Source organism: Mesoplodon mirus, assembly GCF_964341445.2.
Source record: "Mesoplodon mirus genome assembly, chromosome: 12".
NCBI lineage: Eukaryota > Metazoa > Chordata > Mammalia > Artiodactyla > Ziphiidae > Mesoplodon > Mesoplodon mirus.
In genome coordinates, this window is record NC_138988.1 from 64,750,313 (window position 1) to 64,894,491 (window position 144,179).

General features: G+C 36.9%; 1 protein-coding gene across 1 annotated transcript; it reads right to left on the reverse strand.

The window, feature by feature from the left end:
* Nucleotides 1-50,561: 50,561 nt before the first annotated feature.
* Nucleotides 50,562-120,228, reverse strand: FAM83B (family with sequence similarity 83 member B; the record flags this gene model as incomplete). The annotated part of the gene is made up of 4 exons (XM_082637760.1): nucleotides 119,782-120,228; nucleotides 64,862-65,026; nucleotides 64,041-64,165; nucleotides 50,562-52,863 (listed from the first exon to the last, which is right to left on the reverse strand). Exons 1-4 carry the CDS (start codon nucleotides 120,223-120,225, stop codon nucleotides 50,562-50,564), a joined length of 3,036 nt encoding a protein of 1,011 aa, XP_082493886.1. The 5' UTR covers nucleotides 120,226-120,228.
* Nucleotides 120,229-144,179: the final 23,951 nt, after the last annotated feature.

Below are 144,179 nucleotides of genomic sequence, written 5' to 3' on the forward strand. Positions count from 1 at the left end.
CTAGACTATGAGGTGTTGCTTTCTGCCTGACTCTCTTCCTTGTCTGACCATTGAGATTGTTCATGGGCTGACCTGCAGCATTTGGCCAAAATACATGACAACTACCTCCTCAAATGTGGTTTGAATCGAATATTACAAGGACAAATGTAACTAAAGAGCCAGTGAGTAAGTTAATGTGCTTGTCAAATTAAATGACTATGTATTTGTCTTTGATGAATGGCTTTGACCTTGAGTATAATCACTGCCTAAACTACCTTTAGGAACAGAGTCAACTAAACCTCCTACACACACACACACAAGCAAAACCTTAGAGGTACTGAAGGGGTTGATTTTTTTTTTTTTCAGGTTGAGGTCTTAGAGGCCCTTTCCACATTATTTGTCTCAGGGCCCTCTATTTACTTTTTGACACAACTTATGTTGGTTCTTTGTAAAGCTCTAGCTCTCTGTGATTGAAAATTTTCTCCCCACTCAAATTTAGTCTCTCTATCTCTATTTCTCTTATGACAACACAGTTTCCGTAACTGTCACTCAACAGCAGTTCATTAAATGGAGCCTCGGTATTTGTATATAACATCATTTCCATCTACTCTTTTTTGGGTTTTTCTGCCCTAGTTATGGCTACAGCTGGTTTGTTGTCATCCCTCTTCCCCATAAGAGCAGCAGTGTGAGTCCAGGGTCCAGTAAGCCCACCTTAGATGCCAGTGAACAGATTGCCAGCTCCAGGACCTCATTATCTGACACTTTGTCCAGTCATCTGATGCTAAGTATAGCAGGCCAGAGTGCTGGTAAAACACATTTGGGAACTTAATACAATGTACTATATCCATATGGTAGACTGAGCAGAAGAACTGCTTAGTGATTCTAAAGTAGAAAATTATCAGAAAGAAATGTATTTTCGGAAAAACTTTTCTAAATTACAAATATACTTTGACTCAAATACTTAACTCTTCTACATGACCAGTGAATGACAACTCCTTAGGAGCCAGGAGCTGAAAGGAAGGATTTGAAGACAAATCCCACAAATAAAAATGTGGGATTGACATATACACACTACAATAGTGTGTATTTAAAATAGATAACCAGCAAGGAACTACTGTATAACACAGGAAACTCTGCTCAGTATTCTGTGTAACCTAAATAGGAAAAGGATTTGAAAAAGAATAGATACATGTATATGCATAAATGAATCACTTTGCTGTACACCTGCAACTAACACTACATTGTTAAACAAGTATAATCTGATATAAAATAAAAATATTTTTAGATGTGCTAGAAAACTAATGGATTTCCTCAAGTCATTTTATTTTATTTTTTATTTTTTATTTTTTTGTGGTACGTGGGCCTCTCACTGTTGTGGCCTCTCCCATTGGGGAGCACAGGCTCCGGACGTGCAGGCTCAGCGGCCATGGCTCACGGGACTAGCCACTCCGCGGCATGTGGGATCCTCCCAGACGGGGGCATGAACCCGCGTCCCCTGCATCGGCAAGCAGACTCCCAACCACTGAGCCACCAGGGAAGCCCCCCTCAAGTCATTTTAAATGTCCACAATGTGATGAAGCAGACATATTTTAAGAAATATGAAAAACATGGTTCTGCTTATCTGATTTCCTAGAAATTTCAAATATTTACAATAAAAATATTCAGAGCAGCTAGTAAGTTCAAAGTGATAGCACTCTGCTAGTAGTAGCTGCTGTGTGCACAAAAGGAAGTTTTATCTGCACATGAAAAAATCATCAGCAAAGAATCAGACTCATACTCCATGTTTCTCTTTTGGCTTCAGAAAAACGTGAACAATAAGTGTGAAGAAAGGAGTTATTTTCTTTTCTATGCAAAGAGATAAATAGAGGGAAGGACTCATTTCAGAGAGATATAAAATAAAACAGCAACTAGGAAAACATCCTGCTGGTGATTAATGGAATCGGCTAAGGAAGAAGGCTGAAGAGGAAGATATTCATGTCCTGCACAGCAACTTGAGAGAGACTATTCCAGAAGAGAGTTGTATGGAAAAAGGGAGTCATCCCAAATTTGGACCAAAAGGGGTCAAAAAGGATCAAACCTTGTTAGAGCTGAGAGGGGTTTGGATAATGACATAAAATAGGTTTCTATTTCTCTTGGGGGGAAGAATCTAAATACTTAATGCTATACCTGATGTATAGTATTCCTCAATAAATATTTGTGGAACAAAGGAAAGAGGGAAGACATAGAGTGGTACCAAGAAAGTATCTCCTCAAGGATATACAAATCTTTGGTGAAATTCCTGGCATTTTCAGTAAGTCTGGGCCCCACCCCCTGCATTTCTCGGGCAGAGAAGTATGGAATAGAAAATAAATATAAATGTAAGATGTTTTGCTAGTTGTTTCATAACCTCACAAATGGAACATAGAATGCCTGGTACAAAATGACACAATAAAGGCTCAACGATGGAAGTGTTCTGTTAGCTGAAGCTTTCAGTCTCTGGTGTTTGGACTGGAGGCTGCAGTTTTTGTTTTTGGATGGACCGCTGGGTGTGTGGTTCATCCCTGCTTTTAACCAGACCTAAACAGAATGATCTCTTGGCCCAGGTGGAAGTAGATGAAGCATTTAGTTTTATGTGTTACAAAACTACTGAAGCTCATCCCAAGGATGTAGGGCCAAAGGGGGTTGTACTTCTTGTCCAACTCTTCTTAATAAGGGAGTGAGGGAGGGGGAAGAAAGTGGGGAAGGAGACGGGATTAATAAAGCAGGATGGGATTAGGGAATGAAGACCAAGAGACCAACGATGTTGGGGCTGAGTTTCTCTCATGATTTTGTGCTATGCTTTAAAAATTCAATTTAACCCAGACCATCTGAGGATACCTTAGAAGGCTTGGAGGAGACTCAGTTATGCAGGGACACCCCAGGTTATGTGGGGAGCCCCTAGGAGAATTCTGGAGTGCATCAGGCCAAAAGCTGGTCCAGCGACCGTCCTGCCTCCCCAGCTCGTGATGGTCCTGTTACCTGTCCCCTTTTCCCTAATCTAAGACTACAGAAAATAAAGTTAGCTTTATTTAGAAGATTAATTTCTTACTTTTGGACATGTTTCCAGCTGGAAAATAAGGTAAATTGTAGTAATTATCTATTTCAATAGTGAAACAATGTCCTAGTGGCTAATTGAAAATTATTTTATAATGTTAGTGAACAATCCAAAAATCAGATGCTAAATTCCTTATACCTTGTTCTCTAAGATATATTTTTGTTAACATTTAGTAACTAATTTGAGTTGCTGATGTCCAATCCTGTTACTGCCCTTTTCTGTGGCTATTTTGTTTTATTTTATTTTATTTATTTTATTTTTTTAACATCTTGATTGGAGTCTAATTGCTTTACAATGGTGTGTTAGTTTCTGCTTTATAACAAAGTGAATCAGTTATACATATACATATGTTCCCATATCTCTTCCCTCCTGTATCTCCCTCCTCCCACCCTCCCTATCCCACCCCTCTAGGTGGCCACAAACCACCAAGCTGATCTCCCTGTGCTCTGCGGCTGCTTCCCACTAACTATTTTATGTTTGGTGGTGTATATATGTCCACGCCACTCTCTCGCTTTGTCACAGCTTACCCTTCCCCCTCCCCATATCCTCAAGTCCATTCTCTAGTAGGTCTGTGTCTTTATTCCCATCTTACCCGTAGGTTCTTCATGACCTTTTTTTTTTTCTTAGATTCCATATATATGTGTTAGCAAACAGTATTTGTTTTTCTCTTTCTGACTTACTTCACTCTGTATGACAGACTCCAAGTCCATCCACCTTACTACAAATAACTCAATTTTGTTTCTTTTTATGGCTGTGTAATATTCCATTGTATATATGTTCTGTGGCTATTTTATATTTATCTCTATCCTCATATTGCTTTGGAGGGATTAAATGAAATATATGAAAATACTTTATAAATCATAATATAATCTAAAAATGTATTGTTATGATTGTTATTATTATTATTAGAATGTTTTATGAACTATAAGCCATACAAGAAATGTGTCTTCATTTTATAGCACTCTATATATTAGGTAGCCTGATACTTTGGATATAATTTCAATCATGAATTTCTGTTCTTGTTGAACAGATGATTCTTAGTTATTATCATTGGTATTTAAATTTCTATTATAGTAACTACTCTGTCCATAATAAGTGCTGAAAACCAGAGGTAGAACTGTACACTTTTATCAGTTCTCTCCTTCTCTGTGCCTCACAGGAGGATCACATCTGTCTGGGGATCAGTGATGAGCAGGGAGGAAATCACACAGTGACCAGCCCAGCACAAGAACAAAGAAGCCAAGCGTGGATGTAGCAGTTGAAATCAAGATTTTTTAATTGAACTTATTTTTAAAATTTTCAAAGATATAAAAATGAATGCAGGGATGTCCCTGGTGGTCCAGTGGGTAAGACTCTGCACTCCCAATGCAGGGAGTCTGGGTTTGATCCCTGGTCAGGGAACTAGATCCCACATGCATGCCACAACTAAGAGTTCTCTTGCCATAACTAAAGATCCCATGTGCTGCAACGAAGATCCCACATGCCACAACTAAGACCCGACACAGCCAAATAAATAAATAAATAAATAAATATTTTTTTAAAAAAGAAAAGTGCTGAACTTGATAATGTGCTTTAAAAAAAAAAAGGGAGGGTGGACTTCCCTGACGATCCAGTGGTTAAGACTTCACCTTCCAATGCAGGGGGTGTGGGTTCAATCCCTAGTCAGGGAGCTAAGATCCCACATGCCTAAGGGCCAAAAAAACAAAACATAAAACAGAAGCAATATTGTAACAAACTCAATGGTCCCCATCAAAAACATCTTAAAAAAAAAAAAAGATTGCAATCTAATTTGACTTCATGTTTAGCCTCATTACATTAGTGATTCCAACTTAAAAAATAAGATTCATGAGTCTGAATGTGAGAATAGCAAGATCTTTGCACACAGTGTAAGATTTATTGAGGTCCTATTGTGTAAAAAGACTTGTTCTACGTGCTCTACATATGTTAACTGGCTCATTCTATATGATTGTCATAAGAAGGAATACAATTTCCATCATTAGTTTAAAGGTGAAAAATAAAAGACAATAAAAGACAATTTATCTAATGTCACATAGCTAGTAGATGACCATCTTGGGCTTCAAACTCCCACTCATACAGTTTGGCTCCACAGTTCACACTCTTAGCCATTCAACTATATTATTATTATTTTTTAAGGGAACTGACTTTTAAAGGAAAACAGTCATCCAGCTGACCAAGGGTCCTCTATATACTCCTCAAACTTCTATTGGAAACTTCAGAGGAGAAAGAAGAGGCATTGCACTGTGTACACATTGCCCATTGTATCCCGAAATACATGCTGCCATTTGATCATTCTCTCAAATGACATTTCCACAAGTGTTTGTGAAATAAAACAAATGTATCTACATGCATAGCAAAGTCATTCATGTTAGAAATGATTAGTAAAACCTGATGATTTTCATCACCTGAAAGAAAGAAGCATTACAAGTAGAACCATGGACAACTGAAAAGAATATATATATATATATATATATATATATATATATATATATATATATATATATATATTCATCCTTTGTTCATACTCTCTGATTTGTATATACTATACTATAATATATATAATTTTATATATATATATATATATATATATATATATATATATATATTAGAGATTATGAACAAAGACAAAGGATCTGAAAGCTGACAGTCACCTCTAAGAGGAAAATAATGTCACAGAATACCACATACTGTGGTGTAACTTACTATTTTAAGTAAAAATGTAGAAGGATGAATCATTTTATCTAGTGCTAGATTTCCTAGAGAGAAAATAGAATATAACTGAAAAGTAACTCCCTATAGTTCAGAAAGCCACAAAACCACCGTGTGAGAAAACTTATTAATGCATTTGAACTCAGACACCAAGAATAGCCTCGGCACTGAGTCACTTCAGGCTGGAATGGAAAAAGACAGCAGGAAGAAGGAATTCGGAAGACCTGATTTTGAAAGAATTCTGAAGACCTGTGACATTTGCTGCCACCTTTCTTGTTTTGGTTTGCAAGACATTACATGACATTTCAAAGAGTTACCTTCTACACAGTTTTGACAACAATATTGTTTCCAAAGTGGCAGGGGTGGGGTGGGGGGAGTTTGGCTTGTGTAGGGTTGGGTGGGTAGAGGAAGATTTGATTACTCTTTCAGTACTTACAGTGGTCTAGGGGGCCAGTGCCATTTAGTTGACATGGTCACTGGAGACCCAAATCTTCCTTAAGTCAATGATTCTCAACCCTTGTCATACACTAGAAAAATTTCAGGAGATTTGAAAAATTTCAATGCCCAGGCTGCACCCAAGAACAATTAAATCAAAATTTCTGAAGGTGGGATCTATGAATCAGTGTTTGTTTACGGTTGTCAAGGTTGAAACGTCTTTCTGTGTAGTTGTTTCTCAAACTTTAACTTCCGTCAGAACAACCTGGAGGGTTTGTTAAAACACCGAGTGTGGGACCCTGAACCCCAGATTTTCTGACTCAGATCTGGGTTGGGTCCCTAGGGTTTGTGTTTCTAAGAAGTGCCATGGAGCTGCTGCTTCTGATTGGGTGACCTCCAAGATAAGAATTTGACTTCCGATATCAGGGAAACAGAGGTACTGTAAGAAGTTGTTACATTGAAATTGATATGGATTTGCTCCAGCGTAATTTGTTACCAAAGTGCTTAGGGAGCCCTGCAGAGCTTGGGACTCTGTACAGAGTACGCTCGAACTATGGCTAAACCGTTAACACCTTTCATTATCCACCTTGACCTGTGACTGGCTATCCTGTTATGAGGCTGATCTTTCAAACTCATTGTCAACCCAGTGACATCTGCACCATGTTGGTAGTCCTACTGGAAATCACAGCCAGCACAACTCTGCAATGCTTTGCCTTTCCATGACCTTGGAAAAGCCTTGGAGAGTAATGACCTTGGAGAGTAATGACAAAGTATGAGGTTGTAATCTTAGAGCTTTAGAGAAGCTTGATATAAAAAGCTTTCCTCTGCTTCAGTCTTTTACTACCCCTAACCCCCCAACAAACAACCCTCAGCAAAGATCTATAGGTGTCTTCCAAAAATGGATCAAGAGAAAAGCTATTTAATCTGTTCCTTCAAATTCTCTATTCTCTGGCTCTTTTTTTAAAATATCAATTTTTTTTTAAATTTTGCAGCCAAGATAAAAATGAAGGAGAGTAAGAATGCACTATAGCTTGATCACATCTGTCTTTATGAAAATTTGAATAATTATTTCTACAATCAGTATCAAGTTTCTTTTTCCCTTTTCTTGACTTCTCCCCCAAGTTATTTCTGGTATTTGAGATATGCACCAGGCTTACAAAAGTAAACACCTATTTCTCTGCCATTTTTAAATCTCTTGCATCTTCAATTGCTCTATATTATGGCTCAAGTTTCATAGAAAATTAATTAAGAATAAATTCAAAAGTAATTTCAGGACTTCGCTGGTGGCGCAGTGGTTGGGAGTCCACCTGCTGATGCAGGGGACACGTGTTCGTGCCCCGGTCCAGGAAGATCCCACATGCCATGGAGCAGCTGGGCCTGTGAGGCATGTCCACTGGGCCTGCACGTCGGGAGCCTGTGCTCCGCAACGGGAGAGGCCACAACAGTGAGAGGCCTGCGTACCAAAAAAAAAAAAGTAATTTCAATAAAATATCCATTTTTTAAAAATATTTATTTATTTATTTATTTATTTTTGGCTATGTTGTGTCTTCTTTCCTTCGCGCCGGCTTTCTCTAGTTGCAGTGAGCGGGGGTTACTCTTTGTTGCAGTGCACGGGCTTCTCATTGTGGCGACTTCTCTTGTTGTGACGCACCGGCTCTAGGCATGCGGGCTTCAGTAGCTGTGGCTCCCAGGCTCTAGAGAACAGGTTTAGTAGTTGTGGCACATGGGCTCAGTAGTTGTGGCTCATGAGCTCTAGAGTGCAGGCTCAGTAGTTTTGCCACTTGGGCTCAGTAGTTGTGGCTTGCAGGCTCTAGAGCATAGGTTCAGTAGTTGTGGCACATGGACTCAGTAGTTTTGGCTAGCGGGCTCTAGAGCGCAGGCTCAGTAGTTGTGGCACATGGGCCTAGTTGCTCCACGGCATGTGGGCTCTTCCCTGAACAGAGCTCAAACCCGTGTCCCCTGCATTGGCAGGTGGATTCTTAACCACTGTGCCACAAGGGAAATTCATCCATTTTTAAAAAGAAAGACATCGACTACATTCTCCATGGTTTTAGACATATGAGAAGAATCATACAAAGTCTGGATAAATAGCGTTTGTGGTGTTCTCAGATTTCTATGGAGATAATCTCCCTTGGAAATGGGTAAAAGTTAAATTTGAATACACAACTAAAAAGAACAGCAACAGTTATTTTTGTTCTGCCTATTCCACATCTTTCTTAGATGAAGATGTTTCCTTTTTATTTTCTTTCAGAGATGGAGAGAAACGAGTGAATTAATAATTCATTATTGTCAGACTTTGGTAGAAGTAAAATGCCTGAAGAAAGAGCTTAAATGCAGTTTTCTTGACTAAGTAAACCTTTTTCTCTATAGTGTTTGACTTAGGTACTCTGTTAACTCAAGTGAAATCCAAAGTAAGTCGATAAGGAATATTATTTCTCATCATAATACAACAGCATGGACTTAAGCTTTTAATAATGTTTAAACTAATTAGGAACACACTTGAAATCCAAGAAGAAAGTTTTAGTAATGACTCTGTGTTTAGAGACAATATGACTTTGTCTGGGGAGCTGTGCTGGATAAATGATGTAAATAAACTCTAAAGTTGTTAGCATGTTTCTTTTTTACCAGTGAAAAAAAACTAAGTAGCATTCTAAAGCTTTGCTTATTTTTTTTAATAGAGAGAGCTTCTGTTCAGCATTCATTTCCTTTTTGACTAATTGGATGTATTCTTATTTCTCAGTTGTATATTGAATTCTATTCTTTATGTTTGAAGAGGTTTTGAATGTAAGTAAATAACAATTGAGAACAAAGGCACCAGGAATACTAAATAGTGCTTTCATTTTTTTGGAAAAATTCCAAAAGAACAAGGAACTGGAGAGACAAGCAAATTATGGGAATCTTCAGAGGAAGATTTTGCAACTCCTAATGTAATTTTATTCCCCATATCTAATTAGTCACTAAGTCCTTTGAATTCTATCTCCAAAAATGGTTCCATTCATTACTTACCTCTACCTTCATTTCCTCCATGTAATCATTTTTTTCTTTAGAATATTTCTGGAACCTTCTAACCAGTCTCCTTTCCTGCACTCATTCTATTCATTCACCACACAGAAAACAGAGTACCCTTTCTGAAATACTATCTTCCTTTGCATAAAGTCCTTAGTTCGCTTTTCATTGCACTTAGCAAGAAATCCTACAAGGACTATTAAGATCTTTCTCCCTGTCTCTATAATTTTATTTCAAACCACCTGTGCTCTTACTAAGCTCAAGCCACCTAGTCCTGTTCTTTTCTCATTCCCTAATCCTGTTTTCTAACTCAGGACTTTTGCTAGGAACCCTCTTTCTCCCACTCTCTGCTTGGAGGGCTTCCTCTTTTCATTGAAGTTTCAATTTAATTATCACCTCAGATTTTTCTTAACCATGCTGTCTAAAGTATTCTCTTTTGTATTTTTATAAACCACTATCGTATTTTCTTTATAGTTGTTCTCTCATGAAATTATTTCATAGTAGCACTTGCATTTTTATTATTTGAACTTAGAAATCACATTAGTAATATCATGTCCATGATAGAGCTTACTGCGAGCTCTGATTGTATGTTTATTTGTTCACTTGTTACTGTCTCTTCCATTAGATTATAAGCTCCATGAGGCAGGTAGCCATACCTGTTTGGTTTTCCTGTTTATCTCTGGGGCAGGGCTTAAAACAGTCATGTATAAAAACATGTCAAATGAAAGGATAAACTTGAAGATAGATTAATAACATCTGATAATAATAATAAATTAATAACAAAACCTTGTTCCTCCCTTAAATATCAATAAGTTCTCAGTTTGTATCCATCTCCTGAGTTAACTATAATCTCTAAGAAAAAGAGTTAAAAGTAAACCAAAGAACTGCTCCTTTTTATCAGCCACAACTTGTATTAACCAAAACTTCACTCTTTAGATTGGTAGTCAGATGCCCTAAATAATTAACTGTTATAACATAATGTACAGTTAAGTCAACTGGGTTATAGAAAATTTCCATATTCCAGTAGATAATGTTTGCATCCTTTTGAAAAGCTATACCTCTAAAATAATGCCTGTATGTCTTGATATAAAACAGTATACTAATCGGTTTCACTAGTAATTTAATTTATGAAAACAATTCTTCAGTTGAAAATTATTTCATGTACTGTCCTATGTTCTGAGTAAATCCATTATGGTATCAAATGAAAATGCAAATAACTGTCTGAAAAAATTGTTAGTGCTTTACAGTATGTAAAATTTTAGAGGCAGTTCCTTAGATTATATCACTGATGGAGTTGCTGTCCTACACATATATCTATAAAAGCATATCAGACCAAAAAAAAAAAAAAAAAAAAAAGCATATCATGACTGGCATTTGGAGAGATTTCTGAGCCAGACAGCAGGGAACTTCTCAAGGTACCTTGAGAGATCACTCCATTATAATTTTTGCTTTAGCTTTGCAGACTTGGAAACTGGATTTAATCCTTTATTTATTCAAAATAGATATAGTAAGCAGATCCGATGTGCCTTCTTCTATGCATATATACATTCAAAAAAGATGAATTTGTTTCAATTCCTCACTCTCATTCTCACTTACACCTATTACAACCAAACTTTCACCTCCTCCTTAATTGTATCTCAATGATATGACCAGTGATCTCTACGTTGCTAAACAAAATGGTCAGTTCTCAACCCTCAATAGACTGGAGTCATCAGTATTTAAAATAACTGATTATTCATTTTTATAGGAAATAATTACTTGTTTGGGTTTCCAGGCTATTATACTCTCTTAATTTCCTGACTGGTCATGCTTTCAGTCTCTTTTGCTGAGACTCTTTTGTTCCTCTTATCTTATCCCCCACCTTTAAAGGTGGGATTTCCTAGGACTTGTTTTTTGGATATCTTCTACTCTTTATCTGCTGTCATGTTTTTGGTGATCTCACACAGTTTAATATCCTTACAAACCGTCTGCATGACAATGGCTGCCAAGTTTATATCTCTCCTGTCCATTTCTTGCACGAATTAAATCTCTACTTGGATGTTTAATAGACATCTCAAAACTTAACATCTGTGTTAATTTGCTAGGGCTGTGATAACAAACAACAGAAATTTATTTTCTCACAATTCTAGAAGCTAGAAATCTGAAATCAAGATGTTAGAAAAATTGGTTTCCCCTGAGGTTCCTCTCCTTGGTTTGTAGACAGCCATGTTCTCCTTGTGTCTTCACATAGTCGTCCCTCTGTGTGTGTGTGTCCTAATTTCCTCTTCTTATAAGGACACCAGTCATATTGGGTTAGGGCCCACCTTAATATTCTTATTTCAATCGGTTACTTTTTTAAAGGCCCTATCTCCAATTATAGTCACCCCCTGAGGCACTGAGAGTTACAGCTGCAATATAAGAATTTTGAGGGGACACAATTTAGCCCATCACAATGTCCAAAACTCAATTAGTCAGATTCCTCCAACAGCCTGTACTATGGCAGCCTTTACCAATTAGGAAGTGCAAATTTCACCCTTCTAGTTGCTGTGGAATCATCCCTCACTCTTCTTTCTCTTTTATTTCCATATCCAGTCCATTAGTCAATCCCCTTGTCTTCACCTACAAAGTATACCCAGAATCCAATCTTTTCTTACTATCTCTACTGCTATCATGCGCCCGAGCTAACATCACTTGCCTTGACGATTTTGACAGTTTCTTAACTGGCCAGCTTGCTTCCAAGACTGTCCTCCTCCTCTGCTCTCTTGCCAACAGAGCACCTAGGAAATCAGGTAACATCACTTCTCTTCTCAAAGTCTCCCAGTGTCTCGCTTGTCATGGAGGGTAACATCAAATCCTTAAAATGGACAATAAGGTGCTCCACAATGTGGCCTCTTGCCTCTGTCACATTACGTCCCACTACACTCTTTTCACTCACTTAGCTTCAGCCTCACTGAGCTACTTGTCTTTTGAAAATTCCAGTTGCTTTCCTGCCTGGGTTACAAGAAGCCTCCATACAAAAACAAACAACAAAACCTACTGATCATACGAAGCTGGATTCATTAAACTTGGTGAAGGTGAGAGTGTGCTTCTTTGGCAGAATCTCGGGAGTGTCTCAACAAGGGAAACTCAAGGGATTTGAAGCCTGGATTAGTCATAAATTGGTTTTAGGGCAAAAGCTGGAGATTGGTGAGAATTTGTAAACTAGGCAAGTTTCTCAGCTAGTCAGTGGTCTTTGGAACCCATGAATCCTGTTAAATCAGTTTGTCTGTGATTTTATCTTGGAGTATACAAGTCTGAACTAGTTGATGTTCAAACAATCAGAACTTAGGTTTGTGCTGTATGCCAGTTTCATAATGTTCTTCTATTTCTCAAGTCAGTATGGGTTTGCAAGCTGTGGTTTCTTGTTCATTCCTGAGTCTTTGTGTCAACCTTTTCTTCCTCTGTAACCATCTTCTTCCAGATACTTTCATGGCTCAGTCCCTCATCTACAGGATGTCCTCAAATGTCACCGTCTCAGTGCAGATTAACCCAATCACCTTATTTAAAAATCCAACTCTCCCCACCACCTCTGCTCCCAATTCCTTTTATTCTACTTCATTTACCACCTTCTAAAATTTAACAATTTTATTTGATTATTATGTTCACTGTCTGTCTACCTGCATTATGATGTAAGCTCAGTGAAGGACTAGGAACGGTTTTTATCTTTGTTCATTTATATCTCAATTAAATGCTGCCTGATACATAGAAGTGCTTAATAAATGTGTTGAATGAATTATTGAATGAATAAATGAATGAATGAGACCTACTCAGTATTTTTTTGGAATATTATTATTTTTTTTTTTCATTAGTTTCTGCTTTATAACAAAGTGAATCAGTCATACATATACATCTGTTTCCACATCCCTTCCCTCATGCATCTCCCTCCCTCCAACCCTCCCCATCCCACCCCTCCAGGCGGTCACAAAGCACCGAGCTGATCTCCCTGTGCTTGCGGCTGCTTCCTACTATCTATCTACCTTATGTTTGGTAGTGTATATATGTCCATGACTCTCTTTCGTTTTGTCACAGCTTACCCTTCCCCCTCCCCATATCCTCAAGTCCATTCTCAAGTAGGTCTGTGTCTTTATTCCCGTTGTACCCCTAGGTTCTTCATGACATTTTTTTTAATTCCATATATATGTGTTAGCATACGGTATTTGTCTTTCTCTTTCTGACTTACTTCACTCTGTATGACACACTCTAGGTCTATCCACCTCATTACAAATAGCTCAGTTTCGTTTCTTTTTATGGCTGAGTAATATTCCATTGTATATATGTGCCACATCTTCTTTATCCATTCATCTGATGATGGACACTTAGGTTGTTTCCAGCTCCGGGCTATTGTGAATAGAGCTGCAATGAACATTTTTGTACATGTCTCTTTTTGAATTATGGTTTCCTCAGGGTATATGCCTAGTAGTGGGATTGCTGGATCATATGGTAGTGCTATTTTTAGTTTTTAAAGGAACCTCCATACTGTTCTCCATAGTGGCTGTACCAATTCACATTCCCACCAGCAGTGCAAGAGTGTTCCCTTTTCTCCACACCCTCTCCAGCATTTATTGTTTCTAGATTTCTTGATGATGGCCATTCTGAATGGTGTGAGATGATATCTCATTGTAGTTTTGATTTGCATTTCTCTAATGATTAATGATGTTGAGCATTCTTTCATGTGTTTGTTGGCAGTCTGTATATCTTCTTTGGAGAAATGCCTATTTAAGTCTTCTGCCCATTTTTGGATTGGGTTGTATGTTTTTTGATATTGAGCTGCATGAGCTGTTTATAAATTTTGGAGATTCATCCTTTGTCAGTTGCTTCATTTGCAAATATTTTCTCCCATTCTGAGGGTTGTCTTTTGGTCTTGTTTATGGTTTCCTTTGCTGTGCAAAAGCTTTGAAGTTTCATTAGGTCCCATATGTTTATCTTTGTTTTTATTTCCATTTCTCTAGGAGGTGGGTCTAAAAGGATCTTGCTGTGATTTATGTCATAGAGCGTTCTGCCTATGTTTTCCTCTAAGAGTTTGATAGTTTCTGGCCTTACATTTAGGTCTTTAATCCATTTTGAGCTTATTTTTGTGCATGGTGTTAGGGAATGATCTAATCTCATACTTTTACATGTCCCTGCCCAGTTTTCCCAGCACCATTTATTGAAGAGGCTGTCCTTTCTCCACTGTACATTCCTGCCTCCTTTATCAAAGATAAGTTGACCATATGTGTGTGGGTTTCTCTCTGGGCTTCCCATCCTGTTCCATTGATCTATCTTTCTGTTTTTGTGCCAGTACCACACTGTCTTGATTACTGTAGCTTTGTAGTATAGTCTGAAGTCAGGGAGCCTGATTCCTCCAGCTCCGTTTTTCCTTCTCAAGATTGCTTTGGCTATTCAGGGTCTTTTGTTTTTCTAAACAAATTTTGAAATTTTTTGTTCTAGTTCTGTGAAAAATGCCAGTGGTAGTTTGATAGGGATTGCATTGAATCTGTAGATTGCTTTGGGTAGTAGAGTCATTTTCACAATATTGATTCTTCCAATCCAGGAGCATGGTATATCTCTCCATCTCTTTGTATCATCTTTAATTTCTTTCATCAGTGTCTTATAATTTTCTGCATACAGGTCTTTTGTCTCCTTAGGTAGGTTTATTCCTAGATATTTTATTCTTTTTGTTGCAATGGTAAATGGGAGTGTTTTCTTGATTTCATTTTCAGATTTTTCATCATTAGTATATAGGAATGCCAGAGATTTCTGTGCATTAATTTTGTATCCTGATACTTTACCAAATTCATTGATTAGCTCTAGTAGTTTTCTGGTAGCATCTTTAGGATTCTCTATGTATAGTGTCATGTCATCTGCAAACAGTGACAACTTTACTTCTTTTCCAATTTGGATTCCTTTTATTTCCTTTTCTTCTCTGATTGCTGTGGCTAAAACTTCCAAAACTATGTTGAATAAGAGTGGTGAGAGTGGACAGCCTTGTCTTGTTCCTGATCTTAGTGGAAATGGTTTCAGTTTTTCACCATTGAGGACAATGTTGGCTGTGGGTTTGTCATATATGGCCTTTATTATGTTGAGGAAAGTTCCCTCTATGCCTACTTTCTGCAGGGTTTTTATCATAAATGGGTGTTGAATTTTGTCGAAAGCTTTCTCTGCATCTATTGAGATGACTATATGGTTTTTCTCCTTCAATTTGATAATATGGTGTATCACATTGATTGATTTGCGTATATTGAAGAATCCTTGCATTCCTGGAATAAACCCCACTTGATCATGGTGTATGATCCTTTTAATGTGCTGTTGGATTCTGTTTGCTAGTATTTTGTTGAGGATTTTTTCATCTATGTTCATCAGTGATATTGGCCTGTAGTTTTCTTTGTGACATCCTTGCCTGGTTTTGGTATCAAGGTGATGGTGGCCTCATAGAATGAGTTTGGGAGTGTTCCTTCCTCTGAAATTGTTTGGAAGAGTTTGAGAAGGATGGGTGTTAACTCTTCTCTAATTGTTTGATAGAATTCGCCTGTGAAGCTGTCTGGTCCTGGACTTTTGTTTGTTGGAAGATTTTTAATCACAGTTTCAATTTCAGTGCTTGTGATTGCTCTATTCATATTTTCTATTTCTTCCTGATTCAGTCTTGGTAGGTTGTGCATTTCTAAGAATTTGTCCATTTTTTCCAGGTTGTCCATTTTTTTGGCATAGAGTTGCTTGTAGTAATCTCTCATGATCTTTTTTATTTCTGCAGTGTCAGTTGTTACTTCTCCTTTTTCATTTCAAATTCTATTGATTTGAGTCTTCTCCCTTTTTTTCTTGATGAGTCTGCCTAATGGTTTGTCTATTTTGTTTATCTTCTCAAAGAACCAGCTTTTAGTTTTATTGATCTTTGCTATCGTCTCCTTCATTTCTTTTTCATTTATTTCTGCTCTCATCTTTATGATTTCTTTCCTTCTGCTAGCTTTGGGGTTTTTTTGTTCTTCTTTCTCTAATTGCTTTAGGTGCAAGGTTAGGTTGTTTATTCGAGATATTTCCTGTTTCTTAAGGTGGGATTGTATTGCTATACACTTCCCCCTTAGAACTGCTTTTGCTGCGTCCCATAGGTTTTGGGTCGTCGTGTCTCCATTGTCATTTGTTTCTAGGTATTTTTTAAATTTCCTCTTTGATTTCTTCAGTGATCACTTCGTTACTGAGTAGTGTATTGTTTAGCCTCCATGTGTTTGTATTTTTTACAGATCTTTTCCTGTAATTGATGTCTAGTCTCATAGCATTGTGGTCGGAAAAGATACTTGATACAATTTCAATTTTCTTAAATTTACCAAGGCTTGATTTGTGAACCAAGATATGATCTATCCTGGAGAATGTTCCATGAGCACTTGAGAAAAATGTGTATTCTGTTGTTTTTGGATGGAATGTCCTATAAATATCAATTAAGTCCATCTTGTTTAATGTATCATTTAAAGCTTGTGTTTCCTTATTTATTTTCATTTTGGATGATCTGTCCATTGGTGAAAGTGGAGTGTTAAAGTCCCCTACTATGATTGTGTTACTGTCGATTTCCTCTTTTATGGCTGTTAGTATTTGCCTTATGTATTGAGGTGCTCCTATGTTGGGTGCATAAATATTTACAATTGTTATATCTTCTTCTTGGATCGATCCCTTGATCATTATGTAGTGTCCTTCTTTGTCTCTTCTAATAGTCTTTATTTTAAAGTCTATTTTGTCTGATATAAGAATTGCTACTCCAGCTTTCTTTTGATTTCCATGTGCATGGAATATCTTTTTCCATCCCCGTACTTTCAATCTGTATGTGTCTCTAGGTCTGAGGTGGGTCTCTTGTAGACAGCATATATATGGGTCTTGTTTTTGTATCCATTCAGCCAATCTGTGTCTTTTGGTGGGAGCATTTAGTCCATTTACATTTAAGGTAATTATCGATATGTATGTTTCTATTCCCATTTTCTTAATTGTTTTGGGTTCGTTATTGTAGGTCTTTTCCTTCTGTTGTGTTTCTTGCCTAGAGAAGTTCCTTTAGCATTTGTTGTAAAGCTGGTTTGGTGGTGCTGAACTCTCTCAGCTTTTGCTTGTCTGTAAAGGTTTTAATTTCTCCATCAAATCTGAATGAGATCCTTGCTGGGTAGAGTAATCTTGGTTGCAGGTTTTTCTCCTTCATCACTTTAATTATGTCCTGCCACTCCCTTCTGGCTTGTAGAGTTTCTGCTGAGAGATCAGCTGTTATCCTGATGGGGATTCCCTTGTGTGTTATTTGTTGTTTTTGCCTTGCTGCTTTTAATATGATTTCTTTGTGTTTAATTTTTGACAGTTTGATTAATATGTGTCTTAGCATATTTCTCCTTGGATTTATTCTGTATGGGACTCTCTGTGCCTCCTGGACTTGATTAACTATTTCCTTTCCCATATTAGGGAAGTTTTCATCTATAATCTCTTCAAATATTTTCTCAGTCCCTTTCTTTTTCTCTTCTTTTTCTGGAACCCCTATCATTCGAATGTTGGTGCATTTAATGTTGTCCCAGAGGTCTCTGAGACTGTCCTCTGTTCTTTTCATTTTTTTTTTAATTTTGCTCTGCATCAGTTATTTCCACTATTTTATCTTCCACCTCACTTATCTGTTCTTCTGCCTCAGTTATTCTGCTATTGATCCCATCTAGAGTATTTTTCATTTCATGTATTGTGTTTTTAATCGATGCTTGATTCATCTTTAGTTCTTCTAGGTCTTTGTTAACTGTTTCTTGCATTTAGTCTATTCTATTTCCAAGATTTTGGATCTTGGAAATAGAATCTTTGATCAGCTTTACTATCATTATTCTGAATTCTTTTTCAGGTAGACTGCCTATTACCTCTTCATTTGTTAGGTCTGGTAGGTTTTTATCTTGCTCCTTCACCTGCTGTGTGTTTTTCTGTCTTCTCATTTTGCTTATGTTACTGTGTTTGGCGTCTCCTTTTTGCAGGCTGCAGATTCGTAGTTTCTGTTGTTTTTGGTGTCTGTCCCCAGTGGCTGAGGTTGTTTCAGTAGGTTGTGTAGGCTTCCTGGTGGGGGGACTAGTGCCTGTGTTCTGGTGGTTGAGGCTCGATCTTGTCTTTCTGGTGGACAGGTCCACGTCTGGTGGTGTGTTTTTGGGTGCCTGTGGCCTTATTATGTTTTTAGGCAGCCACTCTGTTAATGGGTGGGGTTGTGTTCCTGCCTTGCTAGTTGCTTGGCATAGGGTGACCAGCACTGTAGTTTGCTGGTCGTTGACTGAAGCTGGGTGCTGGTGTTGAGATGGAGATCTCTGGGAGATTTTCGCTGCTTGATATTATGTGGAGCTGGGAGGTCTCTTGTGGTCCCGTGTCCTGAAGTTGGCTCTCCCACTTCAGAGGCAGAACACTGGCTCCTGGCTGCAGCACCAAGAGCCTTTCATCTACCCGGCTCAGAATAAAAGGGAGAAAAAGTAGAAAGAAAGAATTAGTAGAAGAAAGAAAGAGAGCAAGAAAGAAAGGAAGAAGGAAAGAAAGGAAGGAAGGATGGAAGAAAGAGAGAAAGGAGGGAGGGAGGGAGGAAGTATGGAAAGAAAGAAAGAAAGGCGGGAGAGAGGGAGGAATGAAAGAAAAAGGAAGAGTGAATGGAAGAAGGGAGGTAGGGAGGGAGGAATGAAAGAAAGAAAGAAAGACAGGAGGGAGGGAGGGAGGAAGGAAAGAAAAAGAAAGTGAAAGGAAGAAGGGTGGGAGGGAGGAAGGAAAGAAAGACAGGAGGGAGGGAGGAAGGAAAGAAAAAGAAAGAGTGAAAGGAAGAAAGGAGGGAGGGAGGGAGGGAGGAAAGAAAGAGAGAAAGAAGGAAAGGTGGGGCGGAGGGAGGGAGGGAGGAAGGGAAGGTAGAAAAAAAGAAAGAGCAGGTAAAGTAAAATAGAATAAAGTATGAAATATAGTAGCGTTATTAAAATTAAAAAGTAATTATTGAAAAAAAAACGGACAGAAAGAACCCTGGGACATATGGTGGAAGCAAAGCTATACAGAGAGAATCTTACACAGAAGATTACACATACATATTCCCAAAAGGAGAGCAGGGGGAAAAATCAAAAATCTTGCTCTCCAAGTCCACCTCCTCAATTTGGGATACTTCATTGTAAAAAGAGGAAAAGGGCGAGAAGTCTGAAATCTTGCTCTCTAAGTCCACCTCCTTAATTTGGGATAATTCATTGTAAAAAGAGGAAAAGGGGGGAAAGTCTTAAATCTTGTCCTCAAAGTCCACTTCCTCAATTTGGGATGATTCGCTGTCCATTCATGCACTCCACAGACGCAGGGCACATCAAGTGGACCGTGGAGCTTTAATCCGCTGCCTCCGAGGCTGCACAGAGAGATTTCCCTGTCTCTTCTCTGCTCTCACAGCTCCCGGGTCTCAGCCTTGGACCTGGCCCCGCCTCTGCACGTAGGTCGCCAGAGGGCGTCCGTTCTTCGCTCAGACAGGACGGGTTTAAAGGAGCCGCTGATTCGGGGGCTCTGGCTCACTCAGGCAGAGGGGAGGGAGGGGCGCGCAGAGTGGGGCGGGCCTGCGGTGGCAGAGGCTGGCGTGACGTTGCACCAGACCGAGGCGCTCCGTGCGCTTTCCCGGGAAATCCGTCCCCGGGTTCCGGACCCCGGCAGTGGAGGGGTGCACAGGCCCCCCCCCCGGAAGGCGGGGCGGACAGTGACCCGCGCTCGCACACAGGCCCCGCGGCGGCGGCAGCAGCAGCAGCCCCAGCGTCCCACGCCCGTCTCCGGGGTCCGCGCTTTTAGCCGCGGCTCGCGCCCGTCTCCGGCGCTTCCCAAAGCAGCCCTCTTAATGCCCTCTCCTCGCGCACCAGGAAACAAAAGGGAAGAAAAAGCCTCTTGCCTCTTCGGCAGCTCCAGACCCTTTCCCCGGACTCCCTCCGGGCTAGCTGTGGTGCACTATCCCCTTCAGGCTCTCTTCCTACTACTCAGTATTTTTTAAATGACTTGTAACAGAATTCCTTTAAGATGATTCAGGGCAGAGGAACTGATTCAAACTTTCCAAACTCATGAGAGTTGTTGTTAAACTAGGATGCTGATGTATTAAATACAATAAGAAATGAACACACATTGGGATACCTAGTGTGTACTTAGTACTAAACTATTAACTTCTTATGTTACCTGACATGAAACTCCAGAAAAGACAAATCTAATATTGAGTGACAGAAAGAAGGTTAATGGTTACCTGAGGCTGGGTCTGGCAGTGGGGACTGACTGGAAAGGTCACAGTGGAACCTTTTAGGGTGATGGAAATGTTCTACATCCTGATTGTGGTCCTAATTACAGGGGTTCATATATTACTCAAGACTCATCAAATTCTATACTTAAAATCAGGGCACTATATTGAGTGAAAACTATACCTCTATAAAATTGATTTAAAAACAAAACAAACTAACCAAAAAAATCAAATCTCTAACACTTATGTCTACTAAGTGCTACTACTTTGCCCTGCTCACGTAAGACATACACATTGTATATCTTACGTGAATTTCTCAGGGTACCTGCTCTCTCACAGTCTTAGAAATAAAGCTAACAGTTGAAAATTGAATTCTTATTACCTCGACTCTCTACAGAAAACCCCAACACTCTTTTGTTCCGCAAGGCAGGGTATATAAAAGTCAATTCATATACAGCTATCTCAAGTTCTCCTTTTGTACTGACCCTATAATGAGTCTAACTTGATCAGGCACAGTGAGCATTTCTTAAGTCTCTGTGGCAATGCACTAAATAACCATCTCCATCCAACAGATAACTGGTTTTTACTTTAGAGAATGTTCCATTCTCTGAAAGTGATATTTTTCTGATCTGGAGCCAAGTTTCCCAAACAACTTGGTGTTTCCACCTATGTACTAATTCTAGAAAGCAAAAAAATAAAGGTAATGCTGAAAATGCATGAAGTCTATGTTGTGGTTGTAGTTCCAAGCAGTCATCCTTGGTTCCCATGCTGTCAAATGATCTAGATTAACCAGCATCTGATTGTGCCATTCCTTAATCTAAACTGTGGTCCTATTTTCTTCCCAATATCTAACAACTCTACCCCTGTTAAAGCTGCCTTTATAGAATCCACTTTGGTAGGAACCATTTGTAGTCACTTCACTGTATCTGGTTCAGTAATGGCTGCTGGGTTTGCCAATTTCTTACTCTCATCCATCCTTCACACTCCAGGTTGCAGAACGCTGTGGCATCATTCACTGTGTCGATGGTTATAGGATGACTGCCTCAAAGGACTTCACTGTTACTAATTCTAATTACCTAGTTCTGTCATTCTCTTGTGTCTTTAGTATGACTCTTAAGTGATGAGAAAGGGCTGGATGTGATGGAACCAAGAATAACAGTATTACAAACATTTGAAAGCATCTGCTTCTACAGAGCTTAACCTGGAGTCAGCTATTGGTTAACTCTGTCTTACACTACACGGAGATACATTAAGATGAAGACTGAGAATTAACTATTGGATTTGGCAAAATGGAGATCATTGATACACTTTGAAAGAGCCATTTTAATGTAAAGTTAAGGAGAAAAGCCTGATTCCAGTGGGATAAAGGAAGAGTGAGAGAGTCCATTCAAACGTAGGACTACCCTCATGTGTGTTTTCTCTCACTCCCCAAAGCTCACAGCCATGGCAAATGACAAAAAAAGGAACAATACTGTTAACTCTTAAGGACAAAGAAATGTAAGGAGGGACACAGAAGAGAAGAGAATTCAACAAATATTTGAAAGAGAGAAAGTGGACAGGCTGGGTGTAGCTGATTTACTAGAACTGGTGGCACCCACTCACCTCCTCCATTACTCTTAGGAAAGTGCTTGCTATAAGTATTTTTTAAAAATTGCTAATGTTCATTAAACCATATACCACCAAACCATTCCACATTAGGGAACCAGCCTGTATCAAATCAATGCTATATTGCATCATTATATATTATATATGATGATAAAAATTTGAAACCAACCTGAATGTCTATCAATAGAAAATAGTCCAAAACTATGGTTCATATATCCTCAAGAAAGTTAGGATGATTTCTGAAAAGCAAAATGGACCTATATTTACTGTCATGATGAGATATCCAAGGTAGTTTTTTTTAATTAAAAAAAAAGCTACTTGCAGATAAGAGGACATTTTAAGAAAAAAATCAAAGCATAAGTAAGCCCTATATATGGGTATTTATGTGTCTATAAATTTTCATGAACATAGCAATATTTTCAGATGGACACACAACGAAATGGAAAAATAAATTAATTTGGGTGGGGTGGAATAGAAACAATTGCTAATTTACACCTTATAAATGTCTATGTTAGTTTACTACAGAAAGTTTGCATTGATTTTTTTTTTAATTAAAAAGAGCTAAGCTAGAGAGATTAATGGAAAGGGGGAGAGAGAGGGAGAAAGAGAGAGATTCAACTATGACTTAACGGCAAAGCCAGGATTAGAATGTGGGCCCCTGTGCATTGTTCTTTACATCTACCTCCCCAGGTCTTCTCCCAATAAACAGGGAAACAAATCAAATCAAGCACAGGAGGCCAGGTCAAGATAGAGCTCAGTCATTCAGCCTTCTGTATAAAATGGAAGAGAAATGAACAGTTCATGTGACGATGTGTGAAGTGATCATACCTAAAATGAGGGACGCCAGTGGAGTATCAGAAATAACAGAAAAAATAGGTATCAAATGAAAATTAAGAAGATTGGAGAAAATGCAGGCACTAGTTACATGCTTAAAATTTTTCATTTTGAAGCATACACAGAACAAAGAGGCAAACATAAAAAGCCAGTTTAAAAAAAAAAAAGCCAGTTATGAGGGCAAGAACAGTAGAGGAAGGCCAAGATGGTCATATGAGGAAGGACTGATAAGGAAGCAGAGGCTGGAGGAACTTCAGAGAGAGAAAATGATGGCAACAGCTAGAAAGAAATTTTGGATTAAAGCAGGACTCAGTAAATGAAGAAAATGAGAAAGAAACATGAAAGGGGATTACTTTTTTTTTTTTTTTTGCGGTGTGCAGGCCTCTCACTATTGTGGCCTCTCCCGTTGCGGAGCACAGGTTCCAGACAAGCAGGCTTAGCGGCCATGGCTCACGGGTCCAGCTGCTCTGCGGTATGTGGGACCTTCCTGGACCAGGGCATGAACCCGTGTCCCCTGCATCAGCAGGCGGACTCTCCACCACTGCGCCACCAGGGAAGCCCGAAAGGGAATTACTTTAACTGTTACTTTGGTACAGACTGATAGAAGTTGAGCTTTAAGATAGTAAACATTCTCCACTCCCTCTCCCCATCAAGGAATAATCTGTTCCAGCTAAAGTAATCAGAAGGTCATATTTACAAAGTGTTTTGACCTCCTCACACACGTTTGTTTTGCAAACTAAGCTGTAAAAAATGTTTAAAGCTGACACCATGTCTTCATCATATTTAAGTTACCAACTTCTAGAAATACCCATGCACAAAATAGGTGCTCATTAATTCTCACTGTTAAAGGGATTTGTGTTTTATTCTAGACTCCCATTATATTAATTTGCATGTTTCTCTTTTTAAAAGAAAAATAAAAACTCTAAAAGCTTAAGATGCATCTTTGTAGAAAAGGAATTCAGGAAACAAGTCTATAGTAAGGCAGATATTACTGTATTTGGGATTTTTAAAAGTCTTGCAGAACTTTATAGGATTTAAATATTTCTTAGCTCTATCATTTATTTTTCATTATTCATGCCTCCACTTCATTTTTCTCAACAGTTTTTAGATCAATGGAATATGTCTTCTCAAGGATTTTGTTTTCTCACACTCACAAATCTGAGATCTCATTTCTGCATTTGGCATAGGTAATTTCATTTGTTAATAGGGTTAGAGTGTGACCTCACCTTGTATTAGCAGGTGTCAATATGTACTCTTCCTTTTAAAAATACACATGTATTTAATATACAATATACTTATTTATGCATAAATGTATCCATTGGAAATACATACCTATATATACATTTGTGTTCAAATATATAAATATTATCATATACCAATATATAAAATGGAACTATATTTCATCAATAAAAAAGTTGAAAATTCTATATATAAGTAAGAGTACAATTGACCCCTGAACAACTTTGAACTGTGTGGATTCACTTATACGTTAATTTTTTTCAATAAATATAGACTACAGTACTACACAATCCACAGCTGGTTGAATCTCCAGATGTTATTTGTGGATTTTTGACCATGCAGAGCATCAATGCTGTGTAAAAGGAAAGAAATCTTAATTTATTAAAAGATATAAGAAAAGTTTTTTATTTTTTATATTTTTGGTTTTGTATCTGTCTCTTGACCCATTTACCCAAATGCATTTATTAACTAGGAAACAGGAAAGTAATCTCACCACTGCTCCTGTGTTTCTTTGCTTCTGCTTTGCCCTTCCTGTTCATCCTCATACAACCACATTTCTATCACCATTAAGATTTTACAAGACCAGAGAACAGAAATTAAATAACCTAGTGTATGGTGGTCAATACACTCAAAGAGATGGAATCTCTTAACATATAGCACTGAGCCACAGAATTAGGTGGTATAATTAGAAAAATATCCCACTTGCCACAGAAAAGATCTACTAAATCAGCATTTTCAAACAGTGCTCTTCAGAACCCTTAAGACCAAATTAGAATAATGCACAGAATCATTTTAATGAGAAAAACTTATGAAATATCAAATTAAATGATTTTTTTATATCATAACTAAAACAATCATGGGAATGTGTGTGTGTGTATATATATAAATTCCACACGCTTATAGCATATAAACAACTATGAAAACAAAAAGCATCATCTATCCCCTCCTTTGGGACATGGCTACACCCACCTGAGTTCAAACTCTGCCTCTGTCAATGAGACTAGACCTTTAAACAACACCTCTGTTGGAAGTTTCTGTTCACTGCAGGTTCCACTTTACCTGTGAAACTCAGATACCAATAAGTAGCCTCAGAGGCAAGAGTACCCAGCCCAACTTACAAGAATTCACTATGTTCCAGAATGTGAGAAAGAAGACGTTTCTGCTTCTTTGCAGTCATACACAACAGTGAGACAAAGACAAAATTAATATCTCAAATAAAATATATCCAAAATATCACAAACCCAATCCGTTAGCAAAATCAGTCTAAATATTTCTTGCCTGTTTAGAGACTGGATAAGGGAATAAACTACATTGGAGTTCAGATAATATGTTCTACAAAATGAGGGTAATTTACCAATAGTGTGAAGATTCATAGAAAGGGCACGAAAATAAACATGATCTGCCAAGGGACATGATTAATGGAGGCAATAAAAATATGGCAAAAGCCCCAATACCAAGCAAAGTTAAGTGCACATTTTTGAAAAGGTGAAAAATTGAAAATAAAGATAGATACCTCTTAATTACTACATGAAATTAAAGTAAATGAAAACTATAGTACACATGACAAAATATAGAAAATAATGGAAAAGTTTGAAAATAGCAATTACTATGTAAAAATAAAGTGAAAAAAGATACCTTTTAATTGCTGTCAATTATGCTATAGCTTACTCTTTAAAGGCAAAAAGAGATCTTAATATCCAATGTGAGATACCTATAATAAATTATAAATTTTAATTCATAAATATTAATAAAAGGCTTAATAAATTGAAAAATACACCCCACTAGACTGTAAGCTTCATGCTGCAAAAACTATGTCTATGATGTTAACTGATGTGTTCTCTATGCATCCTATCACAGCAGGGACTCAGTAAAAATGTGTTTTATGAATGAACAAACCAATATACAAAAAGTCAATTCTTACCAAAGTTTAAAATATGCATTTCTAGTTAGAATATCAATAAGAAACATCTTAGAAGATGATTGTAAATTTCTTCTGTATTCATCTACATGAACAAATAGATAAGAATGCTAAAATATATCAAAGGAAGAATAGTAATGGGAATCTTGACCTATCATGTATTAAATATATATATATATATATATATATATATATATATAATCTTATGAAATTACAATATATCATGGTAGTAATATGAGAATTAACAGGCAAATTAATGAAATAGAACAAATGGGAATACACACTTCGGTACACATGCATACAAATGCACACATATGTTTAACTTAAGTGAGTTATTCCATAGATATTGCTCAGATACTAGGCTACGTATTACTTAAAAATATTTTAACAAGGCCCTACTGTATAGCACAGGAAATATATTCAATATCCTGTAATAAACCATAATGGAAAAGAATATGAAAAAGAATATATATATATATGTATAACTGAATCACTTTACTGTACAGCAGAAGTTAATATAACATTGTAAATCAACTATACTTCAATAAAATTTTTAAAAAAGATTTTAATCTTCACCTTAAAATAAATTTTGGTTTAAAATATAAAAATCAGGCTACTTTTTTTAAAGAGATGAAAATACAAGTGATGTTTAACTGGTGATATCATCTTAAGCTTAAAATTAGTGAAAGGTGTAGAAGACATTACAGGGGAAATGACTGACATAATTAAATGAATTGTTAAGCAGTCATAAATTTAAAAGGCAAGTATCAAAATAAGAAACATATTCATACCAACTATGAAATAAGTTCTTAAAATCCTTCATAAAAACCTCATGAAAATTTGGAAAGTCATGGTATTGGTGATTAGTTTCTATATATGACATTGAAAGCATGGTACAAGAAAGAAAAATGGATAAACTGGACTTAATTAAAATTAAAACAATTGAACTGCAAAAGACACTTTCAGGACAACAAAAAGACAAGTCAGACTGGGAGAAAATATTTGAGAATCACATATATGATAAAGAACTTGTATCCAAAGTATACAAAGAGCACTTACCTGAGAAAACAAATCAATTTAGAAGGTGGACAAAAAATTGGAACAGGCATCTCGCAGAAGAAGATAAACAGATGGCAAATAAGCACATGAAAAGATGAACAAAGTCATATGTGATTAGGGAAATGCAAATTAAAACAAGATACCACCACACACCTATTATATAGAATGGCTAAGATCTAAAAACCTGACTGGCATGGGAGTAGAGCAAGAGGAACTCTCATTCATTGCCGATGGGAATGCAAAATGCCACAGCCAACATGGAAGACCGTTTGGTGGTTTCTTTCCAAATTAAAAATAGTGTCACAATATGATCAAGTAATCATGCTCCTAGATATTTATCCAACTTATATGAAAACATATCCACACAAAATATGCATAGCAATGCTCATAACAGCTTTCTTCATAATCACCCAAAACTGGAGGTAACATTTTTTTTTTTTTAGATATGAGTAGACAAAGTGTGGTACACCCATACAATGGAATACTGTTTAGAGATAAAAATTAATGGGCTATTACACTATGAGAAGATATGGATAAATATAAAATGTATATTGCTCAATAAATAAAGTGTGGATTTGGCTAAATATACATGATTCCATATATGTGACAATCTGGAAAGGGGAAAACTATGGTAATAGTAATGGTAACTTGATCAGTGGTTGCCAGAGATTTGGGGAGGTTGTAACGTGAGACATATGACAGTGTGTATTTGTCCAAACCAGTGGAAATTTACAGCACAAAGAGTAGACTGTGAAGTATACAAATTAAAATAATAAAAGTAACACTGTATCAACACACATTAATTGTAACAAATGTATCATAACAATGCAATATGTTAACAATAGGGGAAACAAGTGTGTGAGAGGGAGGGGTAAATGGGATCTCTTTGTGCTAAATTCCCACTGTAGGAGAGGCAATACCTATGTATTATAATAGGTAATTTGCAGGTAATAGGTAATTTGTAACAGGTAATTTGTAATACCTATGCTGATTTTCAAGAAACTTGGCATTTACTCCAAGTGATAAGGAAGCTATTGGAGGGTTTTGAGTTGACGTACGGCATAATCAGATAGATAATTTTAAAGAATTACTCTGCCAGCTGTATTGAGAAAAGACTGTTGAGGTGGGTAGCAATGATGGAAAGAATAAGAACAGTTAGGAAGCTATCACAATAATCCCACTGAGAGACAATGATGTCAAGAGGATGCCTGATGGATTAGGTGGGCCATATGAGAGAAAGTGAGAGGTCATGGATGACACCAAAGTTCTTGGCTTGAGCCAGCTGGAAGGATGGAATTGCCATCAACCAGCATGGGGAAGTCCAGGGGTGAAGAAGATTTGGGAGAGGATATGAAGACATTAATTAGGGCTATTACACACTGGAGTGTCAAGTAGATAGCTGGATACTGAGTCTAGAGTTTAGGGAAGATATCCAGACTGCGGACATTAATTTGAGAGTGCTTAACATAAAGGCATGGTGCAAAAAGGTGAGAGAGACACTGTGTCTACCAACAGACTTTAACTTCTTGAATGCAAAATCTATGTCTCACTTATTTTGTAATTATTGGTCTATATTGTGTATAGAAAATGTACATCAGACTGAATTAATGGTGTAGTTCACAACTATTCCTCAAACAAAGTTGTTTCAATGACGATACTTCTGTATTGATTTTTATTTTTCCCTTTTAGTCACCAGAGAGTGTTCCTATCTTCAATGTACACTGACCTTTGTACATGTGAATATTTACTAGTTCTGAGTGTGTTATGTACCAGAGAGCTAGAAAGATTTTCTCCAAGTTTGTTTAGCTCTGGATCAAGGAAGAAGAATTTATCACCAGCACTCTAGTTTTATATGCAGGGGACATAAATGACATTGCCATAATTTCTGAGAATTCTGGTTTTATCCTTCAGATTTTTATCACTGCAGAGGAAAGTTTTTAAAGATACAATTTATTTCATAGAAATAACATCAACTTTTGATTTCTCCCATTATTAAACAAAAGGGCAAACTCCTAATAATTACCCAATGACATTTTGTAAATATATATATATATGTGTGTGTATATAAAATTTATAGGTGAGCCAAGATTTAACTTATAGCCAAATATTTTATTGTGTATATAGCAAATATTCTTCCTTGCAAATTTGAGATTTAGTTATATGAGATTTAGTCATGATCTGGCTTCAAGAAAAAAGGTGGAGGTTTTAATATAAATATCATTGAAAAAGGGAGAGTACAAACCACATAAAAAGTGATTTTTCAAAATGTATAGAACAAATGTAAGAAAACTAACACTTTGGGATTGTTTTTTCAGGCAATAAACTGTGTCCACAAATCTGTTGCTGGTTAAAATGCAACACATTTTTCAATGTATTAACATCTGCAATTTTTAGAGTATAAAGGTAGTGGGTGCCTATCTGTCAACACACGATCATCTCACACCCTCAGACAAATATCACCAAAGGATAATTAATTTGCTGTATAATTGAATGTTACTCTATTTATTTAAATTTAATATAAGATATTTATTTAAATAAATCTATTTAAATCCATTACTTAATCTATTTAAATAAATTAAATATAATAATAGCTATCTATTTAAATAAACATCTTACATTTAATTTATTAGATATCTATTAAATTAGACATTTGTTAAATATATGTCTATTTAAATAAAGCCCTGTTTAATTTACACAAGTTAAATGTTTAATTTTAAATATTTAAGTACAAATATTTATTTATTTAAGTAGTGATCCTAATGTCAAGACTGAGGTTTTGATAGATGTTATAGTGAATATTTAGGGGAGCACATCTTGAAAATAAAACAAAAGCCAACTTTTCCTCGGCAGTAACTATCTTTAATACAGCGAGTTCTTTCAATGAGTCTATACACACTCATGCTTTAAACAAAGAACCTCTCAGCTTTAACATGTATAAAACACTTAAGGCCCTTTTCCCTATGTATTTCAGTACTAATCAAAAAAAGTCTACAAAATTCTTTTTTTTTTTTTTTTTTTTTTTTGCAGTACGCAGGCCCCTCACTGCTGTGGCCTCTCCCGTTGCGGAGCACATGTTCCAGATGTGCAGGCTCAATGGCCATGGCTCACGGGTCCAGCCACTCCGTGGCATGTGGGATCTTCCTGGACCGGGGCATGAACCCGTGTCCCCTGCATTGGCAGGTGGACTCTCAACCACTGCGCCACCAGGGAAGCCCGGCCTATACATTTTTAATGTTAAATCCCTACAATCTCTCCTGAACAAATCAATATCAGTAATGCTCCACCTTGACCCATCAGGACCAATATTCTCCACCAGTGGAATAAGTTGTACTGCTGTAAACTTGGCAGGCAGGGCACCTTGTTGAGCACTGGAAACTCAAACTCAAATATGTATCTCCATGGCCAACATCAATCTCTGTCCTCTTTGTCTAATACTTCATTTTTGAGCTTAAGCATGTAGATTCCCACTGGATTTGCATCCTTGCTGTAAATCTCTGCTCACTAGACTAATTCTGAATGTATTCATAATGAGGAAACTTTGTATTGATGACTTACTGACTTGGACACTTCTTGATGTGTGTGACCCCTGCTACCTTGTTCAACCCACTAAACTGGATTTCCTCAGCATTGTTGCTGGCCTGTCTGAAACCTGGAATTAGCCAAGCACTATAGCACCAAGGGGCTGGCTATCAAGCTAAGCCACTTGATTTCATCTGATGCATTTGTGCTCTCCTTCCTGCTGGCTACTGCTGCCAAGTTCTCAGCAAGTAGGATGTAGGCTCTTAAGCCACTTCTCAAAGAGGTACACAAAACCATTCTGAGTAACAACAGGGTTGAAAAATATACATTAACTCTCAGGAAGACTAGTTTCTACAAACCATACTTACTTGAATAAAAATTGTAAAGGTCAAAATAGTGCAAAGAACTTTACCTTCATTATCTCTCTTATTCTTCATCAGAACTCCATAAGGGAGCTAGTAAAATTATTCCCATTTTATAGATCAGGATTTGGCAAACTATGGCCCATGGGTCTGGCCTGCCATCTGTTTTTGTGTGGCTCATGAACTGAGGACAGCTTTTAAATTTTTAAGTGGTTGAAACATAATAAAAGTAAGAATAATATTTTGTGACATGTGAAAGTTACATGAAATTCAAATTGCATACCCATAAGTGAAATTTCATTGGAACAGAGCAACATCCATTTGTTTGCATTCTGTCTATGAGTAATTTTTCTCTACAAGGCAAAGTTGAGTAGTTGCAACAGAGACCCTATGGCCAGCAAAGCCTGAAATATTTACTATCTGACCCCTTATAATGAAACTTTACTGACCCATTTACAGGTAATGAAGCTAAAGACCAGAGCATTCAGTAACTTACCCAAACTTACTCTGAAAGAAAGTAGTGATGATAAGATAAAATCTGGGTCTGATTGATCCAAGAGATCATATCTTAACAACTCTACAATGTTGTTATAGTTTTCATTGTTATGGAATTTAGTGAATCTTACACACAGAAAGGAAATTACATTTTATTGACTCTATAGTCATACTTTCTATCTTGACCACTGCAGATAGGTTTGGCAGAAGATGACTGCTACCACTTCTGTAAAATGGTATGCGGCCACATTTATAAGGAGAGCATTTCACTTTGCTGACATCTGCATGGCACAGTGAAGTTCTGGTCCTATTACAAGTGGAATAATTGCCAATCCCCATATTATAAACACTTCTACTTCTAACCTAACTTGAAAAGCACAGCACATAAGCTAGGCTTTTGGAATTGGATGAAAGTTATGGGACCATGTCCAAGAAATAATTACAAATGATTATTCAAAATTATACATTCAGTTAATTGCCAGTAAAGAGAAAAAATACTCCCTTCTTGGTTTCAGAAGCCAGAAATAGTGGCAAAAGATTCAATCCATTAAATAAATGAAAAAAAATTACATCATCATAATCATTATCTCAGAGCAAGATTTTAATATCCAATATTCATTTTAAGGTCAACTTTGAAATATATTTATAATTTTATTTTATTTGTACCTTGACAACTACTAAATTTTAGATATATAATGCTAATTTTCAAGGCTGTTATTTTGTACATGTTAGAGTGCAAAAGGAAGGGCACAAAGGATTAAGGGATACTGATTTTAGATCTTTGCAGAGATGCATAGACTGCATCTCTCTATATACTGGGGCACAGTGGCACACTGATAATTAGTATTGTGATGATACAGTGACATGAATTAACACATTCATAATCAGTATTACATGCTATTATCATTGTCAATGGTATTAGGATCTTTGGACTGAAACACTTAATCTGCATTTGTGCCACAGCTGTCCATTCCAGAAGGCTTCCTCTTCCAATTATTATGTTGGATCTTAAGATATCTATTTTTGTGACTTGGCTGTAAAGATAAATGTCACATCTTGGAAGATCACTGCTTTTAATAGGCTAGTGTCTACCTTAAGTGGGGAAATAAAAAAGACAAGGCCTCTTTTTTTCTAGGTAAGAAGAAAAGGCATGTATTAAAAAATTATAATGGGTAAAGTAATATTCTAAAAATTAAAGCTATGCATCCTACTTCAATTTCATTTGCAAGGAGCTTAGAAATTGCCACTCCATCCTAAAAACAGATAAAAATCTTCATCGACTGATGGGGGTGAGATGGGGAGGGATTAAATTGGGAGATTAAGACTGACATATACACACTACTATATATAAAATAGATAACCAACATGGACCTACTGTATAGCACAGGGAACTCTACTCAATACTCTGTAATGACCTATATGGGAAAATAATCTAAAAAAGAGTGGATATATGTATATGTATAACTGATTCATTTTGTTGTATAGCAGAAACTAACACAACATTGTAAATCAACTCTACTCCAATAAAAAAATTTAAAAAATAAATAACTTTTTAGAAAAGGATAAAGTCACAAACTCTCTTGAACAATAAGGGGAAGATGCTGGAAAAAACACTGCCCCTAAGGTTAGAGACACACACAGGTGCACACCATGTGAAGAAGCCATGTCTCAGGGGAGCAGAGATCACCATGGGAACTAGGGTCTGAGTAGGAAAACCTGAACTGGAAATGAAGACTTGCTGAAGCCTCAGTGTGGACACCTGTGAGAGTTAAAAATTCCAGGGGCACCCAGTCACAGGGGAGACCTGACAATATTGGAAGATTTTCCTAGAGGAACTCAGCCAGGTTCCCACAGGGAGAGTGGAAAATGAACCATTTAGAAATACTCCAGAGTACTCTGTTCTTCTTCAGAAGGTTGCCCTCAGGGCAAATGAGGTCAGGAGCCCAACCTCCTGGGGTATTATCAGAGCTTCAAAAACTTGTGTAAGGGATTTACCCAAATCCAGCCCATTCTAACCATCCTGTCTCACCTTCGGGGGAGAAAAAAAACTGAGAAACACTTATGAAGTTTACAGTCCCAAGGTACAGTCTAACTAAAACACTCAGACCTGATCACAGGACTATAGAATATGTCCCTACCCTACAACTTAACACCATGTTACTAAAGGTCTATTTACAGCACTTCCTTTTACCTAGTACATTATGTCCCTTATCAAGAAAAAAAAACCTGCAAGGCATACAAAAGGCAAAAAACACAGTTTGAAGAAACTGAACAAGCATCATAAACAGACATGACAAGGATGCTGGAATTATTAGACTGAGCATTTAAAATAACCATGATTAATATGCTCAGGGCTATAATGGATAAAGTGCACAACATACAAGAACAGATGGTCAATGTAAACAGGGAGATGGGAATCCTAAAAAAGAATCAAAAAGAAATGCTAGAAATAAAAAAAAAAAACACAAAAGAAGAGAAGAATGCCTCTGATGGGCTTATTAGCAGAGAGGACACAGCTGAGGAAGGTATCTCTGAGCTAGAAGATCTATCAATAGAATCCTAGAAAGCTGAAAGGCAAAGAAAATAAAGATTATAAAAAAGAAAGCAAAATATCCAAGGACTGTGGAACAACTACAAAAAGTATAACATATGCATAATGAGATTACCAGAAGGAGAATAATGAGAGGAAGAAAATGAAGAAATATTTGAAACAATAATTACTGGGAATTTGCCAAAATTAATGTCAGAAACACAACCATAGATCCAGGAATCTCAGAAAAAAACACCAAGCAAGAGAAATGTCAATAAAACTACACCTCAGCATATCATTTTCAAACTAGAGAAAATCAAAGTTAAAGAAAAAATTCTGATAAAAAGCCAGAAAAAAAAAAACCTATCTACAGAGGAATAAAGATAAGAATTACATCCAATTTTACCTCAGAAACTATGCAAACAAGAAGAGAGTGGACTGAAATGATTAAAGTGTTGAGAGGGAAAACTTCAGGAGACTAGAATTCTGTTCCCTGTGAAATTATCCTTTAAAAGTGAAGAGAATAAAGATTTCCTCAAACAAACAAAAAATCCTTGAGGGAATCTGTTGCCAGTAGGCCTGCCTTGCCTTGCAAACCTTAAAAGAAATTCTTCAGAGAGAAGAAAAAATAATGTCAGAAACTTCGATCTACATAAAAAAGGAAGAGTATCAAAGAAGGAATAAGTAAAAGTACAATAAAATATTTTTCTTATTCTTAATTCATCTAACAGATAGCAGTTTGTTCAAAATAATAGCAATAATGTATTAAATTACAGATGCACATATATGTCTATATATATGTGAAATGAATGACAGCAATGGTACAAAGGACAAGAGGAAGGAATTAGAATTATTTTGTTATTATAAGGTATTCACACTACATGTGATGTGATATAGTGTTGTTTGAAAGTGGATTTGAACTAGTTAGTTATAAAGGCATTTTGTAAACTCTAGGGCAACCATGGGAAAAAAAAGGAAAAAAAGAAGTATAATTGATATGCTAAGAAAAGAGAGAAAATGCAATAATATAAAATGCTACATTAAAACCACAAAAGGGAGGGGAATTCCCTGGAAGTACAGTGGTTAGGACTCGGTGCTTTTACTGCCAGGCCCAGGTTCAATCCCTGGTCAGGGAACTAAGATCCTACAAGCCGTGTGGCACAGCCAAAAAAAAAAAAAAAGTAAAAAGAGTGAAAGACAAAAATAGGAACAAAGAATAAGAGCAGCAAAGAGAAAATAGTGGTAAATATGGGAGATATTAGTCCACCTGTATCAATAACCACTTTGAATATAAATGCTCTAAGTGAATCAATTAAAAGACAGAAATTGTCAGAGTGAATAAAAAAAAAAAGACCCAACTGTATGTTTTCTACTAGAAACTCCCTTTAAATACAAAGAAACATATAGATTAGAAATAAATGTATGGACAGAAATACACCATGTTAACACTAATCAAAAGAAAGTAGAAGTAGCTATATTAATTTTAAGACAGAACAGACTTCAAAGTAAGGAACGTTATCAAGGATAAAGAAAGGCATTACATGATGATAAAGAAGTCAGTTATCCAAGAAAACAGATTCTTAATGTGTATGCACCTAACAACGGAGAATCAAACTACACCAGGCAAACGCTGATAGGGGACTTCCCTGGTGGTACCGGGGTTGAGAATCCGCCTTCCAATGCAGGGGACATGGGTTTGATCCCTGGTAGGAGAACTAAGATCCCACATGCCACAGGGCTACTAAGTCCACATCCTGTAACTACTGAGAATGTGGGCCACAGCTAGAGAGCCCACGTACCACAACTAGACAGAAACCTGCACACTTCAGTGGAGGATCCCACACATGGCAACAAAGATCCCAATGAAGATCCCACGTGCCAGAGCTGGGACCCTACACACCAAAAATAAAATAAATAAATAAGTGAATATTTTAAAAAACTGGTAGAATTGCAAGGATAAATAGATGAATCCACAATCATAACTTGAGACATCAACACCGATCAGAAACAGGCAGATCCAGCAGGCAGAAAATCAGTAAGGACATAGGTAAACAATGACATCATAGATTAACTGATTATAATTGACATTTATAGATTATTTTATCCAACAACAGCAGAATACACATTTTTATCAAGCTCACATGAAACATTCACCAAGATAGACCACATTCTGGGCTGTAAACCACACCTTAACAAACTTAAAAGAGAAATTGTACAATGTCTGCTCTCAGACTACAATGAACTAAACTAGAAATCAATAACAGAAAGATAATTGGAAACTCCCCAAACATTTCAAGATTAAACAGTACAGATCTAAATAACACATGCATCAGAGAAGAAATCCTAAGAGAATTTTTAAAATATTTAAACTAAACTAAAATGAAAACAGAACTTATCAAAATTTGTGGGATACAGCAAAAACAGTACTTAGAGGGAAATTTATAACATTAAATGCATATATTATTAGAGAAGAAAAAAGATCAAAAAATCAATCATCTAGTTTCCATCATTGGAAACTAGAGAAAGAAGAACAAATTATATGCAAAGTAAACTGAAGACAAGAAATCATAAGAATGAAAGCAGAAATCAATGAAATTGAAAACAGGAAATCAATAGAGAAAAATCAACAAAACCAAAGCTGGTTCTTTGAAAAGATCAATTAAACTGATAAGCAAATTAAAACAAAATGTTGTACCACTACACTCCTATTAGAAAGGGAAAAATCCAGAACACTGGAAAAACCAAATGCTGATAAGTATGCAAAATGGTATAGTCACTTTGGAAGACAGTTCGGAATTTTCTTACAAAATTAAACTTACTTTTTCCATATAATCCAGGCTTTGCACCCCTTGGTGTTTACCCAGAGGAGTTGAAAACTTATGTCCGTACACAAACTTGCACATGAATGTTTGTAGAAGCTTTATTCATCATTGCCAAAACTTGGAGGCTACCAAGATATCCTTCAGTTTGTGAATAGTTAAGTTAAATAAACTACAGTACACCCAAGAAATTGAATTTTATTTAGCACTAAAATGCAATGAACTGTCAATGCCATGAAAAGACACAGAGGAAGCTTAAATGATTATTATCAAGTGCAAGAAGGCAAGTTAAAGATGCTACATACTGCATAATTCCAACTAAATGGCATTCTGGGAAAGTCAAAAGTATGGAGACAGTATAAAAGATTAGTGTTTGCAGTGATGGTGGTGAGACAGTAGAGATGAATAGGTAAAGGACAAAGGATACTTAGGACAGTAACATACTCTGAAGATATTATAATGTTTGATATATATCATTATTCTTTTATCCAATCCCATAGAGTGTGCAACACCAAGAGTGAACCCTAATGGGATGGAATTTGGGTGGATGTCAATGTAGGTTCATCCTTGGTAAAAAAAAAACAAAACAAACAAAAAAAAAACAAAAAAAAACTGATGAGTGACGTTGATAATGGGGGAGGATATGCATGTGTGAGGGCAGGGAGTATGTGAGAAACCTCTGTAACTTTTGTATATACTACTATATTTAAAATAGATAACCAACTAGATATACCCACTGTATAGCACAGGAACTCTGCTCAATACTCTGTAATAACCTAAATGGGAAAAGAATTTGAAAAAGAATAGATACATATATATGTATAACTGAATCACTTTGCTGTACACCTGAAACTAACACCACATTGTTAATCAACTATACTGCAATATAAAATAAAAATTAAAAAAGAAATCTCTGTAAGTTTTAATGTTATAAACCTAAAACTACTCTAAAAAGCTAAAGTTCTCAAATAAGAACAAATAAAATAAATACATATGCCTAAACTGTGCTTACTTTTAGTATCTTTATCTCATTTTCTGGACAACACTTTTCAAAATTAAGCTATCTATCTTTATATAATAAGTAAAGCATGTGAGTCTTTGCCTCATTATACTTCCCCTCTCTTCTGAGTCTTCTTAATACTTTTCTGCATGCCTGTTTTGTGCTTTTATTATCATTCTGTTTACTTGAGTCATTCTGCTGGTTCCATATATTGTAAACTTTTTGAAGTCAGGTACTGAATCTTAAAAAGGTATTTGCATTTACTACTATAGGGGATTAATGAAAAATCATTGACTTAAACTGAATAAAATATGTACTTGTGGAAAAGTACATTGTGAGGAAAGATGTGTGTTTTTGTTTGACAGCCACAGAGAGATTTTTATGTGCTACACAGTTTCTTGCATTAAGCTAATGAAAACAGGTCCACTTTTTTTTTTTTTTTTTTTTTTTTTTTTTTGCTGTATGCGGGCCTCTCACTGTTGTGGCCTCTCCCGTTGCGGAGCACAGGCTCTGGACGCGCAGGTCCAGCGGCCGTGGCTCACAGGCCCAGCCGCTCCGCGGCATATGGGATCCTCCCAGACCGGGGCACGAACCCGTATCCCCTGCATCGGCAGGCGGACTCTCAACCACTGCGCCACCAGGGAGGCCCAACAGGTCCACTTTTAATGTCTGATTTGCTTTCATCATTTGCAAAGACAAGTATTTGATAAATATGAAGTGGAGAGGATAATTTATTTTTATGAGAGGGTAAATAAGAAGGGTGAACTCCAGAGAGAAGGAAGATTAGACCCGAAAAGGACTTGCAATTCCTATGCAAGGAAGATACAAGATAGGATATTAGGAGCGTTGTAGAGAGTGCCCAATCTGAGTAAAGTTTGTAGTATTATCTTCCTTCTAGGTCCAGTCACAGCACCCAAGCCTGTTCATCTCTTTCTTCCTTGTCTCTAATACTTACTAAACATTTAGTATAGGTAGAGCACTATTCTAGAAGCCATAATATTTTGTATTCTAAGTACCCTGAATTAATTTTCCTGAAGCTAATAGATAAGCATGATTCTGTAATCTAATTTATGATACTAAATCTGGACTGAACAGACTTTGTGGTTCAGACACTAATGGACATGCAATGAGTTTTGAACCATAATCAATTCATCTAGTGACGGATGAGTCAGTTCTAAAATATAGTATTTTTTTTTCTTTCATAGGCTTTGAAAGCTAATTGTTTCAGTTCAAATTCTGATTCTACCGTTTACTAGCTTCTTGTCCTTTGAGATCATTAAGAAAGTACTGTAAGCTTCAGTTTCCACATTGGGTAAAGAGGGATGATAGTAGAATTTAGCACAAAAATTTCTGTGAGGAACAGTTGAAATAATGCATTTTAAATCCCCACACATTATAAGCACTCAATAAATACTAGTTATTAATACTATTAGAATTAGTGTTGATCTATTGTGCAGCTGTCCCTATTATGGATCTTGACCTCTGGGGCAAACATTTTTGAAAGGATAATTAATGTTGATAAGATTTGAATTACCTGGACTTCAGTAAGCTAGTATTTGTCCATTCAGGATGCATTAAATAAAGAGACCTCTGCCAAGCTCATGAGTCTCCAGTACTCTCTCTCCATACTTAACAAAGCACAGAATAACCAATTTTATGGTTTTTCTACTTTTATTTTAATTTTTTATCTAGCTCTAAATAGCTAGGTGTATTCAAGTGTATTTTATATCAATAATTCATTCCTTATTTAAATTTAACCTGAATAGAATATATAAACCAACGGTATATTTTAAAAATCTAGTTCTTATCTAGTGCTAAGTCTTATAATGTCTTATGATGGTGTCAACACTCCATTATATATAATATTTATTTATTTATTTATATAGACAACCAGGCTATTTAATGATGTCTTTCTTTCTATAAGGTAGTCAGATCAAAATGATCACAGTCACAGAACTCCAGAACAATAGCAAATGAGCTCCCTTGTTATTGAATATAGTGAAACAGAAAAAGTTTTCTTTCTGAAATGGCAAAATAAATTATATTTTGATGATCTATAAATGATATGGATTACATAATTCCAAATTTTTTATTAAAAATAATATACAAATAACATTTGTCCCAATAAGGCAAAGCAAAGTAGATCCAATTCCTCTCCCCTGCTAATATATACAGATAAAAATATCTCTTAACAGCTGAGTAAGCAAACCTACAAATTTGGCTTAGGTGGATACTAACTAACTTTCAACAGGTTGAAGAAAGAACCATTTTAGTGGAAAACTATTTAAGTTTAAAGATGGAGCAAGCATGATTTCTCTCTAACATAATGTCAATCATCAAACATAGGTCCTAGGAAGCATGTGAGCATGTGTGTGCACCGAGGTGAAGGAGGCAAATCAATCCTAAAGAAACAAGTTTTAATATTTTATTTTGGTAGAATATACTATAGTTAAATGTTGTGATTTCAACATTAAATTCTGGCAGTGTAAACGTCCCTGAAATTACTGAAGCTTAAGAATCTTCTTAGAAGCACAGAAATTTAGCTTCAGTGGCTCTCATATTTCTATCCCCAGACTAGCAGCACGAACATCATCTGGGGACTCAGAAATGTATATTTTAGGCCCCCCTCCAGACCTACTAATGTAGAAACTCTAGGGGTAAAATCCAGACATCTATGTTTTCATGAGCTCTCTAAGAGATTTAGATGCACACGAACATTTGAACATCTCTTGTGTAAATCAATTCCTCATAAATGGGAGCAATTTGACATATGTGCCAAGAAGTCTGGAGCAAACAAAAATCATTAGTTTAAGTAGAATGTTTGCTATTGATGCCTTTTCTAGATCCTTTCAAGTCCTGTCTAGTTATGTTACTCCTTTGACTCAATTAGAGAACATTTTGTACACCACCATACCTCCTCCGCATTCTCTCTTTAACAAGCTCAAGCTCAACTTCATTTTGGTCTTTAAGATGGATCTTGATTCTGGTCAGTGATATTCAGCTAACTCCAGACCCTCCCTTTGAGGGTCAGTGTCATGACACTCATTGTCAATCTGACTCACCCTATTGACTAGTTCTACTTTATCTGGTTATCAAATCATTTCTCTATTTCTGGAAAACAGTTTAACATTTATGCACCTCTTCTCATATTTCTACCTCTTATCCCAGAGGAAAGAATGCCCACCCTAGCATGTTCTTCTGACCCCCCTTCTTATTAGCTGCTCTTCAAGGCTGCATTGATTAGTAAGAAGATTAATCAGAGATGAAGCCAATAAACAGGCCACTTTTCACCAGCATGCAAAAAACTGTGTGCTTGTATGAGGATAAAGCATGGTGGGGCAGGAAAGGGGGGCAAAGAGAGGCAGGAGGACTGTGGGAAGCAAACAACATCCCCCTGGATGTAAGCCTTAGCCCTGTTTCTCAGCCAAGCCGTGAGTGTGGTACAGAACCAAGGCCAGCATGTCAGGTACTTCCTTATCAAAGAACCCTAGAAGGCACGAGGAATAAAATACAGAATTCAAACACTAAAATTTCCCTCCCCTAAATCCTAATTTCTCAGACCCAGCCACTGTTTTCCTATTTTGTTCTCTGAATCCAGAGTTTTGCTTGGATACCCACCAAAGATCTACAGTTTTAGAGGAACTTAGTTGTTTTAATAAGTCCCAGAGTTGCTGGAAATATCTATGGAGGAGCCCCCTTAGCTAGCCATAACTGTCTATGCCAACTACTCCCAGTTAAATCAGCAGTTTATATGCTTTATATGGTTCACATATCAATCTTTGGGGGCCTCATCATATTCCTTGTTAATACCACAAAATATTGGGTTCTGTGTTGGACTATCTGTTGTGGTCCCTTGTTACACCTCCAATATTCTAAGTTCTGCCTTCCTCTCCTCTTTCCAGCTGGAGTAGCTACACTCTCCCCATGCCTCATTAGAAGTGATTCTAGTTTATAGCTCTAGGCAGATCTTTCTTTGATAATTCTGCTATAGTTACTCAGTCCATGTCTGATTATATTTTGAAATATAATAACTTTACTTGGCAAATAATATCAGGACAGAAGAGATCCTTTGTGAAAATGCTTCACCACTGAGTTTGTGTTTCTATCATGAAAAACCATCTGGATAAAGAGAAATTCAAGAGATGACATACTTAGGAAGTCATCAAAGTCTTCCTTTGTTGTTACATTTAGCCTAAGGCAGTTTTCTGGTTGCTATCATCTTTGAGAAATGTTGGTGTGTATTATACACATTTATATCCTCATCATAAATGTGGAGGAAGTATTTACGATACACAGCCAGAATACTGCATTTAAATAAGGGGTTTCCAGGAAAGTGCTCAGGAAAACTCTCATCGACTATTTAAAACATGCAATAAACAGCAAAATAAACATATTTTCAGCAGGGGAGATTCATTGGTTTTGTGGTCACTGGTGAAAAAATATAAGGCTAAAATCACTGCCATTTGCTCTTCTTTCCTCTCTCTCTTCTCTTGATTTCTTTTCTCCTCTCTTTTCTAGCTGTCCCTAGACAATCTCACTCAATGTAATTATCCACTTCAATTATCCACTTCAATGCAGATTACTTCCACAACTATCTCACTCTTCTCCCCTGAGCACCATATATACACCATTAATGACTGCCTACAACCTAGTGTCTGAAATATAACAACTACAAATGACTCAGCATCCTTTCCTCCACACACCACCACACACCACGTCTGCTCCTTCTTCTATATACCTTACCTCAGGTAAGGAAACTCTGCAGCCTTCCAAGCTAAAAAACTCATATGATCAAAACTCATCTCTTTCCTTTAAGAAAAATCATATTTTTGGTTATCAACTATTCTATTCTAATTCCAAAACCTTTTCAATTTTGTTCCCTCTTCTTCATCCCCCAAGGCCACTGCATTTGTTCATTACCCATTAAAAATTTCTTAGATTTCTGCAGTAGCTTTAGTTGGACTCTGGATCTCCACGTTTCCTCCTCATCCATTTTTAGTAGCACTTCCTAAGATTAATTTTTACAAAAAAAATTTTAAAGGTCATTCCAAGCTCAACAGCCTTCAAAAATTTCTCACTGCTTCCAAGATACAGTCTAGACTTTAGCTTGGCACATAGGATGCCTTATAATTTGGCTCTAAAGCTTCTTTTCTGACATTTACTGTTCCTTCTTTGCACCCCCATAAAAACTAAGATCAAACAACACAAACCTCTCCATTGTTTTAGAAAAACACCACACCTTTTACACATTTCTATCTTTGTATATGCTTTTCCTCTGCCTAGAGTAGATCCTCCACTTTATCTTACTAACATACAGAGACTCCACTGTGGCTTTTCACATGGGATATTAATTATTTATTTGTGACTCGATCACTAAATTATGCTTCTGGAAGGAGGAGATTGTGCATACACCATAGGTATCCAGCAAATAATAAACATTTAATTTCAGTGAATGAATACGTAAATAAATCCAAGGCAGCAACCATAGTAATTACATCCATAAATAATGATCTTAGTGATGTTAGGATAAGGTCAACAAATCAGTGAGTAGTAAATTGTTCAGGAGATATACATTTTAGGGAGGATGAAAAATCTGGAAATATACCATTTTCTCTTCTCTTTTTACTTTCAGAATGATGGAAAATTTGACTCCACATTTAAAATCAGCCCAGTGAATTCTACTATACATCCCTATCAAAAACTAATTCAGAAATGATGTCATAAATTTCTCACACCTTATACTGAGTCAATTCCCCATGTGTAGTGTTAGGGACATTGCTTCTTCTAAGGGAAACGCAGATGGTGATCATGAATGACACAAAGAAACACATTTTGGGTCTTTGATGATATTAAGGAATAATTGATAAAGGTATTATAGAAAATATCCTTAAATATTAACGATATTTAGAAAATATCCTTAACTTTTAGTGATACATAATGAAAACACAGAAGTGACATCTGATATTGCTTCAAAATAATATGAAATGGTGAAACAGTTAAGAGTGTGGATGATACATTTATCCATGAGTTGATGGGTGATGGGTATTTATTAAAATATTTGTCCAGGTGTGTATATGTTTGAAATTTTCTCAATAAGTTAAAAAAAATACATTTTCCATCATGACCAATGCCTCCACAATTGTGAACAATTAAAGTGACATCAAATATTTGTTCTTGCTATTTGTGAGGCACTCTGATATTTTCTATTCTAGTCTCTCCTATTCTATTTTTAAAAATATAATTATGGACCACTAAATTTATTTGTTTTGATAGTGGGTAATGGCAAACACTCTGTTACACAGTGGAATAATTTTTCATATGTTAGTCTCCCACTGTCCAATGCTCCAAGAGTTTTCTATATTCCACATTAATTAGTAACCACCTCATAAATCGCCCAGCCTCTTAAACATCGTATCTTCTTGACGTTGCTCTAATTCTGACACATGGTTCTTGTCACGAAGTCTGCTGTAGAAAATTTTTCTAGAATTGGTCTAAACAGATGAAGATTAAGGCAGGCCATGGATAAAGCTAAGGCAACCTAGGAAAGACAATTCATGACATCATAAACTCGTTTTCCTGACTCAGAACAGGTATAACTCTTTTTTTTTTTTTTTTTTTTTTTTTTGGTGATATATGGCCTTTATTATGTTGAGGTAAGTTCCTTCTACGCCTACTTTCTGGCGAGGTTTTTTTTTTTTTTTTTTTATCATAAATGGGTGTTGAATTTTGTCCAAACTCTTTCTGCATCTGTTGAGATGATCATATGACTTTTATTCTTTAATTTGTTAATGTGGTGTATCACATTGATTGATTTGTGTATATTGAAGAATCCTTGCATCCCCAGGATAAATCCCACTTGATCATTGTGTATGATCCTTTTAATGTGCTGTTGGACTCTATTTGTTAGTATTTTGTTGAGGATTTTTGCATCTATGTTCATCAGTGATATTGGCCTGTAGTTTTGTGGGGTTTTTTAAGTATTTATTTATTTATTTATTTATGGCTGTGTTGGGTCTTCGTTTCTGTGCGAGGGCTTTCTCTAGTTGTGGCAAGTGGGGGCCACTCTTCATCACGGTGCATGGGCCTCTCACTACCACAACCTCTCGTTGTGGAGCACAGGCTCCAGACGCGCATGCTCAGTAATCGTGGCTCACAGGCCCAGCTGCTCTGAGGCACGTGGGATCTTCCCAGACCAGGGCTCGAACCCATGTCCCCTGCACTGGAAGGGAGATTCCCAACCACTGCACCACCAGGGAAGCCCGGCCTGTAGTTTTCATTTTTTCTGACATCTTTGTCTGGTTTTGGTATCAGGGTGATGGTGGTCTCATAGAATGAGTTTGGGAGTGTTCCTTCCTCTGCTGTATTTTGGAAGAGTTTGAGAAGGCTAGGTGTTAGCTCTTCTCTGTTTGATAGAATTCTCCTGTGAAGCCATCTGGTCCTGGGCTTTTGTTTGTTGGAAGATTTTTAATCGGTTTCAATTTCAGTGCTTGTGATTGTAGACAGGCATAACTCATTTTATTGGACTTTGTCAAGTTTGGGGTTCACTGGAGAGAACTACTAAGAAATTAAAAGTTATTACTGACTTTATCCAAGTAAAAAGTATTCAAAGCAATGCTAGTGGAATGATAATCATATTATGTTAATATTTACCTGTGCTCTTCTTTCGAGGGGACCAAATTACAAAGTAGGTGTGTTTGATATTTACATACTCCTATAAAGTACAAAACATTACCATTTTCATTTAATATGAAAGAAATCAAGCACAGTGTTTCTTAAAACACTCAAGAAAACTTGTTGCACCTCCTGATGATCCAGACATTCTTTCTTCTTACATCAAAAGTCTACTGCAGGGTTTCCCTGGTGGTGCAGTGGTTAAGCGTATGCCTGCAGATGCAGGGGACATGGGTTCGTGCCCTGGTCCGGGAGGATCCCACATGCCGCGGAGCAGCTGGGCCCGTGAGCCATGGCTGCTGAACCTGTGTGTCTGGAGCCTGTGCTCCGCAATGGGAAAGGCCACAACAGTGAGAGGCCCACGTACCAAAAAAAAAAAAAAAAGTCTACTGTAACCTGCACACCTTGAACAAAGTAGGTTCCCAGTATGAGTGATGAATAAATAAATGAGCTAGATTATTGAAACAGTTATGGGAGAAATATCCAATCAGACGTATTATACTTTTCTTTGTTAACTCAAGAGTATTCCTCTGTATATTTCTCTTTTCTGTTTTTAATGCTTTCAGCTCAGGTAATCCTACCTCTGGTAATTCTTTTCCTCAGGCAGGATACAAACTTACTTCTTTTAAGGCTGTTCTATTTTTTCTAGTTCAATTACCTCAGGATGGTCTATGGCTCCTCAAATCAACTGAGCCTATTCATAAGTTTCCTTTAGGATGGCCACAAAAATAAAACCTCATCTATGTCCCATACTAACCCGTTGAACCCGAATTTTCTTAAACATTGACATTTATGGTGAATGTAAAAAAAGTCAAAGTTTGTTTTTACTTAACTATTTAAAATTTTTGTTACTTACTTAAAAATCACATTTTCCTTTAAAAGGCCACTATTTAATTCAATGGCATCTTAATCTGTGATATAAGGGACATTTTTTCCCCTAAGGAAAATGCATTTTGAGTTATAAGTAACTTTCAGATTTCAGGTTGTATAATGTCACTAACTGATGTAATACAAATGCACCTTCAGAATATTTTACTCAAACTAAATGCTACAAAATTCTACAAAAATCAGCTATCGATATTTTAACAAAATAGTCTCTATTTTTTCAAAGTCACAAGTTATTTAAAATAACTACTATATTCCAGTAGAAATAGAAAGAGAATGAGTGTATGTGATATTGTTAAGGGAAGAATACTGTCACTGGATACCAAATGTGTATAAATTATTAAATGAAATGTAATTGTTAATCCAAAAAAGTTAAGCATTTAAGAGATTATTTCAAAATTTATGGAGAAATATTTTTAAATGTGTAAAAATCTAAATTCATTATATAACAACTAAGTGAAAAACATCAGTGTCAGTGGCAAAATCCAGGGTATGAAGATAAAAAATAAACAACTTGATGCATAGATTTTGTACAAAATTATTTAATATTCACTTATTAAATCTAATAACAAAAAATTTGGAAGAATATTTGCTAATATTGCACGTATATAAAAAGTTGATCCTCTGGTTTATAATTTCATCTTTTTCTTTTTAAATACTCTAGAACCAAATGAATCTTATGATAAACTTTAAAAAAAAAACAGCATCACACATAGGTCACACATTATGTAAAACAATGATTCTAATTTATACCTGTTAGCCATAGGCACATTAAGAATCAACAGATATCCACAAAAGACAAATATCAGTGGGATAGTAGTTGAATAATTGGAAAATCTTGAGTAAAGTTATAGTTGAGTGCAGCCATAGTTCAACCTTATCTGGGTCACATTAGATGCCACCTAGATTAAATAAGATATTTGTTTCCACAAATGTAGATGGCCACCATATACCCAGACCTCAACACATTGCATCAGAATTGTGGCCAACCCCAATCCCTGAAACAGAGGGATAGCAGTGTGTTCAGGATACAGGCACTTAAACTATTCTGAAACTGTCAAGAGCTACTTTGAAATCGTACCTAATTTTCTGAGTTTCTGCTTACAAACTAATGTCCTATGTAGAGAGTAAAAAACGCCTCACCAAACTTTAATATAAAATTGCATCTAAGTGACATTATCCTTCCACCAAAATTAACATGGGGAGAAAAAGAAAATATATTGCTTGAAATGATTACATCCACGAAGCTTGGGTGTGTCTGTTGAAAATTCAAAACCCTGAGTAAATTATCTGAAGCATTGTATGCTTGCTCAGTCTTACCCCTGTGGAGTTTCTCAGCCTCAGAAAATTTGGAAAGTTACTGTGTATAGATGCTGACATATAGATATTTCTGGAGGAAAAAAAATAGAAGGAAAATAAGAAAAGAGGCAGAGGGGAATAAATCTGTCATGAAAAAGCCCAAGCTAACCGTCACAGGTGGATGGAATGAAACCCTGGGCTTCCAACTCTCCCAGGGAGAGGAGGAACTCAGGAACTACTTAAAAGCTATCTGTGTTTCCAGAAATGATGGCAGCTGCTGTACAAAAAGGCAACAGGCTTTTGCATATAATTAAACTGATTAAAACTCTATAGTCTTTATGTAATTTCAGCTTTATGCAGTTTCAGTTGCATTGCTGTAAACTTCAGGACTTCCAATTTCAGAGCTGCCTAACAACAGCCCATTAGCCCCTTCACTCTGAAAGGTACCCTATCTCACTATAACAAAGAATGGGTATTATTAAAATCAATCTGGTTTGGTTAACTCCAGATTCTCCTTTGATAAATCAGTAAACGACTATGGTCCAGAATCACAGAAATGAATTTTTCTAAGAGTAAAATGAAAAATCTCTCTCACTCATTAAACCTCAATGCTAATGCTTTTTAATAATCTGATACTAATCTGTGAAGATCATACAATTGCCAGATGACTCTAAAATTTAAAACGCTAACAGTTAGAAACACTTTTCTTATTGTGACTGAACTCCGTATTTGACTATAAGGAACTACACATTCCAAAGGCCATTTTCTTAAAAAAATTCAAATATTTTTGTAAATATACTTGGCTACTTTTCCTGTGAAAAATGACTGTTTACTCTTAATGTTTATTTTTATGCTGTTAAATTATTAGGAAGTGTGCAAATTTTCCAATCTTTTACACTCAGCTTTCCAAAACAAGCAAACCCCACGACGTAGTACTTGGAAATTCCCTATGTTATAACAGGAGCTTTAAAATCGACTTTTATGAATGATGTGAAATTGAGTACTATATTCTGGATTTGTGTATATAAAATGTTATTGCTGTACAGTTAGTTGTATATTTCTGCAACTCTTAAAGAGAGAGCAAAAAAGAAAGACAATGAAACCTTTCCTAGTTGATCATTGTTGAGTCAGGAAATATAAACGTTCTCTCATTTAATTCTCAACAGTTTGGGTGAGGCAGGTGTTGAACACATTGGCGAGGTAATAGAATGTGACAGTGTTATAGACACTTTAGTACCATGACTCACTGGTGATGTGGTTTGGGACATTACCTCTCCGAGTCTCAGTGTCGTATTTATCACCTGTAAATAATGAGGACAATGGTAGCTGCAAAATAGTGCTGTGGGGACTTTAGATTCTAGCTCAGGACCTGGTCTATGGATGTTATGTTTTCTTCTTCTGCTGTCGTGTATTTTCCTGACATGTTTCTTATCATGGTTTTAAAAGACTGTGGAAAATTATTTTAATGTCATAGATATTTCAGTATCATTATTTTAATTACTTAGTAATGATGTACATATTAATATTTGACTGAATCTTGAATTTTGAAAACAACATGTTGCCTCATATAGCAACTTAGAAGGTGTTAAATGATATATTTAAAGTGTCATAGGGGATTTCCTTGGTGGTCCAGTGGTTAAGACTCCGCTGCAGGTGTCATGGGTTCAATCCCTGGTCGGGGAACTAAAAAAAAAGTTTCATAGAAACACTTTCCACTTCTCAAATGATGCATTGTTTCTTGAATTCTGTTCTTTGTGGATAAAGTAAAGCCAAGTTAAAGTCTCTGTCATGGATATGGAGCTTTTATGTCATTACTCTAAGAAAGGCAAAGTGTATCTTATGAACTGCATATCATCATCAAATTAAGATATAGAAAGATTTAAAACTTTCAATGAGGCCCCAAGGTCATGGAAGAAGCAAACCAGGTAGCATTTCTCCTCATTTTCATCAGGGTTCTCTCAAGAAAACACTATGCAGTCAGAGTGCATTTGGCACAGTATAAAAAAGAGCAAAGACTTTGCAAGCAAAACACATAAGCACTGTCATACTAATCCAAGATAAAAATTTATGTAGAAGTTTACATTTCTAAAAGCTTCTTTGTATTAGAAAAAAAGAGAGGAATAATTCAGGTTTTCCAAATTCCTGCTGGCTTGCTATAAGTTTGAAGGAAAGAATGACAATAAAAGTCCAGCAACTGATGGGTGGAGTGCAGTATAGGCTCCCTTGGTCCAGAGTGGAAATAAGCACAACCTGAAAATAAATTTCTATGGTGTACTTGAACTACCTGAGGCTGATACTTTGCAAATACCTCAGATAAAATAAAATATGTGCTGTGCTATATGGTTTAAATTGTACTATTGCTGCCCAACCAGTTCCACAGAAAAATTAATAAAACATTAATAAAATACAAGTTATCTCGTAGAATTTAAAGGTAATTAAAAACCACAAAGGCTTTGTCCTATTTTCTCATAATTTGAAGATATGAAAACCCCACAAAGCTGTACTATAAAGGAACATTGACAGCATTATGATCCATTTTAATAAGGAAAGTATTTGCAATGAATGGTTAAAAATCCATATACCATCTCTCCACCAAAGTTTCCATTTAAGACTTAAGAAGATCTTCAGTCTGAAGAAAACAATTTCATTACATTTGTCTTACCATTACCATTTAAAAATCATGTATTTATAGACATTCCATCTACAGTGTAATTAAGCACAACTAAATTTATCAAAAAGAACAATAACTTTACTATACATTAGTAAGTTGGTAAACATATACTTCACACCCAAAATTCCACCCCCATAGAAATCTATTAGGATATTACAAACAAAATCTACAATGTTCTTTGGACAAATATTTATAGCCACATTCATTTTGTATTTTAAAGTCTATTTGTAGTTACAGTATTTCATTTATTTTTGTGTATGAAGTTTCCAAACTTCTGTATAAATCCTCGAAACTTGTTTTCATTTGGCTGATATGAGTGGTAAACACCAGTGTTGTAATTAAGCATTGGGCTGGACCTGCCATAACTATTGCCCATAGCTGATGATTTCTTTTCCGGGTTTTGTGTACTGGTATTTGGCATGTTGCTTGTTGGCTGAATAGAGCTTTCAATACTACAAAATGGCTCAAAACGACTGTAAACACGCCGGTCAATTGAATGAGTTCTTATAAGCTCATCATTGGGCTTTGGTCTTGGAGGAGAAGCTGGTTTTCTTTCAGGAACAACAACTGCTTTAACCTCCTTCGAATCTTGGTACTGGATCTGCTCAGTGTTGAATCTCGGGGCAGAGGCATCTCCTGCCCTTTCCAAGGACTTGCTCTCAACTGCACCTGAAGAAGGTATAGTTTTTTTACTTTCATCAGATGAAGAATGTATCACCTGAGATGAACAAGCTGCTACATCTTCCTTACCATTGTGGTTGCTGCCTGGAGAGCTGGATGAAGAGGAATGTTTTCTTCTAGGAGATGAATCAATTTTGGGTTCTGATTTTTTTTGTTTTTGATTCTCTTCAGCCTCAGAAACTAAAGTGTCAGAACTACTACACATTCTATAAAAGACAGGTGCTTTATTTTTGGATAGATTTTCTTTCTTTTCTGGGGTAAGGCTAAGTAATGATCTTAACTTCAGAGATCCCTTTTTCAAAAAACTTGGGGAACCCTTCACTTCTTTCTTGGAAGTGAGTTCTTTGTTGGGTTCTTCTTTATTCACATCAAGCAAAGCAGCAATGGAAATTGACTTGATAGCAGTGCCACTCGGAAGGTCTCTCTTGGTAACCTCTTCCTCATCCTCTTCCATGGCATGGGTCACATTATGAATGCTTCTAGAACTTTTTAACAAATCTTCTTTAGGTTTTTCTGGTTGTCTAATTGGATTCCTGGTAAGTGTACTATACACATAATGCTTACTATTTCCATGACTTAAATTGGCTTTTGAGTGGTCAGTGAATGGGAAACTTCGCCTTTTAAGCAGATTCTCATTCTGTTGATTCTTTAGGTTTTCTGTCTGTTTATTTACAGGCAAGGTTGTATATAAATAGTTGTTTGAGTCCGTAGGGCCATTTGTAGTTGGGATTAAAACTGCCAGGTGGCTTTCGGGAACCTGTAGGGTGTGCGTTTTTGGTGCCTCCGGCTGCAACGGGAGCTTGGGGGTTGATTCCTGTGAGGGTTTGTTTGTCAGATGCTGTGCGCCTGTTGGGGTGTCTGGGATCTTCTTAGGCGTGCCACTTCCCTGGGACCCAATGACTGTTGAATTTGAGGAATCAGTTGTACAACTGTTAACTTCCTGTTGCTCAGGTAAAGTGGGTTTAAACACAAAAGAAGAACGAAGCCGAGAGTGAGTATAAACGGTATTGGCTTTCAAATTCTCAGGACCGTCGTAGCCCTCAAACCGGTCACCTAGAACTGATCCATTGGAATCACGGGAAGCTTCTGAATGATCATTTAAGTAGGATTCAATTCTCCAGTTACGCAAGAATGACTTGGTGGTATGTTCAAGGGTTGGCATGTGTTGTTGCAAAAAGCGAATATGATTATCTGTCCCGTTAAAAGACCTCCGCACATTGGAATTCCTTTCTGGAAGGTTTGTTGTCTTCCTCTGGGCAAGTCGGTCAGCAAAACTCTGGGCAGGTGTGTTCTGGTGGCCTGCATAGCCTCCCTGTGACGAGGATGCCACACTGAGACTATCTGAAGGCTTTTTCCAATTACAGGGAGCATTAACGTTTCGATTCAGAGCCCTGTTAAGCATCAGGTATGGTGTTGTTTCTGGCTGTTCCCCAGCATAACTATGCCTCTTCCAATTTTCACTTATCTGACTGTGTTGATGCTGACGGATTGGACAATTAAAGTTGGGAACAAAATGAGGTTTGTATGCATGATTTCTTATGTTATATCTGTCACGTTCATTGAGAGCATATATCCCTCTGTTTTTGAAGTAGCTAGAAGCTAGTTTATGAATTTTGTCTTGTCTACCAAAAAGGTTTCTTTGGCTGGAAATGGAAGCTAAGGAAGACACTGAACGCTGGTAAGTGCCATTCTCCCAGAGTGCTTTGCTGTGCTTCACGCTTGCTGACTCTTCCCATGCAAATGAGCTGGGGACACAGGACCTGGCATAGAGAGTCCTGAATTCTTCATCAAAGGACTCAACAAGTTGTCCTGTGATTATCTGAACCATGCTGAGGTGTGCTTTTTCAAATGACCACATGTAGCTGGGAAAAAAAACAAAAACAAAATAGGCGAATTTTAATTGTGCTTACAATATTAACTCTATTAAGAAAAGTGTCATTTAATGTTGACAAAAGAGTATTTTTGTTTATTTTCCTTAACTACCATAATCTAGAACATCTTCAGTCATTACATGTTTGCAGTACATGTCTCCCCACTCCTATATTCATATGTTAAATAACAAAGCAACACAAGTTCTGGCTTTCAATCCATCCATAATTTCAAGAAGTACAAAGAAAAGCCTGGTGTGCATTTTTCATCTATGCCTATTAAGATTTTATGGAGTAAAATATGACACATATTCCATATACAGCATCCTGGCAGGGTGCAGGCAAGCTGGCATTGGAGGAAAAGTTGAGAGACCTGGCCTCTGCCAAGCTGTCTATTCCACAGGAACTTGGACCTCAGTGTCCTCCCAGCCAGAATGAGGATAAGGACAGCATAATCACTACAATTCCTTATGGTCCTAGCATGTAATGATGAAAGATCATCTGTGCCAATGCATGTATTTCATCTCTGTGGCTTAAGAGTAAGTGTAATTTAGGTGCCAGTGTTTGGAAACAGACAGGATTTGTGGCAGCAGCTTCAACCACTAAGGGCATCCTTCACTTCACTCAGTATATACAGTAAATTCAGTCCTTACAAACCATGCCAATCAGAATGCCAATTAAGACCTTTCCATGTAGAATACAATTGCTAGGGGATTGAAGTTTGTAATTACTTTATAGTACTTTGTGCAACTTCAAATCTCTCTCCTGGAGTTTAGAGGCAACAGTTATCTTGAAGTTTCATATATAATTTTAAAACTTATTTTAGAAAATCTTGATAATGTAACATACAGAGTAACTGAGCTGAAAAGGCCATTGCTAATATGCTATGTCTCAAAAAATGTACATGATACAATGGGGGTTTATATAAAAGAAAAAGGAGACGGAGCCATTGTCCACAATAAAGGAGCTTACTGTTTATACAGGGAAGATAATAACAGAGGCAGATGGAAATATTAAAAGAATGTGCAGAACAATAATCTAAAATACATAAAATATCATAAACAGTGGTGTATAACTTAAAAATCTTCTTATTCTGATATGCTTAATTTTATCAGTATGCTTACTGAATGCATAGTATGAGAAGAATATTTTTATGTACAGATGTATGGACCACCCGGATGACTTACAAGAAATAGTAGAAAAGTGAATCATTCGAGGAATTTTCAATCCAACTGAAGGTATGAATATAAAATTTGTTAAAAACAGCAAGTAAAGGAATAAATATTCAGCTATCAAATAGAAGAAAATCCCCAGAGACAGTAAGAGTTTAGCAGTACTTTGACAGAGACTAGAAGCCTAGAAGTTCAAACTTGAAAAGTGTGGGAAAAAAATTTGTGTCAAAGAAGAAATGCATGGAAAAAGGAAGGAAGCAATAGTGACTATGTTGAACACAGAAAACAAATTATATTTAGCTGAAATAAGAAGCTATATAAGAGACTGATGAACTAGTGGGGGAAATCTTGAAAGCAAAGCAGGGAGATCACAAGATTTAAAAAGAAAGTACAAAATTCTCTCTAGGTCAAATCTGTGGACAATATTAAGTATCTTCCAGGTTTTCCTATGACAATTTCAAATGAGGGTATCCAATTCAAAATCTGATTTACACACATTGATAAAAAAGTATATGTGTTTTATCTCCTCATTGTTAATATCATGATGTAGCAAAACACCTGCTGTGTTTTCCTGATAAAATTGTCCTTGTGACTGTGAGCTGTCACACAGTGTGTGACATGGTGAGTACAGATGCCAGACCTCTCTAGAAATGCTGGGCATTTAGCATTTCAAGAAGTTTTATGGCTAAGAAATTTGAATTAAAGAAGAAGGCATTCTGAATTTGCCTACAACGAAAACAACAGCAATACAAGAACAGCAGAGATGAAGGCTGCTTTTACCCAAAAGGGAGAGTACATTTTTAACCAGTTTCTACAAAGACTGGTTCATAACAGTTCCACCAGATCCTCTTATATTTGGTAACAATAAGAAAACTCCATAATTATTAGTCAGAAAAAACCAAAATGACAAGGGGTGAAAATCATTAATTTTTTTAAAAAGAAGAATATTTAAAATTAACATGAAATAAAAAAGAGAGTAGGGCTGTTAGATAATTGTTTTGATGAATTTTAATAATCTGTGGTCCTATGTATTCCATATTCACTTACACAAACAACAACTTAAATTTTGCCTCTGGCTTATGATATAGATAAGAAAATAAAGAGTTTCTGTTGTTGTTTGCTTGTTTGTTTTTTCCAACACCAATTTTAAAGTAGCTCAGTTACAGTCATCTCAACAGATATCACCTGTTAATACCTAGTAAGACAAAATTGATGTGAATTTATTGTTGCAGATAATCTTCAAAGTCAAGTTAAATAATAAAAATAGAAAGTGCTCATTATGATGAGATTAATAAACACCATTCTATAAGTCAAGTGAACTCCATTTTAATTAAAATTTCAATTAAAACCCCTCTAAAAACAAGTGGGTCTGACTAAATAGAAACACAAATAATGAGTCTTTAAAAGAATTCATTAATTTCAAGCACTAGTTGTAATTTCTGCTCTTAACACATTTTAAAATTCTAAAGAGGATTTTCAATATAGGGTCCCTGAGCTCAAACAGAAATTTAACAAATATTAACAGTTAAAACAGGCCTAAAATAGCAGTTGACATTAGGGGCTTTGGATGAATTAACTCATTTAATTCTCACGACACACGGTAGGTTCTATTATTATCCTCCTTTTAGGGAGGAGGAAACTAAAGGGCAATGAAGTTAAGTAACTTGTCCAGGGCCACCCCATACAATGTGTTGCCTCCTTCTTGTGGACTATTTAAGTTCTTAAGAGAAGAGGCAAAATTTGCCCTCACATTGTCCTGTTGACATCCACAGCCCTCCTGGCTTCATCCTGCAGTCTTTAGTATTCAGTGACCTAGGAGACCACATGTTTGATTTTTTTTTTTCTGGTCTGTTATCAAGATAAATTATATTGATTGATTTCTTTTTTACATCTTTACTGGAGTATAATAGCTTTACAATGGAGTGTTAGTTTCTGCTTTATAACAAAATGAATCAGTTATATATATACACACATATGTTCCCATATCTCTTCCCTCATGTGTTTCCCTCCCTCCCACCCTCCCTATCCCACCCCTCTAGGTGGTCACAAAGCACCGAGTTGATCTCCCTGTGCTATGTGGCCGCTTCCCACTAGCTATCTATTTTACATTTGGTAGTGTATATATGTCCATGCCATTCTCTCACTTTGTCACAGCTTACCCTTTCCCCTCCCCATATTCTCAAGTCCATTCTCTAGTAGGTCTGTGATTTTATTCCTGTCTTAACCCTAGGTTCTTCATCACATATTTTTTTTTCTTAGATTCCATATATATATGTGTTAGCATATGGTATTTGTCTTTCTCTTTCTGACTTACTTCACTCTGTATGACACACTCTAGATCCATGGACCTCACTACAAATAACTCAATTCCGTTTCATTTTATGGCTGAGTAATAATTCCATTGTATATATGTACCACATCTTCTTTATCCATTCATCCAATGATGGACACTTAGGTTGTTTCCACCTCCTGGCTATTGTAAATAGAGCTGCAATGAACATTTTGGTACATGCCTCTTTTTGAATTATGGTTTTCTCAGGGTATATGCCCCGTAGTGGGATTGCTGGGTCATATGGTAGTTCTATTTGTAGTTTTTAAAGGAACCTCCATACTGTTCTCCGTAGTGGCTGTACCAATTCACATTCCCACCAGCAGTGTAAGAGTGTTCCCTTTTCTCCACACCCTCTCCAGCATTTATTGTTTCTAGATTTTTTGATGATGGCCATTCTGACAGGTGTGAGATGATATCTCATTGTAGTTTTGATTTGCATTTCTCTAATGATTAATGATGTTGAGCATTCTTTCATGTGTTTGTTGGCAGTCTATATCTTCTTTGAAGAAATGTCTATTTAGGTCTTCTGCCCATTTTTGGATTGGGTTGTTTGTTTTTTTGTTATTGAGCTGTATGAGCTGCTTGTAAATTTAGGAGATTCATCCTTTGTCAGTTGCTTCATTTGCAAATATTTTCTCCCATTCTGAGGGTTGTCTTTTGGTCTTCTTTATGGTTTCCTTTGCTGTGCAAAAGCTTTGAAGTTTACTTCATTTGTTTACTTTTGTTTTTATTTCCATTTCTCTAGGAGGAGGTGAGTCAAAAAGGATATTGCTGTGATTTATGTCATAGAGTGTTTTGCCTATGTTTTCCTCTAAGAGTTTGATACTTTCTGGCCTTACATTTAGGTATTTAATCCATTTTGAGCTTATTTTTGTGTATGGTGTTAGGGAGTGTTCTAATCTCATATTTTTATGTGTACCTGTCCAGTTTTCCCAACACCACTTATTAAAGAGGCTGTATTTTGTCCACTGCACATTCCTGCCTCCTTTATCAAAGATAAGGTGACCATATGTGTGTGGGTTTATCTCTGGGCTTTCTAAACTGTTCCATTGATCTATCTTTCTGTTTTTGTGCCATTACCATACTGTCTTGATTACTGTAGCTTTGTAGTGTAGTCTGAAGTCCAGTAACCTGATTCTTCCAGCTCCGTTTTTCATTTTCAAGATTGCTTTGGCTATTCGGGGTCTTTTGTGTTTCCATACAAATTGTGAAATTTTTTGTTCTAGTTCTGTGAAAAATGTCAGTGGTAGTTTGTTAGGGATTGCATTGAATCTGTAGATTGCTTTGGGTAGTAGAATCATTTTCACAATATCGATTCTTCCAATTCTAGAACATAGTATATCTCTCCATCTATTTGTATCATCTTTAATTTCTTTCACCAGTGACTTATAATTTTCTGCATATAGCTCTTTTGTCTCCTTAGGTAGGTTTATTCCTATATGTTTTATTATTTTTGTTGCAATGGTAAATGGGAGTGTTTTCTTGGTTTCACTTTCATATTTTTCAACATTAGTGTATAGGAATGTCAGAGATTTCTGTGTATTGATTTTGTATCCTGCTACTTTACCAAATTCATTGATTAGCTCTAGTAGTTTTCTGGTAGCACTTGTAGGATTCTCTATGTATAGTATCATGTCATCTGCAAACAGTGACAGCTTTACTTCTTCTTTTCCCAATTGGATTCCATTTATTTCCTTTTCTTCTCTGATTGCTGTGGCTAAAACTTCCAAAATTATGTTTAATAAGAGTGGTGAGAGTGGGCAACCTTTTGTTGTTCCTGATCTTAGTGGAAATGCTTTCAATTTTTCACCACTGAGGACAATGTTGGCTGTGGGTTTGTCATATATGGCCTTTATTATGTTGAGGAAAGTTCCTTTCTGCAGGGTTTTTATCATAAATTGGTGTTGAATTTTGTCAAAAGCTTTCTCTGCATCTACTGGGATGACCATGTGGTTTTTCTCCTTCAATTTTTTAATATGGTGTATCACAATGATGGATTTTCATATATTGAAGAATCCTTGCATTCCTGGAATAAACCCCACTTGATCATGGTGTATGATCCTCTTAATGTGCTGTTGGATTCTGTTTGCTAGTGTTTTGTTGAGGATTTTTGCATCTATATTCATCTGTGATATTGGCCTGTAGTTTTCTTTCATTGTGACAACCTTGTCTGGTTTTAGTATCGGGTGATGGTGGCCTCCTAGAATGAGTTTGGGAGTGTTCCTCCCTCTACTATATTTTGGAAGAGTTTGAGAAGGATAGGTGTTAGCTCTTCCCTAAATGTTTGATAGAATTCGCCTGTGAAGCCATCTGGTCCTGGGCTTTTGTTTGTTGGAAGACTTTTAATCACAGTTTCAGTTTCAGTGCTTGTGATTGGTGTGTTCATATTTTCTATTCCTTCCTGAATCAGTCTTGTGCATTTCTAAGAATTTGTCCATTTCTTCCAGGTTGTCCATTTTATTGACATAGAGTTGCTTGTAGTAATCTCTCATGATCTTTTGTATTTTTGCAGTGTCAGTTGTTACTTCATTTTCATTTCTCATTCTTTTGATTTGAGTTTTCTCCCTTTTTTTCTTGATGAGTCTAGCTAATGGGTTATCCATTATTTTTTTATCTTCTCAAAGAACTAGTTTTTATTTTTATTGATCTTTGCTATTTTTTCGTTCATTTCTTTTTCATTTATTCCTGATCTGATCTTTATGATTTCTTTCCTTCTGCTAACTTTGGGGATTTTTTTCTTCTTCTTTCTCTAATTGCTTTAGGTGCAAGGTTAGGTTGTTTATTCGAGATGTTTTCTGTTTCTTAAGGTAGGATTGTATTGCTATAAACTTCCCTCTTAGAAGTGCTTTTGCTGCATCCCATATGTTTGGGTCATTTTGTTTCCATTGTCATTTGTTTCTAGGTATTTTTTCATCTCCTATTTGATTTCTCAGTGATCACTTCGTTATTAAGTAGTGTGTTGTTTAGCCTCCATGTGTTTTTATTTTTTACAGCTCTTTTCCTGTAATTGATATGTAGTCTCATAGCATTGTGGTCAGAAAAGATATTTGATACAATTTCAGCTTTCTTAAATTCACCAAGGCTTGATTTGTGACCCAAGATATGATCTATCCTGGAGAATGTTGCATGAGCACTTGAGAAGAATGTGTATTCTTTTGTTTTTGGAAGGAATGTCCTATAAGTACCACTTAAGTCCACCTTGTTTAATGTATCATTTAAAGCTTGTGTTTCCTTATTTATTTTCATTTTGGATGATCTGTCCATTGGTGAAAGTGGGGTGTTAAAATCCCCTACTATTAATGTGTTACTGTTGATTTCCCCTTTTATGGCTGTTAGTATTTGCCTTATGTATTGAGGTGCTCCTATGTTGGGTGCACAAATATGTACAATTGTTATATCTTCTTCTTGGATCAATCCCTTGATCATTATGTCGTGCCTTCTTTGTCTCTTCTAATAGTCTTTCTTTTAAAGTCTATTTTGTCTGATATGAGAATTGCTACTCTAGCTTTCTTTTGATTTCCATTTGCATGGAATATCTTTTTCCATTCCCTTACTTTCAGTTTTTATGTGTCTTTAGGTTTGAAGTGGGTCTCTTGTAGACAGCATATACATGGGTCTTGTTTTTGTATCCATTCAGCCAGTCTGTGTCTTTTGGAGGGAGGATTTAATCCATTTACATTTAAGGTAATTATTGATATGTATGTTCCTATCCCATTTTCTTAATTGTTTTGGGTTTGTTATTGTAGGTCTTTTCCTTCTGTTGTGTTTCATGCCTAGAGAAGATCCTTTAGCATTTGGTGTAAAGCTGGTTTTGTGGTGCTGAACTCTCTCAGCTTTTGCTTGTCTGTAATGATTTTAATTTCTCCACGAAATCTGAATGAGATCCTTGCTGGGTAGCGTAATCTTGGTTGTAGATTTTTCTCCTTCATCACTTTATATATGTCCTGCCAGTCCCTTCTGGCTTGCAGAGTTTCTGCTGAATGGTCAGCTGTTAACCTTATGGGGATTCCTTTGTGTGTTATTTGTTGTTTTTTCCTTGCACTTTTAACATGTTTTCTTTGTATTTAATTTTTGATAGTTTGATTAATATGTGTCTTGGCATGTTTCTCCTTGGATTTATCATGTATGGGACTCTCTGTGCTTCCTGGACTTAATTAACTATTTCCTTTCCCATATTAAGGATGTTTTCAACTATAATCTCTTCAAATATTTTCACAGTCCATTTCTTTTCTTTTTTTTTTTTTTTTTTTTTTGGCAGTACGCGGGCCTCTCACTGTAGTGGCCCCTCCAATTGTGAAGCATGGGCTCCAGAATCACAGACCCAATGACCATGGCTCACAGGCCCATCCACTCAACAGCATGTGTGATCCTCCCAGACTGGGCCACAAACCCGCATCCCATGCATCGGCAGGTGGACTCTCAACCACTGCGCCACCAGGGAAGCCCAAAGAGATTTATTTATTTATTTTTTTGTGGTACATGGGCCTCTCACTGCTGTGGCCTCTCCCGTTGCAGAGTACAGGCTCCGGACGCGCAGCCTCGATGACCATGGCTCACGGACCCCGCCGCTCCATGGCATATGGGATCTTCCCAGACCGGGGCATGAACCCATGTCCCCTGCATCCGCAGGCAGACTCTCAACCACTGTGCCACCAGGGAAGCCCTAGAGTATTTTTAACTTCATTTATTGTGTTGTTCATCATTGCTTGTTTCATCTTTAGTTCTTCTAGATCCTTCTTAAATGTTTCTTGCATTTTCTCTATTCTATTTCCAAGATCTTTGATCATCTTTACTATCATTATTCTGAATTCTTTTTCAGGTAGACTGTCTATTTCCTCTTCATTTGTTAGGTCTGGTAGGTTTTTATCTTGCTCCTTCATCTGCTGTGTGTTTTTCTGTCTTCTCATTTGGCTTATCTTACTGTGTTTGGGGTCTCCTTCTTGCAGGCTGCAGGTTCGTAGATCCTGTTGTTTTTGTTGTCTGTCCCCAGTGGCTAAAGTTGGTTCAGTGGGTTGTGTAGGCTTCCTGGTGGAGGTGCCTGTGTTCTGGTGGATGAGGCTGGATCTTGTCTTTCTGGTGGGCAGGTCCATATCTGGTGATGTGTTTTGGGGTGTCTGTGGACTTATTATGATTTTAGGCAGCCTCTCTGCTAATGGGTAGGGTTGTGTTCCTGTCTTGCTAGTTGTTTGGCATAGGGTGTCCAGCACTGTAGCTTGCTGGTTGTTGAGTGATCCTGGGTGTTGGTGTTGAGATGGAGATCTCTGGGACATTTTTGCCATTTGGTATTACATGGATCTGAGAGGTCTCTTGTGTACCAGTATCCTGAAGTTGGTTCTACCAGCTCAGAGGCACAGCAATGACTCCTGGCTGCAGCACCAAGAGCTGTTCATCCACACGGCTCAGAAAGAAAGGGAGAAAAAGTAGAAAGAAAGAAAGAAATAGGATAAAATAAAATAAAATAAAGTAAGATGAAATAAAATAATTAAAATAAAAAGTAATTATTAAGAAAAATTTTTTAAGTTAAAAAAAAAAAGACAGATGGATAGAACCCTAGGACAAATGGTGAAAGCAAAGCTATACAGACAAAATCTCACACAGAAGCATACACATACACACTCACAAAAAGAGGAAAAGGGGAAAAATCATAAATCTTGCTCTCAAAGTCCACCTCCTCAATTTGGGATGATTCCTTGTCTATTCAGGTATTCCACTGATGCAGGGTATATCAAGTTGATTGTGGAGATTTAATCCACTGCTCCTGAGGCTGCTGGGAGAGATTTCATTTTCTCTCCTTTGTTCGCACAGCTCCCGGGGTTCAGCTTTGGATTTGGACCTGCCTCTGCATGTAGGTCGCTGGAGGGTGTCTGTTCTTCTCTCAGACAGGACGAGGTTAAAGGAGCCACTGATTCGGGGGCTAAAGCTTACTGAGGCTGGGGGGAGGGAGGGGTACGGTATGTGGGGCGAGTCTGTGGTGGCAGAGGCCAGCTTGATGTTGCATCAGCCTGAGGGGCACTGTGCGTTCTCCCGGGGAAGTTGTCCCTGGATCCCGAGACCCTGGCAGTGGCGGGTTGCACAGGCTCCCTGGGAGGGAGGTGTGGATAGTGACCTGTGCTCGCACAGAGGCTTCTTGGTGGTGGCAGCAGCAGCCTTAGTGTCTCGCGCCCATCTCTGCCTCTGGATCTCCTTTAAGCAGCACTCTTAATCCCCTCTCCTCACACACCAGGACACAAAGAGGGAAGAAAAAGTCTCTGGCCTCTTCGGCAGGTCCAGACATTTCCCTGGACTCCCTACCGGCTAGCCTTGGTGCACTAACCCCTGCAGGCTGTGTTCATGCCGCCAACCCCAGTCTTCTCCCTGTGATCCGACTGAAGCCTGAGCCTCAGCTCCCAGCCCCACCCAACACAGCGGGTGAACAGACAAGCCTCTTGGGCTGGTGAGTGCCAGTTGGCACTGATCCTCTGTGCGGGAATGTCTCCACTTTGCCCTCCGCACCCCTGTTGCTGTGCTCTCCTCCATGGCTCTGAAGCTTCCCCCTTCTGCCACCCACAGTCTCCGCCCATGAAGGGGCTTCCTAGTGTGTGGAAACCCTTCCTCCTTCACAGCTCCCTCCCACTGGTGCAGGTCCCATCCCTATTCTTTTGTCTCTGTTTATTCTTTTTTCTTTTGCCCTACCCAGGTATGTGGGGAGTTTCTTGCCTTTTGGGAGGTCTGAGGTCTTCTGCCAGTGTTCAGTAGGTGTTCTGTAGGAGTTGTTACACGTGTAGATGTATTTCTGATGTATCTGTGGGGAGGAAGGTGATCTCCGTGTCTTATTCTTCCACCATCTTCCCCCTCTCCAGTTCACGTGTTTTTGGTGTTTTTATCTGCCTACTGATATAGCCTTACTGTGTATCCCATTCAGGACCAATGCCTGGAATTTATAAGGGAGTTTGAAGGCAGCACTTTTACTCTGGACCAGCTGGACCTAGACTGGGTTACCAGACCTGAACTGTCTTTTGGCCCTTAACTGTGATGTTTTGGTGTTTTGATGTTTCTAGAACTTCCATTTCATTATTTATAAATTGTAGCTAAAAATAGCTGCTTTGCAGAAAAGTTGTAAGTACTGGGAATGAAACATAAGAGCCAAGCTAGAACAGAAGTAGATATATTCGATCAGTGGTACCCTAGACAAATTCCAGAGAGTAGATCTGGGGCTGAAAAACCTTGCCTAGTGTCTACCTTTCATTTTAATGCCAGACTGTTCAATGATTTTTCAGTAGTCCTATGATGACAACATGATAATCATCAGAGTCTCAATAATACTAAAATAAGAGCAATCCATTAGGCAGGTTCTTCAAGGTGATACACAGCTTCTATTTTTATGAACAATTATTATGCTTCATACTGTTTTCATAAGGAACAAAAACACTTTTAGCATTATAGAGCTTTATGAAACCTGAGATATAAGTCAACTCTCTCATTTTGGGGAGGAAGAACTTGAAGCCCAAGGAAGTTACGTGACTTGCACAATGACTTCACAGCCAGAACTGAAATTCAAGTTTCCAAGCTTTTCATGAAAGGGTTCTTCTTTTATTTTTAATAAATAACCAAACAGATTACATTAAAACTTGAAACTCATAAATTCTATAAATGATTGATAATACTGGAGGTAAACACAATGATCTTACCTGTAGGAACCATACATAACTTTCTGGCAGTCAATTAACAAAAATTTCTGTTCCATTTTTCCATGAAATTTTGCTCCTGTTTTGGAAAGATAATCTTGGCCTTTTACTGTCCGCACTCGGATATTCTAGAATTGCATGTAAATATAAAGTAAAAAATATGGCTAGAAAGGGGATATTTTGAAAAGTAAAATATGTCATCGTAAAACCTTAGTGACCAAAAAAGTACATATGAAATAATTTTTTAAAACATATAACAACAGCAACAAAAATAGTGAAAAGCACATTTTAAAACACCATCCAAAAAAGAAGTACTCAAGGAAAATGGTCACTTAAAATAATGTATTTTATCATAATTTACATCAGTTACACAGAATGGTTCTATAAGTCACTTAGGGTCTTACTGCAAGAGCCCCTTTCAGGTTATAGTAGCATGATAACAAAATAACTAAGATTAAAATCCACCTGTCTTTTAATAAGTCAAACATCACTGAAAACACTATGCTAAACAATTGTGACAAGCAATATCCACTGAATGAAAGATTATCACTCAAGCCAGTCGTTTCAAGGTTGTAAATTAATTATGACTGGCAGCAAAGTTAACACAGAAGCTTAAGTGCCCCACCATCAAGAAAAGCATCCTATAAAAGCATCACGAAGATGGTGAAGTCACAGTCTGAAGAGTACAAGGGACCCTTTTTGTGGTCACCACCTTAAATATATGGTGTACATTTAGAGTAATATAATTTAACCTGCCTTACATTCAATGACTGAGATAAAGATAAAATAGTTGAAGAAAACAAAACAAAGCATGAAATATTTACTCTGAGACGTTGAACTTGACAGCCCTGTTTCTCGGTCATACTTAGGAAATGATTAAAGTTTGACTCATCAAGCAGAATGTACACAGATATCCCTCGAGTTGATGCCTCCACTATTTCTTTGAAAATGTCCACGTCTGTAAATATATCCATCACTAAAGCAATGACCTGTTAAAGATAAGAATATGAAACAATTTTAGATACCCAATAGAGAAAGAACTAGAAATTGCTTGCTTTCAGGAAAAATTGGACAAAATAGAAAATAGTTCAATGCATAATATATATATATATATATTTATATATAAACGTATACACAAATATTTGTGCAGTTTTCTAAAATAGAAGATAGAAAAGTATATTGAAAATAAACAAACTATATACATATTTGTAACACTAAGTAATTTCATACTAGCTTTAAGTCAAAGGGAATCTTCATTTCAGTAGAATGTTGAGTGAAGGGCAGATCCAAATCATGGCAATCAAGGTTGCCTGTCGGGTGAATGGAGGGGACAGGTAGATAGAGGGTAGAAATTGGTGTTACAGTTTTCATGGGAAATATTTCCAGGGAAAAGCAAGATTTCTGTAACTAGTTAAGAATAAAAGTCTTGGAGAACTAGGACAGAGAAAAAAAATCTAGAAATAGAAATATAGCTAAGAAAGGACCAAAGATAAGAAATGGGATAAGAAGACTTGAAGACCAGAAAATTAAATACATATGCTTAAAATTAGCTTAGCAGATAGAACAAGTAAAAGAAAACAAAATGGATAAAAAGATATGATTAAAAAGGTAAATGCAGAGAGAAATATCCTAAGGAACAGGCCCCTAAAATGGAGACAGTCCAAGTTAACTGTTGGAAACAGAACCACTATTGCCTTTGAGAAGCAGCGGGAGTGAAATGATGCTGAAAGAAAGGGAAATCATTTGACTGACTATATGCCAGATGAGAAGGACAGAAGCCCTGCCCTTTGTGAAGCTTACAAAGTGGGGGAAGAAACCACAAGCAATACAGAGAAGAGGTAAATTATGTGATAAGCTATAAGATGATTTTTACTGGGAAAAAATTAGAGCAGGATAAGGGGGATTCACAGTTCTCTGGAAATTAAGAAGTAGCGGTTTGGGGCTTTCAGGGTAAGCCTCTCTGAGAAAATGTCCTTTGAGGCAGTCCTCAAGATGGATATCCTGAGGAAGCATGTCCCAGGCATGGAGACCCAGCAATGCAAAGTCCTATATCAGATTCAAGTAACTGAAAGGGCAGAAATAAAACAAGAAAGGGAGAAACTAATCACAACGCCTTGAAGGCATTATAAATCCTTCAGTGGTTTTTCCTGAATAAGAGTGTAAGCTGTTGAGGGTTATTATTGAAGTAATAATATGGTCTCATTTATGTTAGAAAAAGATTGTTCAGGCTACTGTGATAAGAACAGACTTTAAGGCTGGAAGGCAGGGTGGAAACAGGGAGGCCAGTTAGAACTATTGAAGCAATTCCAGTGGGAGGTGATGGTGGCCAGGACCAGATGGTACTGGTATCAGCCACTATCAGTGATGAGGAGAAATCGTCAGCACTGGCTATTTTGAGTCAAAAGGACTTCTAGATGGATGGAATATGGGATGTGGGAGAAAGAGGGGGAAAAAGAGGATGACTCTAAGATTTTTCAGCTCACCAACCTGAAGGACAGAGTTGTCATCAGCCGAGATAGGGGAGGGTACAGCTACACTAAATTTTAGGTAAAAGACTGAAAAGGCAAGTTAAGTTTGAGGGACTTCAATATTCAAGTGTTATAGGGAGGTCTAGGCCAGAGCTGTCAACTGGGTGTTGTAGTGTAGAGATGACAATTAAATCCAAGTCATCCAGGGAGATTGGATGAATAGTTAGGATATCTAGTACAAGAGGGGCTAGCAAAGGAAGACTAAAAGAAGGGGTATCCTGAGAGGCAAGTTAAGACAGGGTATCAAGAAGAAGGGTGTCCTCAAGAGTGTCATACCCTACTGCAAGGCCAAGTGACATGAGGATTAAGCATTCATCAGATTTAGTAATATACAGGTAATTGATGGCATCACAGTGTAGTTTTAGTGGAGTGGTGAGAGCAAAAGCTTTCTTGGGAAGTGTTTAATAGGGTTTGAGAGGACAAAGTATATTAAAAGAGCCTAGGAGTGCTATATAGAATGCTAAGTTTAAATGACAGTTATAAACACACTTATTTACCCTTTTGTGTAAACATTCCCTGCAACATTTATGTGTATTGTTTTTATCAATCTTTGTGGTTTTCCAAACTGGTGTACAGTCAGTATAATTATTAGAAAGCAGACTTCTTTTTAATTAAACATATTTCATTACAATAATTAGTCTGTGTACTCATTAAGTAGAATTATCTATCATTTTCTTCTAAACACTGGATTTGTTTCACAGCCCTAAACTCTCTCAGGGATCCTCCCACACCAAGTACTTATTAACCTCAGATAGTGAAAGTTATCTGCAGGTATAGGTAACTCTTTTTGAGTAATCTGGCTACGGTGAGAAGCAGAAAAATAGAGCAGTAGCTGTGGGTAAAGCTGGGTCAAGAGAAGTTGTATTTTTTGTTTTGTTTTAAGGTGAGAGAAATAACAGCAGGTCTGTGTGCTAATGAAATGCTCTAGTAAAGAGTGAAAATCAGTGATGCAAGAGATGGTGGGAGGTGGGATGGGGAAACAAGGGATTTCTGGAGGAAGGCTTTTGAGCAGGCAATAAAAGACAAGATCTAGTGCAAAAAAATAATTAGAGCACAGGGAATAAAGATCTGCAAAAGATCATTGTACTACCAAGCCAGAAGGCCAGGTACAAGGTGCAGGTGCTGGTGGAAGTACAGATGTGGTGGAGGGGCTATGGATGTTCTCCTCTGAATAACGCCACTTTCTCAGTGAAATGGGAGGCAAGGTCTTCAACTGAGATGACCTTGGATTATGGAAGATACATTAGCGGTATGAGGAAAGGGGGTTAAGTAGTCAGCTAGGAGGGTAGAAGAGGGAACGGACTACAGAATAGAGTGTGACTGCAGGGTGGCATTAAGGACCCACCAAGTCATAAATTTAAAATCAGACCAGTCAATGTGGTTGAGAGCTATTCTCTCTCACCAAGGAACAAAAATTGTCAAGAAATGGGAAGGAAAGAAATGCCCTGGGAATAGACACATGGCAACGACAGCTAGGATAATATACTGGATACATTGCAAGTATGTTATAACATGAAGAAGGTCATGGATAATATATGATTTAATCCAATAAGATGTTAGAACAAAATACTGGGCCATGTTCAAATTATACAAGATGATGACATTGTTTAAACTACCAGTGAAATATACTTTAGTCAGATTTTCTTCAGGAAGAACAATTTCAATCACTCTAATGGCCTCATGTGATCCTTTCCTTATTTATAAATGGTATGAGGTGGCAGGAGAAGGGAGAAGCTAGTTAGAACAGCCTCACCTGTGTCTTGTGCATATTCTCTATAAAATAGAACATGTGAAAAACCTTCAATCACATCCACAATTATTAATGAATGCATTTATATACAATAATGAGTGATGTCATGGTGTATGGACATTGAGATAAAGAAATGAAAATGTCCATTTTATAAACTTATTTTACAAAATAACTAAAAAAAACCCATATGTCTGGAGCAGTCTAGCACTAATTTTTTTTTTAACTAGAAAGGAGTTTTTTAAAATAAAGAAACATTATTATACTACATGGTATTCTTTGTAAAAAATTAATCAGTATATCTAAAGAATTTATTTTTAATTTGTCTGATAGTCTCCTGTAACAAATTACTTGAAACTTTGGAAATGAACAAAAACTCATGACCAGATAAATAAAGGGTTTTGTTCCTAAAAAGTAATTGAAGTCACTCAGCCAATGGAAGATTCTAGCACATAAAAGGTAGAACAAATGACAGTCCCTCTTGCATGACAGATAACACAATGTATCAGGATCTGGGAGACCAGATTACACATCTTTGACAAGTTTATGTGATATCAATGGAGTCAGGTACCTTATCAGGATTTCTGGTTCCCAGCACCCAGTAGATATCTTGAAAACTTATATAAAGTCTACAGAAAATTTCAGCTGTGCCAAGAAAGGCAAAATAAAATGTAGCTTTTTTTTTTTTAATTTAATGGTGGGTTACATTCATGGAAAGGAATGATAATTAGAAATGAGGTATGTCAAACCTGATCTGAAGGCGTTACACTCCCAGCTAGTTAACTAAATCACACTGTGCTGTAGAAATAACCACAATGACTATATATAATGAAATAAAAATGATATACCTGATTAGTACAAGGCTTTTCAAAATGTACATTAATTGATTTCATAAGTCAATACAGAAATCAGTTACATTAAATGGTATTCATTAAACTACCATGTTATATAATTTTAAACTTCTTCTCTTGTTTCTTCATTAATTACTGTTTTATTCTTGTTTGATAAATTGAAAAAGTAAACAAACAAATGCATTCATCAGCAACATGAGACTTAGAAAACTTTCAGGAAGATATTCTGAGTGACTTTTAAGATTTGAGTGAAACTTTTCATCTTTTAGTAGTTTCAGAGAAACTGATTCAAGGATATGAGTTTCCACTTATTTTTCTCACAGTAGTAAATTTTCCTGAAGTGACCTGGCCACACTGAACTAAAATAATATTAAAATTGAATATTAAAATAATATAAACAGTGACAGTAAATTTATGATAACTTCATATTCATGATACAATTTAAGCTCATTTAGGAAAGTAAATGAGTTGTTATGTAATTCAGAGAAAGGGGAGAAAAAGCTCTAAATGTACATGGTTGTTAGGGTGGCTTCCCAGTAGAATGAAATATACTACCAGGGCTTCATGAATAAGCCTTAAATAATGAATAAAGATTATTTTTAGCCATCCAAGCTGGAAGACTAGAAATAGAGGCAAAAATTAGAATGATGGTAACAGTAATATTTAAATAAACGTTTATTGAATTAACCTAAAGTTAAACACAAAGATTATCACACTTATGAATACGGAACAAATTTACTTAGGATTTATCTGCATAACTGCTATGAAGGATCTTGAAAATCTGACACATGTTTAGATTTGATCTTGCAAGCAATATAAATCCTGAAGAGGAAAATATGTGCACAAAATAGTATCTTGGGAAAATGTATCTGATAGCAAAATTCATATTGAAAATATCTAAATTCTAATGACTCATATTGACTAAAGAGGATCATGAAGCCCTCTTTTTATGGTAATGTTATAAGTGCAGTGAAATATTTTTTAAAATGTGAGGTAGAAACCAATGACAAGAAAAATGAAAAGTATGATAGATTTGATAGAAAATGTTCATCACAATATTGACACTGAATTACTTGCATTTCCTTAGAAATATGGCTCACCAACTTCAGAATTTTAATTTTGAAACCCATACTGTTTTTTCCACTATAATCCATTAAGATAGAACACTATTAGCAATATGCTTTTATATGACCTAGATACTGAAAGAAATGTAAGTACACCTTGGGTTAATGATCTATAGTCACAGAACTGTCAGTATTACCCTCAAAATTGAAAAAGTGAATATTATACCTTTTATGCTTCAAAATACTATGCACCATTTGAAAGAATTTGGACTTCCTTGGTAATTGCCTACATATATACAGGAAGATTTACCTTTTTCCAACAGAAGGAACGCTAATAAGGAGTTCAAATTAAAAAAAATCAACAAAGCTTTTTAATAACCATATCTATAATAAAATTCAACACAACTAGAAAACCTTAAGAACTGAGTAATAGAAATAAAGGGAAATGATCACTTAGGAAATATATATCTCTGAGTCTGTAATGCCTGTTAAAAGCAATGTGCTAAATGGATTTCAGAAAAAAGAGAGCCCCATATTAAGAATAAGTGCTTTTGTTCCTTATCCTTCTGCAGCTTAAATAAAAGTATCCATTTTCATATATAATATACTGTATGCACTATAATATTGTTTAGTAAGTTTAAGCTTTACATAATGAATGTCATCACTTTTGTACATATATAAGCATCTATACTAGTAGCTAAATTGATATCAACTGGTTTGGTCTGCCATAAATTGTGTAACTTTTGGAAAGTCAGTGAAATGATTCTGAGTCTCACTGACCTCTATTATATATTAAATAAATCACAGACGATCGTGTGTACCAAATTCTAAAATTCTTTGTTTCAGTAACTATTCATTCACTCCTAATTACCCAACAATTGGATTAAAACATGCATTGTACTTAGCTTGTAAAAATCTCACCAACCACTACCTGGTGAAAGTGAAAAACAAACAAGCAAAAATCCTGGGTATTGTACTAAAATTCAATAGAAGATGTAAGGGGGAATGTTTGGGCTGTGTTATGGCTACAACATAAATCTGTAGAAGTAGTACATACGTTTGACAACTCAGAAGCGTTGCATAATTATTGATATTTCCCTCCCTTTCTGCATTGTGCTACATGATTGAAAGTACTTATACACCGGTATTATGGACTGAATGTTTGCATCTTCCAAAAATGCATATTTTGAAATCCTGAACAGGCTTAAAAAAAAAAAAAACAGCAAGAAGAGCCATAGTCTTTTTAGTGATTTCACAGTTCAGCGCTCTTACAAGTTCTCATTTCCCCAGCACTTCCAAAAAGTGACTTCTCCTGAAACTTGGCCTTACAAGGGTTCTGAGCATGGGCCCCCAAGCCAAGGTGTCAGAATCTAGATCTTGGCAAACTGACCAAAGTAACTTGGTTTCCTGAGACTCTTAGGAGATCTCCTATAACCTGTAGCATAACTATCCATTGGCTTGGAATAACTATTATCTTATCTAAATTTTTCCAATATAAAGGAGTGTCTGTCAGGAAGAAAGGAGTGAAGGGCACTGCAGGTGGAAAGACAAAGAGGGAAGAAAGGAATAAGAATCTATTACTAGTTGTGTTGGGAAAATTGTAGAGTAGCACTTAAAGGGGAGGAAATGTTTGGGTAACAGGAGCTGAAGTATTAGGAATACTCACCAGGAATAACATTAGAATCCATTTTGCTGGGACATAGAAATCTGCTGAGGAGGAGTTAGCCATAAGGCTAGAAAGATTAGAAAGGTCAATTTGGCCAAGATTGTAGAGGGCAGCCCTTGCACGCCAGGCTAACTACAGATTCCATAAGGCACAATGGGGAAGCATGTAAAGCTTTTCGCCAAAGAATTATGTGATTGGAAAAATACTTAAGAAGATTAACATGTTAGTATATATGGGATGAGTGAGAAACTGGAACATCTACCAGTAAGTAGAGGAGTTAGGAGGTTTCAATCCTTATGCAGCATAAATGTGTAAGATCCCAATGTGAATGAAGGCAGCAGGAATAGAAAGAAAGGATGGAGGTAAAGCTGCAAAGGATGACTTGACAAGACTCAGTGGCTGAGTGCTTGAGAAAGACAACAGAGAGAGGCTAGTCAGGGCTCATCAGGTATTAGAGACCTAAATTACATGGAGAATTATTGTACCATTATAAGAAAATTTAAAATTTGAAAGGAGTATTTGTATATAAGGAAATTCAAAACAACGTGATAAACACCATGCTAAAATGTTGTACTCTTTGTTTTTTCCTATCTACCTATTTATCTATTCATCCATCCTTTCATCTATGCTTTTTTTTTTTTAATTAGCCATTGAAACTTAAGTGTTTTTAGGCATACAGGAAAAGTTGGGTGGACATCAAAGGAATAAAATAGGAAAGAGGTAATACAGTTGATGGCATACAATCTCGGTGGAGTCAGAATGGGATGGCATGAGCAGAGGAGGAAGAGTTTGCCTTAGAATTAGGTTCTACGGATGTGCTAAGACTACAGGGAAGAAGAGAATGAGTACTAACTGCAAGAAACGTTTTGATGGTGTATAGGGTATTGTGAGAGGAGGAAAGGGAAACAGATTAGGTGACTGTCACTGGATGCCCTCAGCATACACTTCATGATTGGGGGTAAAGACTTCCTCTGGGGCTGTGGTCAGTGAAGGCTCAGACTGTGGGCTTGCATGGGAATGAATAAGGTCCAGAACAGTTGCTCTGAGGAATACAGTACAGAGTTAACAGGAAATTCAAAGTTATGTAGTATAACAGTGAGAGGCCAAATGAACTTTTTTTTTAATGTAAACTTGAAATTGACTTTTTAGCAAGTTTTTGAGAAATTTTCCATCAACATTCAACAAATGTCAAAAGACATTTAGGTAACAGAGAAATTTCAATACTGACTAGGTATTTAATAATAATGCGTGTTTAAGGTTTGATAATTTATTCTCTTTAAAAAGCCCTTATTTTTTAGAGAATTATATTGAAGCAATTACAGATGAAATGAAATAATCTGTTACATGTGATTTTCTTCAACTTAATTCAGCAGCAGTGGGGGACACGGAGGAAACAAAATTGAAAACAAGTTGATAATTAATGAAACAGGGTGGTGGGTACATGAGGAATCATTATATTCTCTCTTCTTTTATATACGTTTGAAAGTTTCCAAAGCTAGATGATAAGTAATCAAGAAACTATCTAAACGTTCACTCCATCCATCATATGCCTTTTTCTCACTCTTTTCTATTTTTATCTTTTTAGCTAAGATATCATCCTTGCTAAATTTCCCCTTTATTTCTGTACTCCTTCTTCCTAAGTCACTCTTCAGTGTTTCCTTTACTTTCACAAATATCTGTCCCTACATATCTCTCTGATTCTGTCATTTTTCTAGCGAGGTGAACTAAGAGAAGAACATAAACTTTTTGAGCCTCAAATTTCTCATCTATAAAATCAAGTGAATAACTCCTATTCTGTAAGATTGTTGGGAAAATTGAGATGTTGTATATCAAGTCTGTAATAAGTGGCCCATGGTATAGGATGTTACACAGTATAAGAACATGACAAAGGATCACTGAATAGTTGTTACTATTAATAAAAATGTGGGTGATAACAGAGTTTGAATAATAGACATTTTGTTATATTTGAAGAAAATTTTATAGTCCCTAATTTAAAGAGATTAGTAAAGTATTTCACATGTTTCAAGCCATTATTTTCTAAATTTATAGCATTGGCCTTAACCAAATATTCCCCAATAATTAAAACAACAATTACAACAAAACAGAACAAAACTTTCTATTCATGTTTTAAGAGGCTGCATTATTTACTTGAGCAATAACTGTGTTACTTTAATGTCAACAATTAATTAACCTGACAAAAAAATCAAACGTACCACATGGCAAAAATACCACAGGTCCTACTTATTCAATAGTAATTTCCATCTGGATAAGAAACTTGAATATCAAGGTATCAAGGAGTTACACAAAAGTTATGAAATATTGCAGTAGCATTTTTGCATTTAGTATGTCTTTCCTATGTCTTTATAGTCAAGTTATATGCACCTAATCCTCTGTTTATTTAACTCTACTACTCTCTTTTCTCTCTTGGATATTTTTTTCACCACTAGCTTCTGAGAATTGTGTATTATTTTTCACTTTTGATGCCTGAAAGTTGAAAGGACACATACCTTTGGTGGTAGGGAAGAGTCATTCTAAAAGCTAAGAGACAGGGGAAATAATTTAATATTCAGGGGCTCATCAAGCTAAATTGAAAAACGTTAACCGCATTATCTAGAATATTTCCTGAATAATCCCTCTCCCAGGTTTCTTAAGTATTTTGAACACCTAATGATACTCCAGGTTTCTTAAGTATTTTGAACACCTAATGATACTCATTCTCCTCAGATAAACAATATACAGGCACAAAACAGCAAATGTTTTTCAACTGGGCTACAGAAACAAGACGCAGGTTTCCTATTTTACTAGCAACTATGTTATTTTCAAGTCTTCATTAATATGATTAAAATCTCTTTGTGAGAATCTTCCCTTTCTCTGCTGAGAAAATTCTAAAGTATAATTTATTTATTTTCCTTATATAAGTTCAGAAGAAGGAACTTGTCAGAATTCTAGGTTGAAAGTCTGTTTCACTTTATTACATATTTTATATCTGAAATTTGAGGTTTTATCAAAAGGAAACTGTCTTTATCAAAAGCTGAAATAGTCACATTTATTCCAAACATTTTTATTAACTTAAACCAAATTGTTTTATCTGTAAAATTAAGGAAGGTACATGTCCTTACATATCACCCTTGATTAATATTCTACATAAATATGTTATTGAAAAATAAAATATGTTTCATATAACTATATCCTCAAGCAGCTGGTAAAGCTATAGATTTTGGCAAAATGGAAATTAATGATTAAAGAAGAGGAATAGAATGAGATGAGGACAAAAGAGGAGAAAAACTATACAAAAATTCTCTTGGAGTAATACATTAAATTTGGTTCTTATACCAAATTTGGAAAATGACATTTGAAAAGTCATTTAAACTCTAAGTATTTCCAAAGGCCAAATAATTTCATCTTTTACATATAAGGACACAAATAATATTAAAAATGTACTTCCATTCTAACAAAATTCAAGTTGGAGTTTCAATCTGGGCCAGTGAAATATTTTTGAAACAACTTAAATATGTCTGTAATTTGGGTTTCTTGAGACTTAATTTTTGAAAATAGATCAAATGGCAAAAGAAAAGTACACTGGATAAGCATTAAAACATTCAGATAAAGAAAAAATATATCCAAATCTTTAAAATATGAAGCAGTTCAGTAAGAAATCTAAACTTAAGCTTTTATTATTGAGCTGATCAAAGGCAACAGAAAGCCTGCGGATTGATAAGGAGACCAAAGGAATCTGTCCTCTAAGAAGAGTGTAGAAAAGGGGTATGCAGAACGCTCTCGTGAATTTAATGATCTGATAGGAGGGAACACTGTCAATGACCTATTTAGTTTCAAATTAAATTAAATTAAATTAAAGAAATTAAAGTTTCATGAACATCTAGAAAAGATTTCCAACCACACTTTCTCAGATAGGCTAATTATTCAGTTAAAAGATCATCTCACAGTTTTTTTAGACATAATGCTAGATTACTCTTTTTTACTTTGAAATCAAACTTCCTAAGTAAAAGTTAGGAGCATTTCTTTCAATTCTAGTATCTGGATCAGAAAGTAAACTAACAAGTGGTTAGCAACATTCTTATGACATGAAAAAAATGTGTAAAATATTTTTCATAATTAGACACACACACATGGGGAGGGGAGAGGGAGACAGAGAGAGAGAGTGATTGATTATCTGTCTCGTTCTCTCTACCTCCAGGGGAAAAATTACAAAAAAACAGACTAAGAAAGGGAAAATTGCAACAATTTCACAATTATGCCAGGGACAATGGCATTTTCTTTTCTTCTTGGTATATACATAATTTTTACAAAACTGACATTATTTATGTAATGTGTATGCCATATATTTGTCATTCTAGAATATTCTCCTATTAACAAACTGTCATAACATCACATGTTCAGAAAAGACAGTTCTCCAAAGCAGTGTGAAGAATGTAGTCTGAACACAGAAGGACCGACTAGGCATCTGCTGCAAAGGTCCAGAACCTGATTGGCAAAGTAGGTTATATCATCCAGAGGTCTGCCAAGAAAATATATTTCCCTAAGAGTTTTCAGTGTTGAGAAATTAATGAAAATATTTACAGAAGTGTGGGTACGGTTAACGGAACTGACTATAGAGACAAACAGGGAGAGAGCAAGAGAAAAACAAACAGCAAATAAACTTCTCTCCTGCTGGTGTTCACTCTCCTGCTGGCACCTCCCACTGAGCATTCTTTCCTGATCAGGGAGGAGGTGGCAAGGACACCCAGGTGATGCAGTCTATGGCATCAGCATTTGAAAAGCAAAGAGGGGCAGAGAAAGGTGGAAAACAGATCTGGGGTGTGTGGGGATAGAGGATAATGTACTCAGGGATGTAGAATGGAGGCCAGGTTTCAGAGATATTTAAGAAGTAGGCAGCAAAAATACAATGTGACCGGCAGCTGGATGGTGGGGTCATGAGTAGAATATACTTCCGGATAACTTCCAGATTTCTGGATTGAATGACTGACTGGTTGGTGTCGTCAATGACAGACACAGGCAGTTGGGAGGTTGGAAAGGAGGAGGCTGGCTTTGGGTCTATTGAGTGTCAGTCATCTCTGACACATGCAAACCCTTACAGGCTGTGGGTTGTCAGGGTCTGGGATTCAGGAGAAAGCTTCTGGCCTCCAATGTTACAAATTTCCAGCCATCATTCAGACTATTTAAAAATATGTAATTTATAGAATCAAATGTAAATTCCTTACAATGGCATGCAAGGTTTATCACAATCTGAATGCCTTTTCTTCTTCGTTTCATGCTTCACTGCATCTTCCATGCATCCCACTCTGATGGCCACGTGCTTTCACATCATGCTTGTGCAGTTCCTTTTGTCTAAACTCCCATGTTCTCCTTCTTTATGAAAATCCAATTCATCTCTCAAGGCCTAGCTTACCTGCAGACCTCTTTCACAAAGCCTCTGCTAATTCCCTGAGCCTAAATAAACGGCATCCCAACTTATGCTCCATCTATGGTGTTTAATACATTTAGCATAGCATTTATTTCATCAGCCTTGTGGCTCACTTATTACTTTCAAGGGAGTAATAAACTAGTGGAGGGTGGGGAAAATACACCTTAGTCATTTTGTATCCCCATCAACTTAACACTACAACTCAATAAAATTTATTAAATTATTCATGTTTTCTCTAAAGCATCAAATACAGCTATTTTCAAATAGTAAACAAGCAAATTTTTAAATGAATATTTACAGTTCTAATTTGAATTCCTAAAGATTCCTATCATTTTCTAAATAAAGCACTGTCTCAGAAATCTTTCATGGTACTTTTCATTTACAATTTACCAAGTCTGGGAAGGAGGTGGGTTGGAACACATGGACTGATGTTATTACTGTGTTTGCTGGTCTTCTGTTACTGGGCAATATTTTATGTATGTACACCTGTATGAAATAGCAAGACGACTCATGAAGATCATCTGCCTGCTATTCAAATGAACTATGTCCTGAAATCTATCCTAAATGGCACAGATAATAAAGGTAGAAATCATGGGTCCTAGTAAGTGCAGAATAATAAGATTTGCACTGTGGAAGGTGTTAGTAAGAATCATCTTTCTCAAAATGGCTCATTTGAGTTGGGCTGGATAAATAGTATTTCACACGAGTGACATCAGCAACAAAAAGCTAAAGATCATGGAAACTAAAGTATTTATTTAAGATCACACAGTAAATGAAACAATGGCTAGAACTGATTTTCTTCTAGCTCAGTACTCTGCCATCAGGCCATATGCCCCCAGACCCTGCCTGAATCAGGGGAAAATGTGTATACCTGAGGAGGTTCAAGAACTTGGTTCCAGACCATCTCTTTTGGTAGAATCAAGTTTGGTCCCAGAGGTGTGGTTAATGCTTCATCAATAGTGAGAGGCAAAGAATAGTTTGATGCAGGGTTCCATTCTTGAAATACAACTTTACCCCATGTTCTGAATCTTGTCTAAAAGTTCTGACAATCTCCATAATATTATCATTGGGTTAAGCTAGTATTAAATTCTACTTTGTCTCTACAGTCTATCTCGAGCTATATCTGAGCCACTATGGGATAGAATCTTAATCTGAGAGGTTCTATTCCAAATGTATATAAAACCCACCTCACACCTGTCAGAATGGCTATCATCAAAAAAAACAAGTTAATAAGTGTTAGTGAAGATGTGGAGAGAAGGGAACCCTCGTGCACCATTGGTGGGAATGTAAATTAGTGCAACCACTATGGAAAACAGTATGGAGACTCCTCAAAAATTTAAAAATAGAGCTACCATATGATCTAACAATTCCATGCCTGGTTATTTATCCAAAGAATACAGAAAGAATAACTCAGAAGGATATATGCATCCCTATGTTCCTTGCAGCACTATTTACAATAGCCAAGACATGGAAACAACCTAAATGTCCATCAACAGAAAGTGTGATATACATGTACAATGGAATATTACTCAGCCATAAAAAACGAAATAAATCTTGCCATTTATGATAACATAGTTGGACCTAGAGGGTATTAGTCTAAGTGAAATAAGTCAGACAGATAAAGACAAATACAATATGATATTATTTACATGTAGACTCCAAAAAACAAAATAAATGAACAAACATAACCAAACAGAAAGAGAGTCATAGATACAGAGAAAAAACACGTCGTTGTCAGAGAGGAGCGGGTTGAGGGGAGGGACATAGATGAAGAGGATTAAGAGGTACAAACTTTAAGTTAAAAAAATAAATGAGTCACAGATATGAAATGTACAGTGTGGAGAATATAGCCAATAACTATGTAACATCTTTGTATGGTGACAGATGGTAACTAGACTTATCATGGTGATCATTTTGAAATGTATAGCAATATCAAATCACTACGCTGTGTACCAGGAACTAACATAGTAGTGTAGGTCAATTATACTTCAAAAACAAACTCATAGAAAAAGAGATGAGATTTGTGGTTACCAGAGGCAGGAGATGGGGTGTGAAGAGGGGAGGAGGAATTGGATGAAGGTAGTCAAAAGATACAAACTTCTAGTTGTAAGATAAAAAATATAAGGGATTCAATGTACAACCTGATAAATATAATTAAGACTCCTGTACGTTGTATATGAAAGTTATTGAGAGTAAATCCTCAGAGTTCTCATTACAAGGAAAAACTTTTTTTCTGTTTAATTTGGTATCTATATGAGATGATGGGTGTTCACTAAACCTATTGTGGTCATCATTGCATGATGTATGTTAACTCAAATCATTATGCTGTACACCTTAAACTTATACAGTGCTGTACATCAATTCTATCTCAGTAAAACTGAGAGGAAAATGTATATAAGCCACTATGGATGATTTCAATACATGCACAACTTATATGAGATGTGAAAATTATGGCTAGATTTTTTTTCTTAAAAAGTATAGCTGAAAAGTGGTTATTTGAAAAATCCATCTCATTAATTAATTTAAAAATTAAAAATCAAGTAATCAAAATAAAACATATGTTCGTCCATAATAAAATATATAGAATATTTTAAATAAGACAGGTTTCAGAGCATTTAAAGGAGTTCTTGGTGGCAGAACTGTGCTCTAGGGATATTTCTCAAAATGGAAGAATCTCGCCAGGTAAGGAACCATACTGCAAAAGTAAAAGAATGGCTCATGAAAGAAATTGCTTAGTTTCTACTAAAGAAATGGAAGAAAAAATAAAGTGGGATAAGACTATAAGTGGTTTGAAGGTCAATGAAATCACTGAATACAATCCTATTAGTAGACTAACTTTTACCAGAATCTTTGCCAGCATTTGCCAGGCTTTCTTTTTTTTTTTCTCATGAAATGCCAAGAAGGCAGAGATTTCCATTTGGTCAATAAATGAAGTAGCAAGAGCTGCCTCATATTTCACAAGTGTCAAAGTCCATTAATCTTTTCTTCCTCCAAATTTTGGTAAAGGAGAGCCTTAAATAAGTAATGGATTTTCTTTCATGACAGGTTCTACGTCACATCTGTTCAATGCCATTCCTTTGATAAAAATCATATGGTGACTCAAGCTAAATATGTCATCATAACATTTATGTCATTAGGCCTCTTTTCTGAGATTCCTTCAAATCTTAATACATTCTCTGAAGTTTGGTCCTGTGTTTAACCAAAAAAAAAATTCATTTGTTGAGCAAAGGCATGAATTAAATCAACTCTGACCTCTGAAGTGCTTTCAAACTCTGAGATACTAGGCTTCTTAAAAACAAACAAACAAACAAACAAACAAACAAACAAAAAAACTTCATAAAAGATTCCCTATGAAAATATCACTGAGAATTCTCCTCTACTTCTTCCATCTCAGGCCATCGGCTCCTCATGCTGCAAGCTTATGAGATGTTAGACACAGAAGTTGAAAATCAAGATCAAATGGGAGTAAAGAGAATAAGGAACTTAAGAGAACTTCACTGGGCTATGACATCACTCAGAAATGTCAGCCACACTGGCATCTTCTACTTACATATTTCAGTCACATTGAACAATGCTTTGGAGTCATTTGGTTGTCTTCCATGGTAATGTTTCCAAATGATTGAGATCAGTAAATAATATTACACTATCTAAGAAAAAAACACATTCTTAAATCACATTTGACTGAATGGGAATAATCTTCTTCAGTTTAATTAAAAATAAAATAAGACTAATCTAGATAATGGCTTTACTACTCAGAAGAAACAACAAAAAAAGTCTGGAATATGTTTCTAACATTTGTGTTTTTCTACCATTAACCAGCCTTCAAGAAAAGGCACTGCCTGAAAAGAGATGCATAGCACATATTAAAAAGTAAGCTTTCTCCACATATCTGTAATGAGCTTTATATTTGATGCTCCTGTTTACCCTAAACACATTACAATAATAGAATATAATGGAAATGGGCACTTCATAAAACAAGGTGAATTTTAATATAACCAGAAAGAATGTCTAATCAAAAATGTTCATACATATACGTTGGATGAAAGAGATTGCATAATACTTGCCATACCTGTGAATGGATATTACAGTATGTGGTTATTTAGTTATAATATTTTACCAGGTCTTAGAGATAGTTCTTAGCAACATTATATCAAATCACCATATATATAAAATCACCTATTAACTGTGGGAATAATCAATAACTTGTTTTGCTTTGACTCTAAACTAGATTGAATTCTAAGTCTAGAAAAAAGTTGATATTTTTCTTAATTTAAATTTAGATGATAAAATCAGATAAAATAGATAAGGAAGTATAAGCAGCTTCTGGCAGGAAAGAACTCTCCACAGGGGCCCCTTTTGTCTTGTCACTAACCTTACACCAGGCACCCCCATGCCCTACTCATCTCTGGCCCTAGCACACCTTTCAAACCTTAATCACACAATACCTTACTCAATCTGTTGGTTCCTTCCATAGATTAAAGAAGTAGAAATGAAGAATAAGTAATTAACAGATGACCAGATCTCTTCCCTAACTTCCCCTTTAGTAATCTCGAGAACAAACAGTGTGAACAAGATAACATCTAAAGAAAAATCACAAGAAGGCAATAAGCCTGCATACATGCCTGTGCACAGTGGAGTATGAGGACCAATCTGACGCCCTATCCCAGTGATTAACTGAGATTACTTCCTGTTTCCCTTTAAAACTTTCAAGGTTGAGCAGAATCTTTGGAGTTGTTTTTTGGGGAACACAAGTCCACCTTCTCCCCAGACTGACGGAATTCTGATTAAAAGAAACTTTCCTTTCTACCAACATTTCTCTGTCTCTCTCTCTCTCTCTCCCCCACACCCCCACTGATTTTTGAGCAGTGAGAAGCTGAACCTTATTCGGTAACAAAATCACCAGCTTAATTCAGCCCATGTACATTACCTATATGGGATCATTGTCACAGGTTCTGGGACTTTTTTATGCTCTTAATAGAATAAATGACCTAGCTTATTTCTAAATTGAACCAGACATTCTGTACTTTGTGATCTTTTGAAAATTCTATTTAAATGGAATTTCAGTACTCCATAGAGATAAAACAGGAACGTCAGTTGAAACAAGTCTCAGATTTTCAGTTTAGTCCTTTCAGCACAAAGACACACCCACGGAGAGCTTTATCTTAGAACAAGGGAGGGAAGCTGTTTTCTGAGGCGAGAATCCCAGGCACCTGGTCATCGTGGCACAAGCTGGAAGAGGCACAGCTGGAGCCCACAGTGATTTCAATCTGCTTCACAGCCTTCCATTTTGTCTGTGGCCAATAGCCTGTCCTTTTCTCCACCTCTCTCACTTTGGTGGAAGTGCAGAATTTTATTCCGAAGCAGGTGACCTTTGGAGCATGGCTGGCAGCCACTCCCCAGCTCTGCCACTCCTGCTTCCCATTTGTCTGCTGCCTCTAGGGGTCTTTTCCAGGCTTCCCCAGGATGTCCTTCATTCTCCTTACAGGTCACTAATGTCCCCTCCTCCACACTCCCCTTCCTCTTTTCTCTTCCTCCCTCTCATTTTCTTTTTTTCAATTGAAGTATAGTTGATTTACAGTGTTGTGTTAGTTTCAGGTGTCAGCAAAGTGATTCATATATATAGATAGATAGATAGATAGATAGATAGATAGATAGATAGATAGATTCTTTTCCATTTTAGGTTATTATAAGATATTGAATATAGTTCCCTGTGCTATACAGTAGGTTCTTGTTGTTTATCTATTTTATATTATAGCAGTGTGCATATGTTAATCCCAAACTCCTAATTTATTACTACTTCCCTTTCCCTTTTGGTAGCCATAAGTTTGTTTTCTATGTCTGTGGGTCTATTTCTGTTTTGTATATAAATTCATTTGTATCCTGCAATCCCTCTCCTGGTCATGTATTCGGAGAAAACCATAATTCGAAAAGAGACATGCACCCCAATGTTCATTGCAGCACTGTTTACAAAAGCCAAGCAACCTAAGTGTCCATCAACAGATGAATGGATAAAGAAGATGTGGTACATGTATACAATGGAATATTGCTCAGCCATAAAAAGGAATAAAATAATGCCATTTGCAGCAACATAGATGGACCTAGAGATTACCATACTAGGTGAATAAAGTCAGAAAGAGAAAGACATATATCATATGACATTGCTTATATGTGGAACCTCTCATTTTCTCTTGGTCTCTTTTTCCCTCTTTCTCTATTTCCCTGGATATATGTTTTCTTTGCTTCTTTTTACTGCCTGCCTTCCCCAAAAGTCAGTTTTTGCCTCCCACGGCCACTCTGCCAACGTTGGCTTGCATGAGGTTCCTGGAGCCAGAGCTATACTCTGGTTCTCACTGTTTCCTGGCACCACGGCTCTAGTGCTAAAGGTGTCTACTGACTCCATCTCTGAACCTCAGTCTAATGTCTTAACAGCCAGAATCTCTTTGGCCCACCCATGGAACAAACACTGAAGTCTGAAATGAGTAGAGGTGGGATCTCATCCATCTGCTTATTTTTAATTTAAAAAAAGTGCATTGAGCTCTCATTCTTTGCCAGATCCCAAGAGGCATTAAATCCAGGCTGGAGGACGGGGTCAGGGTCCAGTGGAGAAGTGTTTATCTCATCTTAGAAAGAAGTGGGGAGGCAATAATGAAGGTTAGAACAAGATGTAATCTTTGGACAACAGTACTTCTAGGTAGAAATGGTAATATCTGTGAACTCACTCAACAGGGTCCCTTAGGACTTTTGGAAGATAATGCTACTCACTGCTTTTGGACAAGTTTTGTTTGTTCAGCTGGACTTGTTGATAACTCTCTGCGTATCGGCATATGTACTGACCATCACTCCCTAACGCTATTAATTATCTGAGAAGACCATCTAAATATAGACATTTTAGAAGAGAGAGAAATAGTCTTTTACTTATGATTTTTTAAGAGCACTGACTTATTACTTAACAATTGGACATTGAACAATATGTAAACAAAGACTTTAAACTTTGTGATTAGTCATAGGAGCCTTAAAATAAGAAGCAAATATCTTTGCCAAATGGAGTGAGACAATAACCATCTAGGGTGCCCAGGACAGTTTCAGCCTAACAAAAAACTCTTCCCCTGTCACACAGGATAAGGGTTGACACTAATTCCTCAGTGAGGAGGAGCTGGGAAGTGACATTAGAACCTATGCTATACATGCATGATCCATAAGCATATAGAGGAATGATTCTAATATTCACCTGGAAAATAAAACGTGAGTACATAGAAAAATTCAAAGAAAAGGGTAATTGAAAGTGTACTCTTATGCTAGAATAAATAGTATGCTACTGGCATATAAAAGCTAGACCAGTAGAAAGAGACGGAGGAAAAGTAAAGAAGAATGAGTTTAAAAATATACTGTAATCAAGATTCTGTTAAAGATGATTTTCAAACAGTTGAGAAAGAACAATGTTATTACATTAATAGGGTTAGAAAATAAGAAAATAAAGACTAGTACCCCAATAGAAAAATGACTGAAGCCAAGACATGGGGCCAATAAACATAAGAAATGTAGCACAAAATCTCAGTAACAGACAGTATTACAAATTAAACTGTCATGTTTTACCTATCAGCCTGTCAAAAAACTGAAGTGATTGACAGCACTCCATGTCGGCAGGTGGTGAGAGAAAATCTCAGCAGTTGTGTAAATTGAGACAATTTTCCTAGGGGACAATCTGGTAACGTTCTTAACAGTGAATAGGTACCAAACCACATCCTTTTTCCCACCAGGGCAATTCCCTGGACTCATCCTAAGAGAGGTGGTACTCAAAGGTAGTGATGTACACCTTCATGTTCAACCCTGCACTCATTATGACTACATATATCTGTAAGCAGCCTACATGCCCAATAGATAATATGACATTATAGTACATCCATATAATGGAAAACAGTGGTGACAATAAGCCAGGTTCAAAGCAGTTTGTAGGATATAAACCCATTGACTGAAATATAGAGAAATATATACATAGAAAAAAATCTTCAATCGTAATCACCAAATTTATTTCAGGTTATTTTTATTGTTTTCTATCTTCCTCTTATTATTATTATTATTTATTATTATTTTTTTTTGCGGTACGCGGGCCTCTCACTGCCGTGGCCTCTCCCATTGCGGAGCACAGGCTCCTGACACGCAGGCTCAGCGGCCATGGCTCACAGGCCCAGCTGCTCTGCGGCATGTGGGATCCTCCCAGACCGGGGCACGAACCCGTGTCCCCTGCATCGGCAGGCGGACTCTCAACCACTGCGCCACCAGGGAAACCCTTTCCTCTTATTCTTGTACTGTATTATTATAAGTGAGACTAGTTCTATTTTTTTTGATTATCAAAATGTATTTGTTTTAAATATTTATGAAATCAAACTATATAATTTTCACCTTACATAGTGAGAGTTCAGTCACTCTGATCAAATCGTCTTGTTATATCCTAAAGGCTGATGTTAAAGAGCCCCTCAAGACACTTGTGTACAGAGACAACAAATATAGTAACCAGCACTCCTTGAAAAATTCTGTCCTAATGAGACTTATTTCTGCCTGAATGCATGAGCTACAGGTTATACATAGATAAGATTTTGGACATCACTAGTAGACAACTAGAAATAAAATGAAAGGACAATTTAACTCTTGGACAAAGTAAAGGAGGTTTGCTCAGAATTCTACAGTTCTTTTATCTTAGAACCCATACAAAAGTTTTGGAAATTGTCAAAAACAAGATAACTCTAATGATTAAGAAGGGCATGTAGCCTCCCCAAGAATAATGACAAACTGACAGAATTCTCAGAGAGACTAAGATCATAGTAGAGCTGAAGACTAAATCATGGCAGTCAATTCCTACTAATGAATCCCCAGATAAGAAGAAATTCCATATGATAGATATTGGACTTAGGAAATGTCTACCTCTGGAAGTTGGCAGAGTCAAAACAATGGAAATATGATCCAGGATTCCTAAAAGTGAATTCATGAGTTGTAGATTCAGAGCTCTGAAATAGAAGGTGGGGGGGACTTGGGGACATTGTCTTCCATTTTTGGGGAACAGGATTATTTTATCTCACATCATGTAGTTGGATGTCAATGTCAGGGACAAGACACAGACACAAGACACAATGTTTGACCCAATAAGGCAACCCCTTTGCTAGGAGGTGGATGAAAGAAGAAACACAAAAACAAACGTATGGTTACCAAAGGGGAAACGTAGGGAGAGGGATAAATTGGGAGACTGGCATTAACAGGTACATACTACTATATATAAAATAGATAATCAACAAGGACCTACTGTATAGCACAGGGAACTCTATTTAATACTCTGTAATAACCTACATGGGAAAAGAATCTGAAAAAGAAGGGATATAGGTATATGTATAACTGAATCACTTTGCTGTACATCTGAAACTAACACAACATTGTAAATCAACCATACTCCAATATTTAAAAAAAGAAAAAAGATATAAGAAAAAATAATGGTAATAAACTACGAAGATAATTTTTTGCACCAAATAAAAAGAAACATTTTACACCCCAAAAAAAACCAAAAACCAAAACCAAAAACAAAAACAAAAAAACTGCTGAAAGTGATTCAAGCAAATGGTGGCAAATTCACAAATCATGAATGAAAATGAAGTCAGTCTTAATCTCCTTAAATAAGAAAGACCCAGGGCTGGGAAGACATCTGGTTTCTAAGTCTTGAAAAGGAGGCCAAGGAGGGATGACTCCTGGACTGTATAGTCTGTCAAATCAGGTGGCTTGCCTCACCAATGACACACCTGTCACTAAACAGCATCAGCCTGTCAGAGTTAAAGTGCTTAATTACCTTAAATAATTTCTTTATAAATCTGGCTAATAAAAATGAGCTGAATGTAAAATGCTGACTTCTCTTCAAAGTCATTCCAAGGTAGAACTTAGTGCCTCAACAGCCTAACTTCAGCAGCAACTGTTATTTCTTTCCTTTATGTTCAATATTAAAGGGCAGAATAAAGAAAGCAATGCTATATTTATGAGAACCTACATAAGTCATTTTATTAACTTTCTATATCACGGTAATGCTGTGTCACCACATTTTTAAAAACTTCTTCAGCTGAGTATATGATGTGTTATATAGTCTTTCCTATGACAGGAAATTATTTAACATAATGGTTACAGGGGATAAGACGATTGATCATCTACTTGCTTTATTGTAACAGGCTTTCACCATATTTGTTTCAAGAGGATAACAATACACATTTTTTTATAATGGTGAGCAACCTTGTAAACCTGATACAGTATTACTGACTGAGATTCTATATTGAGCTACATAGTTACCCAATTCCCCAGTCCTGGTGGTATTTCCAGTCTAGGAAAACGTGGTAAATATATTAAGAGGAGAGCAACAGAACCCGAGGAGGATAGCCTAAAAAGCAGGATCAATATAACTTGAGTTCTGAGACGCGTCATCTTTAAGCTTCAGCCTTTTTCTTTGTAGACTATTCAAGAATACTGATTTGGTGAGATATATAGGTAGATTCTCAATTCTTTTCACACGTCAACGATAGCTTTTGTTGCCAACAACTCAGTAAATCAGTAAAGTTGACAGGTGTCAAAGAAGTGTCATGATCTATTGAAAAATTTAAATTTTGACCTATGATTGTCCTTTAATATCCTAATACACAATTAGAGATGCTTTGAGTGTTGAGTATGCCAGTGCAGTTACACGTGTGGTCTTGCACGCACATTTCCCAGCCATTCTTACCAGGTCAATGGGATGGCCCATCATGCTCATCAGTTTTGGCATCTCTCAGTTTCCTGCTTTTTAAAAGAACTTATTTGAGGCATGCTGACATTTAGCTGCAAGCACAGAGTCAATTCAGCCTCCATAATCAAGCATTTTATTTGCTATGTATATTTGTTATACACATGTATAAATATATACATATATATACACATGTTGTCAGTGACATGTGCTTTTTCTCCCCTGAGTCATCAACATTTACTTGATTAATAGCAAAGGCAGAATCTGTGGCACCAAAACTATTATTTTTATGAATGCTTCACTTGAGTATGTAAAAATACAAAAACTGTTTTATTTTTGGTGCTTTTGAAGTATGAAACAGAAATCATACCAACTGCTGACTTCGTTCTTCAATAGCACTCTCACTTTTTCTGCCTCAATATTCTTCAAGAATACCACACTCCCAACAAGTGAAAATTTTCTTTACACATGGAGATTCCTCCCTCCCCAGGCTGTGAATGATCACTTTGAAAAGGCCCCCCACAGATTCTGCTCTGCTTCCACAGAGGTGGGATGAGGCTGGGGATGCCTCACTCTCTTCCCATCTCTCCATCCACCGAAAGGCAACGATCTAAAGAGAGGTAAGTTCTTTGCTCCTGCTTTCAAGTTGTGCCCTGTATTTACATGAAGATGCTAAAAGCTGTAAGCCCCACCATTAAGGTGAAGTATGTTACAATATTAATTACATGAATAACTTTGTGTACATAATTGCATTGTACACATCAAATGTGCATTTTCGCAAAAACTTAGTTGATTTTAAATGTGATACTGCATTTTGTAAACATTTATAAACTATCATGGGATAAACTCTTTTAACCTATTTTATATATCAGGTTTGAGTTTTGTTTGTTTTAATCCAAATCGTTTCATTTCATTATGATTAAAAAGTGTGCTCTGGGTCATTTGGGCCCTGGAGCTCAATTTGTCTTCAGTCACCAAAATCTGAGCATGAAAATTTGAACAGCATTCAGTTTGGCAATTTCCCTGAGTTTTTGAACAGAACACTGGCAGACCCAAGAAAAGAGGGCACTGTAAGTATTGGGTATGACAAAGGACAAAATGTGTATTTTGACTCAGGCTTCCAGTTGCTGCATTTACTACTACATCCTAAAATCTCAGTGCAAGTTATCCTTGCATGCAATTTCTAAAATGCTGAAAAAAGGAAATGTTTGGAAAAACCTTGAACCTATTCTCCCATTCACACAAATGCTGTATGTAATATCTATTTAAAGTATAACAATAAGGCTTTCCTAATTCCTACTTTATCAATTTATACCGCTGATTTCGGATTTCATGGCAAATCTGAACTCACTTTTCTTTTTCTCATTTTTGTTTAAGAAATATGCTGCACATTCACTATGTGCTAGGTATTTTGAAGTATACAAGGTAAAGTTCCTTTCTCAAGGATTTTAAAGTTTAGTTGGAGAAACAGAGGCATAAACAAAGATTTGAATCACAGCAGGATTAAGGGCTAAAAAGATGTGCATGGGAGCAAGGAAAGTAATACTAAGAGAACCTGGGAAGTTCAGGAAATGCTTAACAGAGATGTGTTAACTAAAACATGAAGGTAAAGAAGAAATCGACAGGAGAGATGACTTTAAAAGAACAGGAGAGGTTCCCAAATCAGTCCAGATAAGAGACCGTTCAAGCCTGAAGTTGAGCAGACGACACTGGGCACTTGCACATCTTCGTGGAAGAACCAACATGTCTTGATAAAAATTTGGATGGGGGTAGGGAAAGATACATGAGAGAAGGAGTTAAAATGATTTCAAGGTTACTCTTTTGAGTACTTTGGTTCTTTTTAAATTTTTATTTTATATTGGAGTATAGTTGAGTTACTGATTTGAATGCATGTTAAGATGGTGATACAGTCAGAAAATATAAATGCAACATCTGATTTGGAAGTGGGGTAGAGATAGGAGTTCAGCTGGGGAAGTACTAAGTTTGGGGTGCATGGGACACTCAGGTGGCAATGTCCAGAGACGCTGGTGTGAACTGGTGATGGGCTGCATGTCATTCTTTCTGGCCTTTTTCCCAATTCTCCACAAGTAACAAATGACCTACAAAGACCAGCCATCTCTGTGTCTCAGTCTCTGCCAAATGTAGAGCATCTCCAAGCCTGCTTCACACCTGAACAGAGTTAGCGATGAGCCTCCCAAGGACTCCTGTTCTTCCTGCACGGCTGCGGGGCTGGCAGAGAATTCTTCTCTGAGCTAGAGATAGCCTGGGCGGAAAGAGCATCAGACAGAAACAATAGGCAGGTTTAACTTTGTCAGAAGCTTCTGGTTCATTTCAGGTTTAATTACCAGGGGATATACAGAGAATGTCATATTAGATCCTTGGAAACCCTTTTTAAGACAAAAACATTTCGCTAAATATCCGAAGGGGGAGGAAGAAAATAACATTAGCCTTTCTAAGAAAGGCCACCCTGAGTAGAGGAAGGAAGGATGTTTTCCTTATTCTGGTCTTCTCTCGGGCCCAAATAATTGATTATTTTCCTTGAGTATGCTGTAATTACAACACCCAAATTCCTTAAATTTAAAGGTTGCTAATTAGGAAAATAGTACAGGTACTATTTCTATTTTATGCAGGTCTAATCCCTACCTGCTAGCCAAAATCATTGCTGGCTGTGAACTGGTAGGCATGTGACCTGCTTAATTCTTCTTCTGGCAGATGCCTTAGTGTTACTTGCATGTCTTTTTTTTTTCTTTTTTTCCCTGTCACATTATCCTACTAGTTCAGACAAAAAGAGAGTGACTAGAAGTTCCAGAATATTCACCAAGTGAAAGCTTAAGCACTTCGACCTGAATTTGACAGCTAATTTAACAGTTAGGTTTTCATGTTCTTTTGTCTTTCTCCAGACATCTGCAGAATTTTTTAACGTGAAAATTCGTATTAGAATTTCTGTCAAAAGCTGTAAGAAAATTTCTGAGTCTTCTGTCCCTATATTCTATTTGTAGAGAACACAATAATACATAAGTACATGTCATAAATTTTAATCTCATCTAAGGGCTTTCCTATTTATAACATTTAAACTACACAGAATACACAACTATGCAATCAAGGCTTTCATTATCAGCAAGAAGATTACAAATATTATTGCAGATTAATCATGGTATCCAAAGCTGTTTCCCATCTGTGGTTTCCCTACTTTCCAGATGTTGTTATTGTTTTCTATTATCAGGTCATGTGATGGGTTACTCCACACCAGTGCAGCAGCAGTATTGGCTGGTAAAGCTGTTCCAGGTCTGCTGAAGGTACTAAGTAGCCTAAAGGGTCTCAAAGAGAGGACCTGGGAAGGAATGTAGCAGTGGTGACTAGGAAAATAATAATAAAAACAAGAACAGCAAAGACTCAAGTGAAGGAAACAGAGAGACAACATATAACTAAATACTAACAGGATGATGTCAAATGTAATTTTATACTATTTTGCATTTGTACTGTTTCCACACGACCTCTTAGAATCTAGACTTGACTATAATATTAAATTATGTTTAATTCTTAACAAATGCAGTTCATTTTTATTAAAGAAGAACTTTCCAAGGATTGGGGGTAACATGTATAAATTCAAACCAGGTAAATTTTCCTGATAATTGTTGAAATACCAAAATATTTAGTTGTTTTTATCCTATCAATTTTAAATTGACAGCATTCTTAAATACAGAATAATCTTCCCTGATATACACACTACTATATATAAAATAGATAAACAATAAGGACCTACTGTATAGCACAGATAACTATATTCAATATCTTATAATAATCTATAATGGAGAAGAATATATATATATATATATATATATATATATATATATATAACTGAATCACTTTGCTGTACACCTGAAACTAACACAACATTGTAAATTAACTCTACTTCAATTTTAAAAATGGTTAAACGAATAAATCCTCCCTGACTTCTCAAGCATAGTATACTGAATATAATTTAAATCTGATATTATTTAAATGTACTCTAAGACAATGACAATTTTAAAGGTTGTTGGCAGGACACTTGCTATATTCTAAGGCTTTATGAGGCTATGCTTATGGTATTCATTTGTATGCTTCTTACTGTTTCTCTCTTGCTATCAGGATGTCAAGCTAACACTTTCTTTTCTTGTCAGTGTGGCTCCTTGTATTCTAACTTGATATTTTTAATTTGATCTGGGTTTGGAAAGAAGATCTAAGAGCTAATTTGAATTTTGTATACTATAAGGGACTAGGAGGCCTGTTCAACCAAAAAGCTATCGTTTTTGCCATGTCTATTTTGGCTGTTCTAGGGCTGATTTGTTTATTTCTTGGTTCTCTGCATCATTCTAGATGGTGATATAAACAGGTGGTCACATCTGGAAAGGTAACACGTTGGTGTATACTTTAGGTTTAAGTAATTGATAAAGTATGAAATATTTTAACCAGTGATTTTTTTTTTTGGTCTTTGCAATTGGTTATTGGTTTCAGAACCCATTTTTCCCTAATTTTGATGAAGCCTCTCTCAACAGAAACAACCATTATACACTACATTTACAACACACACAAGTAAAATCTATGAACGTGAACTTCACATGTTTATTTTCAGAATATATGATGCCTTGATATGTGAGTGTGTGTTAAAATTCTTTGATGCAACACTCATGTTTGAACACAAACTGCCTGAGAAGGTAAAAGCCAGAGCCACAAACTGGTACATCTACCTGAGAATAGGAAAAAAACACCCGTGTATTATAAAAATATATGTAAAATCTCAAGGAAGTACAACAAAGTATAATAGTATTTTATGCAAGGCTAAAATGATAAAAACTGAAGGGACCTTGATGTGGTATTGCATCTCTCCGTTCCCAGGTCTGTTCCCAAGAAAACACACCTGCCCCAAGCAAACCAAAGCTTGTCCTGTCCAGGCTCCATCATGATCATCTCTTCAATATCCCTTTGTAATGTGCATTCTCACTCACCCACATTTTGGATGTTACTGTTGCTGTTTTCCCACACCCCTTCTGAGTTACAGAGTCCATGGCAATAAAGTATTTGTAAATGCCTTGACAATAATTAGGTTCCAGGCTTGGAACTACGATGCTAGCCATGGTCAAATTACTTCACTTCTTGAAATCTCAGTTTCTTTACCTGAAAAGTGTGAAAATAAAGCATACCCCACAGTCTTTTCAAGGATGAAATAAAATAGTCTTTTAGGCATGTAGCATCATACCTAACACATAGGAAAGGCTGCGTGGTCTAGCTGAGGTTCAAAGCCAGGCAGTCGGGATCCAGGGTTTACATCCATCTTCATCATCCCTGCCCTAAGCTGCATATTCTGAAGTTTCTTTCTGAAAGGTATCACATCAGATTTGTCCCTGCTTATTTCTAATAGTTTTCTGGCCAAACAAAGCCATTCTTCATGAGAAGCCTAAATTCCAAGGGTCTACTACCATTTCTAATATGTCTACTGAAAACTGAAGAAACAGGTTTTGTATTCTATTCCAGTAAGAAAAAAAAAATGTTAATTGAAACACCAGATGGCTGAGGCACACCACTGTAGAGTTCTGTTTCTTAGCTTCCCTAAGATGACACATATTCTTAATTAAAATCTCTTCAAGTATGTTCCCTCAAATATAAGACATGACACTTGCATAAACCATATTGTATTTGTACCATTTTTGACATATGTGTTTTTTTACTGGCAGACATCACACACATATGTTAAGTTACAGAAAGTAGATTATATTTCCCTAATTTACCTATAACTATCATCCTAAACAAAATCAAGAGACTCATCAGTATCCAAATAGACTACATACACCATCTATCAGAAAAAAAAAAAAAAAAGTGCTTCTAGGACTTGGGGTTTGTAAATTCTGGGCAGATCCATTGCTTCCTGAATTTAGATATGGAACACTGGGAGAGCCGTTTAAATCACTGGACACCACAGTCACCGAAGGCCATTGGCTACATACGTCACAACACTTAACAGGATTAAAGTGCAAAAGACACGCAGTTAAATATGTGCCTGGAAAGAACTCTTCTCTCTCACCCTTAAATTAACCCCCTAAATTAACAGAAAAATATAAATGTCCAAATGGAAAAGAACAGTTTTCTTCATGGAATAATTAAAGACTGCTGTTCTCCGACCACCATAAAACACACTGATTTAGATTTGAGTAAGGTGACAAGAAACCAATTATCTTTTAGCACTTGACACACTTAAAGTAATTAGAATGTCAAATCACTTCCAAAGTGGAGAGGAGTAGAATGGCTACAGGAATAAACATTGAGGCCTCACATATATTCACATGTGCACAAGAAAGGACTCCTTGGAGGTTCCTTTTATAGTTCTCTTCATATAAATATTATCAAAGGAGAATCTTAGGTGCTAAACTTTAGAAGGTTTTTATAAAAAGTCACATTCCATCTACATCACTTTGTTCAGATATTTGACCTTTGATTTAATTTAGAAATTGGTTCTTTATGTAACTTGATTTAGTAGAAGCAGAATATTTTAATTGGTCCATAGATATTGGGCATATATCAAAGCTGGAAATGTGAAACTTGTGATGCTGAGAAAGTCTTTTAAGAACCACCAGTTGATGGCAAACACCATCTCTAGAACCAAGATATGAAGTGTTAAGTGGCTGAACTGATATCAGAAATTTGGTTCATATTATAAGTGCTGATGTATTTTACATAGTTTATTAAAGAGTTTAGACTTGTAAAATTTTCCCTAATACACCAACTATAAAATATTATTAAAAAATAACCATGATACAAAGAGTGTGTGTCAAGGAACAAATCAGTGGTATAAATCAAAAGGATTCTCAGGATTAATCTCATCTTGTTGGTTCAAATCAGGCTTCCTATAATAGTTATCTATTGCTGCTTAGCAAATTATCCCTAAAATGTAGTGGCTTCATACAACACATGTTTATTATCTCACAGTTTACATGGGTGAAGATTTTGAGAGCAGCTTAACTGGGTGGTTCTGACTCAGAGCTAAGGTTGTCATCATCTGAGCCTGGCTGAGAAGGAGTATCTGCTCCCAAGGGGGTTCTTGGTTCCTGACCCCATGAGCCTCTGTATAAATCACTGGGAGACCTCATGACAGAGCTTACCCCAGAGCAAGAAATCAAAGGAGAGTGAGAGGCAACAAGATGTCTTTTAAAACCTGGTCTTACTTCTGCCATGTTCTATTCATTAGAGGGAGTCACTAAATCTAGTCCACACTCAAGGAGAAGGGAATTCAGCTTCACTTTTGGAGGGAGGACTGTTGAAGAGTTGTGGACATATTTTAAAATTAGCACATGTAACAGCAAGATATGATGCCCAAAATGTACACAATATTAGTAGGTAGAGATGGAGAAGAGTATTCTGGAAGAGAGAAGGACAAAAGAAAATATTTAAAGGCAGAAAATGGCAGATGTCAAATCTAGAAGGCAGATTCTGGATGTGGTCAGTGCTTCTGTGGCACTTGAAGAAAGCGAAGACACAAAGGTTTGTAATCAGAAAAGGATGATATTGATCCTTCTGGCAAGAAACTGTAGCGGTACTGGAGAAAGTCGAATTGTTAGGTAGCAAGATGAGTTAAAGGGACTGTTGCAATTAACCATGAAAAGTTGGGAGCAGAACTTGGACGGTAGCAATGGAGAGAATTAGAAGGAGGGAGACATGGCCGAGGTCCAAACCTCAGTGCCCGATGACAAAACTGGAAGCGTAACATGAGACGGGGATGAATCATATGTGATTCCAAGGTACTGTGGCCTTGGTATGTATCTAAGAAAGAGATGATGCCTTTCACAGAGAGATAAGACAGGAGAAAACATTTAGGGAGCTTCATAAACTCCCAGCTACTCTTTTGGACATAATTGCATTTGAAAGTCCAGTGAGCCGTGTAGGTAAAGATGTCGGACAGTCAGCTAGAATTAAAGGGCACCGTTCAGAAGACAGTTCACACCAGAGTTGTAAAGAGCAGGAGGCATGGAAGTGGAAAGGGACACCAAGGAATAAAATGCAGAGAACAGACACAAGGGTTAAAACCTTTAAAACGTTCACTTTCAGGAGATGGAAAGAGAGCTATCAAAGGACATAAAGAAACACTAGAAGTACAGGAAAAGGATGAAGAGAGAGAAATATCATAGAAACCAATGATAAGAGATGAAAGATGGCCAGTGCCTACAGAGAAGTGGAGGAGGCTGAGGACTGTTAAAAAGTGGATGGCGTGTCTTGACCATGTGGACAACTGTGGCACCTGAGGCACCGGGTTAGAGAGGAATGGAAGACAGACCCAGACTGCAGAGATTAGAGGAAAGAGCAATAAAGAAACAGAGACGCTTGATGGAAAATACTCCCTAAGAAAGTATAATGATTAAAAAGTAAGAGAGAGAATGGTAAATGACATGGTAACAGGATGGAGGCAAGCAACTCACTGAGTGTGTTGTACTGGAAAGCAGAGGGAAATAACTATAAACACAAAATAAAGATATAGAAATCAGGTAATAGAACTGCAGGGGGCAGTTTAGATGACTTTTTTTTTTTTTTTTTTTTTTTTTTGTCTGAAGAAAACAGGAGATTAGGAGCGAAGACAGCCGCTACTAAGCTTTTGAGGGGGAAAAGCTGGAGGTTGAAAGGGATTCACTTAGAAAGTCTTCACATCAGGGATTTATCCAGGGAAACAGCTCTTGGCCTCTGAGTAGTAAAGATGTTCAATACAGTTTAAAATGCTAAGCCCCATAATAAACATGTGTAATTTTAAAAATTCTCTTGCCACTGTTTCTTCTTAATATGAGATTACATGAGTTGAATATACTGTGACATAGGTTACAGCAATCTGAAGCAGTTTCTTCAGCAGTAACCAGGAAACAAAACAAAAAAAAAAAAAGAGAAAAGAAAAAAAAGGACTTTTTCTACTTCCAGGCTGAAGGGAGAATTTCACATGTGTAGTCAATGAGTGCACTCTTTGGGTCACATTTCCTGAAGTGGTATTTTTAAATAATTGGGCTCTCAATTCCTTTGATCTTACCCTTAAAAATAAAACTGTGTGGACACACATGTTAAACGTGAAAATAAGCTCTGGGAAATCTGTGACTCTGAGCTCCAGGGATTTTACTACTGTGAAACTGCAAATAAATCCTAAAAGCCCTGATGACTGAATCAGAATGGGTCTACTTCTACAAACACATAAAAAGGCAGCTGACATGACAACCTTTTATTTTAGAAGTGAGCTTCATGGTTTTCCAAATTGGATTGTTAACGGAAATAAATTATTTGGAATGTAACTTAGAAAGAGAAAAAGACTGGTGTACTTGTCTCAATGAATACATTTATATTTTGAATGTGGCAGATGTTTTTTGAAAAAAGGTGAAATGAACATACATCTGAAAAAATTAACACTACATTTCCCCAAACCTTATGCTTTCTAGAATATAACTTTGACAAATATAATGCTATTAAATTCTTGTATTTGGTTTCACTCAGGGCCATTCATTTCCCTCTTGATGTTTTGAATAGAATCTGGCATTATATACTTCTGTTTAAAAAATTAGGTTTAGGGAGTTCCCTGGTGGTGGTTAGGACTCGGTGCTTTCACTGCTGTGGCACCAGGTTCAATCCCTGGACAGGGAACTGAGATCCCACAAGCCACGTGGCACAGCCATAAAAAAGAGGGAAAGAGAGAATATTATTAAAAAATTAAGTTTAACAGAAATTGTTAAAATATAAAAGTATATGTATAAAATTTATATGTAAACTCGCTACTTAATATATCTAAATAATATATTGCTCTACATGATATTTACAATAATTATAAAGCCATTTTAGAAACATACACAGTTATTTTTTTTTAAGGCTTTAAACCTAGGAGCACTTAAACCCAATTAAATTTCCCATGGAGTTAATCATTTATAAGTGTGCTTTAAGAAGTCTCTAAGATTTTAAACATGATGAAAAGCATGTACATATAAAATATATGTAAATATGAACATCTATCCTTACACAGATAGAATATCTATACATAAATGTATTCTCACATGTATACTATTTTTTAAGTAGTATTTTAAACACAAGACTATCACTTGCAGCTCAGATAGGCAAAACTCCATGAAGATAATGGTTGTAATAATGAGTTTGAGGTTGTGTACTGCATGGAAAAATGTTGGAAAAGTAAGGCATGAGGAGGAAAATAAAATATAGGATGGTCTCCATTCATAAACATGTTAGAAGTTCTTAAAATAAGAGTAAAATAAAAATAGTCTTTAACTGATTCATTGAATGAGTAATATCTATATTTCAGTACTAGACATAAATTTTAAACAATTTTTTCTAATCTTTAAAATAGTGATAGCTTATCCTTTATTTTTATTTTTAATTCCATTAATATATATCTGATATGTGTAATTTTTTTCTCACACGCAGATTTTGTGATATTTAATCATACTAATTCATTCTAAATTAAATGATAGGGAGTCCTCTAATACAAGACAATGATAGCTTATATTACATCAACATTCTTTCTGAAAACAATAAAGGCTAAAAAACAAAAATAAAGGCAGCCAGAATTTGTGGAGCCAAGATCATAGATAAAGGAGAAACAATGAGGAAAGCCAAGTGTTTCCTGCCACTTTTTCACATAATATTTTTTCACATTTGCCAATTCACCCAGCAAGGCACTGAGGCCAAAGCAGTAAGCTGTGGTGAAGAGTTTTTAGCAATTTCAGATGGATGAAGAAAACAGAAACTGGATTCCAGTATCATCAATGTAAAAAGGACTTACAGACACTTGATCATAGAGAAAGGGGAATCATGATAAACTGAACTCAGGATTCCATGCAGTTATTGCCCTAAAGACATTTGGCAAATCTTAAATTGCTCACTGAGTAAAAGGATGAGAAACAAAAGAGAAAAAAGTTGATAAGAGGGTAAAGAGCTTAAGAAAGCTCTTTTAAGCTTAAGAAAAGCTTTGAAAATCACATTAGGAAGATAAAAATTGGAGTTGAGATTCTTCCAAGAAAAAGAGCCTCCTCTAAATACCTCCAGTGAAATCCCAGAAGAGTTACCCTAGAAGTAGATGAAAACTGGAGATAGCCCACTATTCTGTAAGACTAAATGTCATCCTCATACCTCAATCCCTGTATGGAATAAGTTGACTTACCCTTACTTTAAATGTCAACTTAAAGAAAACTAAATCCTCTTTAGTGGAGATTACTTCTGCAAGTTTTCATACTAAATGTTCAGCATTCAATCAAAAATTCCAAGCATGTAAGAGGACAGGGCCAAATGACCAAACACCAAGAGGAAAAAACAAAACACAGATAATAGAAATAGATTTATAGGTGATCCAGATACTGGTGTCATCAGAAATAGACTTTAAATAAAATAACTATTATTAAGGCATTCAAGAATTATATGGCTGTTATACCCTGAGAAAATCATAATTCAAAAAGAGTCATGTACCACAATGTTCATTGCAGCTTTATTTACAGTAGCCAGGACATGGAAGCAACCTAAGTGTCCATCATCAGATGAATGGATAAAAAAGATGTGGCACATATATACAATGGAATATTACTCAGCCATTAAAAGAAATGAAATTGAGTTACTTGTACTGATGTGGATGGACATAGAGACTGTCATATAGAGTGAAGTAAGCCAGAAAGAGAAAAACAAATACCGTATGCTAATACATATATATGGAATCTGAATATTTAGTATGAAAAAGAAAAATAATAATAATAGTTCTGAAGAACCTAGAGGCAGGACAGGAATAAAGACACAGACATAGAGAATAGACTTGAGGACACGGGCAGGGGGAAGGGTAAGCTGGGACAAAGTGAGAGAGTGTCATGGACATATATACACTATCCAATGTAAAATAGATAGCTAGTAGGAAGCAGCTTCATAGCACAGGGAGATCAGATCGGTTCTTTGTGTCCACCTAGAGGGGTGGGATAGGGAGGAAATATGGGGAGATATATATATATATATATATATATATATATATATATATATATATATATAGCTGATTCACTTTGTTATACAGCAGAAACTAACACACCATTGTAAAGCAATTATACTCCAATAAAGGTGTTAAAAATAAATAAATAAATTTAAAAAATCCCAAACCTAAAAAAAAAAAAAAAAATTAAATGGCTGAAAAAGACCAACATCAGAATTAAGAATTCAACAGTTGAGTTTAATAATAAATAATACTCAAGGAAAGGATTGGTTAAGACTTAAAGATACCTATGTAGAAAATATCCAGAATGAAATATACAGGGAGAAAATTATGGAAGATACAAAAATGAATATGGATTATATGGGATGTGCTTAAGTAAAAATAAACAAAGATGTATACACCAGCAATTAGAATTCTTAGGACAGGAGCAGAAATAGAACAGAAGGATCAACATTTGAAGAGATGCTAGCTGAGATATTTCTAAAGCAAGAGAAAGACAAGACAGATTCAAGAAGTTCTACTATGTCAAGGAAAAAGAAATTAAAAAATAAGTCCTCATCCAGTTACATCATATTAAAGCTCCTGCAAATGAGACATGAAAAGGAAGTCTTAAAAACAGATGTAGAAAAAAGATACATTATCTCTAAATAAGCAACAATAAAAGTCTTTACAACTGCAATGGTAGTTTGTTTAAAAAAATTTCACAGAAAGTACTGTTTGTATTTCATGCTATATTCAACATTGTAATGGAAGACCTAGCAATGTAGTAAGGTAAATCAAAAATATAAAAAGTTACAAGGATTGAAAAAGTGAAACTAAAACTAGTATTAGTTACAGATATGATGATATATCTAGAAAATTCCAAATAATCTATACATAAACTATTGGAATTAATAAATGAATTTATCAAGTCATTGAATCCAAGGTCAAAATATGAAAAATATATTGTATTTCTACACACTAGCAAAGAAGAAAAAATTAGAACAAAAATATTCAAATATTATTTCTAATGTCAGAAAAAAACAAATAACCATTAATAAATCAAACAAGTGATGTGTAAGACCTATACACAGAAAACTACAAAATCTCACTGAAAGAAAGTATTTATAACTATAAATGTAGGAACATATGTCACTCATGGATTGGAAGATTCAATATTGTAATGTTTAATTCTGTTCAAGTAGTCTACAGATGCAATATAATACCAATCAAAAGTTCAGATTATTTTTTAATTGACAAGATGATTCTAAAATTCTTACAGAAAAGCCAAGGATTTAGAATAGCCAAGGCAATACTGAAGAAGAACAAAACTAGAATACTCATGCTACCAAATAGAGAGGCTTACTATAAAGCTATAAAAACTAAAGCACTGTGGTCTTGGAACAAGTTTAAGAAATAGATCAAAGGAACAGAATACAGTGAGAAATATACTAATATCAAAGTGGTCACTTAAGTTATGACAATAGTGTCACTGCAGTACAGCATAGAAGCGATGATCTTTTCAATAAATGGCACTAGGTCAACTAGATAGTATTTCTACAAAAATTAAAATGGACCCTGACCTCATATGACACACACAAATCAATACCAGAAGGATTTGTAAACCCAAATATGAAAGATAAAATAAAACTTCTAAAAGCTAACAAAGGAGAACATCTTCTTGATCGTAGGTAGAAAAATATTTCTTCCATGAAACTCCAAAATAGCTAATCCTAAAATAAAAAATTGAGCTACATTAAAATTAAGAACCTCTGTTTATCAAACAAACATATGATATCAGGGTGAAAAAGTAAGCCACAGAAGAGATTTGCAAGACATGTATCTGACAAATAATTAATATATGGCATAAAAATTTCTTAGAAATCAATCTTAAACAAATAACCTAGTTTAAAAAATAAGAAAAGAATGGGTAGAGAACCCTGAGCCCTATGACAGAATGCAAAACATATCTCATCTAAAATCCAAAGGACAAGTATAAAGGTGACAATATCATAAGAGCAACTAATCAACATCTGGCAAGAAAATTGATCAGGGCTCAATGTAGCAAGTAAAATTGAACATGGATTTTAAAAGATGAATGAGAGGCAAAGAATATGGAAAAGGATATTCCAAGGAGGGGAATAATCATGTAGAAAATTAGGAAGCAATAAGCTGTCATGGAAGGCCCACAGAATGGCAGTAGGTAACACTGCAGGGTCAAGTGACAGGAGGGAGGTGGAAGGAGATAAAGCACAAAGGTGAGGATGCAGCGGGAACCACCTTTAACAGGAGGAGCCTCATATATGCCAAGCTTGTTGACCTGGACTCTATCTGGTACATCATCAAGACCCGAATGTAATAGGGCCTGTACAAAAGTGTCCTGAGAATTCAGTGGTTTGCTGGTACCAGCATGGAAGGTCTATCAGGTGCTCTGTTTGGGCTCAAGTACCAGCATTGCCTACTTCACATCCTAGTATAAATTATTTAACCTATTTGTTCTTCACCCATGAAAGGAGGCAACAGAGGTACCTACCTGAGAGAGCTGTTGTGAATATAAATATTAATACATATAAAGAGCTTAGCACACTGCCTGGCAGATACCAGCCAATAAATGCTAGATAGTATTAATGTCATGAACAAATTTAGTTCTCCTTCCCAGTAGAGAAGCAACGTGATATGAGTCTGGGAATGGAAACCCCTGAATATGATCTGTACTGAGAGTTACTAATCAGTTGGGTGACTTTGCACTTTTGGACTTTCTCAATTTCCAACTGCTCATTAGTAAAAAGACCACATGGTCACTAACCCGAGATTCTTTTCTTTTTTTAAGTAACTGCTCCCAAATTTCATCAGGCTTGAGTATGGCCATGTACTGTGACTCAGATACTGATTTTTTCCCATGATTATGGATTTTCCATTAGCACATATTGGATTGATATTTAGCCAAATGGCAATGTTTTTGCATTTTCACATTTAATTACTTGATTAAAATATTTGTTTGACTTCTTAGGGGGAAAATTGATAGGTGATGATTAATAAGACATTAATACAGCCCAAAGGAAAGAAAATGTACACTTACTGATTTTTCTGCTTTTAAAGCTTCGAGATTAATTATTAAGTAGTTAATAATTATGCAAAAATAGTTATGAGGCTTTCTTCATTTCCAAATTCTAAAGGCTTTCTAAAGGAATATTACTGGGAGATGCTTATCATATCAGTACTTGTGTGCTGAGGGGTGGGAGGAGGGTAGGTACAGGTCCAGGTATCAGGGATCCATCCTGCCTGCAGCAGAGGCTGCCCTGGAGAGAAAGAGCACATTATCCCTGATATTATTTACAACTGCCAGCTCACGGTGTCATAAAAAAGCACACTGCCTTTTAGTCAGACTTATTGTTGTTTTCTAATTCCCAAGAGACAATGAACTTCCTTATTACCTGCACCCAAGCAGCCTCCACTGCCCCGTTCTATATGCCTTTGCTTTTCAGCTCAGGAAATCAAGTATTTTATTATGGGAAAAGTCCTAAGTGGAAAAAGCAGGAGGCAAATTGTTACACATAATTTCAAATATATCTCAACTATATTATATGTGAACATTCTATTTCAGCGATCTAATATTTGGTGTTCACAGATCACACACACACACACTCACACACAGAGTTGTGTGCACATGTACTTCTCTATCCATCTATTTATATCTTAGAGGGAAGAAATTTTCTAAAGTTTATTTTCTTAACCCCCTCCTCTATATTCCCCCATATTTTCTATAAGGAATAAGTATACTCTGATAATAAGAAAAAATAAACCTTTACTCTATACAATCATTGAACTAGTAATCTGTCTCTGCCAGCAAATATTTTGAAGGCATTTCAACTACATCAAAACTTTTCTACTTTGAAACTTCAAGAAATATCTCTATAACACTCTGATACATAGAGTAAAAAGGTGGGGAAAAAATCAAGACCCTTTGTAATACATAGGTCACTCACATAATGTCCATACACCCTCAACCTCTTATCTATACATCTCCCAGAAATCTTTTAGCACATCTCCCAAATATTAGATTCTAAACCACTTGAAGTATTTCTTTTTCTACTTGTATGACCTAACAGTGTCATGAACATAGCAGGGATTCAGTAAAGACATATAAACTATATACAGTATAGTATGTAGTTGAAACTTTTTATACAGAAATAAATTTTATTGACTTAAAATATTAAGACATTCTAAAATAGCTTTAAGCACCGCCCCCCCAAATCAACTTCTTTAGGACACATAATTAAGTAGTTATATTTTTCTATTCCTGCAGGAAATTGAAGGTATATTCTCATTTCAAGAAGACATCGTCAGCTCCAGGCCATTATCAGCCTGTTGGTGAGCATTATCCCAATATATGCTACAAACTGTTTTATATTTCCCTCTACATTTCAACTAACCAACAAAATGTTAATATGTCCAAGATCGGATGTAATGGTATTACATCATGAAACATTTCATGACCTCCCACTGTCCATACCCGCAAAGCTGGACTGAAGGACCTTCACAATTTGATCTCAACACACACACCCCACCGCCTTCCTTCTTCCAGCCCCACTCTACTCCCTCCACATTCCCTGTTGTCTAAAATGTCATGCTCTCCACGGTACATCTCCTACTCCTCAACATGTATGACCCAAGGTGACCTCTGAAGAAAGTGAGGTCCCAAAGGCAACCTCCCAGTTCTTGTTTTTCCCCTCACCTGACCAGCACATGGGGTTGCTTAACACTTGCCCTTGGGAGGCTCTGCTTCTCAGCAGTTTATATAACCTCCTGCCTTATCAGGTCCCTGGTCATCATCCAGCCAGTCTTCTTATCTCACACTTTTTTTTTTTTAACCTACTTCATTATATCTGAGTCTTATCCAGGTACTTCCTAGGCCATCTCTCACCGATGAGCTCAGGACCAGAACTATTTCCAAGTCCAGCCACTCTGGATGTAGATTCTAATCTGAACCCTAATCTCTATTTAGACACATATGTTGCTCTTGGTGGCTCCCATCACCAGTCAACTATCTCAGGGCTTTGGTGAAAATGATAACTTAAAAGCCTCTGTGCCTTGGTCTCTGCCTGCTTCCTGATTCCAACTCTCTCATGACCCTGAGGCCAACCTCAAAGGACAATGCCATAATCCTAGTTGCTCAGGCCAAAAATTTTGGGGTCATCTTATATTCTTCAACTTATTTCATACCCCACATTTTACTGCCTTCAAAATATATCCGAAATCTGAGCAGCACTGCTACCATCCTGGTGATCTAAGACAATATCATATCACATTTGAATTATTGTAAAAGCCTCTGCTACGCTTATTCTTGAGTCCCTATAGTCAATTTTCAATACTGCAGCCAGATGTGCCCTTTTAAAATAAAGCATATTTCAAATTGATCATGTCTCTCTTTTGCCCAAAATTCTCCAGTGGCTCCCCATTTTACATGGAACATAAGCCAATGTCTTTGTAATGGTCCATGAGGACCTCCATGATACCTCTCTGAACTCACCTAACTCATCTCTCCATTGCTTTCTTGGGTCCAGGAACTGGCATCCATACTGTTCCTCTAACAAACAAGAAGGCATGTCCCTGCTCTAAAGTTTACCCTATGTCTAGTCTGCTCTGCCCTCAAAGAGATACAGGGCTCATTCCTTCTTTCCTCAAATCTTGACTCCAATGTCACCTTCTTGATGAGGCCTCTTCTGAACACCCAATTTAACATCACAAACTATCCCCTGCCACCGCTCTCAATCAGCGTTCCTTATCCAGCCATATTTGTGTTTTGTTTTTCTCCATAGCACTCCTCATTTATTACAGAAATGGTCTTTAAAACATTTCCTTTAATCGGATAAATCATGCGCACTCTGAAATAATTCAAATTTTAAATTTTTTTCTTTCCAACTATTAACAGAGGTATAGGTTAATATCACCAAGGCAGAGTTTCTGGTAAGTTTATTGGCCCCTCTAAATATTCTAAGTTTTCTTTTAAAAAGTAAACTCTTCCCCAAATTGCCACTTTCAAGCGAAAATCGGTTAAAAATGAAAATCATGGGTGATTTAAGACTTTACCTGATAAGACATAGCCTGGTAAAACATCTGAAACTCATAAATCACACATAACTTTAGTATAAAAACCAAGCTGGAGGTCTTATACAATAATTTATTTTTTTTTTCATACACCAGATTTTTTTGCTTCCACAGAGAAGAAAAACAGCCCCTCTATCAGGAAAGCAAAGTTTTTTTAATCTAAGACTAATTATGGTAGACCTTAAATAATATACCTAATATTACTTTTTTTAATATCATAAATATTTTTACGAAAGTCATCATAAAGACATTTAAGTGAATATAATTAGTATAATGTTTCATATCTATTAAATAATTTATTTAATTACCCCTTGTGATATAAAGTATGTAACAAAAAAAGGCACACATTACTTTTTGAATTACATCAGAATATTTAGTAAGTAATAATAGTTCATAAACTCAAAGTTACTTAAACCAACTTGTGACACTAAACGGCAAGTCTATAATAAATATGAACTTTAAAAACTTACAAAAACTTGCTCTGCTTTTTTATAAATATGGAACCCTTGTATAATGTCTTTATTTAAAAACCTAATAAAATTATCACTTTTAAAATTCAAGATGAAAATGGAATGACTACCTTTTTCCCTCTTGGTCTACAGAATGTTCCCCTACCTCCACCTTAGCTTTTCACCAGAACTCTGTAGCTTTTCAGATCTTTGGATCTTTATGTAAGAAAGCAGGTTTAGAATTTTTTCTTCAACTGTGAATAGCTGTCCATAAAAGAGATGCCTTTTCTGCACATCCTGAGTATAAAATTCATACATCTAAGCTGTCTTCACAGTGGGTCTTATTTTCAAATATACATACATATGTTGAATCAAAATTTTCCCATTTTGAACTTTCTAAGCAGTAATACTGGGAAAATGCTATGTAGATCGCTAATGCAGTGTCCATAATCACCATGATAATTCAGAAATGGGTTTGAGTCATTTCAACAACAGCTAATAACCCTGGCTGGCATTCCTGGTAAGATGCTGTCTTGTTAAATACTGGGCTTGGTCATTCGTTGCTCTCACTTTTAAAGAAGAAATGACAAATCACAGTGATGCAAAAATACAGGCTGATAAAACAAATACCGTATATTAATACATGTATGTGGAATCTAGAAAAAATGGTATAGATGATCTTATTTGTAAAGCAGAAATAGAGACACACATAGAGAAAAAAATGTATGGATACCAAGGGGGAAGGGGGTGTGTGGGAGGAGTTGGGAGATTGGGATTGACACATATATGCTATTGATACTATGTATAAAATAGACAACTAATGGGAACATACTGCATAGCACAGAGAGCTCTACTTAATACACTGTAGTGACATAAATCGGATGGAAATCCAAAAAAGAGTGGATATACGTATATGTATAGCTGATACATTTTGCTGTACAGTAGAAACTAACAACATTGTAAAGCAACTACACTCCAATAAAATTTAATTTTAGAAACAAAGGCTGATGGATTCTTTGACAAAATAAAGGTCTGGAGTAACGTAGTAAGAGGAAAAGTAGAAGGAGGAGAAGAAGGGGTCGCCATCATCTCAACACCACACGCAGGGTATTAAACATGTGGAGGTGTCATGGTAGATATGTCAGCCAATTCATTCCACTCTCACAAGGATCCTATGGAGTATTAGCATCTCCGTTTTACAGATGAGAAAACTAAAGCTCAGAGAGTTTGTAGTATAATGTCTAGTGCGAAGAGCTGTTTGAGTTGGAATTCAACCCAGCCCTAACTGACTCTGAGATTCAGAGCCTTCATGTCATTCCATGAAGTCTCTTTGAAAAAAAGTATTATTTGAAATTGGCAATTAAAAGAGGCTGCAGCTTTCTGCCTGTGAAAGTTATCAAGTCAGTCAAGGAAACTCAAAACTCTATTTTGCAATAAGGGTAAAGAGCATCTTATTTCCTCTTTCCTCTCCCTTAAGTAACTGTGTTAAAATTATCAGGGTTATTGTTAGTAGTGCAGGATAGGAATAAAGAACCAGAAGTTTGGCATACAGAGAGTATTCCCATGCAGACACAGTGAGAGTTAACATGGTAAAGTCAGTACAATTTTAAAAAGATTTTTAACAAGATCTCTCACTCTCTTTCTCTCTCTCTCTTACTCTCTCTCTCACACACACACACACTCACACACACACGTATATACACACACATATAATGCATTTTATTCAAAGAAAAGCTGTTCAAATTAATGTCACAGGATACTAATGTCATTAAATCTTACTAAGCAAAAGCTATTTTTTGGAAGACACTAATTTTGACTCAAATTTAAACAAAGAAATATTCTTTGTGTTGGAAGAGGGAGGGTGCAGAGAGGAAATTCTTAATAAAAATTAGGAATATCGGGAGAGAGATAACCCTAGTCTAATAAGGGCACTGACAAACACAAATATCGCTTAGCTGGGCAGGATATGGCTGCAAAGTAATAGTGATGAAAGTGACACACTATGACACAATATATATTATTCATATAATGAACTAATTCAGTATAACATATTGAAATAAGCTTGAGGTGGTAAGTGCTATTAGAGATTTGGATAGAGCATTCGATTTAAAAAACCCTAAAATGGTTTGCTTCATGTCTTTCATTAAACAAGGGAAGATACCTGTGGTGTACAATGACTTGTTCAATCCATAACTAGTTAGTTATCAACCCTCTAGGCCAGTGTTACTTGTATAACACCCATCAAATCCCAGAAGCCCCCATCATTAGTCCACCTTCCCGTTTGTGGCAATGGGCCACCTGGTAGTAAATGTTTCTCTGTATTACTAAGAATTCTGGAGGTTGAAGGGAAGATGACGGAAGAGTAAGACACAGAGATCACCTTCCTCCCCACAGATACACCAGAAATACATCTACAGGTAGAACAACTCCTACAGAACACCTACTGAACGCTGGCAGAAGACCTCAGACCTCCCAAAAGGCAAGAAACTCCCCACGTACCTGGGTAGGGCAAAAGAAAAAAGAATAAACAGAGACAAAAGGACTGGAATGGGACCTGCACCAGTGGGAGGGAGCTGTGAAGGAGGAAAGGTTTCTACACACTAGGAAGCCCCTTCGCGGGTGGAGACTGCGGGTGGCGGAGGGGGGAAGCTTCGGAGCCACGGAGGAGAGCACAGCAACAGGGGTGCGGAGGGCAAAGTGGAGAGATTCCCGCACAGAGGATCGGTGTCAACCAGCACTCACCAGCCCGAGAGGCTTGTCTGCTCACCGGCCGGGGCAGGCGGGGCTGGGAGCTGAGGATCGGGCTTCGGTCGGAGCGCAGGGAGAGCACTCTGGGGTTGGCGGCGTGAACACAGCCTGAAGGGGTTAGTGCACCACGGCTAGCCGGGAGGGAGTCCGGGAAAAAGTCTGGACCTGCCGAAGAGGCAAGAGACTTTTCCCTCCCTTTTTGTTTCCTGGTGCATGAGGAGAGGGGATTAAGAGAGCTGCTTAAAGGAGCTCCAGAGATGGGCACGAGCCACGGCTAAAAGCGCGGACCCCAGAGACGGACATAAGATGCTAAGGCTGCTGCTGCCGCCACCAAAAAGCCTGTGTGAGAGCACAGGTCACTATCCACAACCCCCTTCCAGGGAGCCTGTGCAGCCCGCCACTGCCAGGGTCCCAGGAGCCAGGGACAACTTCCCCGGGAGAACGCACAGTGCGCCTCCGGCTGGTGCAATGTCACACCGGCCTTTGCCGCCACAGGCTTGCCCTGCACTCCGTACCCCGCTCCACCACGGCCTGAGTGAGCAAGAGCCCCAGACTCAGCGGCTCCTTTAACCCTGTCCTGTCTGAGCGAAGAACAGACGCCCTCTGGCAACCTACATGCAGAGGCGGGGCCAAATCCAAAGCTGAGCCCCGGGAGCTGTAAGAACAAAGAAAAGAAAGGTAAATTTCTCCCAGCAGCCTCAGAAGCAGCGGTTTAAAGCTCCACAATCAACTTAAGGTACCCTGCATCTGTAGAATATATGAATAGACAATGAATCATCCCAAATTGAGAAGGGGGACTTTGAGAGCAAGATTTATGATTTTTTCCCCTTTTCCTCTTTTTTAAGTGTGTATGTGTATGCTTCTGTGTGAGATTTTGTCTGTATAGCTTTGCTTCCACCATTTGTCCTAGGGTTCTTTCTGGTCGTTTTTTGTTTGTTTGTTTGTTTTTCTTTTTCTGTTTTTAAAATTTTTTTTCTTAATAATTATTTTTTATTTTAATAACTATTTTATTTTATCTTACTTTATTTTATTTTACTTTATCTTCTTTCTTACTTTTTTTCCTTCCCTCCTTCCTTCCTTCCTCCCTCCCTCTTTTCTTTCTTTTTCTTTCTTTCTTTCTTTCTTTCTTTCTTTCTTTCTTTCTACTACTACTAATTCTTTCTTTCTACTTTTTCTCCCTTTATTCTGAGCCATGTGGATGAAAGGCTGTTGTGCTGCAGCCAGAAGTCAGTGCTGTGCCTCTGAGGTGGGAGAGCCAACTTCAGGACACTGGTCCACAAGAGACGTCCCAGCTCCATGTAATATCAAACAGTGAAAATCTCCCAGAGATCTCCATCTCAACACCAACACCCAGGTTCAAGGAACAGCCAGCAGGCTACAGTGCTGGACACCCTATGCCAAACAACTAGCAAGACAGGAACACAACCACACCCATTAGCAGAGAGGCTGCCTAAATTCATATAAGTCCACAGACACCCCAAAACACACCACCAGACGTGCACCTGCATACCAGAAAGACAAGATCCAGCCTCATCCACAAGAAACAGGCACAAGTCCTCTCCACCAGGAAGCCTACACAACACACTAAACCAACCTTAGCCACTGGGGACAGGCACCAAAAACAATGGGAACTACAAACCTGGAGCCTGCAAAAAGGAGACCACAAACACAGGAAGATAAGCAAAATGAGAAGACACAAAAACACATAGCATATGAAGGAGCAAGATAAAAACCCAACAGACCTAACAAATGAAGAGGAAATAGGCTGTCTACCTGAAAAAGAATTCAGAATAATGAAAGTAAGGATGATACAAAATCTTGGAAATAGAATAGACAACATGCAAGAAACAATGAACAAGGACCTAGAAGAACAAGAGATGAAACAAGCAATGATGAACAACACAATAAATGAAATTAAAAATACTCTAGAAGGGATCCATAGCAGAAAAACTGAGGCAGAAGAACAGATAAGTGACCTGGAAGATAGAATAATAGAAATAACTACTGCAGAGCAGAATAAAGAAAATACAATGAAAAGAACTGAGGACAGTCTCAGAGATCTCTGGGACAACATTAAATGCACCTACATTCAAAATACAGGGGTTCCAGAAGAAGAAGAGAAAAAGAAAGGGACTGAGAAAATATTTGAAGAGATTATAGTTGAAAACTTCCCTAATATGGGAAAGGAAATAGTTAATTAAGTCCAGGAAGAACAGAGAGTCCCATACAGGATAAATCCAAGGAGAAACATGGCAAGACACATATAAATCAAACTGTCAAAAATTAAATACAAAGAAAACATATTAAAAGCAGCAAGGGAAAAACAACAAATAACACACAAGGGAATCCCAATAAGGTTAACAGCTGATCTTTCAGCAGAAACTCTGCAAGCCAGAAGGGACTGGCAGGACATACTTAAAGTGATGAAGGAGAAAAACCTGCAACCAAGATTACTCTACCCAGCAAGGACCTCATTCAGATTTGATGGAGAAATTAAAACCTTTACAGATAAGCAACAGCTGAGAGAGATCAGCACCACCCAACCACCTTTACAACAAATGTGAAAGGATCTTCTCTAGGCAAGAAACTCGAGAAGGAAAAGACCTACAATAATGAACCCAAAGAAATTAAGAAAATGGGATAGGAACATACATATCAATAATTACCTTAAATGTAAATGGACTAAATGCTCCCACCAAAAGACACAGATTGGCTGAATGGATACAAAAACAAGACCCATATATATGCTGTCTACAAGAGTCCCACTTCAGAGCTAGAGACACATACAGACTGAAAGTAAGGGGAGGGAAAAAGATAGTCCATGCAAATGGAAACTAAAAGAAAGATGGAGTAGCAATTCTCATATCAGACAAAAGAGACTTTAAAATAAAGACTATTAGAAGAGACAAAGAAGGACACTACATAATAATCAAGGGATCAATCCAAGAAGATATAACAATTGTAAATATTTGTGAACCCAACATAGGAGCAACTCAATACATAAGGCAAATGCTAACAGTCATAAAAGGGGAAATCGACAGTAACATATTCATAGTAGGGGACTTTAACACCCTACTTTCACCAATGGACACATCATCCAAAATGAAAATAAATAAGGAAACACAAGCTTTTAATGATCCATTAAACAAGATGGACTTAATTGATACTTATAGGACATTCCATCCAAAAATAACAGAATACACATTTTTCTCTATTGCTCATGGAACATTCTCCAGGATGGATCATATCTTGGGTCACAAATCAAGCCTTGGTAAATTTAAGAAAATTGAAATTGTATCAAGTATCTTTCCTGACCACAACACTATGAGACCACATATCAATTACAGGAAAAGATCTGTAAAAAATACAAACACATGGAGGCTAAACAATACACTACATAATAATGAAATGATCACTGAAGAAATTAAAGAGGAAATCAAAAAAATACCTAGAAATAAATGAGAATGGAGACACAATGACCCAAAACCTATGGGATGCAGCAAAAGCAGTTCTAAGAGGGAAGTTTATAGCAATACAATCCCACCTTAAGAAACAGGTAACATCTCGAATAAACAATCTAACCTTGCAGCTAAAGCAATTAGAGAAAGAAGAAGAAAAAAACCCAAAGTTAGCAGAAAGAAAGAAATCATAAGAATCAGATCAGAAATAAAAGGAAAAGAAAGGAAGGAAACGATAGCAAAGATCAATAAAACTAAAAGCTGGTTCTTTGAGAAGATAAACAAAATTGATAAACCATTAGCCAGACTCATCAAGAAAAAAAGGGAGAAGGCTCAAATCAATAGAATTAGAAATGAAAAAGGAGAAGTAACAACTGACACTGCAGAAATACAAAAGATCATGAGAGATTACTACAAGCAACGCTATGCCAATAAAATGGACAACCTGGAGGAAATACACAAATTCTTAGAAATGCACAAACTGCCAAGACTGAATCAGGAAGAAATAGAAAATATGAACAGACAAATCACAAGCACTGAAATTGAAACTGTGATTAAAAATCTTCCAACAAACAAAAGCCCAGGACCAGATGGCTTCACAGGCAAATTCTATCAAACATTTAGAGAAGAGCTAACACCTATTCTTCTCAAACTCTTCCAAAATATAGCAGACGGAGGAACACTACCAAACGAATTCTACGAGGCCACCATTACCTTGATACCAAAACCAGAAAAGGATGCCACAAAGAAAGAAAACAGCAGGCCAATATCTCTGACAAACATAGATGCAAAAATCTTCAACAAAACACTAGCAAACAGATTCCAACAGCACATTAAAAGGATCATACACCATGATCAAGTGGGGTTTATTCCAGGAAAGCAAGGTTTCTTCAATATATGCAAATCAATCAATGTGATACACCATATTAACAAATTGAAGGAGAAAAACCATATGATCATCTCAATAGATGCAGAGAAAGCTTTTGACAAAATTCAACACCAATATATGATTAAAAAAACCTCCAGAAAGTAGGCATATAGGGAACTTTCCTCAACATAATAAAGGCCATATATGACAAACCCACAGCCAACCTCGTCCTCAATGGTGAAAAACTGAAAGCATTTTCACGAAGGACAGGAACAAGACAAGGTTGCCCACTCTCACCACTCTTATTCAACATAGTTTTGGAAGTTTTAGCCACAGCAATCAGAGAAGAAAAGGAAATGAAAGGAATCCAAATTGGAAAAGAAGAAGTAAAGTTGTCACTGTTTGCAGATGACATGATACTATACATAGAGAATCCTAAAGATGCTACCAGAAAACTACTAGAGCTAATCAATGAATTTGGTAAAGTAGCAGGATACAAAATTAATGCACAGAAATCTCTGGCATTCCTATATACTAATGATGAAAAATCTGAAAGAGAAATCAAGAAAACACTCCCATTTACCATTGCATCAAAAAGAATAAAATATCTAGGAATAAACCTACATAAGGAGACAAAAGACCTGTATGCAGAAAACTATAAGACACTGATGAAATAAATTAAAGATGATACAAATAGTTGGAGAGATATACCATGTTCTTGGATTGGAAGAATCAACATTGTGAAAATGACTCTACTACCCAAAGCAATCTACAGATTCAATGCAATCCCTATCAAACTACCACTGGCATTTTTCACAGAACTAGAACAAAAAATTTCACAGTGTGTATGGAAACACAAAAGACCCCGAATAGCCAAAGCATTCTTGAGAACGAAAAACGGAGCTGGAGGAATTGGGCTCCCTGACTTCAGACTATACTACAAAGCTACAGTAATCAAGACAGTATGGTACTGGCACAAAACAGAAATATAGATCAATGGAACAGGATAGAAAGCCCAGAGATAATCCCATTCACATATGGTCACCTTATCTTTGATAAAGGAGGCAGGAATGTACAGTGGAGAAAGGACAGCCTCTTCAATAAGTGGTGCTGGGAAAACTGGACAGGGACATGTAAAAGTAAGAGATTAGATCACTCCCTAACACCATACACAAAAATAAGCTCAAAATGGATTAAAGACCTAAATGTAAGGCCAGAAACTATCAAACTCTTAGAGGAAAACATAGGCAGAACACTCTATGACATAAATCACAGCAAGATCCTTTTGGACCCACCTACTAGAGAAATGGAAATAAAAACAAAAATAAACAAATGGGACCTAATGAAACTTCAAAGCTTTTGCACAGCAAAGGAAACCATAAACAAGACCAAAAGACAACCCTCAGAATGGGAGAAAATATTTGCAAATGAAGCAACTGACAAAGGCTTAATCTCCAAAATTTATAAGCAGCTCATGCAGCTCAATAGTAAAAAAACAACCCAATCCAAAACTGGGCAGAAGACCTAAATAGGCATTTCTCCAAATAAGATATACAGACTGCCAACAAACACATGAAAGAATGCTCAACATCATTAATCATTAGAGAAGTGCAAATCAAAACTACAATGAGATATCATCTCACACCAGTCAGAATGGCCATCATCAAAAAATCTAGAAACAATGAATTCTGGAGAGGTTTTGTAGAAAAGGGAACACTCTTGCACTGCTGGTGGGAATGTGAATTAGTACAGCCACTATGGAGAACAGTATGGAGGTTCCTTAAAAAACTAAAAATAGCACTACCATATGACCCAGCAATCACAGTACTGGGCATATATCCTGAGAAAACCATAATTCAAAAAGAGTCATGTACCAAAATGTTCATTGCAGCTCTATTTACAATAGCCCAGAGATGGAAACAACCTAAGTGTCCATCGTCAGATGAATGGATAAAGAAGATGTGGCACATATATACAATGGAATATTACTCAGCCATAAAAAGAAACGAAATTGAGCTATTTGTAATGAGGTGGATAGACCTAGAGTCTGTCATACAGAGTGAAGTAAGTCAGAAAGAGAAAGACAAATACCATATGCTAACACATATATATGGAATTTAAGAAAAGAAAATGTCATGAAGAACCTAGGGGTAAGACAGGAAGAAAGACACAGACTTACTAGAGAATGGAGCTGAGGATATGGGGAGGGGGGAGGGTAAGCTGTGACAAAGCGAGAGAGAGGCATGGACATATATACGCTACCAAACATAAGGTAGATAGCTAGTGGGAAGTAGCTCCATAGCACAGGGAGATCAGCTCTGTGCTCTGTGACTGCCTGGAAGGGTGGGATAGGGAGGCTGGGAGGGAGGGAGATGCAAGAGGGAACATATGTATTTGTATAATTGATTCACTTTGTTATAAAGCATAAACTAACACACCATTGTAAAGCAATTATACTCCAAAAAGGATGTAGAAAAAAAAAAAAAGAGTTCTGAGGCCATAACAGACATGCCTAGGAGCATTGACTCAGGGAGCAACCAAGATCTGAACTCAGGAGATGCAGGACAGAGCACCTCAGGGATCACTTCTGCTCTAATTCTCACTAGACTTTTGCTTATGTATCTTCTCAACTCCATATTTCTCAAGAGTAAGAGTCACATCTCATGGAAGATGCTAGCTTAGAATTAGGAAACAGAGAGGACAGCAGCATTCTGGTTAAACATTTACATGTTCAAGAGTATCAGAAATGATTACTTTAGTGATATTTATCACTGAGTGGACAGAAGAAAAATGACTTTAATGAAAGATGACTTTTTAAATTAATTAGAGGGGACATTTTCATAAGAGGTAGTCGCAGTAATTAGGAATAAATGCATATATCATCTTGGGAACACCTCTTGACAGACAGATAATTACCTGGGAAAAGTCTTGTTAGGTACTATCAGACTTTATAAAGTTGAACCAAATTTAATTATGTCAACCACACAGTGAAAAATAGAAGAAAGTTAGGAAAGAGCCGGTAAATAAAAATAAGACCCTTTTAGGGCACAAGGTATTACCTGTAATTAGATTTTCCCAAAGGAAAATTCTCAAATAGCCAAATAAGCAAATATCCAATAGAAAAAAAAAAAAAAAGAGAGAGAGAATCAAAAAGGAAACAAAAGAAGAAACAAAAATCTCTCAGAATAACCTGTGACAACTGGCATAAATGAAATGAACAAATACAAACAAATCTATGGATTTTTGAAATACTATAAAGATTATATTCTGCTTATAAAAACAGAATGATTCAGAGATAATAAAACAAATGCATATAAATTAATGAAATTCAAAACCAAAATATTTTCAGTGGTTATGATCAGACTTCAAATGTTTGGACCTCTAAGAAACCTGTTTTTGGCTTCTTTTTATTATTTTAAGATTTTTTTCCCATTGTGTGACATTTATTTTCATAAGCACCTTATCTTAATTGCAAACAGAGCAGTGAAAATGAATTTAAATTCTTCTCTGAGATTGTTTCCTGGATTCTGCTTTGCTAGTTCCTAGCTCTCCTTGTTATGGCCTCATAGCTCCATAGAGTTTCATAATGTTGATTAACAAAAGAATTTCACAGAGGTAAAAATCTTTATTCTATTCACTAAAATAAACATTATTCAAGTATTTTATGAAAAAAATAGATCATCCTCTTCATACATTTCATCCTGTCATGACAATTCATTGAGAGTTACCAATAAAGAGAATTTGTCTTCTGAAAATAGTTCAGAAACAAGAAGTTTATCATAATAACTAACAGGCTTGATTCTGAAGGTTTACAAGAGCATAACTTACCTGCTGAATAAATGATAGTCGTGAAAAGCAGGCAGAATATTTAAAAGGCAACGTATTCCAACAAGCTTGTATTTCATAATAATATTTGCTCTTCTTATTTTAACATTTTTCACATGACCTTGTTCAGTTATGGGCTAAATAGTCTAAAATTTTATAAAAATGTGATCAATAACTTTTTCTTCTCTGGAGTATTGGATCCTTCAAAAATCTTTAAATTAACATAGTGACATATGAAGAAATTTCCAAAATATTCACAAAATATACATCCCATGAATTTATAGCCCATTTAACCTCAATATTTATTGCATCTGGTTAGAAACAAACACATTGTCCAATGCTTTTGGGAAAAAAAAGGAAAGAAAACCACTAAGTAATCTATTATGATTTATATTCAATTTCAATATACTCAACTTATAAAGTTCAAATAATTCTCTTTCTTTGAATTCAGCTTGGATATGTATATACAAGGTAATATACATACCCTGGGTATGTATAAAGGTAGAATTCTTTCTTATTTTATGCCACTTAGATTTGGTGAAAGAGAAGCAAAGCATTACATTATTGTTTTACAGTTTGGACTTTGAGTTCCTCAGCTTGTTAATTCAAGTAGGAATTCTAAACAGACAATGACCAGGCAGAGGATATTACTTTTAGAGGCTCACTAAATAAATAGCTGCCACTTTAGAAAGAAAAATACATCAGACAGTCATGACTAATGTTCAGTTTCCAGTAAGTGCTAGCCCAAGAACTCATGCTAGCTCCTGAATTTCATTTTGTGCCACAGAAATGCAATGCCCCATAGGAGATTAACTGTGGTGCAGGCTAATGAACTCATAACTACTAAGTTTACCATAATAAAAAATATTAAGCTTCACTGATGTATTTTTCAATTTTCAGTTAACACTGTAGTTCAAAAACATATTGTCTCCCCAAACAGAAATTCACAAATGTTCATACTTGATATTTGTTGTTTTACCTTTACAAGGACTCATATATTTTCTTGACTTCTGTTGTTTCACAAAATACAATTGTATACTTTGTTCTCAGAGCACAGGATAGTCCAGTTTTAAAAATCCTCATGGTTCAATTCAGAAAATTGAACTGACAGTTCAATTCATTCAATGAAAGTTTGGACACCTACCGTGTACCTGATTCTATAGCTAATGTTTAATAACTGGAATAGTGATTCCTTGATGTAACCCTGCTAAAGGAGTTAATATGATTACAAGGTCAGGTTATTTGAGTTTAACAGGCCCAGGGGGAAAAAATCAGCTTACTTTTGTAAAGCCTGAGTTTGACAGTAGCCTCGGAAGACTGTGTCTTCCTAATGTGAACGGGAGGATCTTAGTTGCCTGTCTTCTAAACTACCATGTCGCTGTGGGTTTCAAGGGTCTAATATGTCTGTACTTCATAAAAGCATGCTTTCCCAAGCATTTCTGTGTCTTGTTGACATGAAAGAAAGCAATGCCGTGTACGTGTGCATCCCAAGGCCCCTTTTAGATCTAAATTTCTATGCTGTATAGTATCCGTAACTAAGAAATAGACACTTCATAGTTAAGAATCATAACTTTTTGTTCATATATTTTAAAACTCAATAAACAGCCTGGGAAATTTTGTTGTAGTTTCCAAAGCATCCATCATGGTGGTGAGTAGATAGAAAACTCCCAAGAAGCTTTATTAGATTGATTAAAAGAACATTTCTACAGTTTTATCTGAGCTCTAAAATAGAATTTCTGAGATTTATAAACCAATATAAATATTTAAGAGAGAGTACAGAGGCCCTAAAATGCTAAGCACCTCAGGACTTTACTTCAGAATTTTACATTATCAAACCTGATTTTTTACTGTTTTCACACAACTTAGGAAATAAATAAGAAAATCTATGCTTTATTTAATAGGATAAACTATATCCAGAGCAAGAATTAGGGCTCAGTCCTGTTAAGAAAAGAGAAAAATTCACCAGATTTGCCAACCACATATTTCCTTTCAGAGATTAAGGAAAATGTAAGTGATTTAGGCTATGAATACATCAAATCATCTCTTTTCTGGTCCATACACCTCAGCCTTCATGGGTGAAGATCTCTCATGTACATGATGAAGAGAAGGAAATCTCCACCTGTAGCAGGAAGCCAACACCACTCTCTCAGATATTTACAAGATATGGGAAGTACAACCTTTCTACGTATCCATATATATATTTCCTGAAATAGGCATGGTCTATAAATATATCGACTCTTTTATTAACATATATGTCTTTTATACTACTCTGGTGATTTTCCACATTTCGAATTTTTCATTTTTAAACAGAAATATTACCTTTCTTGCTTCTTTTATCATCTTCCGAACGGTTTCCTTAATTGTAAGTAGTTGTGCTCTTGGTGGATGAAAGAGGAGGTCAATGTGGGTCCCTCTTAAGAGTCCAGGCATCACATACGGCCAGCCCAAGTCAAGATTTGGAGCTTCCACATCAGACTCAACGGGCCAGTAAGTCCCTGAAGATGAAGTATCATCGCAGGAATTATCAGTACAATATGCTGTGCTTTGTGCCACTTTTTGAACATTTTTCAAAATATAATTAATTTCTTCCTCGGCTAGAAAGTCTGACACTCGTTCCTTGGCAAGAAATTCTTGGTATGCATCTAACCCCTGTTCAATCAGCGTGTCCACAGCTACTCGATACCATTCCTTGTAGTGAGGTTCAATGTAATTGTCTAGTTTACACTCGTCAGTCAAGGAGGAAAGCATTGATGAGTTCTCCATGCTTGCAGACCTTTGACAATGGCACTTTCAAATGCCCATTCATGCAGGGATGAGAGGTATCTGGGTATTTAAAAAGAAGGAAATCATGATCAGTTAGAATTCTGTAATCAAATGTTTCATAATCCATGTCAACTGTTATTTTTACATTTACTCATAAAAATGAGTACCAGTAGCTCAATATGACATACATTTCATATCCAAAGTGGCAATAATAATACCATAATTCACATATCTATCACAAATAAGCTAAACAGAATCCCATTCACAGACTGCTAGCTGATATTCCTTTTCCAAGTTACCTCTAACTTTAGTTTCTCATCTACGGAAATACACCTTCCTTCTCTGATATCCAGAAAGTCCATCCTTCTTAACTTTAATCTGGGATTACACATGGTGTGATCAGTTTCTTTTTGGTTTTAAAATATTTTAAAATAGAATTAGAAGAAAACCAATGCCTGGCCAGCCATTTATATAAATCTTACTGAGTACTTGTTATACATATATACTGATGAAATATAAAGAGCACAGAACACTTGTCTTCCAGGAACTTATTAATTAGATGAAGAGGCAAAATGTACACACAAAACTGTTTGTTACCACTTTGAACAAAGACATATATTGCTAAGGGCCAAAATGAGTGCTATCCATAGTCAATGCTTTCAAAATAAAAGCAAGTAGAGACCAATATGGACTAAAAGAGTTATGGATAGCCTTGCACAGGAGGTGGGCTTCAGGTGAACCTGGGGCAATGAGTAAAAATATCATCAGGTGGAAAGAAGGAACATTTTCATCCTACATAAAAGTGTAAAACATAAGAAAAGCACAGAACAGCTATGCGCTTGGTACATTCAGGAGTTAATTAAAAAAAAACAAACAACAACAACAAAAAAAAACCCTTGGTCTGCTGGAAATGAGGATCCTTTTATTAGGGGTAGGAGATAAAGTTGAATAGACAAAATGGAGCCAGGTGTGGAGGGCCACCGGAGACTGTTGTGATTCAGCAAAACTTGTGTTTAAAACAATAAGTCTGGCAGTATCAGGGGAGTGGAGGAGAGACAAGTAGCTAGGAGCGTCTTTCAGAGTTCATACTCTCAGTGAGGACGTGACAAGAATATTCAGGTGATGGTTCAAAGCATGAACTCCTGAAATTTGATGGCTTGACAACATACAGGTGATAAAAAAATTCAGGACGTCAAAGACAATTCAGATTTCTCTTAGGAATTAAAATCTGCCTATCTGAGCTCATGTCCCATCCCTCATGCCCATAAAATGTTATCTGTTCCATAATTCCCTGCATGAGATACTGGACTGGACTTTATCTCAATCAAATAAGGGACTTTCCAGGCTTTTGAAGTCAGGATCTTCATTGTGTGGATTCAAACAAAGTACAACCTTATGATGTGCTACAAGCACAAAAGGGCTTATTTGACCAAAAACATCTTTGTCAGTGGCCCTGCCCTAGTTTACAATTTTCCACTTCACTCAGACTTTTTGGTCTCAGGTTTACCAAAAATCAAATCTGATTTGGGAGGGTGACCCAGGAAGCCATTACCATTTATTAACTCCTTACCTGAAAATATGTTACAAGAGTCACTACTCATAGACAGAAGTCATGAAATGGACAATAAATAGGGTCATAAGTTCTGCTGGGGGAGAAAAGATCAGAAAAAGATCCAGCATATAGGAAGGCAGAGATGAGGAGTGAAGAAGATACAGGGTACCTTACGTTACTATTTTACTTCAGATAAGCCTATGTCCATCCCTAGGCTCAGAGTTTTTACAGAGAAAATCTAGCAGTAACGAAAGCCTAAAGAGTAAATCTGATACAAAAATAAAAACAGAACATGTCCCTTTCGGTCTCCTGGAGGGTCCTCAGCTTGAGCCATAACTTGATCCAGGCCAAGGAGACTGGACCTGTCCCTGGGTCCCAAGACCATCAGGCTGTGCAATGTGGCATCTGAGTTCTGGGCAATACCGTCTTCCTGTCCCACATGGTATTACGGTGGAGCTTTGGGTAACACACTCCCACTCCTCCATGGGCAGAAGGAGGAATAAATACCAAGCTGTCTGCTCATGTGAGAGATATGGTATGAAGCAGTAAAATTTGTTTCTTTTATTACCTAATTACATTTAACTTAATCTATTGACATGCACCAGGAAGCCAATGAGGAAATTTTCATAAATGTCTCAATCTTGTATAAGGCGCCATCTTCTTTCGAATGACATTTTATTTGAGTCCAGTGGTTCTCAACAGGGGAGATTTGACCCCAACCCCATCCCAAACAAGAACAATGTCTGGAGGTGTTTTTAATTATAAGGATTTGTGGGGAGTGTGCTACTGGCATTCAGTGTGTAAGGGCCAGGGATGCACAGGACAGCCACCCACAGAAAGGAATTCTCTGGTCCAAAATGTCAATAGTGCCAAGGCTGAGAACTCTTCATCAAGTTGCTCACTTCCTATTCATGATATCATACTACTAATTGATGACATTTTGGTGTTCATTACAGTTCTCTTTGGCACATAACACTCTATTTTAACAAAGAAATAAGGTTTTTATTTGCTTGAGAAGGTCAATCCATTTGATGAAAATATAGTTCCCTAAGGTTTAGTGAGGTGTGGTTCTCATTTGATAATTCCAGTCCATGAAGAGACAAATATCCAATGATCACATGAAAATCACACAGATTATTTGTAATTGTTAAAAACAGTAGGTAACTTCTGATTGTTCATAACAATCCTAAGTTTTTTGAGCACTCATTTTTAAACTTTTAAAATTTAACTTTTGAATTCCTATAACTTGTGATGTTAACTGCCTATGACTTATCTGGAAATTAAAATGCATAAAGTGCTTTAAAAACTATATTAATTTCTGAACTTTACCTATTCAAATACATACTTTGCAACTATAAAAAAAATTGTTGAACTATGTGTAAGTTGAGATATCATAAAGATCGGAGGGATTAGGAAAGTAAAATAAAACTAGGAGGATAAAGTGAAAAGTTAATTATGAAGGAAAAAACAATTGAAAATGAGAAAAAAGCAAGACACTACAGGACTAATCAAATAGCAAAGCCAGGGCTTTCCTGGTGGTGCAGTGGTTGAGAGTCCGCCTGCCGATGCTGGGGACAAGGGTTCATGCCCCGGTCCGGGAAGTTCCCACATGCCGCGGAGCGGCTGGGCCCGTGAGCCATGACCGCTGAGCCTGCGCGTCCAGAGCCTGTGCTCCGCAACGGGAGAGGCCACAACAGTGAGAGGCCCGCGTACCGAAAAAAAAAAAAAAAAATAGCAAAGCCAGAAATGATGCAGAAAAACACACCAAAGGAAAAATGCAACAGCCATAAGCACTGAAGTTGAGATATGATTTATAAGGGTTAAGAAATAGATACACTTGATTTGTCCTGCTGGAAAGAGGCGATCTTTCAATGTCTAGAGATATCCGTTTATTCCAAGAGGTGTTTACAAGGGATACTTGTAAAGGAGCCATCTACAAACAAATTTTAATGGATGAGAGCAAGGTAATGGCACCTACATAAACAGTTATTGCAATAAAATAGCACCAGTATTTAGTTATAGACTTAATATAATACTTTCAAGAGTTCAATTATCAAATATTGGAAGGGCTATAATTGAGGATAAAATGAATTGGGTGTACCTTTAAACATATAAAAACATTATTTACTTCATAACCATTAAAAACTCCTAGAAAGTATATTCTTTCAACATACAGGATAGAGTTAATAAGTAGAGAAAAATAAAATCTTGCCATGATATAAAAGCTGAGCAGAGTGCTAGGCTTGGCTGCTCTTTAAGTGACTCACTCCAGAAAAAGAGCCTTGGAAAATACATGATTCAAATCCAGGCCCCAAACCACTACACACTGCATTTGATATCAAACCTTTAGTGTAACTTGAGGGAAGTATAAATTCCAAATGTTAAATCTGTAAATACAAAAGCTATAAACAAGGTATAAAAGAATAGATTTCAGTGCATGGGCCACTCTGAAAAACAGTTTGGCAGGTTCATTTATAAAACTGCATATAAATATGCAACTAACACATGAGGCAAAAATTGCACTCCTGGGGTTGATCCCAGAGAAATGAAAACTTATCTTCATACAAAAACTTGTACATGAATGTTCATAGCAGCTTTATTCATAATAGCTCTAAACTGGAAACAGCTCAAATGTCCTTTGCAGGTGAATATTATACAAACTGTGGTACCCTCATACCACGGAACATTAGTCAGCTATACAAAGAACTAACTTCTGATGCCTACAGCAACCTGGATGAACCTCACGAGAATTATGCTGGGTGAAAAAAGTCAACTCCCAAAGATTCCACACTGCATGATTTCATTTATAAAACAGTCTTGAAATGACAAAGTTATAAAAATGATCAGATTAGTGAATGCCAGGGGATAAAGAAGGGCTGGATGTGGCTATAAAAGGGCAACAAGGGGCATTTTTGTGGTGATGGAAACTTTCTGGATCTTGACAATACCCACGTCAATATACTGGGTGTGATACAGAATGACAGTTTTTGCAAGATGTAACCACTGAGGGAAACTGGGTAAAATATAACAACGAATTCCTCTGTATTATTTCTCTCAACTTCATGTGAATCTACAATTACCTGAAAACAAATTACACTGATGAGCAATTTCATCTGCCTTGAATAGAAAGCAAAAACAAAAACAACACAAAGCTGTGAGGGTGAGAGCTTGTGTGCAGGCTCACACCACCAGGTTCAAAGCCTGCTTCCCAAATTACAGCAAGTCCCCTACATAATGAACCTTCAAGTTGTGTCGAAGATGCAAACGTGGGTTCCATCAATGTCAGGCACGAGTGAAATTGAAGTTTGCCCTCTGATTGTGTTAGCTGGGTACATAGGCTAACTTTGTTGGACTTACGAACAAATTGGACTGAGGAATACACTCTCAGAACAGAACTCGTTCATATGTAGAGGACTTACTGTATTGTGAAGCTCTTGGACAAGTGACCTATGTCCACAAGCCTCAGTCTGTGTTTGTTACAGAATGCAAGTTCATGTTCTTGACCCTCAGTGAGGCCAATCAAACTGAAACATCAGAGTTTGGAGCAGATAAAGGCTTATTGCAGGGCCCAGCAAGGAGAACTGGTGGCTTGGGTGGCTCACACTCAAAAACCCTGAGCTCCCCACAGGGTTCCAGCAAAGCATTTGTAAAGGCCAGGTGAGGGAGGAACATCTCAGGGAATGTGATCATCTGATGCACAGTTCTCTGGTTGGTTGATGGTGAGGTACCAGGTTGGTGTCACAAGGGTTAACAATATCAATCCTTAGGCTCCAATAGGTCTAGGGACTATGTGGTCATGGTCATCAAGTAGTTAATTTCTTCTGTTTGGTGGTGGTTTTTAACATCTGAAAAACTCAGGAAATATGAGATGCTATTATTGGGGGTTACTTCAGAGAGGAACTAAAGCAGAAGATAACTGGGGAGTGGTCTGTCCCAGGAAGGCCCCATAGGGTCCTGCTCAGTTACATGTTAGTGGAATTAGGTCATTCTAAGGAATAAATGAGGTAATATCCTTAAAATATTTAGCTTTTACCATAATTATTATTATACTACTATTCTTATTTTACGTTTTAACAATCTGTTAGAGTATAAACACTATAAAGATACAAAAATTGTTTGTTCACAAGAGTCTTTTAGGATTCAAAAAAAGGTAATGTTTTCTGTCATCCCATTAACGATGCTATACACTGTTTTGTCAACTGCAGTATTAAGCAAACAGCCAAACCTAGTCTCCATTTGTTTATGGTTTCTGATCTAAGAAAATTCATTGAAAAGACTTCTGAAATAAGAGGTCAGTGGAAAAATGCTCCAAGGAGAAATTACAAGCTTCTTAAATGACAGATAGTCTGAGGTTATGATTATTTCGTGTGCAAGCAGCTGACCCCAAATCAGAACTTTGACCGAAAAATACCAAACAGATCAGAGTTGCCAGTGTCTTTGAGGTCCTTTCCCAACTTCCATCTTAGGCTGTTTCTATTCAACTATTGAATACTGTTATGAATTCAGTTGTGTCCTCCAACAGAATATGTTTTAAGTCCTAACCCTCAGTACCAGTGAATGTGATCTCATTTGGAAATAGGGTCTTCTTTGTAAGAGACAGGACATAGACAAATATACAGGGAGAACTCCAAATGAGGACAGGGTTAGAGATTGGAATGCTAAGGATTTCTGGCAACACCAGAGCTAAGAGAAAGCCACGGACAGACTAACCCCTAGAGCCTTCTAAGAAAATGAGGTTCTGAGGAAATCTTGATTTCAGACTATTAGCCTCCAGAACTGTGAGAGAATAAACTCTATTGTTTCAGGACATAGAATAAACTCTATTGTTTCAGGACTACCACAAAATTTGTGGTAGTTTGTTATAGCAACACAAGGAAGCTAATATAAACACACATAGGATTGTCTTTATTTGTAAACCTTAAAGAATGTAAAATAAAGGAGTTTAATAAAAAAATAATTTACCCTCCATAAGTAATTTCAAGTGTTTTTCTAGTTTATGTTTTTCTAGTTTATTTTATTTTATTTTATTTTATTTTTTTCTCAGAAGGGATTACAAATTAACACTGTGTCTACAAATTAGACACAGTGTGTGGGGATGTCCCCCTTCCCAAGGAAGCAAGGAATGAATTCTCCCGGGATTAAGCAGGAAAACCATGGGAAGTTAGAGTGTTCCATATAACTGAGCAAACGCTTCTCCCCAGCACCACCATCTCTCTCTCTCCCCCAATCTCTCTCTCTCTCTCTCTCCCCCCAACTCACGTGCTTTCTCTCTCCCTCTCTCTCTCTTGCTACCTACATATTCCTTTTGTTCAAACTATAAAGAGAAACTGCAGCCCCTACCTTTGAGTATTATAAAACCAGTTCTCTGACATAACTTCAACGTTAGGCAAATTTCACTAAGGGACATTTTATAGTCTTTCAAATACTGAGGAAATAAATGTCTCGTATCACTCTTTTTTGGGGGGTGGGGGTGGGAACTGACTCTATGATGTGTATCAAAATGTCTACTTACAGAAGATGAGAAAATGTTTTATAAAGGATTGTTTCAGAACATCCCTGTCTTATAAAATCATAATCTATGGTGGACCACTGTTCAAAATCATATATCTCTTCTTTGTTCAAATTTGTATCTGCCAAGATAAGTTTGACTTTGATTATCAGAAATTTAAGATGACAATTAATACATTAAAGAAGTTACTGTTAAATTAAAAATTCACTATAATACTGAAGCTGCCAAGGACAATCTGATATCTAATTTTGGCATCCAAATGTATTAGGAGATTCTAAGCTGGCTTCATAATAACACTTACAACAAAATGGTCCAGTATCCAAGAGCACAGGTCACAGGCTTCCACAGAGCAGGTCAAGGAATACATGCCTGCATGGCACACGCAATCAGAGTGTGGGTGTAGATGTCCCCATACGTGGGTCACAAACAGAATCACCCATCTTATCAAACTCATGAAAAGCACAAAACTAAGCAGCTCCAACTCATTTTATAAATCCCAAATGAAAATTCCATTTGCTCTATATCTAATCATTTATTAGTTTCCTTAATCTCTTTTAATTGTGGATAGAATGATGATCACTTTCACATCAAAATAATTGCAGGGTTTGTTTATATTGGCTGCTCTTCAATATATTTGCACCCCCAGTCTAAACTATAGTTCAAATGTAAGAAAATAAAGGCCACTAATTTATGTTAATGACATTAAAACATAATCATTCACTACCATTTGGAAGGATTTATTGAGTAATTCCTGTAAAGAAATTTGTAGGAAAAAGAATAAACACTTTACTGAGAGAACATATACTTAATAGTCAAACTGCAGAGGATTACTCTATGCATGGCTTAAAATGCAAGAGAAATTAGAGCAAAATTACTCTTTGATCAATATCTACCCTGTTCCTGAACTGTGTTTTATTATGATATTAGTACACCAGAAGCTCCAGTGGATGGAACAAGGTCATCCTGATGGGTTGTAACTTGTGCCCAAATGCTCCATCTCCTCCTGGTCCTGATCAATGTGTGTTACTACCATTTGGACCAATAAATAGAAAAACATTGATACAGTTTATGGAATTGAACAATAGCATATATATTAGATGCCAGAATCAATATTCAAAATGAATTCAAAATGATCTTAAGTAGTAAAATATAAATTTATTTAAATTTAATAAATCAACTGGATAGGACTAAACTCAATGAAATAAATTTTAAAGTTTGAATTTACATTTAAAACTAGCTATACAAGTATAGCTGTAGGAGGGTTTGGGAGCAGATTATGTCATAAAGAATAGTTGAATAATTGGAATGTTTAGTCCAAAGAGAACACAAAGATAGGGCATATTAGGGTAGTCTTTAATTACAAGAAATGGTGAAGCAGAATTATTTTAAAGTCAAATGACGGGGCTTCCCTGGTGGCGCAGTGGTTGAGAGTCCGCCTGCCGATGCAGGGGACAGGGGTTCGTGCCCCGGTCCGGGAGGATCCCGCATGCCGCAGAGCGGCTGGGCACGTGAGCCATGGCCGCTGAGCCTGCACGTCCGGAGCCTGTGCTCCACAACGGGAGAGGTCACAACAAGGAGAGGACCGCGTACCGCAAAAAAATAAATAAATAAATAAAGGCAAATGACAAATCACAAGTTGGCTCAGTGACCCAGAGTGGGAAAGATGGCCCAGGATTTGACTTCTGCTCTGCCACATACTGGTTGTTAAGACTTAGGTCTTCATTATTTCAGGGCTCCAAACTTCGTGTTCCTCACCAGGAAAACGGGTAAAATAACAGTACTGATAGCAAAGGGTTTCTATAAAGACTAAATGAGATAAAAGCTTTACTCTATATCAGCCATAAAAACTGCTAAAAATGGTGAGGTAGTCATATAGGAAGGAGTCTATTTAGTAATAAGGCTCTATTTTTCTCTTTCTTACTGAGAACCCTCTTTCTGTATGTAATCACACAGAGGACATATTTTTGGATAGAGTCCTTTAATGTGTCACAAATTGGCTTCCAGGGGGACCCTTTGCTTTAAAATTTTAAGACGATATTTATTTTGCATTCTGAAGAGACCTGGGATACCCACAAACTCACGAACTTTGTTTGGAAGCAAGGAAGTGGTTAGGAAAGCGTTTCTTAGTCAGGTGTAACAAAGACCTGCCTACTATGCCCTGTCCTGGATTCTCCAGAGTAAGCCTTCACAGTTTAGCTTCATTTTTTTTTGAAGTTAAATAAACAACATTATACACAAATGCAAAACAAATGAACAAAAAACCCAAGAAAATCAGAAGGTGTCTCTAGTAGTTTTAATAGCAGGCAAAAATTCTTCTGTTATGATGTTATATGGACAACAAGCAGGCTACCAAACTACATTAGAGCAAAATTATAACTAAAGAAAATTCATCCAAAGCCAAAAGGAAACACACACATAAAAATGAGAGTGCTTGTCTTAGAGTGGTGGTTCTATGGGTGATGTTTTAAAACTTCTTTACACGTTTCTGTATTTGCCAGATGTGTATCAATGAATATGTATTGTTGGCACTGGGGAAAAAGAAAGTTGATAAAAGAAGTATCCCAACAGTTATTTTTGACTTTAGAATGTCCTCTTCTTTTTTTCAGTCATGTGCTAAGTTGACTGTAATAGGTAATTTAAAACTCTGCATATAATAATTATTAGACTCTGCAGTCTAATAATTATTACAAAGCAACACATGAAAAAGTACAAAATGTCCAGAAAATAAAGTTATGGTCACAGACACCACAAAGAAAAAAATAAAATTAAAATAACTACATGTGGTTAACGAGATCTTAGTAAGTAGCTCAGAGATGCACAGTGTCATCCCCAACTCTCAGGGGTCAGGACCAGAACCAGGGCAAGGAGTGCCACAGCACTCGTGGCACCTCTGATCACATCTGATGCATCAATTAAAGGCCTTATTCACTATACCTCCTTCACTAGACTAGGAGCTGTGGGATAGAGGAGACTCTCTCTTTAGCACACTCATTAATGCTCAGGATGGACATAATTGTTAAATAATAAGCTAATCACATACTGCCTTAATAACTCAAAGTAAGAGAATGAGAGTTGATTAAAGTATGACCGGCCAAAAAATGCCAAAATATATATTTTTTTATAAAACGATAATACCCATGCAGAACTTTTAAAGATTGAAGCAACTACTTGTTTATATTAACTAGAGGTTAATTTTTTGATAATACAAAATATTACCCGTTTGTAAAGCACTTTTAAGAAAATAATTAGAAACCCAGTGACTGCTGTAAGTCATTAGATAAATCCAGAGATCTCTATCAAAAAACACAAACACTTATTTCAAATGAGCACTTTGTCAGAAGAATGGAGATGTTATCAAGTGTCACTTGGGGATTCTAACAAAAAATTGTATTTGGAAATGTTAAATTATGTTGAAGTAATTCTGAAAATGGCTTCTGTGCATTTAACCTTTTTTTAAACATCTTTACTAGAGTATGATTGCTTTACAGTGGTGTGTTAGTTTCTGCTGTATAACAAAGTGAATCATCTCTCTCTATATATATATACATATATCCCCATATCCCCTCCCTCTTGTGTTTCACTCCCACCCTCCCTATGCCACCCTCTAGGTGGTCACAAAGCACCGAGCTGATCTCCCTGTGCTATGCAGCTGCTTCCCACTATCTATCTATTTTACACTTGGTAGTGTGTATATGTCAATGTGACTCTCTCACTGTGTCCCAGCTTATCCTTTCCCCTACCCGTGTCCTCAAGTCCATTCTCTACATCTGTGTCTTTATTCCTGTCCTGCCCCTAAGTTGATCAGAACCATTTCTTTTTTTTTTTTTAAGATTCTATATATATATGCGTTAGCATACGGTATTTGTTTTTCTCTTTCTGACTTACTTCCCTCTATATGACAGACTCTAGGCCCATCGACCTCACTACAAATAACTCAATTTTGTTTCTTTTTATGGCTGAGTAATATTCCATTGTATATATGTGCCACATCTTCTTGATCCATTCATCAGTTGATGGACACTTAGGTTGCTTCCATGTCCTGGCTATTGTAAATAGTGCTGCAGTGAACATTGTGGTACATGTCTCTTTTGGAACTATGGTTTTCTCAGGGTATATGCCCAGTAGTGGGATTACAGGGTCATATGGTAGTTCTAGCTTTAGTTTTTTAAGGAAACTCCATACTGTTCTCAATAGTGGCTGTATCAATTTACATTCCCATCAACAGTGCAAGAGGGTTCCCTTTTCTCCACACCCTCTCCAGCATTTATTCTTTGTAGATTTTTTGATGATGGCCATTCTGACCGGTGTGAGGTGATAGATCATTGTAGTTTTGATTTGCATTTCTCTAATGATTAGTGATGTTGAGCATCCTTTCATGTGTTTATTGGCAATCTGTATAACTTCTTTGGAGAAATATCTACTTAGGTCTTCTGCCCATTTTTTAACTGGATTGTTTGGGTTTTTTTTTGATATTGAGCTTCATGAGCTACTTGTATATTTTGGAGATTAATCCTTTGTCAGTTGCTTTGTTTGCAAATATATTCTCCCATTCTGAGGGTTGTCTTTTCATCTTGTTTATGGTTTCCTTTGCTGTGCAAAAGCTTTGAAGTTTCATTAGGTCCCATTTGTTTATTTTCGTTTTCATTTCCATTTGTCTAGGAGGTGCGTCAAAAAGGATCTTGCTGTGATTTATGTCAAAGACCTATGTTTTCCTTTAAGAGTTTTAGAGTGTCTGGCCTTACATTTAGAGCTTTAATCAATTTTGAGTTTATTTTTGTGTATGGTGTTAGGGAGTGTTCTAATTTCATTCTTTTACATGTAGCTGTCCTGATTTCCCAGCACTATATATTGAAGAGGCTATCTTTTCTCCTTTATATTCTTGCCTCCTTTATCAAAGATAAGGTGACCATATGTGTTTGGGTTTATCTCTGGGATTTCTATCCTGTTCCATTGATCTATATTTCTGTTTTTGTGACAGTACCATACTGTCTTGATTACTGTAGCTTTGTAGTATGGTCTGAAGTCAGGGAGTCTGATTCCTCCAGCTCCATTTTTCTTTCTCAAGACTGCTTTGGCTATTCAGGATCTTTTGTGTTTCCATAGAAATTGTGAATTTTTTTCTAGTTCTGTGAAAAAATGCCATTGGTAGTTTGATAGGGATTGCATTAAATCTGTAGACTGCTTTATGCAGTGTAGTCATTTTCACATGTTGATTCTTCCAATCCATGAACATGGTATATCTCTCCATCTGTTTATATCATCTTTAATTTTAAACTTTAAACTATTGTGTTTTTCAACAGAAATAGTGATACAAATTAGCTGTAAAGCATGACTCATTTCACCTCTGTTATTAATGTCAGTTCTATTATTAAATGGATTTTTTTCAGCAGAAGAAAGGATTCATTCTGTGTTTAAATGAATTATGATTACGGACATTTGGTATATCATTAAGGTGAAAGTGGCATCGACTATATATTCCAGAGCAGCCCGGAGAAGTTTAAAAGTCCACATTTTTTTTTTATCAGCATAATAAAACACAGCAGTGTGAGCCTTCTGATTATCCAATAAATTATCCTGTTACAAAGACAGATTATGGTTTAAAGAAGTATGTAAATCTCTCCATTCTAAAGGTACGTAAAACTTGTGCATGAGTCAATTGGTGGCCGTCTGGGTTATCAGACCGACTTTGGAGTCACAGGGCTTGTACTCAAGTGACCCTTATTTTACTTAATAATGACCGCAAAGCAAGAGGAGTGAAGTTGGCAATTCGGAAACGCCAGAGAGAGGATGTAAAATGCTTCCTTTGAGTGAAAAGGCGAAAGCTCTGTACTTTTCATCAGGAAAGAAAAAAAGGTGTGTGCTGAGGTTGCTGAGATCCACGGGCTTAGTCAGTACAAGACTAGCACTTTCTTCTAGATACCTTGAAATATTTACGAGAATGTGTCCACTTTAGGAAGAAACTAGAGCCATGTGGCTGACAGGGTCTTGGTGCTCCAGCTGGATGTCAGGCCTGAGCCTCTGAGGTGGGAGAGCCGAGTTCAGGACACTGGTCCAGCAGAGACCTCCCGGCCCCACGTAATATCAAATGGCAAAAGCTCTCTCAGAGAGCTCCATCTCAATACTAAGACCCAGCTCCACTCAAAGACCAGCAAGCTACAGTGTTGGACACCCTATACCAAACAACTAGCAAGACAGGAACACAGCCCCATCCAACAGCAGAGAGGCTGCCTAAAATCATAATAAGCTCACAGACACTCCAAAACACACCACCAGATGTGCTTAGCTAGCTATATCACAGTTGAAATAAAGTGATCCTCTTTTATTTTCTCCCAGAAATTCCTCCTAAAAACATGTGATTGGAAAACTAGCCCATGCTAGTTCAGCCCTTTTATTGAGTTCTCACTAAGCTTCTTCATTGGCTCCTCTCACTTGTTTATAAAACAATTGCACACGTAGAAATTAGTAATCAGGTCTAAATAAAGAAACACACTTTTTAAATGTGTAAAATGCTGCTGGATTTGTTTAATGGATTCTAGGTCTTGTGGATTTCAGGGAAACAGTAACCTGAGTTCCCTGTGATCTCTCTTCGTAACTGTGCTTTAATCTCTCTGACCGTGGTTCTAAACTGGGAAACTGTAATGACAAGTAATCCCTACAACAATGTACATTTTCAAGTGGAAAGACCCTGGCACTGTTCTGAAGGTGTGTTATCACTGGTTACATTATCAAAAGCTATCTTCTCTGTGCTTCAGTTGTAACCATCCTCTGTACAAATCAAGAAAGTCATTCACATGGAAAGTATACAAAATAAACAACTATTGAAGGTCTCCCCCAGATAATGGTATTACTATGCTGTGATATTAAAATCAAAAGTAACAATTTGTTTCTTTAACTCAAATCATTAATGATTTTATCAAGTCACTTACTCCACATGTGATTTGTTCACACACCTACTAAGGATGATGTAGAGCTCCTGTCCCAAATTTCTGGGAATCATATTTGGGATCCAATGGCCTTGAATAGATTTTATGCTCTTTTCCCTTTAGGTTTCTTGTCCTAACTCTTCTACATACAAGATGCAACCTGCTAACTGGGAGCAACTCTACTCTATAAACAAAACACGGGATTTAATATAGTTTGAAGACACTGTCTTAATAACAGGGCTCTGAATTAAGGCTTTGAGGATGTACCAGATGTGACTGATTTCTCAGGGAATACCTTTAGATGTGAGTGTACAAGAACTGGCCAATTGCACAAACAAATGCTTTTGTAATAAAGCAATTTTCATGTTACTTTCAATGTTTAGAGCCTGATGTTTTTTGCCTCACATTAACAGACATGGAAATTGTAGACATAGGCTATCATTTAAATTTTCTTTAGTATCATTTTTCTATTGAGATTTTTTAAAAAGAAAGATTCAATTATATGTATAAGTGGTCCCTTACTTAGTCCTTTTGACCTGTGACTTTTTCTGCATTAGACACTGACACTCAAAGTAACTCTTCTATGATAAATCCAGTCTTTAATCCATCAACTGAGAAACATTTCAATTTACTGCCCAGTTAGGCTGTCAGCATGTCAATATGCAGTTTCAAAACATTGTTACCCTCTTTTTACTGTCTTATTTGCACTCTTATTTGAATATTTTATTCCAAATTGAACTTATAAGTTTTTGAAAAATAGATAAATGAAAGTCTCCATGGTAGTGATAAAATGCTTATCTAATAAATGGAATATAATCAAGGCAAAGACAGAAATGATTGGATATGCCAAATGAGGCAAATCTTTAGTTTTAAACAGATGATCATTATACACCTGTTCCATTAAGAAGAAAAAGAACAAATTTTCAAATGCATAAAATGCTAGAAATGTATTGTTAAATATTGTATTTAACATTAAAGTGTAACTGGCAATTTTATTTATATTTTGGCTGCCAGAGAATAAAATTTCCCTTGTAATGTGTTTTTTTAATATAATTTGATTTTACAGATTTTTAGAAACATATAATGTACCAAAGTAGAGACCTGTACTGATGGAGATGACAGATGGAAATGAAGAAAGATAAATAAATAAATAGGGGAACAAATGGAGAACCAGACAAACAGAAGTAGGGAATGGGAGGGCTGCACAGAGAAAAGATGAAAGGTGAGGTAGCAAAAGAAGACGAGAGAAAGGATGAGATGGTGGAGCAAAGAAAGAAAGAGAAGACTGAGGAAAAGAAAGAAAAGGAAGAGAAGGGACAAAGAGAGGCCAAAATGGTTAAATGGACAGTAAGACTGGAAAGCAAAGGAACGGTTGGGACTGCAAAAAAAACCCTGAAATCACTGGGAAACACCGTCAACAGTTCCTTACTCTAAAAACACCTTACCTTTTTTTTTCACTTTTCTCAAACCAATAATTCAGGAGTTACATTTATTTGAGAAAAATACATTTTTTAAAAAACATCAGGAAACAGCTATTGAATGAGTCAGATGATACTGAGTATTTGGAGCAACGCGCTGTTTAGAAGTGAAGCCATCATTGCTTCTGCATGTATATAAAAGACAGCCCAGACAGACATCCCATGGTGAGCGACTCTATTACAGCCATTGAGGTGGAAGATGCCACTTTTTAGTGCTCTGAAAACTGCCTTTTCTTCCCCAAGTGAGTAATGCTTATACAATCTGAGAAGCAACGTGATAATAAATAGAGAACTAAAACCCTTTGAAATGAAAGTTGGACAATAGAAGTGGAAATAATGAGATTCCAGTGATACCTTGGGGAGACCTTAGTTAACACTATTTTATGGTACCATCAATTAAAAGCAATCACAGAGAATTTCAGAGCACAATGGGATACACCAGTGATCATGTATCCAAGCCCTTTCACACCAGTGAAAAACTTGAGAGGTTGAGAGAATTTAAATACTCCGTCCAAAATCACCACTAACTCAGGTCTGCTAAGGTTCAATTTCACAAATGATTAATGAACATATACAATCTGCTGAGATCTTCACAGTATGAAGGAAATACTAAGAAAAGGGACCTGATCCATTAATATCTGTTTGTACTTATTAGGTTCCTGTGAGCTTCCTGAGATACAAGAATAGGATCTTTTTACCCTTACATTCCTGGAGTAGAACACATTGCTTGGTGCATAATTGTCAATATATATATATGTTGAATGAATAGATAGGGCACAAGAACACAAAGTTATAACCTTTACACATCATGACTGCAGAGTTTTTGTACAAACTCTTCAAAATAGGCCACTGCCTACTGGCTGCCATTTATATACATGCACATGGAGGTTACACCAGACCCTATACCAGTACTCAAGAGGCTGACCACTACCACCACCTTACCTTCCCCAAGGATGGGCAGAGTCTACAAATTATTTGACACATAGCTCAAAGGATAAATGGCACGTGCCTCTAGGGGACATCTGGGCTCACTCCAAAGGACAGTGTGAAAATAAAACAATATACAATCTGGGTAGTAATTAGATGTCCCCCGAGGAAAAGTTCCACATAGAAGCCATGATATGTGACTCAAGCACTTTGCAAGGTAGATGTGTCCAACGGGTGAATATCCCTTATATTGGTATCATCTCTCCAACCCAGCCTTATCTTCCTCACAGCATCACAGCTGATCAAAACATCTTTTACCTCCCTGATCCCCTGCCCCTACCTCCTATGCATGCTAGCATCCTGACTTCTTAAAAACCCTCCTTCCCAAATGGAAGCCAACTTGCTCCCATTCAAGTTCACTTCCACACATTCCTTTTCTACTGGAGCCCACCATCCCCCCCGCCGCCGTCCTGTGTCAGCTGCCCACAGTACTCATCTCCCATGATTGGCAATGCCAATCCCCGTGGGTTCCCGACTCTACCTTGTGGGCTGGGATAGGTACCTCAAACAGTGCCAAAGCCCACTGGCCCACCTCAGGAGGAAGGAAGAGTCATCTGAAGGCTCCAGAAAATTTTCTCAGAGAAATTGGTGGTTGGTGGATTTAATTCTTGATGGAGATTAGGTGCTATTTGTATAAAATTTAACCCATGGAACCCCTAAAATCCATCATTTAGAATTATGTTTCCAGGATGCTGGGGGTTGCGGAGTGTATTCTGATTTTCAAATGATAAATTCACCAACAAAGTTCTAAAATACACTTCACTTCCAGATTAAATATAATTAAGTGATCAAAAGGACATTTTTAACACTGTGTTTAACAGACGCTGTGAAATTGTGAAACATCTCTGGGACACACATACTCAGCAAGTTACAGAGGGAGACACATGAACTTACCTAACTAGCTAAACAAGGGCAACTTTTAACTTTACAAATAATTAGTTAAATTAAGCTAAGAGTGGGGCCTTTTCAAAAGGTCTCCTCCAACCTGATTTACATTACAGAAGAGGCCTGATTTACTGGAATCACATTTTCACTGCAAGATTCACAGGGCCCTGTTACATCTTGGAAACTCACAGGTGTATAATGTAATGGAACCGGAAGCAAGGAGGTGAGTTGTTTCTGGTCAGTAAGTCATGGCCAAGAAAAGCTCCACCATAAACTGTAAGGGGTCTGCTAGCAGGAGGGGATGTACTAGAAAGAATAACCATCCCCCCAAAGTTTAGTCAGTTACAGTTAAAGTAACAATCTCCAGAGAATAACCACAAAAAATATCACTGAGCAAGAGGTGTGGTTTGTCTCCATGTACGCAACCCCTTTCAGCAGTTGTTCAATGGGTGATGTTTCCCACAGTACATTCTGAGCATTTAGGGTCTAAAACGTGCCAGCTTGAAAGTCAGGATCCACCCAGCCCCTCAGGCAGGCTCTGCAGGGTGCCGCCAGCATCCTTCACAGGTATGTACACCACATGTGCTGTAAACTCAAAAACAAGGGGTGAAATTTGGACTGGATGGCGTGGGGGCCTCTATCATGCTAGGAACTGCAGGAAGACAGGGAGAAATCAAACAAAACCAAGACCCGCTTCACCCCCACCCCATCCGGATCCACGCCACTCTTGTTCTTTTGTTATTTTGGAAAACTGAAAAGACCAGCTTCCTCTTCTGAGCCCCTTTCATCCCTGCTCCCTTTCGTATTTCTTGTCAGGACTGATTCAGCCTCAGTCATGGATTTCCCTGGGGCTCCTGCCTGTGTTGGGGATGAGAAAGGGAAAGGGGAGGTGCCTGCTGGTAACCTAGCATTATGTCTATCAAGTGGGAATCTGGAAAGGAGCTTCTGGAAATCAGTGTGTGGCCTTGACTGCTGGCTACCAGCATCACTCTTTCCTAGTGTCCTGGTCTCCTTAGCTCTTATCTCCACTGCTGGGGCTGAGACACTATAATTTATAAGCACATCCCTAGGGACACAGTCTCCATGTGTTCCTGTGTTCCCAAATCTCCAGTCTCTTCTCTATAAAGCACCACTGTCTCTTCACATACCCGTGATTCCAACTACTAACATACATACATTATCTTCCTCTTCACCCCCCACCCCCACCCCCCCATATAGGTAATAATTCTCCCAACACGACACAAAGAACAGACCTCAAGTCTCCATGTGACTTTCTAGGAGCAATCCCCTCTCCTTTTAAGGCCACCACCACCCCGGAGCAGTGGTTCTCAAAATCTGATAGGAACCAGAATGACCGGGCGAGCTAATCAAGGTCACAGATCCAGGCTCAGGGGAACTAAAGTTTGAAAAGCACAAGTCTAGATTAATCTGAGAGCAGAAGCGGGATCGGACACAAATAGGAGAGTGTGTCAAGGTAAACTTTTATTTTCCCTTTTGAGTTCTGTTCCCCACGCGGGGTCTAAAGGACACCCACGCCCTGTGCAGCCGCGGTCCCCACCTTTTCCCAAGCTCCCCTCCTCCATCCAGCCGCCCTCCTCCCAAGGAGGCCTCCAGGACTCTCCCCACCGCCGACCCCAGAGCCAAGAGGAAAATGATCCAAAGTACACCGCGAGAGGGGCCTGTCCCTCGGGCACCCGAACCCAGCTCGCCTGAGACTGAACTTTTCAAACTTCCCAACTCTCTCTTACCCACACGCTAACGAAAGAAAAGCAGATAAAACCAAGAGACTGAACTCTGCACGCCGGCGGCTGTCCGATCCCGTGCGCGCTCCCCGGGGAGGTTCGCGCCCTCCTCCTGGCCGGCCCCGGGGTGGCCGTGGTCCCCGCCCCTGTCGCCCCCCACCCGCCGGGGAGGGGAGGGGAGGGAAGCCAGGACCCCACTTACCGCCAGGAGCGTCCCGAGAAGCGCGCAGCCGCGCTCGCGCCAAAGGTTTGCGTCCCAGGAAGCGGAGGTGCGGAGTCACCTGCGCGTCAGGCGCGGAGGGCGGCTCGGTCCCGCCCGGGCCGCGCCTCCGGGCCCAGGTGCCGAGCCAGCGAGGGCGGGGTGGGGACGGGCTGCAACAGGTCCCAAGCTGGGTCGTACCGAAGCCCGCGCAGCCAGCCAGCGCCCCGGAACCTGTCTAACTCAGACCTCCAACCCTCGGCCAGCAAAATAGAAAGCCTTTCTTTCCTGTCTGCCCTCGGGGCTACCAGCAACTACAAGTCGCGACATCCCGGCCGGGCGAGCAGAGCCCGGAGGGCGGCAGCGCTCACCTGGGCAGGGGCTGGGCTCACGGAGCGGCATTCAGCTCCCATCCCCAGTGCGTCCCGGGCTCAGGAATGCGCGGGGGTGGGGGGGCGGCTGGGTGAGAGCCGTGGTGGTACCACCCCCAGGGAGCGAATGGACTCAGCTCCAGGGAGATAATTCCCATCTGCAGCCCGCAATGCAGACCCTACCCCACCGCCCGAGTGTGTCCGGACTTGGAGGAGAGCAGGAAGTGGAAAGGTGGAAGACAAACTGCGTGTGAATTTATCTTTTTGTAAGAAAGAATTTTACGTATCATCAAAGATGTGGGACTGACTTTGCATTGTCCTGATTACTGATTTGGATGTAAGGAATACCTGCACGAAAAGCAGGTCACTAGGTGGGGTGCTATGGAACAATGTTGTGGACATAGAGACATTATCATTTGGTTTTAATATAAAATAATTGCAGCAATTAATGAAATTAATTTTATATGTTTTCTTCTACATCTCCGTAAATCTGTTTCGAGTGTTTTTAATAATTGTATAATCACGTCGTCTTCAAGATCTAGCCATTTGCAGCAAATGTTAAAAATGCAACCTAGTAGGGAAAGAATGAAACTTAGGAAAAATAGGCATATTTTAAACTTCTAGCATGATATGTCAATTATCATAAGCTGGAATTGACTTTTTAAATGACTTTTATGGCTATTTTGCCCTGAATAAAACACTTGAGGAAAATGCTAAATTGTTGAGATTTGAATTAGTCTTGACTGGTGAGTAGACACAGGAGAATGAAATGTATATATTCTAGATGTTGAAACAGAGCAAAGGACAAAGGTGGAAAGTAAAGGTAAGTTCCAGCACATCACAAAGCTAAATTTCCAGATTGTGGTATCTGCGATCTGTAGTTTCTTCAACAGCATGTGCAGAATATTCTTGTTTTACACATTTAATTTCTTTCTTTTGTTTCTCCTAATTTCCATGTCTCACCCTGTAATATTTTTGCAATTCTGGTCTTCATTTTTGGCATGAAATCTTCTGACTCACTCAATCCATGTTCTCTGTGTGGATCTTCATTTGCTGGTGTTCAAAAATAATGCTGCATTAAAAGAACAATATTTATGAGCATTTTGAAACTATGTTCATAAATATATGCTTATCCTATTTAAAAAACAGCAAGAACACTTAGACTAAAATTAAAGGGGGCCCGTAGGAAGTTGGATTTTATTAACATATGCATTCGTACATAAATCAAGTGAAATCTATATCTACTGAAATGTTAATTATTCAAAGCAAAAGAGAGGAAAATATTAGTAGAGAGGAATAATCCATTAAGGGAGCTATGCTAAGGACTTTCCATCCTTAGTGGGATGAGAGAATGTGTAAAATTGACCTGACACTTTAAGTATCCTGCAAGCTAAGTGAGGAGAGAGGACGCATGTACAGGAAAGGGAGCTACTAGACAAGGAAGTAGATCTTTAATTGGAAAGGCTCTGTGTGCTTTACAGGTAAGAGGAAGAAATGATTAACTGCTTAGATTACTGGGGAATGCTGACAGAATAGAAGTGTTGGAGTTTGAATTGGGTCCTGACTGATGAGAAGACTTGGCAGAAGATGGAATTTGACGTATAACTAGATGTTGAAATCGCAAATGAAAGGTTAGAGGTGAGAAAGTAAAAGTGAGTTCTGGGACCCTACACAGCAATAGCCACACGTGGCCATGGGTATGGCAGGGCTGCTCTGGAAGGTAAGTTTCGGAGTAAAGTTCAGAGATATTTCCTCAGCCGCAGAATGATGTCAGTGTTATTTACTGCCTAGGATTTGTGTGAGAATTATGAATTAGAAATAGTACATGTAAAACCCTTACCATAGCACTGATATGTGATATTAAGTGGCCACTATTATTATACTTGGGCTCAGATTGTGAAGAGCCCTGGTTGCAAAGCTGCAAAGCACAGACTTGGTATTGACTGATGGTGAAATAATGACTTATCTAACAGTTGATGCCCTTTAGGATAAATTCTAGGGTGTGAGGAAGATCAGTTAGGCCAGCTGTAGTGTAAAAAGGGTGACAAGGGTAGCAGCAGTGACAACAGAGAGACCAATTAGACAGCCAATGAGACTGAAAATCAATATCATTGGGGGTCAGAGTGGATGTGGAAGTTCAAGGGTTTGAAATAAGAAATAACTGGAGCTGCTAAAAGTTATCAGTGGAGGGAAGGAAAGAAATAAACTAGCCATGTATGTGAAAAGTAGGAAGAGGCAGGAACAGGGTCACGTGGAATTTATTTCTGAGACGTTGGGGACCTCTCTAAGTCTATAGGCACTCAGGGAAAGATTGTGGAAAGGAAATAGCAAAGGATAGAAAGAATGGTGGTAAGGAACAAGAGCCAGATAGCGTGGGAAAGCACACATAACCCTCAGTCTTTCCATATGAAAACTGTGCCTAATACATTCTCACCTCTATGATTTTTTTTTAAACAGGTTAGATTGAAAACAGGAACTAAAAGTAGAATTTTACAAATAATACTTTAAAAGTAACTAAAAAGATGAGTGAGAAGATGGCATGCTTGACTAAGAGGCTCCCAAGACAATATTTATTGATCAGACAGTAAGTCCATCTTCATTGCTTCTTTACCCCATTTGACAAAATTTAGGCTGAAGTCCAAGAACAAAATAGTGCCAATGTTAAATTACACTCAACAGATCTTGATCTATCTCCCACAGTGAGTTCACATGCACAAGGAGATTCAAAAGCAGTATCAGTTTTGTTTTTTTCTGATCCTCAACATATTTATAATTTAATTGAGAAGACAAACTATACATATATGAAATAGAATAGCACAGTGTAATATACAGATGCACAAAAACATTCATAAAAATAAAAGATACAGAAATCATAGAAGAGAAAAAGCAAATAAAGTTTATTGGAAAAGAGAATTATATTCTTGGTGACATTTTTTTTTTCTGACTGCTTATTTTGCTTTTAACAAACACGTGTAACTTCAAAACTTCTTAGAAAAATGATAAGAAACTATTTCAGTGGGTTACCAGATTTCAGTCATTATTTGTAGACCAAAGGAGCACTAAGCTTCTGGTCCTTTCAAGAGCTTTAAAATAAACATTTTAGTGCACTTCAACGCACAGGCTTCCAGACAGATAAAGCCATTGATACAGAAAGAATGTCACATTTAACAATAAAAAGACAGGTTGTGCTTATCAATAACACTTTCCCTAAGTACCTTAGGGAAAGTTAAGAAGCAAAATTCCTTATCAGTGTTGACAAAACTTACAGCTGGATGAATCATCACATCAGTTTAACTGTCTTATGACATTTCATGTATGACTACTGTGGAAATCATTGAAATGAACTTCATTTTATTTATGTGCCACATTTAAATTGTTATATAAAGTATTATGTAATCGTCATTAATTCAACACATTTATCAAGAGTTTTCTGTAGGAAAGACATCATGTCAGGCACTAATTAGGGCAGAGGGTGGAAAGTTAATAATAACTTTAATAATAATAATAATAATTTAATTAATAATTAATAATTAATTTATTATTATAATTCATAATTTAATAATAACTAAAAATAATAGTAGATATGCCTAGGAATTATCTATGTTTATCTGAACCTTTGACATTTGTGTATATGTTTGTGTGTGTGTGTTCATGTGTGTGTAAAGATGGAAAAACTTAAATACAATTTAAAGTCCAAAAAGATGGTATGATTCTTTGTGAAAAGAGGTACGGAAACAAATATAGTTAAATATTATTAGGTACATATGTAGATTAATAATAGTTTTTTCTGTTTTTTTTTTCCACTGCTAAATTCTTTCAAAAGGATGGGAAACACGTTATTATATTTTGTGCTTCCTCCATTCTTCAAAATTAATGTTTATTACTGTGTAATTATTTTTTTTAATCTAGAATTATCTATAAAAGGTTAGTTTTTTTTTTTTTTTTTGGCTGCGTTGTGTCTCCATTGCTGCATGCGGGCTTTTTCTAGTTGAGGCGAGCGGGGGCTACTCTTCTTTGTGGTGTGGTGCGCGGGCTTCTCATTTTGGTGGATTCTCTTGTTGCGGAGCACGGGTTCTAGGCGCTCGGGCTTCAGCAGTTGCCGCACACGGGCCCTAGAGCGCCAGCTCAGTATTTGTGGCTCACGGGCTTAGTTGCTCCATGGCATGTGGGAATCTTCCCGGACCAGGGATTGAACCCATGTCCCCTGCATTGGCAGGCAGATTCTTAACCACTGTACCACCAGGGAAGTCCAAAGTTAGATAACTGTAACAAATAATTTTAGGAAATGAGGTAAAGAGAAATTAAATG